Source organism: Lithobates pipiens, unplaced genomic scaffold (genome assembly GCF_037356315.1).
Source record: "Lithobates pipiens isolate NorthernLeopardFrog02 unplaced genomic scaffold, aLitPip1_a1.2 Scaffold_16, whole genome shotgun sequence".
In the NCBI taxonomy this organism is placed as follows: Eukaryota; Metazoa; Chordata; class Amphibia; order Anura; family Ranidae; genus Lithobates; species Lithobates pipiens.
This window is the reverse complement of record NW_027507748.1, coordinates 239,387,425-239,531,603: the sequence shown is the minus strand read 5'-3', so window position 1 is coordinate 239,531,603 and position 144,179 is coordinate 239,387,425. Positions and strand designations below refer to the sequence as shown.

At 44.9% G+C, this 144,179-nt stretch overlaps 1 protein-coding gene across 1 annotated transcript; it reads left to right on the top strand.

Annotated features, from left to right (window-relative positions):
• The first annotated feature begins 36,994 nt into the window (after positions 1 to 36,994).
• On the top strand, positions 36,995 to 132,158 carry MAPKAPK2 (MAPK activated protein kinase 2). Its single transcript, XM_077481204.1, has 10 exons — positions 36,995 to 37,614; positions 86,550 to 86,689; positions 90,439 to 90,503; positions 94,240 to 94,319; positions 98,811 to 98,937; positions 102,102 to 102,177; positions 112,192 to 112,316; positions 119,108 to 119,193; positions 123,170 to 123,250; positions 127,582 to 132,158. Exons 1-10 carry the CDS (start codon positions 37,390 to 37,392, stop codon positions 127,714 to 127,716), a joined length of 1,140 nt encoding a protein of 379 aa, XP_077337330.1. The 5' UTR covers positions 36,995 to 37,389; the 3' UTR covers positions 127,717 to 132,158.
• The last annotated feature ends 12,021 nt before the right edge of the window (positions 132,159 to 144,179 follow it).

Sequence of the window (144,179 nt, the reverse complement as noted above, 5' to 3'; positions counted from 1 at the left end):
TTCCCCTACTCTCCCGATTACGGAAAGACCTTGAGGAGTGGGGTGGCTCTTCCCTGCCGTGGTTCTCAAGGATCAATACCCTAAAGATGGACACCTTACCCAAATTCCTGTATTTATTCCAAACGGTTCACATCCACGTCCCCAAATCATTTTTTGCCTCCCTGCGCTCACTAGCCATCAGATTAATGTGGAACGGGGGACTTCCCAGAGTTAAATTTAAATTGCTTATGCTTCCAAAGACAATGGGGGGAACCGGTCTCCCTGATTTTGAGACCTACCATACAGCTGCTCATATGGCTCGCATCCTAGAATGGTTCCCCCGCCCCTTCTGCAAGGCTTTGGTGGCCGTTGAACAAGACCTCTCTCTTGTAGACCTCCGGGCTCTTTTATGGGGTTACAAATACGACTACACACGCTTGACATCCTTATCCCCACTGACTCTGGCCTCCTTGAAGCTATGGTATAGGAAAGGACTTAACATCACCCTCTCCTCTGACCCACCCAGGCCCCCTGACGTCCCTTTTTGACCATCCCACTCTCCCACAAGGTATAGGGGCAGCCTCTCTGGGGTCCTTTAAACGCACAGAGTGGCCACAAGCTTACACATTTGTACACTTATCGCAGGGGACTCCGGTCCCTCCGGCAGGTCCTGGAGACTGGCTCACAGCCTTACATTTGTCCACATTTACCAAACACCTACACTCCTCCTCTCAAATACATTGCAAGCATACCAGCTTTGAGGAACTATGTTCACTTCCAGAAACTCCCAAACACCTCCTTTCCTCCTTATATAACCTACTACAGACTTTAGCACGAGATCCACTCCCGCACTACACTAGGATGTGGACTGTGGACCTGGGTGAAGACATCTCTGTGCCGGAATGGCAAACCTCTTTCTATTTCATGCATAAGTCAACCATCTCTTGCTACTCTCAAGAAAAGAACTACAAGCTCCTGTCCAGATGGTACAGGGACCCTGCAACTTTGCAAAAAATCTTCCCGTCTGCTTCAGCCACTTGCTGGCGTTGTGAAACCTCAGTCGGAACATATATGCATGTCTGGTGGGACTGTGAGAGGATCCGCCCCTTCTGGACGCAGGTTTTCGAATGTTATAATCTTATAGCCGATAGACCGGTTCCTATCTCTCCGAAAATTGCACTACTCTCCATACTGCCCGGGTCTATCAAGTCGCAGAGACAAAGATTGCTTCGTTTCTTCATGTCCCCTGCTAGGCAACTGATACCCGCTTATTGGAAGACAAAGAATACTCCCCCATTGTCACAGTAGGTATCAATTATGAATGACACCATGAGAATGGAGGAGATGCTGGCATTGGACAATGACACATACACCAAATTTATAACCCTATGGTCAATCTGGCTCCACTTCTCCTCCTCTGACACTTTGTTGAACAAACTCTCGGACACATAGTGACACTCTGGGCTCCCTTATACCCTACCCCCCTGTGTATATCCCTCCCCCTCTCCCCCTTCCTCTACTCTCCTTCCTCCATACCGTTCTGTTCACCCCCCTACCACCTTGTTCCTTCTTTGTTTTGTTCTTCTCTTTCCTCTCCTCTCTCTTTTTCTGTCTTCTTTATGTTATTTATTACAACTTACCTCATGTAGTATCCCATGAGCGTCTTTTATTGGTATGACCTTGTGGATCAGAGAACGGGTTCTCCTACCAACTCTCCCAGCTTACTGACGGGGACCAGCTGTGGACGATAGTCATTGGCTGGCCTCCCGTACATGTATTTGTGTTACTGTTCATTGCATACATTTATCTCATGATGTTTACTGTTTTACTGTTTTTCTTGAAAAAAGCACCAATAAAAATATTTTCAACACTAAAATAAAGGAGTTACTTAACGCAGTTACTTTAGAGGTTAACGAGTAAACTGATTACTCTTCCCCTCATGGTATAGTTGTTTCCATTACTTGGGCAGCGTTATCGCAATTACATCTACCGCCCGGGACCAGGTAGATGGGACTAGCGAGGGAAGTGAATTGACACCTCGCTAGCCCCGTCACCTGGTATGGATTTAAAGGGGAACCCCTACGCTGAAAAAACGGCATGGGGGTCCCCCCTTAGTTCATACCAGACCTTTATCTGAGCACGCAGCCCGGTCGGTCAGGAAAGGAGGTGGGGACAAGCGAGCCCCCCCTCCTGAGCCGTACCAGGCTGCGTGCCCTCAATATGGGGGGTGCTTTGTGGCCCCCCCACCCCAAAGCACCTTGTCCCCATGTTGATGAGGACAAGGGCCTCTTCAGGTTAACCCTAGGCGTTGGTTGTCGAGGTCTGTGGGCAGGGGGCTTATCAGAATCCGGGAGCCCCCTTTAATAAGGGGGCCCCCAGATTCCGGCCCCCTACCCTATGTGAATGAGTATGGGGTACGATGTACCCCTACCCATTCACCTGGGGAAAAAAGTGTTAATAAAAAAAACACAACACAGGTTTTTAAAGTAATTTATTAATCAGCTCCGGGGGTCTTCTTCTGACTTCTCCGCTCTGTTCGGCCTCTTCCACTACCCGGCGTCTTCTTCTGGGCTCCTCCGCTATTTTGCAGCACTCTCTTGATTCTTCTGTACTGACCATCATTTCCTCCGTACCCCAAAATTCTTCTTCAGACTTTTCACAACTTTAGTCATGATCTTGGCCTTTCTGACATTTGGGTTTTGGTAAGGTCCATGCTTTTCCTCATAGTCAGCCCTCTTCAAGATGTCCACCATCTCCACCATCTCTACAAGGACATATTAGAGGCCTTAAATCTCCTCTGGGATCGAGACGTTCATGGCTCCGGGCTTTCATCATTGCTGCTATCTTCATTCACTTGTTCTTTTTCTGCCATGTGCTCTCCCACTGCACCGAAAGAGAAGGGGCGGGGAATAGACTAGAAAGAAGGTCAGGGGTGAGCGGAGTTTCATGCATGCGCAGTGTATATAACACGTAATACGCATGCGCCGTACGTACGATATGTGAGTGCAGGATGGAGTTGCGGAAGCGCTGATCTTTCTAACAAAGGTACAATTTGAAATTGGGGCATCAGTGGCCTATACTGCATAGAGATTGAGGCCTATATTGGGACAAGATTAGGTGAGTTTAGCCTGACATCAGGGTTTGTCTTGTGTTGTGTCTTGCAGATAAAATGGATCGATTCAACGATCATGATTTCCTCCCCCAATTCATTGATTTGTACAGAGAGCTGCCCTGTCTGTGGCAGACAAAACAGCCCTTTTATACAAATCGACTAAAGAGGAAGGCAGCACTGGATAAATTGCTGGAATTTGTGAAGCCACAGATCCCCATGGCAGTGCAAAATTGGTGGCCTAAGGTACACATATAATAGGGAGCGCAAGAAGGTCCACTATTCCCAAGGATCAGGAGGAGCAGCAGATGACATTTATGTCCCCAGGCTCTGGTACTACTCAGACTGTGATTTCTGTCAGACCAGACTGAAATCAGACCATCACTCTCAACCCTTCCTTCCACTTTTCCTTCCACCCCAGCTGAGGCTTCCGATGTACAACCTGGGCCTTCCACCCAGGAAGAAGATGTGGAGGAGCCCAGCTTCAGTCAGGTATAGCATTGTTCAACATATTTCTCAAAATTGTGTGTGATTGAGGAACAATAAACAAAAACTATGTCCCTTTTTCATACACAGGAAAGCCTCAGCCAAGAGGAGGCTGTAGAAAGTGGCAGCCAGGAGGTGGCAGGGGAAAGTGGCAGCCAGGAGTTGGTGGGGGTAAGTGGCAGCCAGGAGGTGGCAGGGGTAAGTGGCAGCCAGGAGGTGGCCAGGCCCAGTAGCCTGACCTAATCCCAGGTCCCTCCCGCCTTCAACAAAAAAGGCCCAGAAAGGGAGGAACATGGAGGAGTCAGCACTTGGGTTAATTTGACAGGCTTTTGCGGCCCTCAGAAACCCCGCCCTCGTCTTCTTGAGGCCTATGCCTGCATGGCTGCCAACAAAATGCAGGAAATGGAGGTGGGCCAATGCCTCTTTTGTGAGGAAGTGATATATATGGCCCTAAATAAGGAGTTGAGGGGCAAACTCACAAGCAAAACCCCCCTGTGTGAGTTGAATCATCCTCCTCCACCTCTTGCCACAACTCCGACACCAGAGCCACAGCCTGGAAGCAGGCACGGAAGGAAAACAAGAGTGTGATGGCCTGGGATCTGTCTGGTCTGGCAAAAGACGCAGGTTGTTGTAAGCCCACAGCCTGGGGACATATATGTCACCTATTGCTAGTGATGGCCGAACGGTTCGCCCGGCGGTCGTTTCGCGGCGAATTTCGGCTGATCGCGATTCGCCCGATCGGCGGACTATTGCCGCCGTTCGCCCGGCGGACTTCCGTGTTTTCTGTGTAAAAGAACTTTGACCTATGATGACACATCCACCATGGGGTACAGGACAGCCAATTGAGACATTACAGCACATGGACACTTGGACATTCCCCCTAACTTATAAATACACCCGATCCGGCGGCCATTTTACATTCTTTCTTCTGTCACTATAGGGAGAGATTGCTGTGTGGAGCAGGGAGAGATTGCAGTGACCCAAATCGCTAGCTATTTGGTACACAAAAGTTCTTTTCAGGACTGGTATAGGTGTTAGGTGTATATAGGTTTGCTGTTCTACTGATTGTTGCAGCAGCCTGAGTGTCTTTTGTCAGTTTAGAGAAAGGGACAGGACGGTGTGTCTGCTGTAGGGACAGTCAGTTTAGTCATTAGCTGTTACTATCAGGTCCACAAAAGTGCTATTCCAGTTATTGTTCCAGTAGCCTCTGTTTTGTCAGTTTATATAGGGACAGGCAGGAAGCAGTGTGTGAGGCAGTGAGGGTCAGTTTAATCAGTAGCTGTTACTATATTAGGTCCACAAAGGTTCTTTTCAGGACTGGTATCAGTGGTATGGTAATAGGCTTGTACACATATAATATTCTTTCTTCCAAATATAGAAAGAATATTATACTTGACTGCTGCCCTTCTGCTGCAGTCTGCTAATCATTCACAACCTACTTGTTCCACAAACGTCCTAATAAGGACTGGTAAGGTAATAACCTGGTGTAGGGTGCTATAGTACATAGGGTTGAGTGAGGTACAGTCTGCTATTCTATAAGGACTGGTATAGGTCCACAATACATAGGGTTGAGGTGCACTGCTGCTGACCGCTTCCCTATACTGCAGCAGTCCTTCATTGGTATAGGGACTGACGTACAGTCTGCTAATCAGTCACAACCTACTTGTTCCACAAAGGTCCTTATAAGGACTGGTAACTTGGTCTGTCTAGGGTGCTATAGTACATAGGGTTGAGTGAGGTACAGTCTGCTATTCTATAAGGACTGGTATAGGTCCACAATACATAGGGTTGAGGTGCACTACTGCTGACCGCTGCCCTATACTGCAGCAGTCCTTCATCGGTATAGGGACTGACGTACAGTCTGCTAATCAGTCACACACAACCTACTTGTTCCACAAAGGTCCTTATAAGGACTAGTAAGGTATAGGGTACTACAGTACATAGGGTTGAGTGAGGTACAGTCTGCCATTCTATAAGGACTGGTATAGGTCCACAATACATAGGGTTGAGGTGCACTACTTCTGACCGCTGCCCTATACTGCAGTAGTCCTTCATCGGTATAGGGACTGACGTACAGTCTGCTAATCAGTCACACACAACCTACTTGTTCCACAAAGGTCCTTATAAGGACTGGTAAGGTAGAGGGTACTACAGTACATAGGGTTGAGTGAGGTACAGTCTGCCATTCTATAAGGACTGGTATAGGTCCACAATACATAGGGTTGAGGTGCACTACTGCTGACCGCTGCCCTACACTGCAGCAGTCCTTCATCGGTATAGGGACTGACGTATAGTCTGCTAATCAGTCACACACAACCTACTTGTTCCACAAAGGTCCTTATAAGGACTGGTAAGGTATAGGGTACTACAGTACATAGGGTTGAGTGAGGTACAGTCTGCTATTCTATAAGGACTGGTATAGGTCCACAATACATAGGGTTGAGGTGCACTACTGCTGACCGCTGCCCTATACTGCAGCAGTCCTTCATCGGTATAGGGACTGAGAGTTTTGTCACAGGGTCATTTAAAAAATGACAGGCAGAGGAAGAGGCAGGCCCTTCCGCAGGGGTGGTAGGGGTAGGGCAGGAGCAACAGGCTTGAGCCAAAGTGGGAAGTTGCAGAAGGTGCGTTCAATTCATTTAAAGGACGCACCAGACTTGGTTGAGTGGCTCACTCAGCCTTACTCTTCTGCACCCTCCTCATCCTCTCGATCTGCACCCTTTTCTTCACTCTCTGCTATGTGCACCCCCAAAGATACTACCACCAACAACACCACCACCACCACATACCTTCCGCTTGAGTCACAGGAATTATTTTCCGATCCATATCAAGACATTTCTGATGCGCAGCCACTCTTGGTATTGGATCAGGAAGAGGAGGTAGCAACAACCGCTACTCAGCAGTCTGACGACAGTACCCAGATCAGCCCAAGGAGGAGGTTGGTCCCCGGTGTTGCTGCCTACTCCGAGATCTCTACTTTTAGCGGTGGGGAAGGTGACGTCACAAGAGAGGAAGAGGAGGGGAGTTCAGAGGGAGATATGGACCAGCAGATAGGGAGGAGAAGCAGGAATAACTTACATTGCACAGGAGGGACAAAGCAGACTGCAAATGTATCAGGAGCGAGTCATCGACCATGTTCGGTCACATCTGGCGCTCCCAGGACACCGGCACATGGCTCCGCAGTGTGGGCTTTTTTTAACGTGTCCGCTGCTGACAATAGCGTTGCCATCTGCAATCTTTGCAGTCAACGCATTAGTCGCGGTAAGCCCAACACTCACCTAGGGACGACCGCCTTAAGAAGGCACATGAGCAGCCATCACCGAGCCCAGTGGGAGCAATGGAACACACAAAGCCACACTCCAGGCTCTCACCGTCCAGCTTCGTCTTCTAATTCTCCTTCTCCTCACAATTGTCCTCCACTCCACCTTCCATCACGCCAAGCTCACGTTTTTCTGCAAAAAGGCAGGCTTCTGTGGGCCTAATGTTCGAGCGTAAAAAAATGATGACGCCGGATAACCCTCTTGCCCAACGGTTGACGGCTGGCTTGTCAGAACTCATAGCCCGCCAACTACTGCCATATAAACTGGTGGACTCGGAGGCCTTTCGTAAATTTGTGGCCATTGGAACACCACAATGGAAGGTCCCAGGAAGGAAGTATTTCTCACAGAAGGGCATCCCAGAGCTATATGGCCATGTTCAGCGGCAAGTGAATGTATCTCTGGCACACAGTGTCAGTGCCAAGATACATCTGACCACAGACACGTGGTCTAGCAAACACGGACAGGGAAGGTATATCACTTTTACTGCCCACTGGGTGAACCTTTTGACGGCCGTCAAGCATGTAACCCGTGGCAACCGTGTAGATTTGGTTTTACCGCCACGGATTACATGCAGGCCTGGCTCTTCTTCTCCTCCTCCTACTCCATCCTCCTCCCTCTCCTCCTCGGCTGACTCCTCCTTTTCTGCTAGTGTCTCTTCCACTGCGCCGCCCAAGCTCCCCAGAACCTATTCGACATGCCAGGTGAGACGTTGCCATGCCGTGCTGCGTCTGTTGTGCCTGGAAGCCAAGAGCCATACTGGCCCGGCACTCCTTTCAGCTTTGCGTTCACAGGCAGATCAGTGGCTAACACCGCTCAATTTGACAGTTGGTAAAGTGGTGTGTGACAACGGTGCCAATCTGCTTAGCGCATTGAAACAGGGCAAAATTACGCACGTGCCATGCATGGCACACGTCTTAAACTTAATCGTGCAGCGATTCCTTTTCAAATACCCTGGGGTCCAGGACATCTTGCGCCAGGCAAGGAAAATCTTGGCCCATTTCAGAAGATCTTACACGACCATGGCTCGCCTTGCTGACATTCAGCAGCGACACAATCTGCCGGTCAGACGTCTTACTTGCGATTGCCCGACGTGATGGAACTCAACCTTCTATATGCTTGATAGGCTGCTCCAGCAGAAACATGCAGTTATCGTCTACCTGTATGAACTCTGCGGCAGAACAGGTTCTGGGGAGCTGGGGTTTTTTTTCACCGCGCCAGTGGCTGCTCATGCGCGACGCATGCAGACTTCTGAGGCCATTTGAGGAGATCACCAAACTGGTCAGTCGCAGCCATGGTGCCATCAGTGACATGGTACCTTATGCCTTCTTTATGGAGCGTGCATTGCGTTGTGTCATTGATCAAGCTGTGGAGGAGCAGGAGCGGGAAGATGAGGAAGTCGCAATGCTGGATGAATTCCCAGGGGGAGCTACTCTATCTGAGACAAGCCAACAACAGGAGTCTGAAGAGGAGTCAGAGGAGGATGGTGCCGGGGCGGATGAGGAGGAGCAAGAAGAGCATGCTTTAAACCTTTCTGGGACCCCTGTTGTTGTACGTGGATGGGGAGAGGAGAATGAAGAGGACGACATTATCCTGGATGATGAGCAGGAGCCAGGCCACCACATCGCTTCCAGTTTAGTGCAAATGGGGGCCTTCATGCTCCAGTGTTTTAATAGGGACCCCCGGATAAAAAGCATAAGGGTCAAGGACCAGTACTGGGTGGCAACGTACTTAGACCCCCGGTACAAACACAAAATGGCGGAAATGCTACCGCCGTCACAGAGGGCTGTCAGAATGCAGCACTTCCAGGCCTTGCTTCGAGAAATGCTGCATTCTGCTTTTGCGTGCGCTGGCAGAGGAGCAATTCCCACTCCCAGAGAAGGAGTTGCGGGTACCAATCCAACAGCGCCTGCAAGAAGAGGCCGGTTTGAAGATGTGTTGGTGACTTCGGATATGAGGTCATTCTTTCAGCCGACCCATCTCACAGGTGTCATCCGGATCCAGAATCAGGGAATGCCTAGACCGTCAGGTGTCCGACTACATCGGGTTAACGGCCGATGTGGACGCTCTGAGGAGTGATGAACCCCTGGACTACTGGGTGGGCAGGCTTGACCTCTGGCCAGAGCTTGCCCAATTTGCAATCGAACTGTTGGCTTGCCCCTCGTCCAGTGTCCTGTCCGAAAGGACGTTCAGCGCAGCAGGGGGGGATCGTGACCGATAAGCGTACTCGCCTAGCTCACGACAGTGTTAACTACCTCACATTTCTAAAAATGAATGAGGCATGGATCTCGGAGGAATTCTACACATGTGACCAGTAGACCATGTATATGTCTATAAACAATTTTTTTAATCGAGCACACAGACCTTCTTTCTTCATTTGGCTCACTTCCTTGTCCAAAAAAAGCACACCGTACTATATGCCCGTACCCTCCTGTCAGGAAGATCCTTCTCACAGGCGTCCGAGCGGCGTAAGTCGCAGGAGATCTTCTGTGCAGTTTCAAGAGCGTTACCGCGATCAGCGGCGTGCGCGCGCGGCCTCGCGCACGGCCGTTTCACGCAATTGGCGCCAATAGCGCTATTTAAACTGGATCCTTGCTTCACTGCCTTGCTGCCTGATCAACAGCGTTCCCGTGTTTCCTGGTAACCTGTATCTGAACCTGAACCTGCATCCGTATCCTGATCCGTATTGAACCCGGCCTGTTTCCTACTCTGCTGTTTGCTGCCTGCCCCCCCACTTTGTCTTTGTACCCGACTACTCTTCTGCACTCCGTTTCTGTACCTGATCTGCTCGCCTGTGCCTGACCTGGACTGTTACACCATCCGTCATCTGTAAGTTGCCTGTTCACCGCTGCTGTACTACAGGACACCTCCCAGTCTTCCACCATACCCGGCTGTTACTCCCTCTGCGCTTGTTGCCTTCTACCTCTTGCTGCAGACTACTGGACTCTTCCCACTTCCCGCAGTATCCCGTTTGCACCTGCATCAGCTGTCGGACTACAGAACCCCTCCCGTTGTTCGCTGTACCCTGCGATCACTTGCATCCCGTTGCCGGACTACAGGAATCCCTCTGCTGTCTGCTGAACCTTACCTTTGCCTGCATTCCGCTAATGGACTACAATACACCTCCACCATCAACGGTCTGCTGCTTCTTACATCTACCATCCAGTCAGGCACTTGTGCTCCTCTGTGCTCCCGAGCCCCTGTCATCACTACCAGGGTCTCTCGAGTCAGAGGTCTACGAGAAGCCACTCCCTGCACTCCGGGTTCTGCCTTATGGTACGTGACAGTATCAGGCAGCCATGTCTGAGCCCACGCAGGGAGATTCTGCTATGGATGATTTATGCCGTCATCTTGCTGGACTTACCCAGGCTGTTAAATCTCTACAAGAAGGCTATTCCCGGTTGGAAGAGCGTGTCCAGGTCTTATCAACCACGGGCCCTACCGTGCCGGGAACTTCCTCTGCGCCATCAGTGGTTATGATGCCCCCTGAGCCCAAGGTCCCAACTCCGGAGAGGTTTTCGGGAAATCGCAGCAAGTATAGAGCTTTTCGCAATGCCTGTGAACTATTTTTTGCACTTCAACCCAGAACTTTCTCTCTTGAATCCACTAAGGTGGGTTTTGTCATTTCCCTCCTACTGGGTGAGCTCCAGGCATGGACCCACCGCCTTTTGGAGCAAAAGGATTCATGCCTTAACAACCTGAACACCTTTTTCCAAGCAATGGGTTTGCTCTATGAGGATCCTCAACAAGCGGCCACTGCGGAAGCAGCCTTATATTCTCTTCAGCAAGGCCGTAGAGCGGCAGAGGACTATGCGTCCGAATTCCGGCGCTGGAGTTCCGATACTACCTGGAACGATGCCGCTCTACGTTACCAGTTTCGCATGGGACTCTCTGAACCTTTAAAAGATTAACTGGCCCGGGTTGGTATTCCAGCAACACTTGAAGCCCTTATTAATCTCTCCATCCAGATTGACAGACGCCTGAGAGAACGGAGAGCAGAACGCACTGCCGGGCCGTCCCGACCAGTCTGGATGTTACCCCGTGTTCCAAACCCCCCTGCACATCCCGCTGCTGACACTCCTGAACCCATGCAACTGGGCTTACTTAGACCAACTCTCACTACCGAAGAACGACAACGCCGGCAGCTCAACAATCTGTGTCTTTACTGTGGGGAGCCCGGACATTACGTGAGATCCTGTCCTGCCAAATTCCGTAAGCACTCTTCTTTGTCTACTCCTGTTTTACCTGCTGTGCCTAATAATGCTACTCACCTGGCTGTTCCCGTTTCTCTTCAGCTTCCCGGAGGGAACATTCAAGTCGCCGCGATAATTGATTCCAGAGCGTGTAGTGGGTTTATGGACTTGTCGTTTGCCCGAAAATTCCAAGTGCCCTTACGGCCCAGGGCGAAGGGATTGACTGTACACCTTGCCGATGGATCAGCTATCAAATCTGGGCCGGTGACACAAGAGACGCTTCCTTTGACTGCCACTATTTCCGGTAACCATCAGGAACAACTCTGCCTGGACATTATTGAATCTCCCCTTTTCCCTATCATACTGGGTATGCCCTGGCTTCGGGCACACAACCCGCAAATTGACTGGTCCACCGGAAACATTTACTTTTTCTCTCCCTATTGTCGGCAGCACTGCCTCCAAGAAGCAATTAAGGTCTCACCCCATTTAATGTGTATGGAGACCGATGTTGAGACTCGCCAGTGTGTTCCTGAGGCCTACCATAGCTTCTTGGACGTGTTCAGCAAGAAAGGGGCAGAAACACTTCCCCCTCATAGACCCTATGATTGCCCGATTGAGATCCTCCCCGGAGCCGAAATCCCATTCGGGAGGATATTCCCCTTAACGGAAGTGGAACTGGAGACTCTCAGGACTTACATTGATGACAATCTGAAAAAGGGGTTCATACATCCTTCTACTTCCCCAGCAGGGGCAGGAATCTTTTTTGTAGAAAAGAAGGACCATTCTCTCCGCCCTTGTGTCGACTATCGGGACTTAAATAAGGTTACAGTCAAAAACCGGTACCCATTGCCTTTGGTGCCCGAATTATTTCAGCGCCTTGGATCAGCCGTTATCTTCACAAAACTGGATCTTCACGGAGCCTATAATTTGGTCCGTATCCAAAGCGGGGATGAATGGAAGACTGCCTTCCGCACCCGATTCGGACACTTTGAATATCTCGTAATGCCCTTTGGGCTATGCAACGCTCCTGCGACTTTCCAGCATTTTGTGAATGATATTTTTAGAGACTATCTCGACCTGTTTGCCATAGTGTACCTGGACGACATTTTGATTTTCTCCCCCTCTCTGCCCGCTCACAGGGAACACGTTAAAAAAGTTCTTACTCGGCTTCGTCAACACGGCTTGTACGCGAAACCTGAGAAGTGCGAGTTCGAACGTCGCAGCATTCAGTTCCTGGGGCTGATTATTTCGGTGGATGGAATCAAGATGGATCTGCAAAAAGTTTCGGCCATCCTGGACTGGCCAGCCCCTACTGATAAGAGAGGAATTCAACGTTTTGTGGGGTTTGCGAATTTTTATCGTAAGTTCATCAAGGGTTTTTCTACGATCATCGCCCCGATCACAAGATTAACCAGACAGGGTATCAAGTTCCAGTGGACTCCGGAGGCTCAGGCTGCATTCTCCTCCCTTAAAGAGCAGTTTGTGTCAGCATCTGTCCTGAAGCACCCTAATTCTGCGCTACCCTACATCCTCGAGGTGGATGCATCCGAAATTGCAGTGGGGGCAGTCCTCTCTCAGAGACAGGGCCCCAAGGCCTTATTGCATCCAGTGGCGTTCTTCTCACATAAGTTGTCTGAAGCGGAGAGGAATTATGATGTCGGGGACAGGGAGCTACTCGCTATCAAAGCTGCACTTGAGGAATGGCATTCTGGTATACACTGACCACAAGAACTTAGAGTATTTGAAGACTGCTAAGAGGCTGAAGCCGCGTCAGGCCAGATGGGCACTTTTCTTTACAAGATTTTCCTTCCACATTACCTATAGGCCCGGATCGAAAAACACCAAACCCGACGTGCTGTCTCAGATGTTCAGCGAACCCGAAGTTCTTCAATTTACAGATACCATCCTTGCACCCGGAAATTTCCTTATGCTCCAGGAAGATCTTTTATCCCAACTCAAGCAAGCTTCATCTTCGGCTTCGCACCCATCAAACACCACCCTACACTCCAGCAAGGATTTGTTATGGCATGAAAATAAAATCTACGTGCCCCAACAACTACGGGTTGCTGTTCTCAAATCTTGCCACGACCATAAACTGGCCAGCCACTTTGGGGTACACAAGACCGCCGAACTTCTCCAACGCACCTTCTGGTGGCCTCAGCTGCTAAGAGACTGTAAGCTTTATGTAGAATCATGCAGCACCTGTACCCAGAACAAGGGTAGCAAGACCAAAGCCTGGGGGTTGCTGAAACCACTTCCCATTCCGGAAAGACCTTGGAGAATGATTTCCATAGACTTTATTGTAGAATTACCACCATCAGAAGGCTATACCACTATCCTTGTGGTGGTTGACAGATTCTCCAAAATGGCTCACTTTCTGCCCATGAAGGGTACACCTTCTGCCCCTGAGACCACAAGGATCTTCATTAAGGAGATAGTAAGGCTCCACGGTATACCTGCAAACATTGTTTCCGATCGTGGGGTGCAATTTACATCGAAATTTTGGAGAGCTTTGCGTAAGTCCCTGAAAATTGACCTTTCGTTCTCTTCTGCCTATCATCCCCAGACCAATGGCCAGACCGAACAAACAAACCAGACCCTTGAGCAAAATTTGCGTTGTTATTCTTCTTTTTCGCAAGACGATTGGGTATCCCTTTTACCACTTGCCGAGTTCGCCTACAATAACTCTGTCCATTCTGCAACGAATCAGTCTCCCTTTTTCGCGAACTATGGTTTTCACCCTCAGTTCTTATCAGCCAACATCCCAGAATGTACGGTTCCGGCGGCCCAAGAAACTTTGAACTTTTTCTGCACCAATAACAAGTTGCTTCAAGAGACGATGGCATGAACCCAAGAACGCAACAAGGCGGTTTTTGACAAAAAGAGGAGAGGGGAGCTCGATCTAAAACCCGGGGATTTAGTTTGGCTGTCTACCCTGAATTTGAAATTAACATGTCCATCTAGAAAACTGGGCCCAAGATTTGTGGGTCCCTTCCCAGTAACCAGGAAAATTAATAATGTGGCTTATGAACTGAAATTACCGGAATCGCTGCGTATTCACCCAGTGTTACATGTGTCCCTTTTAAAACCTTCAATCCAGGATCCCTTCACTGATCGGAACGTGGGTCCTCCTGAACCTGTGCTTATTAATGGTAAAGGAGGAATTTGAAGTTGAAGCGATTTTAGATTGCAGAAAGAGACGCAACCAGGTCCAATATCTGGTGAAGTGGAGGGGGTATGGGCCAGAAGAAAACTCCTGGGAACCAGAAACTGGTATCCACGCCAAGAGGTTGGTTCTGGCATTCAAAAGATCTCACCCAGGTAAGATGTCCCAGTTGGGCATCCGGAGGCTGCCCATTGGAGGGGGGCAATGTCAGGAAGATCCTTCTCACAGGCGTCCGAGCGGCGTAAGTCGCAGGAGATCTTCTGTGCAGTTTCAAGAGCGTTACCGCGTTACCGGGTGCGCGCGCGGCCGTTTGACGCAATTGGCGCCAATAGCGCTATTTAAACTGGATCCTTGCTTCACTGCCTTGCTGCCTGATCAACAGCGTTCCCGTGTTTCCTGGTAACCTGTATCTGAACCTGAATCCGTATCCTGATCCGTATTGAACCCGGCCTGTTCCCGACTCTGCTGTTTGCTGCCTGCCCCCCCCCACTTTGGCTTTGTACCCGACTACTCTTCTGCACTCCGTTTCTGTACCTGATCTGCTCGCCTGTGCCTGACCTGGACTGTTACACCATCCGTCATCTGTAAGTTGCCTGTTCACCGCTGCTGTACTACAGGACACCTCCCAGTCTTCCACCATACCCGGCTGTTACTCCCTCTGCGCTTGTTGCCTTCTACCTCTTGCTGCAGACTACTGGACTCTTCCCACTTCCCGCAGTATCCCGTTTGCACCTGCATCCGCTGTCGGACTACAGAACCCCATCCCGTTGTTCGCTGTACCCTGCGATCACTTGCATCCCGTTGCCGGACTACGGGAATACCTCTGTTGTCTGCTGAACCTTACCTTTGCCTGCATTCCGCTACTGGACTACAATACACCTCCACCATCAACGGTCTGCTGCTTCTTACATCTACCATCCAGTCAGGCACTTGTGCCCCTCTGTGCTCCCGAGCCCGTCATCACTACCAGGGTCTCTCGAGTCAGAGGTCTACGAGAAGCCACTCCCTGCACTCCGGGTTCTGCCTTATGGTACGTGACACCTCCTCTTTGAAGAGGTTGAGCGGTGTCATATTTCTACTGGGGCTTCTTATTATGAGGGGCTCCCACCATCCCTGTGCTGTGCTGACATCCTCCTGGGGCTGTACCTCTGCTGTGCATATTATGAGGAGCTCCCACCATCCCTGTGCTGTGCTGACTTCCTCCTGGGGCTGTACCTCTGCTGTGCATATTTTCAGGTGCTCCCACCATCCCTGTGCTATGCTCATTATGAGGGGCTCCCACCATCCCTGTGCTGTGCTGACTTCCTCCTGGGGCTGCTTATTATGAGGGGCTCCCACCATCCCTGTGCTATGCTGACATCCTCCTGGGGCTGCTTATTATGAGGGGCTCCCACCATCCCTGTGCTGACTTCCTCCTGGGGCTGTACCTCTGGTGTGCATATTATGAGGGGCTCCCACCATCCCTGTGCTATGCTCATTATGAGGGGCTCCCACCATCCCTGTGCTATGCTCATTATGAGGGACTCCCACCATCCCTGTGCTATGCTCATTATGAGGGGCTCCCACCATCCCTGTGCTATGCTGACTTCCTCCTGGGGCTGTTTACGGTGCAGGTGTCAGTGCTGTATATCACGGTGCTGATGTCAGTACTCTCTATCACGGTGCTGCTGTCAGTGCTGTATATCACGGTGCTGGTGTTAGTGCTTTATGTCACGCTGCTGATGTCAGTGCTCTCTATCACGGTGCTGGTGTCAGATGACTCTATCACGGTGCAGGTGTCATTGCTGTATGTCACGCTGCTGATGTCAGTGCTCTCTATCACGGTGCTGCTGTCAGTGCTGTATATCACGGTGCTGGTGTTAGTGCTTTATGTCACGCTGATGATGTCAGTGCTCTCTATCACAGTGCTGGTGTCAGATGACTCTATCACGGTGCAGGTGTCATTGCTGTATGTCACGCTGCTGATGTCAGTGCTCTCTATCATGGTGCTGCTGTCAGTGCTGTATATCACGGTGCTGGTGTTAGTGCTTTATGTCACGCTGCTGATGTCAGTGCTCTCTATCACGGTGCTGCTGTCAGTGCTGTATATCACGGTGCTGGTGTTAGTGCTTTATGTCCCGCTGCTGATGTCAGTGCTCTCTATCACAGTGTTGGTGTCAGATGACTCTATCACGGTGCAGGTGTCATTGCTGTATGTCACGCTGCTGATGTCAGTGCTCTCTATCACGGTGCTGGTGTCAGATGACTCTATCACGGTGCAGGTGTCATTGCTGTATGTCACGCTGCTGATGTCAGTGCTCTCTATCACGGTGCTGGTGTCAGATCACTCTATCACGGTGCAGGTGTCATTGCTGTATGTCACGCTGCTGGAGTGGATCTCCTTGAGGTTAAAAAATACAAGGTAATAATGGTGTTGCGGTAACTTGACACACAAAAGAAAAAAATATTATGGAGATCACTGGAAAAAAAAAAAAAACAGGAGCTCTTGATTTAAAAGAAAAAAAAAAGCAGATTACTATAAACAAAAATTAAAAACATTATTCTGGAGATCTGGAGAAAAAAAGATATATTATTCATGAGATCACAAGAAATAATAAAGAAAACGGTTTGTCAGAACTCTGGGTGAATATCAGCTGCAAAATAACTTCATAATTCTAGCATTATAAAGAAGAAGAGAATGCACTGCATTAAAAGATTTTAAAATGTACAGCGTGACGAATGTGCTACCTCCATTACAAAACGGTAGTTTTACCAGACTGAGCCCTTCTGTCTCGTAATTTATTCTGAGCATGCGTGGCACTTTGTACATCGGAATTGTGTACACGCGATTGGAATTTGCGCGAACGTATTTCGTTTTCGGAAAATTTTAGAACCATATCACTAATTTTGGGCAACAGAAATTCCAATGGAAACTGTCTGATGGAGCTTACATGTGGTCGGAATTTCCGACAACAAGCTCCGATTGCACATTTTACGTCAGAAAGTCCGACCGTGTGTACAGGGAGAAAAAAGCGGTACTTCCCAAGATTCTTGTGTTTCCCCCAACAGGCATTGTGCTTCCCACGTTGCATTGCAATAACAATAATTTCATCTGAGCATTCATGTAGACAGCGGGGACTTATCTAAATTCTTATCAAAATTCTTTGATGGCATGTTATGATTTGCAATGTATACATATCTGAGAAGAAGGTAGAGAAGGAAAAGGAATGAAATATAGAAGAGGAGACATCTCAGATGTTGGACACATCCAATGCTGCTGAAGAGGCTATGTGAGGGATATATAGTTACACAGTAGGTGCATTGAAAGATTTAAAATTTTGCTGTGTGACGAATGTGCTATCTCCATTACGAACGCTAGTTTTACCAGACCGATCACTTCTGTCTTGTACATGATTCAGAGCATGCGTGGAATTTTGTGTGTCGGAATTGTGCATACACGCTCGAAATTTCCGAACCAGTTCTCAAATTTTTGTTTTTGGAAAAACCGACAAAAAATGTCCGATGGAGCCTACACGGTCGGAATTTCTGATAACAAGCTCACATCGAACATTTATTGTCAGAAAATCTGATCATGTGTACGCAGCATAATAGATGGTTTTCCATCCCCGTAACCCTTGGGAGTAGTAGGGGGCTGGGAGGAGGCAGGACTGTGTTTTTCATGCCTCTGCAAACTTGCGCTGCATGGGCTCCCTTAGTCTTCAAAGCCTCCAGATGGACCTGAGAATTCGTGGCATCAAGGATAAGAATCATTATTAGTTGGCAACCCTCCTTGACCACCGCTACAAGGGGAACGTCTCGCAACTCATCCTGTCCTTGCAGAGGGAGCACAGGATGAAATATCTTGAGGACACCTTAAAGAGGAGTTTATGTAACTCCTTTCCAGACTCTGGTAGGTTTACAGTCTCATGGAAAAGCTAGTTTTGAGGCTTCTGTTGGTCAAAGGAGGAGCGATGGAGAAGGGGGCTGTCTCAGTGATGCATTTCAAGATGTTTTTAGTCCTCTGCGTTTGCATAAAATAATGGAAGCTTACTTAGTAGGGGCACAAAACAGACAGGGAGAGCTTTCCATTAGACGATCCACTGGGGTTCTGGGTCATGAGAATAGACTACTGGCCAGAACTTTGTCAGTATGGAATTGAGCTGCTGGGCTGCCCTGCATCCAGTGTGCTTTCCGAACAGGCATTCAGTGCTGCTGGAGGTTTTGTGACAGATAAAAGAGTGTGTCTGTCCACAGAGCCCGTTAACCAGCTTACATTTATCAAAATAAATCAGTCCTGGATTATCAGCAGCTATCAAGCCCCTGATGCCAATGTCACTGATTAAGGCTAGATTTCCACTATTGTGACCCAATAGTCACACAATTTACAGCGCGACTTTGCAAATGTGATTTTTGATGTGATTTCATGCGACTTTACAAATGACTTTCATGTGAATTTGATACTATGCGATTTGGTCACAGTGACATAATTCCTTTTCCTGCTCAGTCATTTTCCCTTCCTCTTTTGTTGTCAGAGGTGTTGTAAAGTGCTTGCCAAACATGTTGGTTATGCAATATGTTGGGTCAGCAGTCATTATGGCTGCTGTAGCAGCACTAATAGATGAAGAAGAAGAGGATAACTGGAGGAGGAGAAGGCATAGGTTTTGGATCCATCCCGTCATAGCCCAAGAGGCCAGTTTTTGGGTCCTTTATAATGACTTCCGTGCTCATGAAGACAAATTCTTCAACTATACACAGATGTCAATTGGAAGGTGGGAACATTTGTTTATGTCAACTTGCAAATGCTACAAGATATATATTGGAAAATGTGTATATGCATGGTCACCATCACTCTATTTCTAGTTTTTAGCATAGAATAGCTAGAAATGTTCCCAAAAACCCGAGCAAATAAAAAACAATAGAAATTGATTAAAAACGTACATTTTTTACATGGTCAATGTAGCTAATAGCCATGTATTTTCTCTTTACAGTTTTGATGAATTGTTGGCTTTGCTCTCTAGCCACCTAGAGCGACAAAACAACAGTTTCTGAATTAGTATTCTAGCTATTAAAAGACTCATTATAACATAACATAACAAGATAACTTTTCATACCTACTTTTTCTTCTTCTTACCTCATGCGTGACATTTGGAAATCCACATTATTATTTGACCCTTTTTACATGAAGTGAAATAATAAATACTAGCATGTAATTGTGGGTGTGATTGTGTTTACCATATTAATTGCCCATGTACATCACCAGTGTCTTTCTCCTGCTCCTCTTCTTCCTTCACTTCCTCAGGCACCTCTTTCCAAGTTAGTTTTTATTTCTAATATAGAAGTAGCTTATTGTTAATATGAATTATTCTAATAAACTATAGTTACCATTTTAGGTTCCATGGCAACTGGACATTCCTTTACAAGTTTGTATTTTGAGTTTCTGGTTGGCAAAACTACTGCCAGCAATATTGTACATGATACCTGCAGAGACATCTGGAAAGTTCTTAGGGATCTGGTCCTAAAGAAGCCCACTACTGAAGATTGGTGCAAGATAGCTGATGCCAAAATTTGTTTTAGTTATATAGACATAGGATCGTACGGCAACAGCTCAGACTCGAGTATTTTTGCACGATCATCTTTTTTGGAAGAGTGTTGAGGGAAAATGGGCTGGACCTTTCACAAGACTGTCTGCTGCCAGGGACAAATGGCCCGCCACTGCCATTTGTCTATGTTGGGGATGAGGCCTTTGCTCTCAGTGACCATCTACTAAGGCCTTATTCCAATTGGTCTCTGAGTGAAGAGAATATTCAACTACCGCTTACTACGCAATATGAGTTGTAGAATGCACTTTTGCCATTTTATCTAACAAGTGGCGGTTCCTACATACAGCTATAAATTAAAAAATGGAAAATGCCATATCTGCATTAAAAGCAGCATGTGTGCATCATAACTATGTTCGAATTCATGATGGGTAAATTTTTTGAAGATTCCCTCATGCATGATATGGAGCTCGCACAATGGAGTGCCAGCAGGGACACCAGCAAGGGTTTAACATAGTTTTTCAAGTCTGCTGCTGGTTCTGCCCCCTGGCAGCAGGATGCTATTGCATAATGTCCCCTATGTTCTGGACATGTCCCCTAATCACCTGGTACAGGGTGGAAGTCACATCATTGGCTATACTGCAGCATTACTATATTTTTTGATAAGCCACCCAGGCTGTTACACCATGTTTATGCCATATTGTTTGCTTTACTCCCCTGCGTGGGTGACATTTTTGATACTCCAATTTTCTCTGGTTATTTTTGTTTATGTTTGGTTTTATATCTGTTATGCGTAATTGCATTTAAATGCTGAATAAACATGTCTTTACCCCAAAAATTTAAAATAAAGGATAATAGAAAAACACAAAATTTAACCAGAATATTTTTTATTTGCAAATTTGTCTTGTAAGAATGCGCAAAAAATAAAGTTGTTTTTTGTGAACTACACCATTTTTTGGTTATTTTGTCAACCACAACAAAGAAACATAAATTTTACAGGTATCAAAACAACACCAAAAAAAACCAAAAAACATTACAATTGCTGTTATGTTTTTGGTTCGGTGGTCACCTGAACTAGTGGATGGTCCAGGGTAATCCCCTGATGTTACTGGGCAGTATTGCCTTTCCTGAAAAGGTGGAATCTGATTGGGTGGAGGTGGCATAAGTTGGTGAGTGTGAAAAAACAAAAGTATAGCGCTGACAAAATAGGTCCGAAAACCTTAGAATAAATTTTAAATAAGTGCAAATACCTAAACTCAAAAGAAAAATCAATTGTTGTATCTACATATATCTCTACAGACAAACAGATTGTCGTGGTTGTCTCTATGTTATCTTGATCTGAAGTTAACACGAGAAGATCTGTTACCCTCTCTGCATTTAAGTGGACCCATGCATAGACTGACGAACTGTTGTTAGCCTATTGTTTAGGATTCATGTCATGTGATCTCACTGCCATTATATTATCTATGCACTTTTGTATGTATACAACATTAAGGATTGCACTTTGCACATGTTGCTGTTTGCACTTGTTCAGTGCAAAGTTTTCTATTGAGTTTAGGCATTTGCACTTATTTAAAATTTAATCTAAGGTTTTCGGACCTATTTTGTCAGGGCTATACTTTTGTTTTTTCACATTTATTATAACTTTGTTTGTTTGAGTATCAGCTGCTAGTCTTATTTTAGTAGCGCAGTGTTTTGCTTTTTTTGTAAGTTGGTGAGTGGTCAGGGGCCAAGGATGGAGGTAGTGGGGGCAGGAATTGGATGTAACATGTGTGGCCTTGAGGGATTCAGCATATTACCATACTCTTCATAGTATGGGCAGTTTATTGTTGGGGCATAATGTGTACTTGGAAAGGGTGGGAACTTGTGACAAGGGTGATATGGGGGAGGGGGTTACATACATGCTGAGCATGTTGTTTTGTTGGCTCCTCACCCACAAAGGATTGAGCAGTTGACATCAAAGCCATCCTGAGTGCATATTTTTTTCTCTCGTTGGAACTGTTTACCTATGCCTAAAATTACAGTGAGAAATGCTGTGGTTTTCAGCCATTTTAGTGGACATCTCACTGACCACATGTATGATTTGATCCATGGGCTTCCCAGCCCTAGAATTTCCCCTTGTAGATCTTTGCAAAGGCCTAGAGACTTTGCGATGCACTGGTTTAGCCTCCTCCTCATTAATGGAGTTTGATGTTGACCTTCTTTCATCTACAAACAGTTCCTGGTCAATAGGGATGAGCTTCGTGTTCGAGTCGAACATACGTTCGACTCGAACATCGGCTGTTCGCCCGTTCGGCGAATTCCGAACGTTATGGGCCGTTCGCACCAAATTCGTGTGGCGCTCACGGCCCACAATGCACTGCGATGGCGCAGTGCATTGCTGGCTCATAATTGGCCGAGCATGCACTGTGACCCCGCATGCTTGGCCAATCACAGCGCCGGCAGCGAGGAGAGCCATGATTGGCCACAGGCAGGATGCCTGTGGCCAATCATAGCTCAGGCTGTGTAGTACACGCCCCACACTATATAAGGCCGCCAGCGCGGCGGCCTTGTGTAGTGTGTTGGCATCTGTAGCAGTTAATTGGTGTTCTGTGTACCTTCAACACAGTATACACCGATCGTTATCGGCCGATTTTTCATTCTTGCTCTTCTGTAGTGGTTGTTGTCTGCGTGCCCTGACCGCAGTATACACCGCTATATTCACCTATATATCTAGCGATATATCTATCTTTTATAATAGAGCTGTCAGTCAGTGTTAGGAGATTGTGCGTGCTGTCTGCGTGCACTGAACGCAGTATACACCGCTATATCCACCTATCTAGCTAAATATCTTGCTCGTTTTAAATAAAGCTCTCAGTCAGTGTTAGGAGATTGTGCATGCTGTCTGCGTGCTCTGAACGCAGTATACACCGCTATATCCACCTATCTAGCTAAATATCTTGCTCGTTTTAAATAGAGCTCTCAGTCAGTGTTAGGAGATTGTGCATGCTGTCTGCGTACTCTGAACGCAGTATACACCGCTATATCCACCTATATAGCTAAATATCTTGCTCGTTTTAAATAGAGCTCTCAGTCAGTGTTAGGAGATTGTGCATGCTGTCTGCATGCTCTGAACGCAGTATACACCGCTATATCCACCTATATAGCTAAATATCTTGCTCGTTTTAAATAGAGCTCTCAGTCAGTGTTAGGAGATTGTGCATGCTGTCTGCGTGCTCTGAACGCAGTATACACCGCTATATCCACCTATATAGCTAAATATCTTGCTCGTTTTAAATAGAGCTCTCAGTCAGTGTTAGGAGATTGTGCGTGCTCTGAAAAAGACGGACGGCAAAACAAATTTTACAGGGGTGATAACCCTTCCCTATGTTTTCCAAAAAGCTTAAAAATAGTTTTTTTGACTGGAGCTACACTTTAAAAATGTACCAGTTGAAAATTACAAACCGATTCAACTTAACACAACAAACCTACACAGTCCCTGTCTTGTTTGCACCGCATGTATACTGCTGTTCTGAGTATATAGGGCCTGGCGGCCACACGTATTTCCTTTTTTTTAATATGGGTACGGGGTTCCCCTTAATATGCGTACAAGACCCAAAGGGGCTGGTAATGGGCAGGGAGGGCTACCCATGCCATTTTTCTCAATGATTTTCAACCATATTGCAGGAACCAGATATAACATTAAAACCGCAAGCAGCTTTAAATTACGTTATTTCCGTTAAATGTCATTTTGTGCAGGGACTGTTCTAAACACCGGAAACACGTGGCACTTCACGGGCATACTACAGACACCCCCCAGGCACCATATTTAAAGGAATATTTCACTTTTTTTTTTCATTTTAATCGTCATTAAAATCAGTGCTCCCGCCAAAACGGCCGTTTTTAAAAGTTTTTTTTACAGTGACCCATGTCCCCTGGGGCAGGAGCCAGGTCCCCAAACCCTTTTTAGGACAGTACCTTGCATATTAGCCTTTAAAATTAACACTTTTAATTTCGAACGTTCGAGTCCCATAGACTTCAATGGGGTTCTAACGTTCGTACGAATTTGGGGTCCGTTCGAAAGTTCTGGTGCGAACCGAACCGGGGGGTGTTCGGCTCATCCCTACTGGTCAACAGTATCTTGGAATTGTTCTACCTCCTCTGCAGCAGCAGCCTCCTATAACTCATCTTCCGGTGGCAAACCCTGTGTGCTGTCTTCCCAGCTTGCTTGGGTTCTGAAATATGAATAACAAATTGGTAAAGGAAGTATTACAATTTTATATGTCAAATACCTTGAAATATGCCTGGTGATAACTTACTCTCGCATTTCCAACATTTTAAAAAATTCTAGATTCCCGGCATGGGCGTATGGGGATAATCTTTTAGAGCTCTCCCCACTCTAATATACATCTCCCCCACTGTAATATCCACGTCATCTCCCCCAATGTAATATTGGCTGAGCATGGATGAGTATGGCTGGGTATTACTGAGTATTGCAGGGTATGGCTGGGTATTGCCGAGTATTGGCAGGGTATGGCAGAGTATTGGCAGGGTATGGCAGAGTATTGGCAGGGTATTGCAGAGTATTGGCAGGGTATTGCAGAGTATTGGCAGGGTATTGCAGAGTATTGGCACGGTATTGGCAGGGTTTTGGCAGGGTATTGACAGGTTATTGCAGAGTATTGGCAGAGTATTGGCAGGGTATGGCAGAGTATTGGCAGGGTATGGCAGAGTATTGGCAGCGTATGGCAGAGTATTGGCAGGTTATTGCAGAGTATTGGCAGGTTATTGCAGAGTATTGGCAGGGTAAGTATTGGCAGGGTATTGCAGGGTATTGTAGAGTATTGGCAGAGTATTGGCAGGGTATGGAGGGATGGCTGTGACTGCAATTGTCACAGAGCAGCGCTGTGGGCACTACAGATGCAGCCCACAGTGCTGCTGCCATTCGATTTCTCTCCTCCACTGTACAGATTTGTACAGAGAGGGGAGAGAGGAACCAGCGTCATCATGACTCCGGTTTGTTTACAAGTGATCGATCTGTCATTTGACAAAGCAATCACATTGTAAACGCTGCTGGGTGCACCAAGATGGCCACCACTCCAGAACTAGGTCGAAGCCATGGCCTTTCCTAAGGCCGAGACCGTGGAGCACTCTGCGGATCGCGTCGTGTGCCGATCCGAGCGGGGTGACCTGTTCGGATCACGGATCGGTGCCGATCTGTTGCACCCCTATCCATGACACTTGCAGAATAAACTGTGATGTGCTGAAGGATGTGGTCAAAGCCATCTTTAACATTTTTGGCCCCTTTGACAAATATTATTTGCCCCCCCCCCAGACGGAGCTAGTTTCTTTCCTGCAGCCACAAGTTGCAGGAAAGAAACTAGATAAATTCCCCCATCAATACAGACAGTGTTGACAGGGGATTCCCTTCTGCAAAACCATTGTGATCTCACGGCAGGGGAAGCAGTCCCCACCAAGAGAACACAGTGCACATTATTACCACACACCCATTGGTTGCCAGGGGTTACTGCACATTATTATCCCACACCCATTGGTTGTTAGAGTTTACTGCACATTATTACTATTCTATACTATATTATATAGGAAGTGATGTCTTTGGGAGGAGCAGAGATCATGTGATTCTGCAAATGTCCATCGCAGTCGCAACAAAGTCGCGGTGACATATATGTACATGCGACTTCATTGGGACTTGATTGCTTTCTATGGAGAGCAAGTCGCACCAAAATCAGAACAAAGTAGTGCAAAAAGCTTTTTGGGAACCGCTGCGACTTAAGTCACACCAACTAGAATGGGGACAATTGAAATACATGAATTTTGACTTGTCATGTGACTTCACATGTGTCAAGTCTCACAACAAGTCACATAAGTGGAAACAGAGCCTTATGCCGCGTACACACGAGCGGATTGTATGGCGTACTTAGTTCGTCATACAATCCGACGGACAGTCTGTCGTACTTTACACTGAACGGACTTGACCACACACGGATGCACAAACAGTCCGTCGAAAGCTTGCGCGATGACGTGTACAGCACGTACGACGGGACTAGAAATAGGAAGTCCAAGACACAGCAAAGCACCCTTCCGCCGTGTAAATCCTTTCAGGGCATGCGCCATTCTTAGTCCGTCGAACTAGCATACTGACGACCGTATTGTCCGCTGAAACCAAAGTACGACGGACAGAATTTCGAAAAAAACAAAATTCTTAGTACTCCGGACTGCACGCTGAAAAAGTCCGCTGAAGCCCACACACGAGCGGATTGTCCTCTGAAATGTGTTTCGACTGACTAAGTACGCCATACAATCCGCTCGTGTGTACACGGCATTAGTGTTATTGAGATCTCGAATCTCTGCTAGACTGTCTAGCCTGCCTAGCTTTGTGGGTTGTTGATTTGATCTTGAATTCATTTTTTGGTATAGATTTACATGGCACATTTAATACCCAATGACCAATTTTTCTACACCTGTTTTTTACGGCAAGGCCAATTCTTGCTTTCATCAAGAGTACCTCTATCTAGAAGGTTTTCAATGACACAAAAAAAGCAGCTCCAGGTGAGCGAGTCTCTGGTTAATCTCCACACACACTAGTCAGGTGCTAGCTTAGCTCGCATGCTGTGTAACATAAGGAAATGATTCCAGATGGTTGCACTTCCAATAATCCTTTTTATTGAAGCTCCATTTGACAAGTGGTTGACAGATGGAGCAGGGGACAAAGAGGACAAGGAGGTTATGTTTCACGCAAATGTTAGCGATTAGTCATTATCTCTAGAAGGTTACGGGGGGAAGGCAGCAACAACACCCAAAGACCAATTTTTGAGCAACTGTTTCAAAGGGGCTTTAAATTTAAATTTTTTATAGCAAGGCCAATTCTTGGTTTTATCAAGAGTACCTCTAGAAGCTTATGGGTGAAGGCACTGCCACTGACACCACCCAAACACCAATTTTTCTGCAAGTGTGTCACTAGGGCGTCAAATTTAAATTATTTACAGTGAGGCCAATTCTTGCTTTCATCAAGAGTACCTCTAGAAGGTTACGGGGTGAAGGCACCAACAACACCCAAAGACCATTTTTTATGCAAGTGTGTGACAGGGGCATACATTTAAAATTTTTACAGTAACGTCAACTCTTGGTTTCATCAAGAGTACCTCTAGAAGGTTACGGGGTGAAGGCACCAACAACACCCAAAGACCAATTTCTCCACAAGTGTGTGACAGGTGCATCAAATTGAAATTTTTTACAGCAAGGCCAATTCTTGCTTTCATCAAAAGTACCTCTAGAACAGTGGTTCTCAACTCCTGTCCCCAGGACTCACTAACAGGCCAGATTTTAGCTATTACCTTGGAGAGATGTAGACTAGAATACTGCAATCACTGAGCAGCAAATTATATCACCTGTGAGGTAGTTATCTTGCAAACCTGGACTGCAAGTGGGTCCTGAGGACAGGAGTTGAGAACCACTGCTCTAGAAGGTTATAGGGTGAAGGCATAAACAACACCCGATGTCAGGACCTGGACTTGAACCTGGGACCTTAGCTGTTCACTTCTGTGTAACCTTGAACTCTTTGCTCCTCCCATGAACTTCCTTATATAAGCCATGTCTCTGCACTTCCTCTTTGCCAGATTATTGTGCTTCTCAACCAGTCTTCCCTGCTGCCAACCATATTTTGCTACCACTCGTTATCGACCCTTGGCTTGTTCCTCGACTACGCTTCTGCCTGATCCCAACCTGCAACCACATGTTACTGACCTTTTGGCTTGTTTACTGACCACGCTTCTGTTTGATCCTTACCTGCTTTTCAGCTACTGGATCCCGGCTTGTTCACCTCCTGGTTGGGTGATCCAGAGGACTGCGACCTGGTATTAACACACAGCTAAACCCATCTCCAGCTCTGGTGAACACCGGTTAGTACTTAGAGCCCGCACCTCAGATGAGCCTGCATCATCTGCCAGGGTGACTGCCTGTGTAGCTATCCTGCTGGTAGGTGGTAGTCCTGGAACTGTTATAGCAACTGGTCTTCAAGCCTTGCGCATGATTGTGACAGACCAATTTTTCCACAACTGTTTGACAGGGGCCTCAAAATAAAATTTCTTTTACAGGAAATCAATTCTTGCTTTCATCAAGAGTACATCTATAGTGTTATTGTGAAGGCACTGCCAACACCCAAAGCCCACATTTTCCACACCGGACTCTATCTAAAAATAATTGTTAATCTTGGTCTGCTTGTATTTTAATTTGACTTCTTCATATAAGGTTTTCTCACTGTGGTGCAGAACGTTTTTTTTTCCATCCAAAATCTGCCAAAGAGACACCAGAATTTATTCAAAAAATCTCCAATCTTGTTCTGAGTGCACTAAAATGTATCCTCCTCATACAGACTGGCTCCTCAAGCCGTTGTTTACTAAATAAAGAAAGCTTGCAGGGAAAATCAATTCAAATGTGATTTTTCTTTCTTTATAAATGTCAGTTTTGCTGCAGCAGGTTCTATACACGGTACAGATGCCCCACTTTACAGGCAAACTAAGGACCCCCCGGCACTATAGTATATAAAGGAATTTTTAATTTTTATTGTTTGATTTTAAGCATCATTTAAACAATCATTTGCTCCTTTAACTACTTAAGGACGGGAAGGATTCACCCAGCCATATCTTGCAATATGGCCTGGCCTGCATCGTTTTAACTAACAATTGATTGTGCAGCCATGCGATGCTGTACCCAAACAAAATTGACATCCTTTTTTTCCCATAAATAGAAATTTCTTTTGGTGGCTTTTAATTTTGGCGCTATAAAACAAAAAAAGCAACAATTTTGAAAAAAAACTAAACTTTTTATTTTACTTTCTGCTATAATATATATCCAAAAAAATTAAAAAATTAAAAAACAAATGTATTCATCAGTTTGGGCTGATTTATGTTCTTCTACATATTTTTGGTAAAAAAAAAATCGCAATAGGCATATATTGATTGGTTTGCGCAAAAGTTATCACGTCTACAAACTATGGGATAGATTTAGGGACTTTTATTTATTTTTTATTTGCTTTTACTGGTCATGGCAGCGATATGCAATTTTTTTTTTTAGCTGATCCCAAATTACACTTTTTGTGATCCAGTGACATTACTACATTGATCATTGCTATAAAAATGCGCTGATCAATGTATAAATTACACTGGCAGGAAAAGGGGTTAAGCGTGTTCTAACTGCAGGGGGGTGGGCTGTCAGGCACATGACAGAGATCGCTGTTCCTGATCACTGGGAACAGAAGATCTTTAACATGTCCCCTATCAGAACGGTCACTGGTGATGTCTGTGTCAGTTCCCATCCAGTGTCAGTTAGTGACTATCACAGTGCCACTATAAGACGCTAATCACTGCCATTACTAGTATTAAAAAAATAAAATAAATTCCAGTGTACATACCATAGTTTGCAGACGCTTTAAACTTCCACGCAAATCAATCACTGTACAACTATTGGGATTTTTTTTTTATCAAAGATACGTAGCAGAATACATTTTGGCCAAAATTTATGAAGAAATTACCGTATTTATCGGCGTATAACACGCACTTTTTTCTCTTTAAAATCATGGGAAAATCGTGGGTGCGTGTTATAAGCTTTCGGCTATTTTTGGCCACACGCGGCCGTTCTTGGCTATTTTCAGCTGCACTCTGAGGCTTTCGGCCTAAAGCCGCTGAGAACAGCCGAAAATAGCCGAGAACGGCCGAGAGCTACCGAGCGCCACCGAGATACACAGGACATCCGCTCTGTATCTCGCCACCATTTTTAAACGCCAAAGACACTGACAAGTCTGCAAATAACATACAAGGCTGCAAATGACTGACAAGGCTGCATTGATGGGTATTTAAATGTACGTTTTTTTCCTTAAACTTTCCCTCCTAAAAGTTTTTTTCTTTTAAATTCCTTCCTAAACTTGGGGTGCGTGTTATACGATATGTTTTATAACAGAAAGCAAAAATGATTTTTGCTCTATTTTCAGTTATATAATAAAAACCCAGTGGTGATTAAATATCAACAAAAGAAAGCTCTATTTGTGTGAAAAAAATTATATAAATTGAATATGGATACAGTACAAAGTACAGTACAAATCATTAGTAAGACCTCATCTGGATTATGTAGTTCAGTTTTGGGCACCAGTTCTCAAAAAGGATATCAGGGAACTGGAGAAAGTACAGAGAAGGGCATCTAAACTGATAAGAGGCATGGAGGAGCTCAGCTATGAGGAAAGATTAAAGGAACTGAATTTATTCTCTCTTGAGAAGAGATTAAGAGGGGATATGACCAACATGTATAAATATATAAGTGGTCCATATAGTGAACTTGGTGTTGAGTTATTCACTTTACAGTCATCACAGAGGACAAGGGGGCACTCTTTATGTCTAGATGAAAAAAGATTTAATCTCCAAATACAGAAAGGTTTCTTCACAGTAAGAGCTGTGAAAATCTAGAATAGACTCCCGCCAGAGGTGGTTCTGGCCTGCTCAGTAGATTGCTTTAAAAAAGGCCTGTATTATTTCCTAAATGTACATAATATAACTATGTACTAAGTTTTAAAATCTGATTGCCTTTCGGGGGGATCAGTAAGGAATTTTTTCCCCTACTGTAGCAAATTGGATCATGCTTTCCTGGTAGTTTTTCGCCTTCCTCTGGATCAACTGTGGTTATAGGATTGTGTATATGGGATTGTTTGATATTATTTTTTATTTATTTTTATGGTTGAACTAGATGGACTTTTTTCTACCTAACTATGTAACAGTGTTGCATGACTGTGCAATTACCGTATATACTCGAGTATAGGCCGACCCGAATATAAGCCGAGGCCCCCAATTTACCCCCAAAAAAACTGGCAAACTTATTGACTCGTGTATAAGCCGAGGGTGAGACATGCCTGTCCATCCCTGTGTGTGTGTCCGTCCATCCCTGTGTGTCCGTCCATCCCTGTGTGTCCGTCCATCCCTCCGTAGTACGAGGATGAGACGATGTCCGTGATAGGCGGAACACAGGCTGCTGGGAAATTCAGTGTTCCGCCTATCACAGGCGAAGGCGGAGGCGGAGGTGCGGCGTTTGAATGGTAGAATGTCCGCTGTCTGTCTGCTCGACACGCTGATCGAGCAGGCAGACAGCGATGACTCGAGTATAAGCCGAGGGGGGCACTTTCAGCCTCAAAAAAGAGGCTGAAAATCTCGGCTTATACTCGAGTATATACGGTACTACTTAAAGTAGCGCAGTGCTGAATAAACAAAAATTGCCCTGGTCAGGAAGGGGTTAAGACCTTCCGGAGCTCAACCCCTTGGCGACAGCCGCACACAAATATGTGGCCTCTCTGCGCCAATGCGTGAATTGCTGTAACTAGAGCTATGCTGAGAGCGCATACACTGTTGACACAGTTACTGGCACCTAACTGAAAGCTCCCAATCGCTGCTTGTGAGCTGAAGTTTTTGAGAACACATGACAGCCAATCAAGGCGGTCACGTGATTTTAAGCTCCACCTCCCAGCGACATAAACCTCTTAAAGGCCGGAAGGCACCAGCACAAAGAGGTTAAGGCTCCATTCAGATACCTTGTTGTGGGAACAAGTGTTCCTGCTTGCGATTTTAAAAGGGTGATGTACATACAGTGTTCCTGCATGTCACACATAGCACACAGTCTATTCACTTCAATGGGCTGCCCTATGTGAGCCTGTTGCCCCAAAAGAAGCTCCTTCTTTTTTGGGCGACAAGATTAGCAAGATTTTTAAACTTGTGTTTTTCAGTATGAATCTGTTACAGGACTATCATGCCAGAATGGTAGCGCATTTGGGGTGCCGTTAAGAATAATGTCACCCAAAAGTGCCCTGTACATTTTACTGCAACTTGGAATCACGGGAAGAATTGTGGCGATTCTGCCTGCGTTCTCAAATTGTCTACTGTGGACGGCTCCTAAGGCTGCATGCACATCTCTGTTTTTCTAGAATTAAAGCGAATTAAACCAAAAGTGGAACGTCCACTCATCTGATTCCTCCCCTGGTGCCACATTTGGCACCTTTCACAGGTACTCTGTCCACTTCCGGGAGACTAGGCCACGGCAAAGTACATCAGCAGCTCGGCACCCCCTCCTCCCCCCTTTCTGCCGGCCAGTGAGAGAGTGCAGCAGGGACCCATCCATGAAGCCAAAAAGGTTAAATTGCCGGGTTCCCTTACCAGCAATAGTGGGGGCAGCACCCGACCAGCCGATGTAAACATCAGCTGCGGTGCCAACGTCGCTGGACTCCAGGACAGGTAAGTGTCCTAACGTTAAAAGTCAGCAGCTGCAATATGTGTAGCTGCTGACTTTTAATTTTAAACGGGGCGGGCGGGCAGAACTCCTCTTCAACAACACTCCCAGCAAACATTCTTTTAGCAAAACGCGTGACAAATTTGGTAAAACGTGTAGTAATAAAAAAGTACTTAGCTCTACAAAGAAAACAGGATGCAGGAGCTTCTTTGGCGTTTTTTGTTAATGAATGGGCTGCCCTATGTGCTTTGCATGAAAACGAACAAAAAAAAGCATGAATAAACACGCAGCCACGTGACACAGTGCTGTGAATGGGGCCTTACAAAATACATAACGCTCTAAGGCAGGCATGTCCAAAGTCCGGCCCGTGGGCCAATCGCGGCCCGCAGTCCGGTTTTGAACGGCCTGCCTGATTATTTAAACATATATATATCTTTTGTGGCCCCCGACGATCTCCCAGCGCCGGGGCCACAAAAGATATATAGTCCGGCTGCCTCGGAGGGAGGAGGCGGGACGAGTGCCGTGCACACAGGAGGAGAATTTCCTGTTTACACGGCAGCCTCTGTAATAGGAAGTCCCGTCTCTGCCATTGGACGACAAATGCTGTCCATCAAAGGAGGCGGGACTTTCTCTTAAAGAGGCCGCTGTGTGAGATTCTCCTGTAGGATGTCTTTAGCGCTCGTCCTGCCCTCCATGGCTGCACTGATGGTAATGGTAGCTGCATTCCTGGCAATTGCAATTGTGGAGCTGCATTCCTGGAAATGGTGAGTGAATTCCTAGCAATGGTGGCTGCATTCCTGGCAATGGTGGGTGAAATTCCTGGCAATGGTGGGTGAAATTCCCAGCAATGGTGGCTGCATTCCTGGCAATGGTGGGTGAAATTCCTGGCAATGGTGGGTGAAATTCCCGGCAATGGTGGCTGCATTCCTGGCAATGGTGGGTGAAATTCCCGGCACTGGTGGGTGAATCCCTGGCAATGGTGGCAGCATTCCCGGCAATGGTGGCAGCATTCCCGGCAATGGTGGCTGCATTCCCGGTAATGGTGGCTGCATTCCCGGCAATGGTGAGTGAATTCCTGGCAATGGTGAGTGAATTCCCGGCAATGGTGAGTGAATTCCTGGCAATGGTGGGTGCATTCCTGGCAATGGTGGGTGCATTCCCAGAAATGGTGGCTGCGTTCCTGGCAATGGTGGCAGCATTCCCGGCAATGGCGAGTGAATTCCTGGCAATGGTGGCTGCATTCCTGGCAATGGTGGCTGCATTCCTGGCAATGGCGGGTGAATCCCTGGCAATGGTGGCTGCATTCCTGGCAATGATGGGTGAAATTCCCGGCAATGGTGGCAGCATTCCTGGCAATGGTGGCTGCATTCCTGGCAATGGTGGTTGCATTCCTGGCAATGGCGGGTGAATCCCTGGCAATGGTGGGTGAATCCCTGGCAATGGTGGCTGCATTCCTGGCAATGGTGGGTGAAATTCCCGGCAATGGTGGCAGCATTCCTGGCAATGGTGACTGCATTCCTGGCAATGGTGGCTGCATTCCTAGCAATGGTGGCAGCATTCCCGGCAATGGTGAATGAATTCCTGGCAATGGCAGGTGAATCCCTGGCAATGGTGGCTGCATTCCTGGCAATGGTGGCAGCATTCCCGGCAATGGTAGCAGCATTCCTGGCAATGGTGGCTGCATTCCTGGCAATGGTGGCTGCATTCCTGGCAATGGTGGCAGCATTCCCGGCAATGGCGAGTGAATTCCTGGCAATGGTGGCTGCATTCCTGGCAATGGTGGCTGCATTCCTGGAAATGGTGGCTGCATTCCCGGCAATGGTGGCTGCATTCCCGGCAATGGTGAGTGAATTCCTGGCAATGGCGGGTGAATCCCTGGCAATGGTGGGTGAATCCCTGGCAATGGTGGCAGCATTCCTGGCAATGGTGGCAGCATTCCCGGCAATGGTGGCAGCATTCCCGGCAATGGTGGCTGCATTCCCGGCAATGGTGGCTGCATTCCCGGTAATGGTGGCTGCATTCCCGGTAATGGTGGCTGCATTCCCGGTAATGGTGGCTGCATTCCCGGTAATGATGGCTGCATTCCCGGCAATGGTGAGTGAATTCCCGGCAATGGTGAGTGAATTCCCAGCAATGGTGAGTGAATTCCCGGCAATGGTGGGTGCATTCCTGGCAATGGTGGGTGCATTCCTGGCAATGGTGGGTGCATTCCCAGCAATGGTGGCTGCATTCCTGGCAATGGCAAGTGAATTCCTGGCAATGGTGGCTGCATTCCTGGCAATGGTGGCTGCATTCCTGGCAATGGTGGGTGAATCCCTGGCAATGGTGGGTGAATCCCTGGCAATGGTGGGTGAATTCCTGGCAATGGTGGGTGCATTCCCGGCAATGTTGGCAGCATTCCCGGCAATGTTGGCAGCATTCCCGGCAATGGTGGCAGCATTCGCGGCAATGGTGAGGGAATTCCTGGCAATGGTGGGTGCATTGCTGGCAATGGTGGGTGCATTGCTGGCAGCATTCCTGGCAATGGTGGCAGCATTCCTGGCAATGGTGGGTGCATTGCTGGCAATGGTGGGTGAATTGCTGGCAATGGTGAGTGCATCCCTGGCAATGGTGGGTGCAACCCTGGCAATGGTGGGCACTGCATTCCTAGCAATGGTGGGTCTGCAGATGGACACTGACCCTTATTTTGCTTCACAGTTCTTTATTTAAAATTGTAAGTTTTTTTTCCTGAAGCTTCCCTGAAGTGATGGTGCGTGTTATACGCCAATAAATACGCTGTATCCAAATAATACACTTGAGTTCAAACATTCACCACACACAGCCACAAAGGCAAGAGAATTCTTGTGGGGAAGTGTATTAGTGCTCAGACGAACACACTTAGAGCTAATTTTAATGGTTCAAAGAATGTCAGGCAAAATGGTCGGCCCTCGCGCATGTTCACTTCATCAAATCTGGCCCTCTTTGTAAAAAGTTTGGACATCCCTGCTCTAAGGAAATGAGACCACTCTCTACTACACATTGCAGTAACATACCTCCCAACTGTCCCTGATTGGGAGCAATGTCCCTCTGTCCCTCATCATTTTGGTCTGATCTATATAAATGTATATAAAATGCACTTTTTATCTATCAAAATATGTTATCCAGAGATAAACCTTTCTTTTGATTTCTAAATTGCTGCATTTGTATATTCCAAAAGCCATTGTAGCACTGACCCCTGAAGGAGCTGCTGGTTTTATTGAGCTTACCGTTACCTTCTTGACTGCTTTTCCGTCTAGGGCTTCCCTTGGTAGATGGCCCAAAGAAATGTGGAAACTGACACTGAATCTTCTTTTGGGCTATTTATTTAAAGTAGAAACAGAATCTCTCAGTTTAGGGTAAAGGGTTAAGAGTAAGTTCAGGTACTTTGGACTGCAAAAAATGGAAAGTCTTTATAGAAGAAATCCAGAGAATAACCGTTTCACAGCTGGATTTTACAACCCCCAGATAGACCTCCTCCTCCTCTGTTAAACAGGAAGTAAAAGGTATTTAAAAAAAAACCTGCAAGGTAAAGGCATAGCATACTAGCTCACTATGAATAACTTACCTGAGAACGAAGCCCCCGAAGCGGTCCTCCGTCTTCATGTTCGCCTCTGCCATGTATTCCAGAGTGACTTCCGGGTCTCGCTGCTCCGGCGCTGTGATTCGCCGGAGCCGTGATGACGTCACTCCCGCGCATGCACACGGGAGTCGACATGAGCGGCATATCGCCGTGATCTGCGGCCTGCCCAGTGCGCCACTGTCTATGGCGCATGCTGTCTTTTTGTAAATATCTCCTAAACCGTATAGGTTTAGGAGATATTTCTTGGATCTACACGTAAGCCTTAATCTAGGCTTACCTGTAGGTCAAAGTGGTTTGTAAGGGTTTACAACCACTTTAAGTAAAGTCTCTGCCACAGACTTAAATGTAGAATACTTGAGAAAGTCTCTGCCACAGACTTGAGCATACTGAGGGAAATAGACAAATTTAACGAGCTATCATATTGTACCAGTAACTCTCAGCCGATCCGGCGATACCATATGAGTGTAGATCCATGTAGTGTCCTTCAACTAAGCCTACAGGCTCCTTCAGAGAACCAGCCTTGCGCACGGCCTTCTCCTGAGGAGTCCTCCCCTGGATGCTTCACCAGTTGCTGGTCCTTAGATGAGACGGCACTGGACCACCTTTGAATCAATAGACCCCGATATCCATTCAGGCCTGTCCCTGCAGTTGTGTCGCCAGCCCTGAAGCTTGGAAATGCATGGTTCTGAACCCCAGGCCAGGAGGGCCATAGGAGCTGGTCAGGAGGACCAGAGCCAAATGGACAGAAAATATTCTCTGGAACGGAAACCCGAAGCACGTGGTGTTGGCACCTTAAATACCACCTCCCAGAATGCACAGCAGGAGAACACTCCCACTGGGCTGGTTCCGAAAGAAACGTGGCATTCAATACACCCAGCTAGACTGCGTTCTCACACTTGCCGGCGGTGACAGTGACACCTGCGGTCAAAGAGAACCCAGTGCAACCCAGCTGGACTGGTACTGAAACCATAATTTTGTAAAATTAGCCCCAAAACCCAACTGTGAGATTTAACTTTGAAAAACATATAGCACATGCTCATCAGGAGCCAGCGCTACACCAATATAAAGGAATAGTAGTGGTAAATAAATCACTTGTGGGTTTAACCAATCTTATTTTTTGTACAATTCTCCTTTAAGGGGGCGTGGCAAGGAGTGTGCCCTATACCTGCATATTTTTCTGATAGGTGTCTCTTATTTCCATGTCAGAAAGTTGGGAGGGATGCAATAACCCTGAAAACTCTCGCAGGCCTTCATGTGTTCAGGTATTGGCGCACACACATACAGCCGGAGGGAGGGCCCACCTTTTCTCCACCGTGTCTTTGGTGAGCGCCTTAAGAAGCCATTGGCCCTTTTAAGAGCGGCTGCTGGAGTCCAGTACGAGGCTGTGACGTCAATGGTGGAAGTGATCCGGCGCTGGAACATTTTGTAGTCCTCGCCGTTCTACTGTGGAAGGTCGGCCTGGACCCGAGCGGGGATCCGGCGGCTCGCACATACATTCCCACGACTTTGGCTGAGTCTCCCCGAAGCCGCGACCTTGTTGTTCGGAGTTATCGATTACTTTCGTCTTCCACAACCAAGCCGAAGGCTCAGGGGCCCCTCCCCCCCCCACTTCCCTATAGGATCCCGTGAGCTCAGGGGCCCTTCGACCTGTGCCCCCCCCCCCCCCGCCCCGGGACTGTTTATTCTAGATTGGTCTGCGGAGGACCCTGAGCAGCAGCTCTCCTATAGAGGTGACCCCCTTCTCTCCCTCCACCACTTGTGGTCACCATGATGAACCCTGGGCTGCCTTTCCTGAACCCTCCGACAATAAGTCAGCCCCCCGGACAACAACAGCCCTCCCCACAGCAGGTCCAGTTCAAATCTATAGTGCCCGTCAAGAAGAACGCCATCACAGATGACTACAAAGTGACTAACCAGGTCCTGGGGCTGGGCATCAATGGCAAGGTGCTGGAGATCTTCAGCAAGAAGACTGGGGACAAGTTTGCATTGAAGGTAAGAGGGAAGTGGGGGGAGGGGACTGGTTACTGGACATAAGTCATAAGATTGCCCTCTACATACATGGAGTCCTCTTCTAAACAGATCTCTTAGGTGTGGGGCCCCAGTCTGTTGTATAGTAGGGATTGGTGCCACCATCACAACAACCCATTGGTGCGCTGGCCCTTTAAACACCAATACCGGCCACTTGCACCCACTTCCTGCCCAGGACAATTTTCAGCGCTGTCACACTTTGACAATTGCGCGGTCATGCAGCACTGTACCCATATGAAGCTTCTCCTCCTTCTTCTTTTTTTTTTTTTTTTTTTTTTTTTTTAACAAAGTTTGCTTTTTGTGGAATTTAATCACCACTGTTTTATTTTTTTTATTATTATTTGCTAAACAAAAAAAAGACTGAAAATATTGGAAAAAAAACAAAAAAAAACGTATTTTTTAAATGTATTTTATCTCCTTCACTGATGGTGGTGCACCAATCATCCAGGCACTGGTAATTGCCTTGATTATTTGTGTGAATGTTCACGGTCACGTTCGCCGGTTACCGGCGTTCTGTCGATATGGACAACTCGCCAAAAGTCACTTCCGGGGACTCTCCAACAAGCGTAATTGCAGATTTCAACGACTTGGCCGTTTTCGCAGAACACGGCTACCCATCAGAAATTTCAACGGAAGTGACGCTGCAAGCGAAAATGCTTATTGCGCATGCACTTTGCGTTCCAATGTGGCCGCTACATGTTCCAATAGGTTTCCTAGTCTGACAGTACATGAAGGCAGCAGCGGACATCTTGTTACACCCAGGTAAGTCTTAAGATTGACACCTATTTTTATCAGTAAACTCATCTTAAATCCCGAAATAGACTATTTCGCTGCAACCAAGTGAGGGTGTCGAACAATGTCCCTCGGCGCCTTATGACTATCACTTTGGCGCTGAGCATGTGCGGGGTGTACCAAGATGGCCGTCGCTGCCTTCTCACTGGCTTGTCAGTGCTTTTCAAAATCTACATCAATATAGTATGACACATTTTAAAAATACTCTTTCTGTATATAAGGGGCGTTTACTGCTAAAGTAAGTGTGAAATTCATGACTTGGCTGGGTGTAACAAGATGTCTGCTGCCTTCCTATTCTCTCCAATTAGAAAACTTATTGGACGCATAGCGGCCATGTTGTAATGGATGTGCAGGAAGCATTTGTTTGCAATGTCACTTTGCATTTTCTGATGGGTAGCGGTATTCTGATAGAACACCGGTGTAGTGTCATATTTTGCTCCTCATCATAGAATGCTCCGGAAGTGACGTTGCGGACAGAAATTTCACACTGCGCATGTGCGATGTGTTCCAAACACTTGGGCCATGCGTTCCAGAGGATTTGCGACAATGCAGTTCATTGAAACTATCAGATAATGTCACGGAAGTGAGGGAAGGTAATCGTGACGTTAACTTTAGAGAGAGCGGCGGAGAGAGAGTGGGTAACCGTGGCTTCTGTGACATTATGTGACGGTTTCACTGGTCTTCATTGTCGCAAATCCTTTGGAAGGCATTGCGCATGTGCAGTGCGAAATTTCTGGCTGCAACGTCAATTCCGGAGCATTCTACGATGGGGAGCAAAATGACACTACACCGGCAGCGTATACACTACACGATATAATTAATGGACATTGTTAGTCTGGCTGATACTAACCAACAACATGGTGGCTACAAGTGTGTGTGTGTGTGTGTTTTTTTTTTTTTTTCCTCTCTCAGGGTTCTGTCAAAACAACAAACTTGTCATCTACCGCAGTGTATACACTGCCTCTGTTATGTGAAAATAGCCAAGTCCTCAAAATCTTCAATTACTGCTGCTGGAGAGTCACCGGAAGTGACGTAATTGGAGATTTTTCACGAGTTGGCTCTTTTGACAGAAGGCTCTCCTCCCTTCACGCTGTGATAGAGGAAAGGAATGCCGATAACCGGCAAGTCTGTTTACATGTGATGAGTTGTGATTGAACACAGCTAACATGGTAAAGGACTGCTGTGATTGGCCCTTTTTAACTGTTCTGTGATTGATCGCTGTGTCCTTCACACACAGCCAGACAGCACCAGATGCGTGACCCAGGGGGTTCTGTTCTGGAAGGACGTCAATGGACCCCCTCCCAGAATGAGAGGGCTAGCTCTCTCAGCTATAGCGTAGGCATGAATTAATTAAAACAAGTATCCTATATGTACCTAATATAAGTGAATACTAAATACAAAATTTACTTTAAAGCACTTCAGTCTCTGGAAGAAAACAATAAATAAAAAAAATCTTAACGTCAATGGCTTCAAATCTTATAGCTTCTGACTTTAAATAAAAGGACACTTACTAGTCCAGGGATGCAGCTCTGTCTTCACCCAGGCTGGTTCTTCACCAGTTTTTGGGTCTTTAGCGCAGGCATCCCAACAGTGGGAAGCCGGTGTTCTATCGATTTTGTTCCCTCCATCCAAAAGTGCCCGCGCATGCGCAGAACGGGAGGGCACTCCAGCTGATTTGCCGATCAGCTAGAGTAACGTCACCACAGCGCATTCTGACATTGTAGGAGTGTTTTTTGATAGGAGATACCATTTCACAAGCACAATTGAAAGCTAAGCAAACCGTGAAGGGACACCGTAGATGTCAGCTCGTGCCTTGCTGTAAACCCATGTCGTAACATTGAGGCACAATATGACAATTACGGTGTCTGTCCGCTGTTTGCATAGAATTAAATTGTGCCTGTGAAATGTTATCTCCCATAGAAAAAAGGCACCTATGTTATGCGCTATGGTGACGTTGCTCCAGCTGATTGTGAAATTAACTGCAGTGCTGTGGCGTTCTGTGCATGCATGGGCACTTTTCGATGGGGGGCACATATCAACAGAACACCAGCTTGCAGCTTCACAGCTGGCTTCCCGCTATGCATACCCATGCCACATTGTATGAATGCTCCCACAGCCTCCTGGGACATGTGACATGTCCCTAGAGGCCAGGGAAAGAGATGCGGGGGGGGGGGGGGGTCAAGCTTCTGCATGGATCGCCTAAGTGTTGCGGGCAGAAGTGAAAGTGGTTACCTGTCAAAACCAGGTACCTGAACACCCCCTCCCCATATCCTTTTGAGTGAAGTTTTACTTTAGTACATACTGTATATCGCTGTGTGATGTTAACACTTGTGTCATACTGTATGTGCCTACAAATAATGCAAGAAAGTCCACTCGACTATTGGACGCTATTAGCCAAAATCCTGTGATGGGTAAACTAGAAATATTGGAAATCCTTGTCGTGATCCTCGTTCTCCTTCACCGAACATAGCGCTCTCTTTGCTTACCAGAAATTTTGGCCCCAAACATTAAGAAGTCAACAGAGCTTAACCGTTTGCCGCCCACCCACCATCAAATGACGGCTGGGTGGTGCGCCTCTCGTTCTGGGTGGACGTCATATGACGGCCTCCCAGAACGACCGGTCTCGTGCACCCCTGCCGTGTTGCTAGGACACAGCGCGACCCCGATCTGTGTAAAGAGCCATGGCCGTGGCTCTTTAACCATGTGATCGGCTGTGTCCAATCACAGCCGTCACATGTAAACATGGAGATGTTGGTAATCGGCGCTCCTCGCCTCACACTGACAGTGAGGAGAGCCTATCAGTAGCATCTCCTCACAGGGGACCGCTAGGTATGTAATCGGGGCACTGATCATCAGTGCCCTGATTACCGTTGAATGCCAGTAGTGAGCGGCCATTAGTGATGCCAGTCAGTGCTGGCTATCACTGCTGCCCACCAGTGGCTCCTATGTGTGCCCACCACCCATTAGTGCAGCCTATCAGTGCCCATCAGTGAAGGAGAAAAATTGTTTATTTACAAAATTTACTGACAGAAGCTAAAACTTTTTTTTTTTTTCCCCTCAGGGAAAAAAACAAACAAAAACCCAGGAGTGATTAAATACCACCAAACAAAGCTCTAGGTGTGTGTAGAAAATGGTTACAGTGTAGCATTACCATGCAATTGTCATTCAAAGTGTGACGGCGCTAAAAGGTGAAAAATGACCTGGTCAGGAAAGAGGAGGGGGAGGGGGGCGGCGGCGATCAGGTGTAAATGTCCTGTATTGAGGTGGTTTTAAAGGCTGATGGTCATGCCTTCTATGCATGAAGGTAAACACTTTCTGTGTGCTGCTTCCCCCCATTACTCACCTGAACCTTGGCTGTCCTGGGTCTCTCTCTCCTCATTGACTGGGACACAGCAACGGCAAGCCATTTGGCTCCCGCTGCTGTCAATCACAGCCAGTGAGCCAATAAGGAGAGAGTGGGGGGAAGGGTCGAACAATGACTGTGTGTCTAATGGAAGCCTAGTGCAGGGCTTGGGAGCAAGCATGCACCAGCACCCCCATAGCAAGCAGCTTGCTATTGGGGGCACTGGTCAAGGGGGAGAAGCCAGGAGCACCATAGAAGAGGAAGATCGGGGGTGCTGTGCAAAACTGCTACACAGGAACAGTAAATATAACATGTTTGTTATTTAAAAAAGAAACAGCCCAACAGCTAGGACTTATGACTGTAGCCCCCGATGTCAGATGCTGTAAGGCCAGAATAAGCTACTGTTTTACCGCCCTACTCCCTTAAGGTGTGACGGTAGCCAGAGGGGGTTGAACACAAACCAGAGCACAAATTTATACCCCATGTTAAGCTATGTAAGGGTGCCACTGCCCAATGCAACCCATTTAGATTGTTGGTTTTCAAGCAAACCTAATCGGAAGCTCCATGCAAGTCTATAGGCAGGTGGATGTAAATAGATGTGCATCTGTTTACATTCAATAGGAAGAATCAAATGCTTCTCCAAACGCACACAACTGGATTCTTGCAGCTTGAATTTTTTTTATATGGCTAAACAGCTGTATGAAGAAGGCCTAACGCACATCTCTGCTTAAAAAAAAAAAAAAAACCTACGTACAAGTCCAGCGTTGTCTTGAAGCCAAGTTCTCCTTTGCCTGTCTTCTCCAGCACCACCATGAAGGTCCTGCGCATGTGCATACATGCTGTGAGTCTCTACCAGGACCTGGCAAAGATGCCTGTGGTGTGTCTGCTCAATCGCCAGATTCTCCATGCATGACCAGTTCCCAGGCAGAGACCCCGCAGTAGATTTGTGCATGCGTGACATCTTGAAAATGGCTGCTGGGATGACTGTCACGCTTACAAGATGTTGCGTATGCAAAGAGGGGCTCTACCAGATTTTTATTTTTATTTTTTTGCACATGCAGAATGAGGGAAGTCAAGTGATGTCTGGCCTATGAAGGAACTTGGCAATAAAAATAAGTTTTTTTTTTTTTTACTTCTAGTTTTTTTTTGTGCTAATGTGTAAGAGGGAGGAAGAGGAGTTGAGGGCTTTTAAGGCCCTCCTGTGACACTTGTGTGGCTTGGGACTGCAAAGTCGCATGACAAGTTGTACCCCGTGATTTCCAATGAGTATCATTCATATCTGAACGACTTCAAAGTAGTCCCTGCACTACTTTGGTCTGACTTTGATGTGATGTCCATAGACCTCAAGACTACAGACATTGCTTCGAGTCGTGTGGCTTTCAGGTCATACAAGTGTAAAAGGGGCCTAACTCCTGAGTCTGGCCAGGTCTGGAAAAAAAAAAACAGGACAAGGTCTGTCTTTTTCCATTTGTTGTTTTTTTATAAAAAAAAATTTGACCTAAAGAGGACAAATCTGGTGAAGTCTAATGAAAATGGATACAGGTTTGGCTCGCGTTCCCAATGGCCAATTCCCATTCGAAAACAAAAAAAGCCACCCCTGCGATACTGTGAACGTCCAGTGTAATCGCCAAGAGAACTGGGAGCAGAACAGATGTCATTTTTGATGACATCCATGTCTATTTTTTTTTTTTTTTTGCTGCAGGAGCTTTCTGGACCTATATTGGATCAATGGGCAACTGGATGTAAACCGTTTTTCTTTTGTTTACAGCAGTTATCTCTGATCCATCCCATTTAGGTCTTCAAAAAAAATGCCAAAGCATGCCGACCTTTCCTCTTCCTCCTTTTTTTTTTTTTTTTTTTTTTTTTTTTTTCCCTTGACCTCAACTGACTCAGAGGTAATTGGATGTAAATGGAGGCATGTCTGTGTACAGCCTCCTGCCATAGACTTGCATAGAGCTTCCAACAGGGCTGCCTGTAAAGCTGACCTGGTGACTTGTTTGGGATCGCTCATGTGAAAGGTGCCTTATTGTTGCCTTTAAAGTGGTTGCAAAGGCAGTAAACTCTGTGGGAGAAATTAGTTCCCCCCACCCTGCAAAGTAAAGGCATAATGTGCTAGTATGCATCGCAAATTATGATACTTGCCTGCAAATGAAGCCCACATCCATCTTTATCCGTCTTCCATGGCTGCAGACTATGCCTGTGCGACTGGCTGGAGCAATGTTGCTTCACTCCTGCACATGCGTGCGAGAGCTGCCAGTCATGGCACTCTCTCCTGAAGAAACGATGGTCGTCCCTCAGCGAGCATGAGCCGATGACATTATCGGCGCAGTATACATTAAATATCAGCTAAACGGCACATGTTTAGGAGATATTTGCAGTACCTAATAGGTTAGGCAATCAGGAGAGAGAGGGGGCAGAGGCAGAATCATGGCTCCGTCTCTGAATAGACAAACGGAGCTGCGGCTTAGCTGCCCCATAGCAAGCTGCTTGCTCTGGGGGCACTCAACAGGAGAGAGGGGCCAGGAACCCCCGTGAAGGGACTCGAGAAGAGGAGGATCTGGGCTGCTCTGTGCAAAACCATTTCACAGAGCAGGTAAGTATAATGTTTGTTATTTTTATAGAAAAACACAACTTTAGTATCACTATAAAGCAGGAAGTGCTTTGGAACTTCTCAATGGGGACATCTTTTTTGGTGACCACTAAGAGGGGATTTCCTCTCACTTCCTCATCAGTCTCTGGGACAGTAAACTAAGGGAAATCTCCCTTTTTTAAAACCGTGTGTGTAAAATATGCTGCAACTAACTATTATTTTAAATTGATTAGTTGGCTGATTGTTTTGATTGGATAAAAACCTCAGTTCAGTGTACAATTTTAGTTCATTTGTAAAGTTTAAAAAAAATACAATTTTATTCCTGAATATCTACATGGGATAGTGGTAAATATAAAATAAGCAGCTTATATGGTTGGAGAACAAAATATCTAATCCACTCTGAGAATGACAGACAGAAGAGATGTGTATACAGTGGTGTGAAAAAGTGTTTGTCCTCATTTCCTGTTCCTTTGCATGTTTGTCCCACTTAAGTGTTTCGGAACATCAAACCAATTTAAACAATAGTCAAGGACAACACAAGTAAACACAAAATGCAATTTGTAAATGAAGGTGTTTATTATTAAAGGTGAAAAAAAATCCAAACCATCATGGCCCTGTGTGAAAAAGTGATTGCCCCCTAAACCTAATAACTGGTTGGGCCACCCTTAGCAGCAGCAACTGCAACCAAGCGTTTGCGATAACGTGCAATGAGGCTTTTACAGCGTCCTGGAGGAATTTTGGCCCACTCATCTTTGCAGAATTGTCCTAATTCAGTTACATTAGAGGGTTTTCGAGCATGAACGGCCTTTTTAAGGTCATACCACAACATCTCAATAGGATTCAGGTCAGGACTTTGGCTAGGCCACTCCAAAGTCTTCATTTTGTTTTTCTTCAGCCATTCGGTGGTGGACTTGCTGGTGTGTTTAGGATCATTGTCCTGCTGCAGAACCCAAGTTCGTTTCAGCTTGAGTACACGAACAGATGGTCGGACATTCTCCTTCAGGATCTCTTGGTAGACAGCAGAATTCATAGTTCCTTTTATCACGGCAAGTCTTCCAGGTCCTGAAGCAGCAAAACAGCCCCAGACCATCACACTACCACCACCATATTTTACTGTTGGTATAATGTTCTTTTTATGAAATGCAGTGTTCCTTCTACGCCAGATATACTTGGACACACACCTTCCAAAGAGTTCCACTTTTGTCTCATCGGTCCACAGAATGTTGTCCCAAAAGTCTTGGGGATCATCAAGATGTGTTGTGGAGAAATTGAGACGAGCTTTGATGTTCTTTTTGCTCAGCAGTGGTTTTCTCCTTGGAACTCTGCCATGCAGGCCATTTTTGCCCAGTCTTTTCCTGATGGTGGAGGCATGAACGCTGACCTTAACTGAGGCAAGTGAGGCCTGCAGTTCCTTGGACGTTGTTGTGGGGTCTTTTGTGACCTCTTGGATGAGTCGTCGCTGCGCTCTTGGGGTAATTTTGGGCTGCCGGCCACTCCTGGGAAGGTTCACCACTGTTCCATGTCTTCGCCATTTGTGGATAATGGCTCTCACTGTGGTTCGCTGGATTCCCAAAGCTTTGGAAATGGCTTTATAACCCTTTCCAGACTGATAGATCTCAATTACTTTCTTTCTCAATTGTTCCTGAATTTCTTTGGGTCTCGGCATGATGTGTAGCTTTTAAGGATCTTCTGGTGGACCTTACTGTGTCAAGCAGCTCCTATTTAAGTGATGCCTTGATTGTGAACAGGTGTGGCAATAATCAGGCCTGGGTGTGGCTAGAGAAATTGAACTCGGGTGTGGACAACCACAGTTATAGTATGTTTTAACAAGGGGGGCAATCACTTTTTCACACATGGCCATGATGGTTTGGATTTTTTTTCACCTTTAATAATAAACACCTTCATTTACAAATTGCATTTTGTGTTTACTTGTGTTGTCCTTGACTATTGTTTAAATTGGTTTGATGTTCCGAAACACTTAAGTGTGACAAACATGCAAAGGAACAGGAAATGAGGAAGGGGGCAAACACTTTTTCACACCACTGTATACTATTAGAGGTCAAATCTGGTACATATCATCAAACTCAAAGATCAACATTTTTTTTTAAAGAGGTGTTCCACCCAGGGCTTGACAAATTTGCTTGGAATCTAGGAGCCAGCTAAAAAAGTTAAGAGCCAGGTCGGTAACGGCAATCCAGACCTGTCCCTGGCCTGACATGGAGACGAGTGAGGGGAGGATAGCGCGGCCCCCCCACCTGTCTCCATGTCATTGCCCATAGCTCTTAGAGGGACATTTTTTTTTTTTTTTTTTTTTTTATTGCATTTTAGTGTAAATTTGAGATCTGAGGTCTCTCTGACCCCAGATCTCATATATTTAAGAGGACCTGTCCTGTTTTTTTTTCAATTACAAGGGATTTTTACATTCCTTGTAATAGGAATAAAAGTGACAATTTTTTTTTTTAAAAGCACCGTGAAAAAATAAAAAGTTAAAATAAGAAAAAAAAAAATGTTTTAAATGCGCCCTGTCCTGCCAAGCTTGCGTGCAGAAGCGAACGCATACGTGAGTAGCGCCCGCATAGGAAAGCGGTGTTCAAACCACACATGAGGTATCGCTGCGTTCGGTAGAGCGAGAGCAATAATTCTAGCCCTAGACCTCCTCTGTAACCCAAAACGTGCAACCTGTAGAATTTTTTAAACGTCGCCTATGGAGATTTTAAAGGCTAAAAGTTTGTCGCCATTCCATGAGCGGACGCAATTTTGAAGCGTGACATGTTGGGTATCAATTTATTCGGTGTAACATTATTTTTCACAATATAAAAAAATTGGGCCAACTTTACTGTTATATTTAATTAAAAAAATAAGACTTTTTCCCCGAAAATGCGCTTGTAAGTCCGCTGCACAAATACGGTGTGACAGACAGTATTGCAACGACCACCATTTTATTCTCTAGGTTGTTAGAACTCCTAAACACATTATATATATATATATATATATATATATATATATATATATATATATATATATATATATATATATATATATATATATATATATATATATATATATATATATATATATACACACACACACACACACACACACACACACACACACACACACACACACACACACACACACACACACACACACACACACACACACACATTTTTTTTTTTATTATTCTAAGTAAAGGTGAGATGGGTGGGCAGTGAAAGCTTCATTAGCATCGCTGGCTGTCATACCAACAGCCACCACTAGATGGCGCCAGATTACAGAACTAAACATAGGACCACAGAAGGCCTCAAAGCCGCGGCCTCAATTACCGGCCGGCGGCGGCGCGGCCCGACACGATCACGCCAGGGGGGGGTGGAAGGAGACAGGATACCCCCGCTGTGCTGCCCCAGGCGCCAGATCACAAATTCTAGTCGCCAATGCGATCTGGCGCCCGGGGTTTGTCGAGCCCTGGTTCCACCCATATAAAAGTCGGCAGCTACAAAAAGTGTAGCTGCCGACTTTTATTAATCAGATATGCACCTGTCCCACGGTCCAACAATGTGGGCGAATGAAAGCCCCGCTGCTCTCATCCTCCCTTTTGTAGCGCCGGCATTGTCACTGTGGGTGCCCGGCTGTGGATTCACATTCGTGCATGCGCAAACTGTGCAGTGACTTCCTGGGCAATCATCTGGGACCTGTGACGTGTCCCAGATGATTGCCGAGAGGGAGGAGGGATAAGTGAACTTGGCATGTCAGGGGGTCACCTGCACTTGAAGCGGATGTTCCCTTTTTGGGTGGAACTCCACTTTAAAAGGCCTAAAACACTGTTTTGCAGATTTTTTTTTATGGGACTGTAATATAGTATTAGGCATGACAAACTCGCTTGTCATAGAGGGGTAGCTTGATACAGGCTCCCTGTGCCTGTTGTCACTTATGCTGGTCATACACACACAAAAAAGTATTTTTTATTTTTTTTTAATTTTAAGTACGTTCTTTGAAAATGATTTTTTTTTTGACCACAGTGACAGGACAATTAGAAGGTTTTCTATTCTGCTTCTTTCTCAAGTGAATGAAGTTTTGACGTGTATGTGGTTTCCAATATAGATTTGGGCAGCAAAGGTGAAGCAGCCATAGCTCACATAAGTGCTCTGATAGCCAGTGCAACCATGGGAGACTTCCTGGAGACATAGGATGTTATCCTCAAATCTGCTCCTGGCGACCTTGGACAAATTTTAATTTATCATGGCTCAGCAGTGAACATTGCTACCTTTTGGCTTTGGGGTCACTGGTTTGATGGGGCTGAGAGTTTAGATCCCTGAGTAGTCTCCTTGTGACTCTGGTGAGGCTACTCATGGGCTGGGTGGCTGCCACTTCTGCCTAGCAGCACTGGGGTTGTTGGTTCAAGGCCACAACATTCCAATGCTCGCCTCTGAGTTTGTGGGTTCTCCCTGTGTCTGTTTCTTGGACCATGATCCTAAGACCTGCTGCCATTTTATATACTCGGTGCATTGGCTAAGTGGCATACACTCGTGAGCCAAAAGCACTGAGGGCCTGAGTTCAAGTCCCAACCAGGCTAACACCCTGTGTGTTCACTAGTGTTTGAAATCACAGGGTTACTGGCCGGATGGTGCCCCACGGCCACATCACCCTGAACCTGCCCTTTATAGGAAGCTAAGCAGGGTAGTCCCTCGTTGGTACCTGAAGTGGAGGCATCAGAGGGTTGAAGGCCTTCAGAAGACCAAGCCCTGGTAAGGTACTCCTTGTGTAGAAAGGGAAGGATTCGGATGGTAAATCCCGTAGGCCTCCTCCCAATTTTGACTGCCATTGTGTCGGACAATATTCTAAGTTGCGAGACACCAGCGTAAAATGCCAGGGTAGGTCCTAATTTCACGATGGTGAAAATGGCACCAGCCCCTTTCAGAAGAGAGCGTTCATTCTCTTGACCATGGAATCCAACAATGCCCTTCTGTCTCCCAAGACTAGGTCGGTTTTATTCTGGATCTGTGTAAAGAAAAACGAACCAACACTGCGTCTGGTGGGAGTGGTGGGTTCTGAACCCAAGCCTTCAGAGGACTGGACCCTGCCACTCCCTCTACAACTTCCATCAATTTTCTTCAAATGATTGAAGAAAAGAAAGGTAGAGCCTGCTCATGTGACCAACCTCTCCTCCAATCAGAGAGCACTCTCTGTAGTGTTAGGCAGTGAATCCGGCAGGCTGGTTATACCCAAGTTGATCAATTTGGTACATTTAGCCTGCCCACACACAGTTCAAATCTCGGCCAGTTCAGCAGGAACCATCTATGACCAGCCTTATGCATCGAATAGTGTTGACCTGATTTTTATGAATGGCCTATAAATGCAGGCATGGTGTGAAGTAAACGTGGCATTGTCCAGAGAAGAACAGATAGTGATATCAGCTTTCTGCTATAAATAGGTCCTTTAGTGCTTGTCATGTCTGTATCGGGCATTAAGTACAGTACCAAGGCTAATCAACTGCATAAACTTCGGCTGATCATATTCCTGAGCTACAAGCGATCTTCTAAAAAATGTAAGGTATGCTTTACTGGAGAGGGTCCACCCCCCCCCCCCCCCCAAATACAAATATTGCTTTAAGTTGGCAACTGATTCATTCTCTGGCTCGCCGATTGCACAGGCGAGACCGATGGAGCATTGGTGCGGGGGGGGGGGGGGGCGTCCCCTCCCGCTATGTTTGTTCTAACTGTACTAGAGCTGCCACGACGCGTCGACGTAATTGACTGCGTAGACTAAGAAAATACGTTGACGTGTGTGCAGGGCGTCGATGTGTCACAGTGGTGGCAGTTTTTAGTATCTACTGCTGCCCTCCGTGCCGCCGTCCTCCTCCTCTCTTCTCCCCCTCCGTGCCGCCGTCCCTAGGGGTGCAACGGATCATCGCCGATCCGTGATCCGAGCGCACATGCCGCGATCCGCGGATCGCTCCACGGTCTCGGCCTTAGGAGAGGCCGCGGCTTCGGCCTAGCTCCGAAGTGGCGGCCATCTTTCTACACCCAGGCGTTTACAATGTGATCGCTCCGATGGAGCGACCACTTGTAAACCGGCGTCATGACATGACGCCGGTTTCTCTCTTCCCTCTCTGTACTGATCTGTGCAGTGGAGGGGAGAGGTCGGATGGAAGCAGCCATCCCTCCATACCCTGCCAGCCCGATATTCTGCCAGCCAATGCAATACTCTGCAATACAATACTCTGCGATGCAATACTCTGCCCGCCAATACTCTCAAGGTTATCCAAAGGATTAATTAGCTAATCAAAAAAAACACTAGATTCATTAAAAAATAAAAATGATCGGATAGTCTTTGACTAATCGAAAAAATAATCAATCGATTAGTCGACAGACAAATTAATCGTTAGTTGCAGCTCTAAACTGTACACAGTAGGCATCATTCATATATCGCCACTGAAAGTCCATGACGTCATATGATGTACTGCCGGTGCAATGTGGCTAATGACTGGTCGTCGGATGCCCCCTTCAAGATTCTGAACATTTCTTTTTATTTTGTGAAAAGTTATGCAGCATTTTCATTTTTATTTAAATTCACTATTTTTTTTTGTGTGTATTGCCTTTTTAGAGTCGGGGTCTTAAAACTATGGCCCTCCAATTGTTCAGGACCTACAATTCCCATCACGCCTAGTCTGTGACTGGCAGAGTTTTACAATGCCTTATGGGATGTGTAGTTCCGCAACAGCTGGTGTGCTGTAGTTTGAAGTTCCCTGCCTTCGAGGATTTCACTTCATATCCTTACTTGGCAAAGACCACAAGTATGCTTGATTGTCAGCTGTGTACACAAATCATTGCTGTGTATACATGGAAGCACTGCGATGGACACCTGCCACAAATATCAGAGCTGATGAAGTCTACAGCAGCTGGTTATTGGCTTCCTTATATAGATTGTAAAAGGAAATTATCTTTAAATATTCCACTGAGGACATTAAATAAAACCCTGTTATCTATCTTTTTAAACTTCTGTGACAGCTTGATTTATCTACTGTCCATCTAATACATGAGACTTGTGAGATCACCTTATGTTGACTTGTATTGATAACTTTGTTTAAAGACGTTTTTTTCACTTTAATGCATTAACGTGAAAACCCTGCTGTGCTGCAGCACACTCCCTTTTTCTTGCCTGAGCCCAATCATTTTGGCGACAAGCACAGTACCTCCAGCACCGCTGTCTCGCATCCTCATTGGATAGATTGATAGCAGCAGGAACCATTGGCTTTGGCTGCTGTGACGTGGGGGCCAGAGTCTTGCTGTCTGTGTTAATGGTGCTGCAGGACTCGGGAGCCTGCCCGTGTGAGTTCCCCCCTGGAAAGCTGCTCTCCATGGGGTCACTTGAGGAGCCAGGAGCGCAGCGGAGGAACACCAGAAAAGGAGGATCGAAGTCTTTGTGCAAAACCCTTGTACAGAAGAGGTAAGTATAACATGTTTAAACAAAAACAAAACAAAAAACAAAGCTTTATAATCCCTTTAAGGCACATACAAGTAGCACAAATGATTAATAGTGTAGTAATAGCCATGGTTAAGCTGGCCATAGATCGAAATTTGGCTGGTTCAGCATGGACTGGACGAATTTCAATCCATGTATGGCTGTTCCCGCTCCACAGAAGTCGATTGTTACGGGAGTGTTGGAAAACTTGTCAATCAATGGCTTCAGTCATTCTGCTGCAGCCACTGATCAGTGTATTCTAACAGCAGGGGAGTGGAAACTTAAAAACAAAAAAAAAAACTATTTGTCCAAAGGACTAAATTGGGGTCCAAATCAAAAATATTTTAGTATTTTTTTTATTATAATTTTTTTATTTTTTTTGGCAGAGGGTCTTTTAAAAATGAATGGGGCTTTATATTGACTAAAACTTTTTTAATGTGTGTGTGTGTGTGTTTTTAATAAAAAAAAAAAACTATGCATAACCCAATTTTTTTATTTTATTTTTTTTAAATCTAAAAGATTGTTATGCTGAGTAAATAGATGCCAAGCATGTGGTGTTTTTAAAATGTTGTGCGCCCTTGCAGCAGTAACAAACAAATGAAATTTTACAATCCATAGATCCTTAGAAAGCCTTTACAGTTAACACTTCAGGTGTACACATGAGATCTGGTGCTAGGATCGCTGCCCACGATATGTCGTCCATGGTGATACCTCACATGTGTGGGACGATAGCTGTTTGTGCGTGAGCACAGTGGTGAAGACAATTTAATTTTCTTTGTGTGTTTGTTTTTTTTTTTTTTTTTTGCCTTTTCGGCAAATTGCTGTAAGAAAAGAACGACCAATAAGGGAGCCGTAAATGGGGCGGGGCTCCACCTCTACCCCCTGGTGCCGCCTATCAAGGGGGCTTCCTATAACATAGAAGAAAGGAGAGAAGCTGCTGACGCCTGTTTGGTTACAGCGCTGGGAACATCACAGCTTTCATTTCAATAGCGGTGTGTTCCCTGCTGAGTGCTGTCACGTGCAGCCCCTCCTTCTTGTCTGGGGAACTTTGATAGACAGATCACCTGTCCCAGGATTGGACGGGTGATCTGTCTATCAAAGTGCCCAGACAAGGGGCAGGGGCTGTATGTGACAGCACGCAGCGGGGTACCATGTCCCCAGTCTCTGACCATCTCCTGTATAAAAATATTTTTAAAAACGGTCACTTTCGATATTGGTGCTGTATCGGTTTTGGTTTTCGGCCTAGTGTATTTTTCATTTTCTGTATCTGTTTCGGCACCAAAAAACCCATTCGGTACACCCCTAGTTTTCAGCCAAGGAAGCTGTATCTTTGCCTCTGTTTATCTACTGCCTTGATGCTACACATGTGATCAGTTTTTTTTTTTTTTTTTTTTGAAAATATTTTTATTGAGTTTTAGACAGACAAACATTCAACAAGTAACAGTGACATGCCACAGTATTATGGTTAGACCCACGCAGGGGCTATCAAGTTATTCCAACAGTATAAATCGACAACTGTAGCACATCCACAAATAACAACTAACTTAGTGCTAGGTTGGCTCCCACTCCATATAAACAACTTAGGACCAAATTCTTCAGTCGGGCCGCAAGGGACAATAGAAGAAGGGAACTAGACTCATAATAGTGGCTACACTAAATAATATTAAACAATAAAGTAAAGCAATACTAGGGACCCACAACAACCACACTCCCATCCTCCCTCAGAATGGCAACCCGAACATGTTAATCTGTAGTCACTGTGGAGGCTTCAGCCAGCCACTTAGACCAGGGGTTGACAAATTTTCTTGGATTCTAGGAGCCAGCTAAAAAAGTGAGGAGCCAGGTCCGTGACGGCGATCTGGACCTGTCCCTGGCCTGACATGGAGACGAGTGAGGGGAAGATAGCCCCCAGCCCCCCACATATGAGATCACCTCTCATTGGACACACGGCTTGAGTGCTAAATGGCCGCTGTGATTGGCCATTTAGCATGATCTGTGATTTGCTGTATCCAAGGGACACGGCCAACACAGAACTTTCCTGATGCGCGCCCATGGTGGCGTTCAGAGGGGAAGTAAACAGGAGGATGTCCAGGGACGCCCTCCCGGCAATTGGTGTCCGCGCTGTAGACATCTTTTGTCTATAGAGCGGGCACGAAGTGGTTAACAAAAGAATGTGACTTTTATTTCCGCCATGTTCCCGCTTATTAACGTCATATCCCCGCTAAGGGTTAGATCAGGTCCGCCTGAAAAACTGACAGGTGAACCTGATCAGACAGCCCTTGTGAAAGGGGTCAAGCAGGGAGGATTACAAATAATATTTTTTTTTTTTTCCCCTTAATTAAAATAATTTTTTTTACTTTTTACAAAAAAAAAATATATATATATTTAATATATAATGAGAAGCCATTTACCAGCCACCACACTCACCGTTGGGCAAAAGGCGCCAGATGACGCCTGCAATCACTTCCTTCTCTTCACTTTGGGAAGGAAATGGGCGGGCAGTGAAAAACAGGCAGGGGAGCTTCACTCCATTAGGATTAGCATTATTGGAATAGGGTGTAATTTCTACATCCACCACAAGATGGCGCCAGACTACCAAAAGATTTTAGAAGGCCGCAAAGCCGCGGCCTTAATTACTGGCCGGCGCGGCCCGATGCAATTGCGCGGCGGAGTTTGGGGTCCAAATGGAGACAGGATACCCCAGCAGCGTTGCCCCAGGCGCCAGGACACGAATTCTAGTCGCAAATGCGACCGGGCGCCCGGGGTTTGTCGAGCCCTGACTTAGACCACACTCTCGTGTATTTTTTGGGGCAACCCCTATTATGGTATGTTTCCTTATAATGTGGTAAGACTTTATTGACATGGGATTTCCACAACAGTATTGACGGCGGGGCCTGCTTTTTCCAGCATAAAGTGATCATTTTCCTGGCATAAAAGAGCAGGAGTCCTATCAGGGTTCTGTCTGCTATCCTGGGGGCCACCCCCTCCACCAATCCCAGAAGGCATATCCGCGGGGTTTGGGCTACATCTATTCCCACCCCTTCATGAATTATGGATAGTACCTGTGACCAGTAACGCTGAATTACCGGGCAGGACCAGAAGATGTGCATAAAGTCACCCGGATCCCCAGTGCATCTCCAGCATTCCGAGGACAGGGAGGTTCTCATTTTATGTAATCTATACGGGGTAATACCGTATATACTCGAGTATAGGCCGACCCGAATATAAGCCGAGGCCCCCAATTTACCCCCAAAAAAACTGGCAAACTTATTGACTCGTGTATAAGCCGAGGGTAAGACATGCCTGTCCATCCCTGTGTGTGTGTGTCCGTCCATCCCTGTGTGTCCGTCCATCCCTGTGTGTCCGTCCATCCCTGTGTGTCCGTCCATCCATCCCTGTGTGTGTGTGTGTCCATCCATCCATCCATCCCTGTGTGTGTGTGTCTCCATCCATCCATCCATCCATCCCTGTGTGTGTGTGTCTCCATCCATCCATCCATCCATCCCTGTGTGTGTGTGTGTGTATCCATCCGTGTGTGTGTGTGTGTGTGTCCAGCCTACCTGTGTCCCGAGCCTTTGTCCCGAGCCTCCGTCCCGTGCCGAGCCTCCTTGCCTCCGTGCCTCGCCGCCGTGCCTTGCCTCCGTCCCGTCCCGTCCCGTGCCGTGCCTTGCCTTGCCTCCGTCCCGTGCCCTCTTCGTTCGTCGGCGCCTCGGCGGCCATTGTAAAATTCAAAAGCTGCGCCGCCGCCTTCGCCTGTGATAGGCGGAACACTGAATTTCCCAGCAGCCTGTGTTCCGCCTATCACGTACATCGTATCATCCTCGTCCGTAGTACGAGGATGATACGATGTCCGTGATAGGCGGAACACAGGCTGCTGGGAAATTCAGTGTTCCGCCTATCACAGGCGAAGGCGGAGCCGGAGGCGCGGCTTTTGAACTATAGAATGGCCGCTGTCTGTCTGCTCGACACGCTGATCGAGCGGGCAGACAGCGATGACTCGAGTATAAGCCGAGGGGGGCACTTTCAGCCTCAAAAAAGAGGCTGAAAATCTCGGCTTATACTCGAGTATATACGGTATATGCCCGGTGTAGTATTTTGTATTGCATGAGACGGTCTCGAAGGGAGACCAGGATGGTGAAGGGAAAGTCCCATATGTCCTCCCAGTCCTCGGAATCCAGGTCCGGTATGTCTTGAGTCCATCTCTGTCGGAGCTTTGACAGATCTGGAAAAGAGACCCTAAGAAGGTGCGCATAGAGGACCGAAGTCGGCTTCCTAGTACATTCAGATCTTGTAACCTTTTCCAGGGCGGACTGCACAATTTGCGTGGTATTGGGTACCACTTGGGCCTTGAAAGCATGGGATAGCTGCATATAGAGGAATACATGCGAGGGGGGGGGGGGGGGGGTACATTATTGCGAGATACCAGGTGATTAAAGGGGTGTATAGTTGTACCGGATGTGAGGTCAGATATGAGTTTTATGCCACATCTGGCCCAAATTTTGGGGTCTGGTAGTGAGTAGAGGTGAGGTAAAGTAGGATTGTTCCATAGGGGGGCGTGAGGGGAGATTGCAGTCCCTGGAAACCCCTCCAGTCCCAGTCCCGCCCTCCAGGCCCTTAGAGTTGTGTGCATGGAGGGTGTCGGGTCATAGGGGGCTTTGGGACCCCGCAGGGGTAAGTGTGTCAGGGCCTCCACGGAGCGGACCACGGCAGCCTCCAGAACCGCCGCAGGGTTGGACATGTCCGGTGCCATCCACCAGACTACCGTAACCAGCTGCGCTGCCAGAAAATACTTCTGGCAGTCAGGAAACGCCAACCCCCCCGCAGCACCGGACGCATCAGCGTGGATAGTTTAAACCTATGGGGGCTGGAGCCCCAGAGGAAGGAAGAGAACAAACGATTCAATTTCGTAAAAAATGAGGAAGGAATCCATTGTGGTGAGTTACGGAATAGGTAGGTAAATTTAGGGATTATCTTCATCTTAATTAGGTTAATGCGGCCTAATAGGGATAGGGGAAGGTTTTCCCAGGCTTTCAACTTGGCCTTGACATTTTGGACCACCGGATCTAGGTTGAGGGGGATAAAGCTGGACACATCTCTCGAGACCCTCACTCCCAGGTACACCATGTCATCTACCCATTGCAGTTGGAGGTCTGGCGGGGCTAGTTGTTTTGCCTCAGGGTCAATAGCAAGTAACTGGGACTTCGTCCAGTTCACCTGCAGTCCAGTTATCCTAGAAAAGTCAGTCAGTACTCGCAGCGCTCCTCTAAGAGAGGGGTCCGCGTCATTCAGAAAAAGCAGGAGGTCCTCAGCATACAGTGCTACCCTCTCCTCCAGCCAAGCTATTTTCAATCCCTTAATATGGGGCGAGACCCGCAATGCCTCCGCCACCGGTTCCATAGCAATGGTGAAAAGTGCTGGAGAGAGAGGGCAGCCCTGCCTGGTACCCCTGGACAATGGGAAGGGAGCAGAAACATCCCCCGCCAGCCTGATGGCCGCCTTCGGGGATCTGTACAGGGTCTGTAGCCACCCAATAAAAACCAACGGAAACCCCATCCTCCGCAGAATTTCCCAAAGATAGGGCCATTCGATCGAATCGAATGCCTTCTCGATATCAAAGGAGGCAACCGTTCTAGTGCCCACATTATCATGTTTGGCATGCAGATTAGTGAAAAGTCTGCGGAGGTTGATATCCGTCGATTTCTGGGCCATGAACCCAGTCTGGTCAGGGTCTATAATGGAGGGCAGAAGGGGGTTAAGTCTAACCGTGATTAATTTAGATAAAATTTTAAAGTCAGTGTTAAGAAGAGCAATGGGTCTATATGAGGCGCATTGTTTGGGATCTTTATTGGGCTTGAGAATTAGAATGACATGAGCATCTGCCATGGAGGGTGGGAGCGCTCCCCCCCTCCAGACACTGGGTATACAGGTCAGCCAGCAGAGGGGCCAGCAGATCCGCGTGGGATCGGTAGAACTCGACGGGCAGACCGTCCGGGCCTGGGGCCCTCCCAGCTGCGAGCGAGTTAATAACAGCATGCACTTCCTCCGCAGTAATAGGCTTGACCAGATGGGACCTCTCCTCATCCGAGAGCCACCCCAAGGCCAGGGGGTCCAGGAGAGGTGCCATCTCGCCCGGATCCACATCAGGAGGGAGCGTGGAAGTGTACAGTGTCTGATAGAAGGCCCGAAACTCCCTTAGGTGCCCTCCCGGGATGTAATAGAGTCCCCGGTAGGAGATACCAATTTGGGAATCAGGGTCATAGGGGTATCATGGTGAGACATCATTGCCAGTAGCCTACCATTCCTATCACCCTGCTCAAAAAACCTTTGTTTAGAGTGAAAAACCTCCAAACGGGAGAGGTGGAGGTGGAGACACCGTTTTGTGGAATAAAGCCGATCGAAATTGGAAACCGAGGGGTCAGACCCATAGTCAGCAGATGCCTCCTCGATCTCTCCCTCCAACTGGGTTTTTGTGGCCTGTTGATTTACCTTGACCGTCTTAATTTCTGACATATATTGCCCTCTAGTGTATGCCTTAAAAGCATCCCAAACTGTGGGAGGAGAGAGAATGACCCCGCATTAAGTTCCCAGTATTCTCGCAGTGCATGTGGGATTCGCCCCGCTATCTCTTCATGGGAGATCCATTGTACCCCGAAGCACCACAGGGATCCGCTGCGTCGCTCCGTCGTCCGCATAGTTATTTTGAGGGGGGAATGATCTGACAGCCCACTAGGCAAGTATGTCGCCTCTACTACGTCCGATAACATAGGTTGATTTGCGAACGCATAATCTATTCTAGAGGAGGTTTTATAGGACGTAGAGAAGCATGAGTAAGCCTTAGTGTGTGGGTGCAGCCATCTCCACACCTCCGTAACCCCCGCCGCGTTTGCCCACCCCATCAGGTCTCCCCTAGAGGATTGTGATGGAGTGGGCCTATCAAGATCAGGGGAGAGGATGTTATTAAAGTCCCCCAGGATTAGTAATTTAGCTGGACAATACGGGGTAATCCTCTCCAAAATAGTATACAACACTTCCGGCTTAAAAGGTGGCGGAATATACACCCCTACCAAAATATACCGTTGTTGCCAGGCCGTGAATACCACAATTACAAATTTGCCATGAGGGTCCGTGTGAACAGCTTCAACTGTGCACATAAAGGATTTGTTTATCAGGATGGAGACCCCCCCCCCCCCTGGCATATGAGGAATACGTGGCATGAAAAGTCTTCTGAACCCAATGCTTTTTCAGGGTCAACAACTTACTCCCCATCAGGTGGGTCTCCTGTAGGACCAATATGTGTGGGTTGTGCGTCTTGATATACTGGAACATCAGTGCCCTTTTAAACTTAGAGTTGAGGCCCCTGACATTCCAGGATACCACCGACCAAGTACCCTGATCACGTGATGCCATGATTCCAGGGGGGAGAGTCTAACAGTCGGATGATTGAGTCCCACCTGAGACCCACCCGACAAGCAGCGAGAGAGCACTAGCCAACCGCACATAACATATACAAACCATAAAAAAAAACAATACAACTTCCCAAGCACTGGGTGCTTTTCCTACCGGTACCCGGTGCCCCCCAAAAACACTGGGGGTGGACCAGGGACCGGTCTATACCCAAAACTAACCGTAACATTGTGGAGTGAGAACCCAAAATCTAGGCCACACTACAGTCCTCTGCAGAACCGCGGACTCAACCTTTGAGGCGTGTAGTCGGTAACAGCTCACTGATGTGCACGTGAACCATGGAAGTCCTCTGAAGGGCCATAACAGCCCCCCTTGGTATACAGGGGCCCCCTAACGTGGGGTGGGGGGGAGTAGTATCCTTCCATGGCAAAAGAGTTTAGTGAAAATGCCTCCAAGCGGGTGGAGAGCAGTTGGTTCCCAACTTCGTGTAGATGAACCCAATCGTAGGGGTTCAATGGGGGTCACCTATTCAAGTACCTGTGAGGTCATCTGACTTCGCGACAAGGGACTGTACTGTGCGCTGCAGCTCAGCAATGGAGGAGGTATGTGCAGCGGTAAGATCCTCCGTGGCGGAGACTCTGGTCTCAGTTTCAGTCATTCTCCCTCTGATTTTATCAAGGTCATTCCTGATAAAGTTGCACTCCTCTGCCAGGTGGTCAATACGCACAAGCAGTGATGTTCTGCTCTTCTCGATTGCAGCGAAAATGGTGGCCGCGCTGTCCTGCGGCAAGGGGGCCGGCCCAGCCGCTGCCGGAGCCTCCACAGTGCCCATCTCCATCTCAGACAGCAAGGCCCGGAGTCTCCCCACCAGCAAATGGTCCGGCTGACTAGGATCTGGAGAGAGTGGAGGCAGTCGGGGTGGGGAGTCACACATGTGATCAGTTTAGACACTAGCCATTGGATCGCTTGACAGCTTGGTTGAGAGCAGAACCAATGGTAGTGTTACATTTGCGGCATGTGCTGGAAATGAAACTGTTTTGTGGATGGTTTTACTTCCACTTTAACTGGTCCGCCTTTGAAAAAGGTTCCTGCACTACTTTGGTCCGCCTTTTGGTCCTACTTCAGCCAACTGACTATCATTGAAGATCAAAATAGGATCCTTGTCCTAACTATCCAACTTGTGACATCCAAAATGGTGATTGCAGCAGCAGTAAGAGTAATTTTATGTCACAGTGGGATTGTTTTGATTGGTCAAAGGACAAGTCAGACTATCACAAAGTTGGATCAAAGTAGTATCCTGTTCATTCAAGTTGGATGGATGTAGGACTGATGTCGCAGAGCAAAGTAGGATGACAGTTGTATGACTGTCGTTTAGTATCCGTGTGAACCCAGCCTTACTGCTGTCACAATAAATGTTAACCTCCATTATGACAATAGTCGGTGACAAGTGCTCTTTATGGAGAAATCTGGGGTCTTATTGGAGAGGAGGTCTCTCCTTTGCCCTTTTCAAAAGCATTTGATCATACCAAGATTGGCGTGATCAAGTGTTCTTCTCCTTCTTCTTTTTTTTTTTTTTTTTTTTTTTCAAGTGGCACTGGGAAAATATATGCTAATCCTTCCTTCATGTTTTCTTATATCATATAGGTGGACAAAGTGGTTCCAGTTTTTGTCTGCCAGCATAAGCGCCAGCTGGTCGTTCGGGTGTCTGTGTGAGATGGGACAGCTTATGGAAGGCAGCGGCTAGTCAGTTGCTCTAATTGCTTTTACAAGAAAGCTGGAACTGCATTTCCGGGGCATCGGGTTATGGGAATTGAACTGGGGATGCACAAAAATGTCTGCGTCTGAAAATTGTGTTTTTGGCACATTGCTGAAAGGAAAATATTGCTATAATGGGGTGGGGCCTGGGTGAGGGGGGGCAGGGAGCCCTTTCTTGCACTAAAGGTGCGAATAATGGCTAACAATAAATTCATATGAATTTAAAAAAAATTAATATAATTGTATATAAATAGTTTTTAAAAACTGTCCTTTTCTGTATCCAGTTTTTGGCCTAGTGCATCCTTAATTTTTGGTTTTGGCACCAAAATTTCCATTCGGTACACCCCCTAAATTGAATATACCTGGGGAGTCCCACTGTCGGAAAACAAATGACACAGTGGGTAGGATTTTTTTTTTTTTTTTTTTTTTTTTCGCAACTTGTTTTGTTGATTTATTCAAATTCTTATGGTGGGGTTAAAGCGGTAGTATAGTAAATTTTTTAACTTCTACCTACAGGTAAGCCTACAATAAGGCTTACCTGTAGGTAAAATGAATATCTCCTAAACCTGTATGGTTTAGGAGATATTTCTCCAACCCCCCCCCCGCAATGAGCCGCTGACTTCAGCATCACATGCCCTCTGGGGAATCTCAGCTGGAAAGGAGCCTAAGAGTAAACCCCGCATACACACTATATAACTTGTTGTCTGATATCCTTTAGAATCTAGATTTACCAAAACCATGTGGTGCAATGACCTGCTTTATTGCATACAAACTGAAACTCTTAAGGTTTGACCTCATATTACATGGTTTTGATAAATGTAAAGGAAAGATCTAAAAGTTGTATAGTGTGTATCTAGCTTAAGTATAACTAACTTTTTCTGTTTACCCATTTGAATGAATACAAGGCTTCATGTGATTGGGTGAGCCAGGTGGATGACATAATGATTCATTCAGAAAAAACAAAGCTTCCTGTGAATGGCTAAGCAGTGCTCAGCTTGACTCGATCTTGTTCCTGTCCCACTGCCAGAACACAGTGCTGTTTATTGCGTGTAGCTGAGGCTAGAGACAGTTTATACAGAACTGACAGCTGCTGCATGTGTTGGTGAACACTAAAACATGGAGTTAGCCTTCATGTACACGGGACATTTTTACAACCTCTCCTGAATGATTTAACTTGACAGTTAACCCATGTTTAAAACGTCTGTTTTGCCGCATTTACATGCCATGTTCATCGGTGGTTTGCCGCATTTGCGTTTAGAAGTGTGTGTATATGTATATATATATATATATATATATATATATATATATATGTGTGTGTATATATGTATGTGTATATTATATATATATATATATATATATAGTGCTTTTAGAAATGTTTATAATATGTGAAACCTGCTTTTCTAAGCTTCCAGCTTTGCTCATCTCGTTGCAAACCCCACTCATATTTCTACTCTTGTAGCCGCATGTTTAACCGTTCCATGACTTGGATTGGAGAGCAGCTCACTGAAGCTACATGTGAAATTTCTTCTCTTGCTGCCTCCCCTACTAATGTCTTCATGGATCTCGGCACCTGTTGACAAGACACCATTGCTGACATCACCTTCTAAAAATACTAGATGCCTGGTTTTTATGTTGATCTATTGGCTGCATTGTTGCCTAACTACAGAACACTCTCCCCTCTCCTTATCTTCATATTGGTGTTCTTGAAGTCTAACACACTTCCTGATAATAGTACATAAAATAACACTGGACAGCACTGACTTTCAAACAGAATAAAAAAAAAAAAAATCTGACAAGGGTTATAGCCCTCCCTATCCAAAATGGATATATATTTCTACTTTAAAGCAGAGTTCTGCTTAATTTTTTTTTTTTTTTTTTTAAAGTCAGCAGCTCCAAAGACTGCAGTTGCTGACTTTTAATAATTGAACACTTACCTGTCCCAGGGTCCAACGATGTGGGGGAAGCCCTGCTGTCTCCCACTCCTCTCTGCGGTGATGGCATTGCAACTGTGCCCGCCCGGCTGTGGCTTCACAGCTGGGCACCCTCTGCGAATGCGCTCCGTGACTGGCTGGGCAATCTTTTGGGACCCGTGACGTGTCCCAGATGATTGCCAAGAAGGAGGGGGGAGGGGGGAGAGGTGATCTCCCTTCATGTGTGCCCGGAGGAAGTGGGAGCTGGGACCCTCTAAAAAGAGGGAATCTGCTCCCCCTTCAAAAAAAGACATGTCTGGGGGGTCACCTCCCTTAAAGTTCAATTTTTGGGTGGAACATCACTTTTAAGCGTTAAAGGGCTAACATAATCTCCCAGCCTTTGTGCTGCTTAACAGCTTCACTACGGTTGCTGTATGATTTTTTTTTTTTTTTTTTTTTTATTAGCAGTGGAGTAGTAAATGTGTATTTCTGCAATTAGTTTAATAATGGCACTGCAGAAATGAGGCAAATAACTCTGTACCTTGTGATTGGGCATCATCACAGTGATAACAAAGGTAACACTAAAATGAATCTGGGATCTCCTTTCCTTTCTTTTGCTCACTTCCCCTCCTTTATCTATTGTAGTTTATCAAGTAAACCTTTTTAATGAGAGGATTGGAAACGGATGATTCATGAAGGGTGTAAATGATTGTGGAATCCTCCCTACACATCTCATCTCCGTACTCTGGGTGACCTGTATATTAAAGTGATCTTGTTTATTTTTAACGGGGAAAAAAAAATATGTTCTACTTACCTGCTCTGTGCAGTGGTTTTGCACAGAGCAGCCTGGATCCTCCTCTGGTCTCTCTTCGGTGCTCTTGGCCCTTCCCTCCTGTTGAGTGCCCCCACAGCAGACAGATGGCTATGGGGGCACCTGAACTACAGCTCCATTTGTCCGGTCTCTTCTCATGGCTGACTAACTGAATTTCACAGCAGCGGGAGACAATGGCGCTACTCTGCTTTCTCAGCCAATGAGGAGGGGAGTTACTTATACAACATTGCTGGAACTAGATTGACCTCAGGTAATTATTAGGGGAAGCTGAGGAGGGAGATGCAAACAGAAGGCTTTTTATCTTCATGCATTAAGTTAAAAAAAAAAAACCTTCTGCCTTTTACAATCATATTAACTTGTTCATTTGCCCTATCCTGCACTGTAACCCCCTCTTCTCCAACCTCCCACTGTATGTGTTCTGTAGAATAACCCTTTCACTATCATCTCTTTGTATATGACCTATACAATAAAGGGCTACCTTACATTTTAGCCAATTGCTGACCACATAGCTTAGTTATGCGGTGGCAGAGCAGCTCTCCTGCGCTGGATCACAGCACTGATCCGGCACTTCTGGGTAGGGGGCTCATGCATGCCAGTCAGCGGGTGCTGGCCAATGAATGTCTGTTTGGCACCCGATGATCGTTGAGAAGAGACACAGGACGGAGCTCTGAATATGTAAACAATGCAGAGCTCCATCCTGTCAACAGGGATGTTTTGGATTTTGTTTCCCAGGGAATAATATCTACACATCCCTTAGTAAAAACACCACACTGTGTATACACAAACACTGGTTAGGCACACATTAAACCCTTTGAGTACCATAGTTATCCCCTTCCCAGCCAGTGTCATTAGTACGACTCCATATTTTTAGCACTGATCACTGTAGTCATGTCAATGGTTTCCACAAGGTGTCAAGTGTCAGATTGTTCACCGCAGTCCTGTTATAAGTCGCTGATCATTGCCATTACTAGTATAAAATAAAACTTTGTGTGTTTATACCATAGATTGCAGGCGCTATGACTAATGCGTAAATCAATCAATATACAGTTATTGGGATTTTTTACCAAAAATATGTAGCACAATACATATTGGCCTAAATTTTATGAACTTTTATTTATTTTTTTTTTTTTTGCATGTTTTATAGCAGAAATATATATTTGTCGATCTTCTTTTGTTTTTTATAGAGCAAAAAATAAAGACCCAGTGGTGATCAAATGCTTCCAAAAAAAGACTGGGGGAAAAAAGGGGACAAATTTAATTTATGTACTCCATTGCATGACCGCGTAATTCAGTCAAAGTAATGCAGTGCTTTATAGCAAAAAATGTGTGTGTGTGTGTGTGTGTGTGTGTGTGTGTGTGTGTGTGTGTGTGTGTGTGTGTGTGTGTGGGGGGGGGGGGGGGGGGGGGGGGGGTTGTTGGGTAGCTTCCTTCCAGAGGGTCATCAGTGGTTAATGACATTTTGCTAAAAAAAAGTCCCAATTCATTACAGCTTCCTTAGTACAATAGTATGCAGTCCTCCATTTTGGAAAACATCTGCTTACTTTTCAATAAATATTTTTCTGTCGGGCTCCCTCTCTGTCCTGCACTCAGCTTCATTCCCTACCCACACATGTGCAGTCCACTCTCACAGCTGCTGAGCTCAGCCTTCAGCACATCCTGTGACAGAGCTTTTTACAAGGCTGTGTTCACCTTTTCAAGAAAATTTGTGCATGCAATCAAGGGGTATCTGTAGGTTAAAAGGGGGGGGGGGGGTGGATTTGAAAAATCTCCCTACCTGTAGGGCATATGTGCCCCTCCTATTCATCCGAAGCTTGGCTGAAAAAAATCTCCTTTTATGTAGCGTTCCTCTGTCTTACCTTGTTGCTTGCTTAGAGGGGAGAGATATTGGAGCACATGTCAGATTTTTATAGGTTTACTCTTCTCATCAAAACTCTATCCAAAACCAACAAAGTTTTGGCTTTAGTTACTTTCAGCTTCAATTTGTTAGTGCATCTAAATCTGCTAGTATGTCTAATAGTCTCCTCCCCTAGATTAACAATGCTGCTGTCCAAAGATGCCTCTGAGTTCCTTTATCCAGAGTGGGGCACTCTAAAGCGTGTGTGTTACTGGCCAGATCACTGGCTGAAAACGGAAGAAGAAAACTGGTGCAGCTACCACATCTAAGGATTAGTAAGCTGGAGTGGTTAAAGCAGTATTATTCCAAAAACAAACCTTTAATTATATTGCAGCTCACCAATTCTTAGATGTGATGGCTGAATTTTTCTTTTTTCTTTTATAATTTTTTTTTTTTTTTTTTTTTCAGGGCAGCTTGGCTTTCAACAGAACAAGCTGTCCTGTAGAGGTAGAAGTTAGAGCGTTGAGGCAAACCATTTACCACTAGCGGAAGTGATTACAATGATCAGCATTTTATTTATGTAAAATCTTTTATCTCTTAACCACTTATGGACCACCTGCCGTCATTGTATGGTGGCACTTTGAAGAGGAATATCGTTATAGTAGCGGCTAGCTGCCATAACCCCGGTATCCTCTTCTTCAGCGGGCATTCCGCTTTCAGATAAAAGTGGTCTCTGCGGCTGATTAGCCCCAAGATCACTATTATCGGTGGTGGGAGGGGGCCCCCTCCGCTGCTTGGCGGAGGCAACTGGATCCTATCCCTTCTGTGGTATGAAGCTGAATGAGGGGAAGATGGCCCCCACCTAGCTCCATACCATTGCAGGGTGGAAGTGACATCAAAACGTCACTTCCGTGCATAGCTCTTAAAGGGACTTTATTATTGCATTAGCCCATTTTTTTTTTCGTCCAAAAGTTTTTGACTACCTGTTCTTATTTAATATCTAATTTTTTTATTTTTATTTTTTATCTAAATCATACATACAAGTAAACTGATTGGAGGATGTTTGTTTTGTTTAATACATGTAAAAAATTTTGTATCGCTTATTAAGGCTACTTTCACGCTGGAGCGGGCAGGCATTGATGGTAAAACGCTACTAGTTTTAGCGGCGCTTTACCATCATTTTAGCGGTGCTATTCGGCTGCTCGTGGGGCTCTTATAACCCAGCTAGCGGCCGAGGAAGAGGTTAAATGCACCGTGAAGCACCGCTGTCAAATCGTATTGCATGCGCTTCGGCAGTGGTGCCCAGTAATATCAATGGGCAGGAGTGGTGGAGGAGCGGCATACACCACTCCAAACATGCTGCTTGCAGGACTTTTTTTTTTACCATCCTGCTAGCGCATCGCCTCAGTGTGAAAGCACTCGGGCTTTCACACAGACAGCAGGGAGCCGCTTTGCAGGCACTTTACAGGTGCTATTTTTAGACCAAAAGTGCCTGAAACATGCCCCAGTGGGAACAGTGTCTGTTAGATTTTATGAGATGAAGGGGAGGGGGAAAAAAAATAAAAATCGGCCTAACATATCGGCCCAAAAAAAATCGGCATCATAGATCGGCCATCGGCTGCCAATATATGTGTATTCAGTCTTCCCATCAATCTAAACCATGGGTGCTCAACCTGTGACCCTCCAGCTGTTTCGAAACTACAAGTTCCATGAGGCACTGCAAGGCTGACTGTTACAAGCATGACTCCCAATGGCAGAGGCATGATGGGACTTGTATTTTTGCAGCAGCTGGAGGTCCACAGGTTGAGCAGCCATGATCTAAACCCTCCAGTTCTCAGTACCCTGCGTATGTGCTTTAACTACACAGCTAGTTTATGGCTTTTGTGAATCCTTTAGCAACCACTACCCAGTGCATGTGTGTTAGTCCATTAGCACCCAGACCCCAGCACATATTTTATTTCCTTAGCACCCAGTCTCCAGGGTATATGTGCTAAGCAACCAGTTCTGAACTTGTGTAATAACCATTCAGGGCTATGCATGTGCCTCAGTACACAGTCACCAGCGCATATTGGATAATCCCTTGTAATTCATGCACAAGACAAAATATCAGTCTAATCTCCACTGCCCTGGTCCTGCAGTGATCCCTTTTCCAAAGCTCTGCCCTAACTCTGTCCCTTGTGCCACCCCCAACTGTTCTTGTACTCCGTGGCATAGTTTCTGCAAATGGTTTCAGTTTTGGTGTCTCCCTTTCAACCTCCATTATCTAAATCCAACGACGTACGACTCCCCGCTTTTTAGTGCCCTCCGTATCACCTTCATAGGCCCCTGTGCTGCCGATATGCTCAGTTGCCTTCGCTGACCCAGAATAACTTGCTTTAATTTCAGCATGCCTGTTCACTTGACACTGATTTTGACCTCTATTCTTCCTCTGTAAAACACTGCATGGCTTCTATTCTGCAGATTTGTGAATGGGTGCCAGGTGCATTATGGGCTCAGTTCCCTGCCCCTCTCATTCTCTTGTATGGCTGATGATTTTCTTAATATGTTTGAATCAGTAACCACCATTGGTAGTCAGTTACCTTTACTGTCCATTTTTATACAGTCTGCATTTTTTCCTGCACATATTGCTCCCCATCATGCCCTCTGCACTTCTCTCTCCTGAGCATACTGCCCGCTGAACCCCTCTACTGCACATTATGCCGAAAATAAGGCTGGTTTCACATGGTCGTTCTCCGTAGTGTTGTGGAAATTTTATTAAGATGTATTGTCACAGTGTCTCCCAGTGTTGGTTCTCCTGCAGCCCGCTCTAAAGTGCGGACTGGGGCAGACTGACGCTGGCTGAGACCCGTTTTGGTAGTGAAAAGCGTCCTGTAAAATGTAGAGAAGTATTTGCAGATTGGCGATATGTTCACCAGCGAAGGGCCACTGTACAATGCAGACTATTGTCTGGGGCCATGTGTTCACTCTGCAAGACGTTATCAGTTATGGTGGGATGTACGCTCGTGTTTCTGATCAGCACGTAGAGAGGATATGGCGTTTTCCTGCAGATAATCTCCCATCCTCAGGAATGGTAGTATAATCTGAGGTATGCGTTGTTCTCTAAATAATGCAGAATAAGGATTCACGCCAATGGTAAAAACGTGAGTCTTTGGTTGTGTTATGGTCGGGGTCAGCGTTCGTGATTTCAAGGCCAGCCACGTGGTTTTCTTTTGTCTAGCTAAAGATGATGGCTTACAGAGACGAGGTGGGAAATCATACGCACGCCCCTGCACATACATGCCCAGACCTTGCCCTAGTCATTGTTTGAGATTTGTATAACTCCTCCTCCTGTTTGAAGGAATGCCTGTGCTTGATTGGCTGATTGTGAAGCTATCAAGCCTCCATTGTTAGAGGGGTTGTAAACGTCCATTTTTTTTTTTCATTCATCTTAATGCATCCTATGCATTAAAGCGGGGTTCCACCCTAAATGCTTCCTAACTTCCGCTGATCGGAACCCCCCCCCCCCCCCCTCCGGTGTCACAATTGGCACCTTTCAGGGGGGAGGGGGGTGGAGATACCTGTCAAAGACAGGTATTTACACCCACTTCCGGGCATAGACTCCCGTGGGAGTCTACGCCATTTCCTGTCCTGCCGCGCTGTCTGCTGGGACACACACGGGTCTCAGAGACAGCGCGGACAATTCCTATTGCGCTGCGCGACTCGCGCATGCGCAGTAGGGAACCGGGAAGTGAAGCCGATTCACTACCTGATTCCCTCAACTAGAATGGTGGCGACAGCAGCCGAGAGCCGATCGATCGGCCTTGGCTGCCGGCATCGCTGGACCCCGGGACAGGTGAGTGTCCATTTATTAAAAGTCAGCAGCTGTAGTATTTGTAGCTGCTGGCTTTTAATATTTTTTTCCGCAGTACAGTCCCTCTTTAAGGGGGACAAAACACCTCCCAGTCCCCCCCAGTTTTTACTTACCTGAGCTCTCGAACTTCACCCACAGGGACCAGCTGTCTCTCTGCCTGGGTTTCTCGGCTCTTGATTGGATAGATTGATAGCAGCGCAGCCATTGGCTCCCACTGCTGTCAATCAAATGCAATGACGCAAGCGCCCGTAAGGTAATCCCCCGGGAGAGCTCTTCTCCTAGGAGGTTATCTGATGCAGGGAGGAGCTGTGAGTTGCCAGGGGGACCCCAGAAGAGCAGGTTTGGGGCCAATCTGTGCAAAATGAGCTGCACAGTGGCGGTAAGTATATTTTTTTGTTATTTAAAAAAATAAATAAATACCCTTACACTCAATTTAAGTACTGTTGATAAACAAAACACGGAGTCTCCAGAGGAGAGTGGAGCTAAGGATGTGAGGATGGTGGTCATGTCTGTTTTACGTGGGAAACAGGGATTTACTAAGATGCATTATACCAAAAGGCAGAGAAGACCCTTACCGCAGGAGACCTGGATTACGTGTAGGGTATAGTGGAATTTCTATGACGGTAGTCCGCATCTGCCTGCTCAGCAGGGGATATCCCCACTGAGCAGGCAGTTGACAAGTTGGGCTCCGCTCCGCTATGCAGTGGACACAAACACAGTTCCACTGTTCTCTTATGGGCAGTCAGATGGGATTGGACAGCCTGTCAATTTCCATTTGACTGTCATCCAATCTGCGGTTCTTGATTGGACAGGATCGGGTGCCAGTGGGTGTCAGCAGACACATCTACTGATAACCACCGCTCACTAGATAGCTATGGATGATCTGATCATGTCTTTCTGAAAAACTGACTAGCAGACCTGATTGGACAGCCCATGTGAAACCAGCTTTATACTCTTTGCACTCTTCTACAGATACTGCACGGTAAGACACTTCTTTAGAAATGTTGGTGTAGCGTAAGTTATGTTCTGCGCAATGTGCATTAGACCAGTGTTTCTCAATATTTTATTTTTTTTCAGTCAAGGCACCCTTTAACCACTTAAGCTCCGGACCAATTTGCAGCCAAAGGACCAGGCCCTTTTTGCGATTCGGCACTGCGTCGCTTTAACTGACAATTGCGCGGTCGTGCGACGTGGCTCCCAAACAAAATTGTCTTTTTTTTTTCCCACCTGCGGTTTTTATCTTTTGCGCTATAAACAAAAATAGAGCGACAAGTTTGTAAAAAATTAATTTATTTTTATTTTTTGCTATAATAAATATTCCCCAAAAATATATTAAAAAAACATGGTTTTTCCTCAGTTTAGGCCGATACGTATTCTACATATTTTAGGTAAAAAAAAAAAAATCACAATTGGCGATTACTGAATGGTTTGTGCAAAAGTTCTAGTGTTTACAAAATAGGAGATAGTTTTATAGTGTGTGTGTGTGTGTGTGTGTGTGTTTGTTTTGTTTGTTTTTTTAACTCTAGGGGCGTGAGGCTTGGCGTTTTGACGTCACTGATCGTCTTTCCCTATAACAGGGAACAGACAATCAGTGACAGCCACACTAGGAAGCACGGGGAGAGGTTGTTTACACAGACCTCTCCTTGTTCTTCAGCTCTGTGACCCGATCGCGGGGCACCAGCGGCGATCAGGTCCGCTGATCCCACAGTCACAGAGCTCAGGACCGGGTCGAGAGTGTGCCGCTGGCGGCGTGCTCCCGACCCATGACTGGGCACTTAAAGAGACCGGTACGTGATTGTGCCCAGCTGTGCCATTCTGCCGACATATGTGCAGGAGGCGGTCCTTAAGCGGTTAAATTATGCACAATCTTGAGGCATTCCATTGTAAAATGTAAAAAATCTATACTAATAGCTTTATAATGCAGAAACATCCACACACAGGACACCAATCAAAGAAAATTTACTTTTGCTCAATGGAACTGACCAGTAGTGCAGTGTCGCCCAAATACACTCCGCAAAAACATTCATCACATCTCATCCTATCCCTACCCAACTTATAGCTTCAGTCTGTGAATAAGCAGACTGTTACATCTGGCCTGCAGCCTTCATTCCTTATAAGGTTTCTCTGATGTTCTCCACGCATTTCATGTACCTCCCTTTCCTACCCTACCCAATGCTGATACTGTGTGTTTTGTGGGAGAGATTATGGTTTGGGCTGCTACCTCACTTCCTTTGAGTTTTGTCTTTTAATATAACTGTGAAATAGAAGTGCATTTTAATACAAAGATGCTTAAAGTGGTTGTAAAGGCTTAATGCCTTGAAAACCCCACTGCAAACTTAACCAAACAATCAACCTTGATCATATGCCCCAAAAGCTAAAAATCGCTGATGTTTTTTATTTGCTTATAATAATCCTTGTCACCATGGTCCCCCTTTATCACTAAGCATAGAGTGGCTGGCGGGCACGTGCATGCTGTTCTGGGCATGTGATGCTTCACAAGAAGGCGGGACTGAGTGGGACAGAGCTGGCTGGTTAGGGAGAGCTGGGCCCGACAACAGTAGAGGTGCATGTGACATACATACTTCAGAAGGGGAAATGAGAGGCAAGGCTGAGAAGGACAGGACCTCGGATATCATTTGCACTAAAATGTAATAATAATAAAAAAACATCTGGCGTCCTTTTTTGAATGATCTTGAATATTGTCCTTTAAGAGCTATGGGTGGAAGTGACGCTTTGACGTCGCTTCCCCCCTGCAGTGATATAGAGATGGAGATTCCCCTCATTCGTCTCCATGCCTAACAGGGAGAAGAACCCGATCTCCTCCGTTAAGCGGTGGAGGGTACCTATCCCATCACCGATTTTAAAAGTGATCTCCCGGCGAATCCGCCGCAGAGACCACCTTTATCTGAAAGCGGACTGCCCGCTGAAGAAGAGGATACTGGGGTTATGGCAGCTAGCTGCTGCCATAACGATATTTAAAGCAGCAATGTAAAATGATGGCGGGTGGTCCTTAAGGTGTTAAGTCGGCCATACACGGATTAAAATTTTGGTCCATGTACAGGCAGGGTGGTTGTGAAGAAGTCAATCTACCGATCGACTTCTGTACAACCGCCCTGTCTGAGTTTTGCTGCCAGATTTAGTGTTGCAGGCTCAAGCCGGCAGCACTGAGCATTTTATTCTGACGGCGGGAGATCTCCCTACTGGCAGAATACAATAGCTCAGTGGTGAGGATTTCCCCATCCACATTGACGTATGTATTCTTAAATCTGAAAAGTCATTTCTATTGTTTTTCAGCGTTTCAGATCTCCAAATTCCTTTTTAGTTTGCTGGTGTGATCCAGCTTCCAGTTAGACTGTGGCTACGTTTTTGTTCTTTATGGTCCCATTGTATGTAGGAACATAGCCACTCTCGCTTGCTTCTGAAGTGGGCTATGGGATTTATAGTGTGCATAGAGCAGTGTACATGACTGCCACTAACGTGTTGCTCATAAGAGGAAAAAGGATAGGTTTGGGAGCTCACGACAAGAGGCCGAAACACAGTAAACAATTAACCCCTTGCCGACTGGCTCACGCCGATATACATCGGCAGAATGGCACGTACAGGCATATTAACATACCGGTTAGAACACATCCCTAGGACACACTTGACCACTGCAGCACTCCCTACTGGTTAACCCGTTAACTGCCAGTCACATTTACAGCAATCGGTGAATTTTTTTAATCGTACTGATCGCTGTATAAATGTTAATGGCGCCAAGAGTGTCCGATCTGTCCACCATAATGTCGCAGTCATGATTAAAAATTGCAGATCGCCGCCATTACTAGTAAAAAAAATATATATAACTATCCCCTAAAAGCTTATTGCGGATTTATTTTTAAATTTTTTATTTTTTTTTACCAGAAATATGTAGAAGAATACAACGTATCTGCCTAAACTGAGGGGGAAAAAAAATGTAATATATTTTTTGGGGATATTTATTATAGCAAAAAGTAAAGAATATTGTGGTGTGTGTTTTTGAAAAAAAAAAAAAAAAAAAAAAATTTGTAGTTCTTTTATAGTGCAAAAAATAAAAACCGCAGAGGTTATCAAATACCACCAAAAGAGAGATCCATTTGTGGGGGGAAAAAAGACATCAATTTTGTTTGGGTGCAGCGTCGCACGACTGCGGAATTGTCAGCGACAATTAAAGCGACAGTGCTAAATCGCAAAAAAAAAAAACGCTCTGATCTTTGGCCAGCCAAATTTTTGGGGCTGAAGTGCTTAAATGAAGAACTGAATACATACCCTTCAGTTCAGTTCTGGCTATGTATGGATTATTTTTTGGGGAATAAGAATATTGTCTAGTGTAACTTTTAGCCAATGTAAATTCTCTTATAAATCATTTCATGCTCATGTTTGGTTCTCTGTGTTTGTTTACACCTGCCTAGTGCCCATGGGGTCCGTCCTTTCTTTCTGATTCTGCTGGCTGAACGTGAGGTGCTGAATTCTTTCCACATTAACTCATAGACAGCAGAGATGTTTGCGCTGTATGATTTCTCAGTAAGGAGGCTCTTTATAGTTGTTACTCAATTTTCGAGCATCAATTTAACTATTCTCTGGTAGGTTCTCAGAAAATGGCAAGAAATCCATCTGTTTTAGAACAGAGTTTAAAATGGTGTTATAAGTAATTGTAATAAATGTATTAACACATAAACATAGCAACCATAATCTCCATAGAAAAAAAACACCCTACGAAAACCGATGAGTATAATAAGAAACTAAACGCTTGTATTTAGAAGGGGGGGGGAAAAAAAAAATGAAAACCTAGTTTCATGGCTGGATATGGCTCTTCCAGGAAAAGCTCTTAATTTCAGGTGGCACAACCTTCAACCCTTTCCTTCCTCAAAAGATGACGATTGCTTTGATCCTTGATCAAAGAAAGTAAATATTTAAGTGCAAAGAAGAAAACTGAAAAGTGATGGCTTTCGTTTCTAACGCCCATTTTAATTGGCCCTAAGGCTGTCCTATTGTCCCGTTTCATTGTATACACTTCCCTTTTTAATTGTTTAGGAGCATTGAATATGTTGTTATGTGCAAATACTAATGTATGACACTGTCAATAACACAATTATGCAATATGTACATGACTTGATGGGTCACATACAATGTAAAGATGGAGTCTCCCACCAAGAAGATACTTAAAGCGGACAGTCGGTGAAACTGGATCTCTGAATGGAGGACAGGTGGATTATAACGCCAACCCCTCCATCCATAGACCTTGTTCCATTCATAGAAGCTTTAGTATAGCGGTTATGATCGGTGGCGCAAAGGGTTACTTTAGTTTAAACCAATAAATTAATTTGGTATTCTTATTATTATTTATTTATATATATATATATATATATATATATATATATATATATATATATATATATATATATATATATATATATATATATATAATTTATTTTTCATTTGGTCTGGCTCTTTCTATTGGTGCTTTTAAAAATTAGGTGTATTAACCCCACTGCTTTAGAAGTTTACAATGGTGGGGGGTAGGGGGCAGGAATGGAGGAGGTTTTAAACAAAAAGAGGAGGAATCCGCATAAGGTATTACTTTTCTTGGGAATTTGAGAGCTTCCGCAGCAGAGTGGTGATACTGATGGAGGCAATGGTGAAGGTGCTTTTTACATTCCCTTTTACAAAACAAAATAATGTGTAAAGACTGAGGTATGGGGCCATCAAGTGTGGAGGTGTGCAATGCTAAATATATCTTATTTGCACAATACAAGCTGCAACCTTGATATCCCTAGACCTTGAGTTATAGGTTGCCTTCAGGTAACTGGACACTGGCAAAGCTTTTGAGGACATGCCCCTTGGGCGTCCCCTGTAACCCCCTTTTCTGGAGCCCAAAGAAGTGATCGGCAGCTGTAAAGTCTACTGCCTATTTCTGCATTAAAACTAATTGCTGACTGGTGCATTCTTTTGAAACAAATTCACAGCTGGTATTGCATTTTAGTCTAAAGTCTACTTGGCTGTCGCTTGCCTCACAATTTTTTCAATAACGCTCCCAGAGCAAGCATGAATGAAATCGGAGGAAATGCGGAACTCATGATCTGCATACGTGCTCAATTTTAGTGACCAATTGGTCTGTGCATCAACACAACAGGCATCTGACATCTTCAAAAGAGGAGTTTGGGAAAGGCAGTCTACTCCACCTTTTCTTACAGATGAACGGTTTGAACCCAGATATTCCATTTCACCTTCACAGGCAACACCCTTAAAGTGTATTTCCACTTTGTTCTCAAGCACATACCATGGGACTTTGTATTAAAGAGGCCGCAGAGTAAATTGGAGATTCTCGCTGTATGTAATCTGGCGGCGCTTGTCCCACCCACCTCCCTGTCCCTTCCGAAGCAGCAGTACTCTGAGGTGAGGCTGCAGATGGGCACTGATCAGGCTGCATTCATGCCAGTGATTCGGCTGCATTTGGGCATTGATCAAGCTGCATTGATGGGCAGTTGTGAGGCTACAGATGGGCAATGGTGAGGCTGCATTGATGGGCACTGACCCTTATTTTGCTTCAAAGTTCTTTATTCAAAATGTAATTTATTTATATTTTTTTCTCATGAAACTTTCCTCCTAAAATGAAGGTGCATGTTGTATGCTGATAAATACGGTAATTGTGAAAAAAAAAAAAAACTTTTTAATTCCTTCTTTTTCCCAAAAATTTACAAAATTACAACCTCAAAAAAACTCGCAATGCCTCCTATGAAATGCATAAGATAAGGTGCAGTGCAAGAACAGGTAAATTAAAAATGCAGCATTAAAAAAGTAATCACAAAAAAGTCCAACAAGAGAGGGGAAGAGGACTAAAAGTCCCAGCAAGCACCAAGAGGATTCTATGCGACAATCGCACAATTCAAGGAAGATGATGGGGACAGACCCTCCACCTTCAGAGCAATCTCTTCGCTGACCTTAAGGACTGGACCACTGAATTAACAGATGGTCAAATAGGCAGGTCCCTTCATAGGGTAAATGTTCCAGGCAAGGACAGGAACTCCAGTAGATTCCCCAGCATATACAACAGGTGCTCACTGTGGCTCAGTTACAAAGCCATTTTATTTTACGCCATTTCTATCACAGATGGCTGAGTGGTGTATAAGATGCAGGTCAGCAGCGGGTGACATCAGCTCGTAGCTAGTGCTAAGTTGGACCCACTTTTTTGTTTTCAGAACTGCTTTAATGTGGTTCTAAAGGCAAGTGGCTTTTTATCTGAATGAATTCAGATAAACATCTGTGTGCAGCCCCGTTCAAAGTAATTGTAAAGTCTTGTACGTTTTTGTAAAAAAAAGTTTTTTAAAAAGTTATACAGGCCTGCTCTGTGAAGTAGTTTTGAACAGAGCAGCCTGGATCCTCCTTCTTGGGTCCCTCTTTGCTGATCTTGGCCCCTCCCTTCTGTGGAGTGCCCCCACAGCAAGCACCTTGCTATGGAGGCCAGCCCATTCAGGCACGGAGCTGCTGTTTGGGCCCATCCCCCTCTTTCCTGATTGACTCTCTCTCCTGTCAGTCAGTAAATCAATGGCGCCATTGCTGTGTCTCGGTCAATCAGAAGGCAGAGTCCCAGACGGCCGAGGTACTCGTGGATATCACTGGATAGAGATGGGCCTCAGGTGAGTATTGGGGTGCTGAGGTTAGCGTTAAGATTAAAAAAACCTTCTGCCTTTTTATAACTCCTTTTTAATGCTTACCTGAGCCCCACCTCAATCCAGCGATGTTGCATGAGACACTCAGCTGTTCAGAATTCACTCTCCTGATTGTCCGAGACACAGCAGTGGATGCCATTTGCTCCAGTTTCGATCGATCAATCAATGTCAGTGAGCCTATGAAAGAGAGAGGGTGCGGCCGAGCCTTGGCCCCATGTCTGAATGGATACACGGAGCAGTGGCTTGGGTGCCTCCTATAGCAAGCTGGAAAGAGGGGCCAGGAGCGCCAATGAGGGACTCTAGAACAGGCGAATCTGGGCTGCTCTGTGCAAGACCACTGCAGGTAAGTATGTAACGTGTGTTTTTAAACAAAAAAAAGGGGGGGGAGCTAAAGTATCACTTGAATTCTTCATTGCATAGATTCAACAAGATATTAGAAATATTTATCAGAGATTTTGGTCCATATTGACATGATGGCATCATGCAGTTGCTGCAGATTTGTTGGCTGCACATCCATGATGCAAATCTCCTGTTCCACCACATCTTAATAATGCTCTATTGGATTGTGATCTGGTGACTGTTGAAGACATTGGAATACAGTGAACTCATTGTCCTGCTCAAGAAACCAGTTTGAGATGATTTGAGCTTTGTGACATGGCACATTGTCGTGCTGGAAGGTGCCATCAGAAGATGGGTACACTGTAGCCGTAAAGGGATGGACATGGGCAGCAACAATACTCCAGGTATTCTGTGGCATGTAAACAATGCTCAATTGGTACTAAGGAACCCAAAGTGTGCCAAGAAAATATCCCCCACACCATTACACCACCAGCCTGAACCAATAATACAAGGCAGGATGGATCCATGCTTTCATGTTCATGCAAATAATGACCCTATCATCTGAATGTCACAGAGCCTGTGAATTGTAGACTTCGTTTCCTGTTCTTGGCTGACAGGAGTGGCACTGGGTGTGGTCTTCTGCTGCTTTAGCCCATCTGCTTCAAGGTTTGATGTGTTGTGCATTCAGAGATGGTATTCTGCATACCGTGGTTATTTGCGTTACTGTTGCCTTTCTATCATCTCAAAGCAGTCTGCCCATTCCCCTTAGTCCAAACAGCTGCTGCTCAATGGATGGATATTTTTTCTTTTTCAAGTCATTCACTGTAAACACTACAGATGGTTGTGTGTGAAAAAACACAGTAGATCAGCAGTCCCTCACACACAGAGCAGGGATCAGTAAGTGAGATCAGTCTATTGTCTATACTATATTACTGTGCACAACACGGTACCGCCACATAGGCCCGCCACTAATACCACCATCGGTACCACCACCAATACCCTTACACATGCCAGCCAATAAGTAATGCACACAACTGAGGAGGCATATGCCACTCTTGCTATGTGATCAGTACCAAGATCAGAAGACCTGCCCACCACCAGCAGTGCCAGACCACAGGAAGAGGAGACCAGTACAAGTACTGGAATTGCACGCCCAACCCGAAGAATCCAGCCACTGTCCTACCTTCCCGATGCCCTGGCAAACCCCTTATGGTTGCCTGCCAACTCGGGATCCACTATAATTCCCCCCCCCCCCCCCCCCCACAGTGCCCGGCAGCCAAACGCTACAAATTTTTCCCAATTTGAGTATTTTTATTTCTTCTTCCCACAAGATTTACTGCAGAATATGGTGGACCAAACCAATCTGTATGCATCCCAATTTATTGCTGCCAACCTCAATTCATCCTACGCCCACATGTTCCAGTGGCGACATCTAACAATGGACACATTTTAAATTGTTTTTGAGCCTTACATTCAATATGGGGCTTACAAAAAAGAACAAACTCCATGCCTATTGGTCCACCAACCCCATCTACCACTTGCTGATATATTCTGCTGTCATGTCCAGGACACGATAAATGATTATGCGTTATCTACACTTCAATGATAATTTCCAGTGCCCTCCCCAAGATCATCCCAACCATGACAAATTGTACAAGATACACCCCCTAATCAATTCCTTTTCCCAGCGATTTACAGCAGTTGTTATCCCAGACCAAAAATATCTGTGGATGAGTCCCTTATACATTTTACTGGCCAACTGCAAGCAGTATATGCCAGGTACGTGTTGAAATTAAATTGTGTGATTGAGCCACTGGATACATGTTCACATTCCGTATTTATGAAGGCTAAGACTCCCATCTCCAGCCCTGTGTTTGTTCCACATATATTGGAACCAGTGGGAAAATTGTCTGGGAGCTGCCATAACCCATTCAAAAAAGGATACCACTTATATGTCAACTATTATACCAGCCTGTCCCTTTTTCGTCAACTTTACAGTAAACAAACCCTGGTCTACATTACCTTCAGGAAAAAACGGAAGGGCTTCCCACAAAATCGGCATTCATGAGAAATGAGGTTTTGGCCATGAAGTGGAGGGACAAGAAAGATGTCCACATCCTCTCTACTGTCCACAATGACACCTTTGGTGGAGATCCAGAGAAGTGGATTTAAACGATTAGATGCTACAACCTTATTTGTCAGCCAGAAAGGCCTGTTATTGGTATAAGAATGTTGCATTTCACTTGTTTCATATGGCCCTGTTTTAATTGGTTTGCTACCAAAACGCAACTCAAAACCAACAAATAACCTATCTCAAGTATATTGAAGACATCATCACTGCCCTGATTTACCAACAAGGTCCCGCCCCAGGAAGCATTCACTCTTATACTGTGAGTCGACTTCACAAGCAACATTTTCCCTATAACCTCCCCCCCCCCCATAGAATCTGGAAGAAGATGCCAAAAGAAATGCCGTGTATGCAGCAGAGGAGGATTTAGAAGAGATGCCAGCTATTCTTGTCCCTGATGTCCCGTCCAACCTGGCCTGTGCATCGGAGATTGCTTCAAAAATGATCACACATCCATCAGATATTAGTTCCCCTTATTAACAGACTGCCATTTCCTCTTTTCTAATACCTAATGTGGATCATTTGACTGCTACCATTTTTCTACCTTCCATGTTTTAATCAACTGACCCTGGCCTGTTTGACGATGTCTTTGCCTGCCGATTTTTAAACCACGTTTCTGACTTCGACGTGCACCAACCTCAGCCTGTTAATCAACCATGTTTTTGCCTGCCATTTGGACTGTTTTTTTGCCCTTCTACTTTAGTACACACAGGTCTCGCATATGTGAGGGGCTTCAGAATAGCGTTCTGAGTAGAGAAAAACTGTTTTTCATTTTCTGTGCTCCCAGAACAGGGTCTGGTTGCTCGGAGACTTCAGAGATTTGGGTGTTAGAAGCCTCTACCCCTGGCCCTAAACTTGATGGTCCTTCCTGCTGCCTGGACCAATACTTTTGGCTGTGCTGACCATATTGCTGCCTGTAATGACCCAGAACATTATGGACCATGTTTCTTCCTGCTGCTTGGGCCAATACTTTGGCCATATACAGTGCCTTGCGAAAGTATTCGGCCCCCCTTGAACTTTTCAACCTTTTGCCACATTTCAGGCTTCAAACATAAAGATATAAAATTTTTATTTTTTGTGAAGAATCACCAACAAGTGGGACACAATTGTGAAGTGGAACGAAGTGGAACGAAATCTATTGGATTTTTGAAACTTTTTTAACTAATAAAAAAAATGAAAAGTGGGGCGTGCAAAATTATTCGGCCCCCTTGCGTTAATACTTTGTAGAGCCACCTTTTCGCTGTGATTACAGCTGCAAGTCGCTTGGGGTATGTCTCTATCAGTTTTGCACATCGAGAGACTGAAATTCTTGCCCATTCTTCCTTGCAAAACAGCTCGAGCTCGGTGAGGTTGGATGGAGAGCGTTTGTGAACAGCAGTTTTCAGCTCTTTCCGCAGATTCTTGATTGGATTCAGGTCTGGACTTTGACTTGGCCATTCTAACACCTGATACGTTTATTTGTGAACCATTCCTTTGTAGATTTTGCTGTATGTTTGGATTCATTGTCTTGTTGGAAGATAAATCTCCGTCCCAGTTTCAGGTCTTTTGCAGACTCCAACAGGTTTTCATCCAGAATGGTCCTGTATTTGGCTGCATCCATCTTCCCCACAATTTTAACCATCTTCCTTGTCCCTGCTGAAGAAAAGCAGGCCCAAACCATGATGCTGCCACCACCATGTTTGACAGTGGGGATGGTGTGTTGAGGGTGATGAGCTGTGTTGCTTTTACACCAAACATATCGTTTTGCATTGTGGGCAAAAAGTTCGATTTTGGTTTCATCTGACCAGGGCACCTTCTTCCACATGTTTGGTGTGTCTCCCAGGTGGCTTGTGGCAAACTTTAGACAAGACTTTTTATGGATATCTTTGAGAAATGGCTTTCTTCTTGCCACTCTTCCATAAAGGCCAGATTTGTGCAGTGTACGGCTGATTGTTGTCCTATGGACAGACTCTCCCACCTCAGCTGTAGTTCTCTGCAGTTCATCCAGAGTGATCATGGGCCTCTTGGCTGCATCTCTGATCAGTCTTCTCCTTGTCTGAGCTGAAAGTTTAGAGGGACGGCCAGGTCTTGGTAGATTTGCAGTGGTCTGATACTCCTTCAATTTCAAAATGATCGCTTGCACAGTGCTCCTTGGGATGTTTAAAGCTTGGGAAATCTTTTTGTATCCAAATCTGGCTTTAAACTTCTCCACAACAGGTTTTACAGACCTGCCTGGTGTGTTCCTTGGTCTTCATGATGCTCTCTGCGCTTTCAACAGACCCCTGAGACTATCACAGAGCAGGTGCATTTATACAGAGACTTGATTACACACAGGTGGATTCTATTTATCACCATCAGTCATTTAGGACAACATTGGATCATTCAGAGATCCTCGCTGAACTTCTGGAGTGAGTTTGCTGCACTGAAAGTAAAGGGGCCCAATAATTTTGCACGCACCACTTTTCAGTTTTTTATTTGCTAAAAAAGTTTAAAATATCCAATAGATTTCGTTCCACTTCACAATTGTGTCCCACTTGTTGGTGATTCTTCACAAAAAATTAAAATTTTATATCTTTATGTTTGAAGCCTGAAATGTGGCAAAAGGTTGAAAAGTTCAAGGGGGCCGAATACTTTCGCAAGGCACTGTATCTGCCTACTGACTGTAGACAGTATTTCTGCCTGGACACCTCTGCCTGCTATCCGGACCAATGCTTTGGCTGTGCTGACAGTATCTCTGCCTGTATGAATTATGCAGAGTATTCCTGTGCCTGGATGATTGCGTTTGCTGTTGCTGACCACATCCCTGCCTGCTGCCTGGACCGATGCTCTTCTCTGTGGACCACTGCATTTCTAAAACCACTGGTAATATTTTGTTATTTGGTATGTGCCTGCTATTTATTAGAAATCTGAAGGGCCTTCAAAAAATGGGATTGGTAGTCTGAAAAGTATGTGTAATTTATGCTGCTAGAATGCCTGGAGGTGCTACTTGGATGTTGGGGCTAAGCTGTGTAAAATTCTCAAACGTGGCATCGCCATACTTAGGAGGAGTAGCAGAATGTATTGTGAGGGGTGTCATTTTTATATACATGCTATGTATTAGAAATATCTTTATAAATAGACAACTTTGTGTAATAATAAAATTAAAATGCATTTTTCTTTTTGTGGAAAAAAAAATAAAATAAATTTTTTTTTTTTCCAAACCTAGAAAAAAATTAACCATTTAAAAGGCTCATTATGCCTCATAGCTTATACGTTGGGGTGTTTGCTTTACAAAATAGAGTAATTTTTGTGGGCAATTCCATCATCCCGGTGCTCTAGGGCCTTCAAAAATAGGTGGTTGAGAAATGAGATGTGAAATTGAGAGCTCCTAGAAAGCTTGAAGGTGCATCTTCACTGTATGTGGCCAGGCTGTGTAAATGTCTCACACATGTGATATCGCCATACTCTGGAAGTAGCAGAATGTATTTTGGGGTGTAGTTGCAATTATGCATATGCTAATTGTGAGAAATAACCCATTAATATGAAAAGTTTGTGTTTAAAAAAATAAATAAAAAAAATTCTCATCTGTTTATGATGGTGGCAAGTTTTGGAAGCTCATCACAGGAGGACTCACTTATTGCTGTATATGGAATTAATAATCTTTTTTATATTATTATTAATAATAATAATAATATTTTATTTTTTTCAGAGCACTTTATATCTGGTTGCATATGGCAGGGCTCGACAAAACCCGGGCGCCAGGTCGCATTTGCAACTAGAATTAGCGACCTGGCGCCTGGGGCAGCACAGCTGGGGGTATGCTGTCTCCGCGAACCCCCCTGCGCGATCGCATTGGGCCGCGCCGCCGCCGGCCGGTAATTGAGCCCCCAGCTTTGAGGCCTTCTACGATCCTATGGTTCCTTCTGGAATCTGGCGCCCTCTTGTGGTGGCCGTTGGAATTACAACCAGCAATGCTAATGGATGCAATGCTAATTCCCCCTGCCTGCCAGCCTATCTTCCTTCCCTTTACTCAGAACCCCTAAACATTATATATATATATATATATATATATATATATATATATATATATAATATATTTTATTCTAACACCCTAGAGAATAAAATGGTGGTCGTTGCAATACTGTCTGTCACACCGTATTTGCACAGCGGACTTACAAGCGTACTTTTTTGGGGAAAATGTATTTAATTAAAAAAAAAAACAGTAAAGTTAGCCCAAATTATTTTTTTATATTGTGAAAGATAATGTGACGTCGAGTAAATGGATACCCAACATGTCATTCTTCAAAATTGCGCCCGCTCATGGAATGGCGACAAACTTTTACCCTTTAAAATCTCCATAGGCGATGTTTAAAAAATTCTACAGGTTGCACTTTTTAAGTTAGGAGGTCTGGGGCTATAATTATTGCTCTCACTCTACCGATCGCAGCGATACCTCACGTGTGGTTTGAACACCGCTTTCATATATGCGTTCGCTTCTGCACGCAAGCTTGGCAGGACAGGGCGCGTTTTTAAAATATTTTTTTTTTATTATTTTAACTTTTATTTTTATTTTTTTCACTGTTCTTTAAAAAATAAAAATAAAATGTTGTCACTTTTATTCCTATTACAAGGAATGTAAAAATCCCTTGTAATAGAAAAAAGCATGACAGGTCCTCTTATATATGAGATCTGGGGTCAGAGAGACCTCACATCTCATATTTACACTAAAATGCAATTTAAAAAAAAATTGTCATTTGAAAAAAAATAAAATGTCCCTCTAAGAGCTATGGGCAATGACTTGGAGACAGGTGAGGGGCTTGGGGCTATCTTCCCCTCACTCGTCTCCATGTCAGGAATGCCGTCACGGACCTGGCTCCTAACTTTTTTAGCTGGCTCCTAGATTCCAAGCAAATTTTGTCAACCCCTGGCATATGGTATAATCATACTTTTTTTTTTTTTTTTTTTTTTTTTTTTTTTTATCAATTTTTCATTGTATTATTCACATTAACACCCATCCATAGCGCGAAGTCTATCTGATCTTAACCACTTCAATACAGGGCACTTTCGCCCCCTTCCTTCCGAGCCCAATTTTCAGCTTTCATCGCTCTAGCGCTTTCAGTGACAATTGCGCGGTCATGCTACACTGTACCCAAATTACATTTTTATCATTTTGTTCGCACAAATGGAGCTTTATTTTGGTGGTATTTATTCACGACTCCGTTTTTTAATTTTTTGCAATATAAGCGCAAATAAGCGGAAATTTGGAAAAAAACCTATTTTCTTTTTTCTATTTTAAAAGAAATCCAATAAAATCAAATTTTGTCATAAATTTAAGCCAAAATGTATTCTGCTACATGTTTTTGGTAAAAAAAATTCCGTTAAGTGTATAATAATTGGTCTGTGTGATCACGTACATATGTGTGCAGGTGATCACGTATATATGTGTGCAGATAATCATTGGAGCATGTGATTTTAGTGGGACATATGTGGGGAACATGTTTTTATTATTAGGGACATGTGTTTTTATTATTTGGGGACATATGTGGGGACTGTGTTTATACTGTGTGGTGTGTTGTGTATTACACTAGACTGGTGATCAGTGAGTAAAAAGCTGTAAAAAACAGCTCATACTCACTGATCATCAGCCGGCTGCAGCGATCTGCTCTCCTCTCCTCAGCGATGACTTGTGTGAGGAGAGGAGGAGCCGATTGCCTAGCAACCGGCTGTTTGTTTACATCACATGACGGCCATGATTGGACACGCCCGTCATGTGATCAGGAGGGCCAATAAGAGAGCCCTCCTGCCGATCTGAGATGCGCCGTGTCCGGGTGACACGGGCGCATCAGGATCGCGCCGCTGCGCGGGCGATCCCGCTCCTTCTGATGGATGTTCCTGAACGTCCTATCAGAAGTAGACGGCTCCCACCCGGCCGTATATGTGCATTGGCCGGGTGGGAAGTGATTAAATAAGGCTTACCTGTAGGTAAAATGTACCTCTCCTAGACCTGTATAGTTTAGAAGATATTCACCTTGCATGCAGCCTCTGACATCAGCGGCACATGTGCTTTTAAAGTGGAAGTAAACCCACCTGTCATTTTCAGCCAAGGAAGCATCTTGGCCTCTGTTTAATCTACATCTGCCATGATGCAGCACATGTGATCAGTTAAGATACCAGCCATTGGATGGTTTGACAGCTTGGTTGAAAGCACAACCAATGGCAGTGTCACATTTATGGCATGTGCCATAAATGTAACTGTTGTATGGATGGGTTTACTTACACTTTAAGGTCTGGCAGATGCTGCCGGAAAAATCAGAGCTCCTTGCTGGAAAGAGGAATCCTGCGCGCATGCATAGAAGTGATGTCGTTGCGGCTCTGGCCTCTCACAGCGCCAGAGCCGCGAACCTGGAAGAAACGCAGAGGGAACACGTCGGCTCCCTCAGTGGTGATTGGGAGGCAATGTCGGCACTTCCTTCTAAGGTATTTCATACTGAACTAGTATGTGGTTCATACTAGCTCATTATTATGCCTTTTTTGCCTTTTCAGGTTTTGTTTTTTTCTCTTGCGGACATACGACCGCTTTAAGCTGCCAACGTGTGCTTGTGTGTGGTTTTATTTTATTTATTTAGTCAAATGAGGATGGAGAAAAGTGGATCCACGAAAGGTGGATGAAGAAATACACCCCCAGCTTGAGTTGTCGGTCTCGTCACTTTTCCTCCCCCCTCTCCCTGTCTGTATAAGTCTTATATAACACAAAATAGGTGAAAAACAAAGTGTTGTAGATATACCAAAATGTATTTGATTTGACTATTCCAAGAGAATTGTGTCATCTTTATTGAAATTCTGCTCTGTGTGTGTTTTGTTTTCACTGCACTTGATTTCAGGGTAGCTGGTGTTTTCCAACTCTGATTCTGCCACTATAGAAAACTGAGAGTAAACCTTTTTGCTCATAGGTATATTTGAAAATGCAATTAAATTCTTTGTCTGGCTAACTAATAATAATTATATATTTTTTCTTTCTTAGATGTTACAGGACTGTGCAAAAGCACGTAGAGAGGTGGAGTTGCATTGGAGAGCTTCGCAGTGCTCACACATTGTAAAGATAATTGATGTCTATGAAAATCTTTACCAGTCTCGAAAGTGCCTGCTTATTATTATGGAGTGGTGAGTCTGCTTTTATCAAAGTACTAATATTGCTCACATATTTCTAAACCCTATGACCTTGGTAAAGATCTTGTCTAAAAATTAAAACTTTAAGGTGCTTCCTGCAAATAAAAGCAATATTACCTGTCCTATGGCATTTTACTGCCGATCTGAACTTTCCTGAATAGCTCAGCTTGAAGAATTCTCTGCATCTGACACACTTCTGGGTGTGTCATATGATTGGTTCAGTGCTGTGGTTCCTATGGCCAGCTTCTATTTCACTACTTTGTCCCATAGTAACGTATTGGTGCGTCCTCATTCTTTGTTTGGCAAGTATCTGTCTAGTCTACATAAATATATATTAAAGAATGTTACCCAAACATTTCATATTACTGACGTGCCTGTTGAACCATGTACTTGTTTTTTAAAATGTATCCTGTCCTCGTATTGCTTCCTTTGTGTGAAATACCTGGTGATCCTGCTTGTTCTCCTGCTTTCCTATTTCAAGCTGACCACAAAGCATGAGAGCTCATTTATTCCAGAGTGGTCAGTTTATGGCTGTGCTGGGAGCCTGCCAGCCTGCCTGTCCTCCAATGGGCAAGACTTGTTCTGGCACTCCTTTACAAAGCATTCACTGGGAAGAGCAGTGTATGGGTGTTTCTCCTTCCCCAGCTCTCTAAGCACCTTATGCAACTGAGAAGAGGTTATGTGATCACTTGAAAAATAGAAGAAGGAAAAATGTATTATTAGAGCTGCATGATTATGAAGAATCGAAATCGCGATCTTTTCCTCCTCGCGATCTTGACAAAACATTTTCTAGATTCTTTGCAGAGAAATCTCTGCTGAAGCTGACCAGTTGGTAAAAAAAAAACCGGCTGTCTGCCAAGTAGTGCAACATTCCTCAGCCACAGACTATAACTATATAGCTAACTATAAACATTGTAACGTAAAGGATCAAAGGAATGAACTTGGTGTGTAAGGCCCCTTTCACACTGAGGCGTTTTTCAGGCGCTACAGTGTTTTAAAATGGCGCCTGTATAGCTCCTGAAAAAAAAAAAATGCCACTTTCACACTGGAGTGGTGCGCTAGCAGGACGGTGAAAAAAGTCCTAGAAGCATCTTTGGAGCGGTGAAGGAGCTGTGTATTCACCGCTCCTACCCATTGAAGTCAATATACCACTGGTTTTAACCCTTTTTCGGCCACTAGAAGGGGTTAAAACCATCCCGCTAGCGGCCGAATACCGGCGCTAAAACGGAGCTAAAAATAGCACTGCTTTACTGCCGACGCCCACACTGCCCCAGTGTGAAAGGGGCCTAGATGAGGGAAGTTTAACCACTTAAACATTAAAGCTTTTTCTGGTACTTGTTGGTTTCAAGTTAAAGCGGAGGTCCACCCTAAAATGGACCTCCGCTCATCGGAACCCCCCCCCCCTTCGGCGCCACAATTGGCACCTTTCAGGGGGGAGGGGGTGCAGTTACCTGGATAATCCAGGTAACTGCACCCACTTCCGGGATAGCTGTCTGCGGAAAGGGGCGTAGATTACGCCCCTTTCCGCAACTGCCCGCCCCTTTGCGCAAGTGCCCCGCTGCCTGCTGGGAAACGCACAGTTCCCAGAGGCAGCGGGGGACCGTCCGGATTGCGCCGCGCGGCTCGCGCATGCGCAGTAGGGAACCGGGAAATGAAGCCGAAAGGCTCCATTTCCTGATTCCCATACCCAAGATGGCGGCGGCAGGACCCGACAGACGACCTAGCGATCGGCTTCGGGTGCCGACATCGCGGGCGCGCTGGACAGGTAAGTGTCACTATTTTAAAAGTCAGCAGCTGCAGTATTTGTAGCTGCTGGCTTTAAAAAAAAAAAAAAAAAAAAAACGGTGGACTCCCGCTTTAAAATCCTTTATTTTTCTTGCTCGAAAATTTACTGAGAGCCTATATAATTTTTTTTATTTTTTGTAGCAGAGACCCTACAGGATAAAATGGCAATTGTTGCAATATTTTATGTCACACTTTTTGCACAGCGGTCTTTCAAATACAATGAAAAAAAAATACAAAAAAGAGTAAAGTTAGCCCAATCTTCTTCCTTTTTTTTTTTTGTAGAATATGAAAGATGTTACGCCGCAAGAATTGTGAGCGAATAATGATCTTTATTGTAAGCAAAAAAATTGTGATTCTCATTTTGGCCATAATCGTGCAGCTCTAATAATGCATGTACAATGTATGTATGGGTTTTTGCCTTTTCATTTCTATTTTAAACCGTATGGGTTATTTTACAATGAAGCCTTCACATATACCAACCACAGGCTATATATATATATATATATATATATATATATATATATATATATATATATATATATATATATATATATATACACATACACATACACATACACATACACATACACATACACATACACATACACATACACATACACATACACATACACATACACATACACACACCCTTGACTGCAATTGGTTAAAACAAGCTTGTGACCCAAGATCACAGTTAACTCGGTCAGGAGGGAGAGAGCAGAAGAAGATTCAATGTAGGGTTCAGTATTAAAGTGGTTCTGCACCTAAAAAAAAAAAAAATTAAAAGCCAGCAGCTACTAATATTGCAGCTGCTGACTTTTAATAAAATCACACTTGCCTGTCCCAGGGTCCAGCGATGTCTGCGGCAGATGACGAGCAATCGCTCGTCTCGCTGCTGCCCCCGCCACCATCCTCTGTCAGGGGATCGGGAAATGAAGCCTTGCGGCTTCACTGCCTGGTTCCCTACTGCGCATGCGAGAGTCGCGCTGCGCGTCTCTTCTGGTCCCCCGCTGTGTCCTGGGAACTGTGTGTTTCCCAGAACACAATGGGGGGGGGGGGGGGGGGCCGTCTGCGGCGGTCTGCCTGGAAGTGGGTGCAGATACCTGGATTATCCAGGTAACTGCACCCCCCCTCCCCCCTGAAAGGTGCCGATTGTGGCACCGGATGGGAGGGGGGGGGGGAGGGATCAGATTAGCTGAACTTCCCCTTTAGGGTGAAGAACCGCTTTAAGTTGGTGCTAGAACAGCTTCAACTCTTCTGGGAAGGCTGTCTATATGGTTTCGGAATGTCTATGGGAATGTTTGACCATTTGTGAGGTGAAGCACGGATGTGGATGCAAAGGCCTGGCTTGCAGTCTCCACTCTAATTCCTCCCAAAGGTGTTTCTTATAGGGTTGAGGTCAGGATTCAGTGCAGGCCAGTCAAGTTCTTCCACCCCAAACTCGCTCATCCATGTCTTTATTGACCTTGCTTTGTGCACTGGTCCAAATCATTTGGTGGAGGGGGGATTATGGTTTAGGGTTATTTTTTGGGGCTTGGGGCTGGCCCCTTTGTTTCGGTGAATATTTAAAATGATTTCTCTATAGCAGGAATATGCAATTAGCGGACCTCCAGCTGTTGCAGAACTACAAATCCCATGAGGCATAGCGAGACTCTGGCAGCCACAAGCATGACACCCAGAGGCATGATGGGACTTGTAGTTTTGCAACAGCTGGAGGTCCGCTAATTGCATATCCCTGCTCTATAGCTTCACGTTTAAGACGTATTAAATTACCTATTCAGAGTAGTTCTTGTGTTTTTATGCATTTGTTGTGTATTTTGTAGACCCTTTTTAGATGCTCCTGAGAAAATCTGCTACGATATAGTAATTCCCTATTTTTTTTTTTTATTTTTTTTTTTTTAACCTTTATTTTATTACTGACAATCAGTATGTTGCTAATTCTTCTCTTTTTTGTTCAGTCTTGATGGTGGAGAGCTTTTCAGTCGTATTCAGGACAGAGGCGACCAGGCATTTACAGAACGTGGTATGCACACTTTTTTATTTTTGGTGGTGTTTGTTTTTTGTTTTTTTGGTGGTTAGTGACTGTTCGTTTATACTACAATTTTAATTTGTAATGTGTATGTCTGGTGTGTAGGTAAAACTATTTTTGTTTCCCCCCTATTTTATTTTTGGATAGAGTGGGGAAGCATTGGGAACCTTGTTGGGTTTTTACTGCTTTCTGGATTTCCCTTCATTTACTGTCACAGTGACAGCAGTTTCAACATACAGTAAGTAAAAAGGAGGAAAACAAAACTCCCTACAGAATAGGGGAAGCTGTGAGTCCCTGTCTGTTTGTTGCTGCTGTGTCCTGGTTTCACTTTTTCCACTTAATGCCACAGTGATGGCCATTTTACCAGACAGAATGTGACTGGAAATGTCTATAATGGAGCCTCAGATAGCAGTAAAAAAAAAAACACAGGTTCTAATCCTACGCCATTCTAGAATTCATAATAAAAAGTTTGGGCTGGACAAACACTTAAAATCTTGCAGAGTCATTTTGGGCTGGGGGAGGTCAGGCTATCCATGTAAGGTATAAAGTGATTTTGAAAGGAAAATGTGCAGTTTCATTAACCGCTTCAGCACCCAAAGAATTTACTCCCTTCCTGACCAGAGCACTTTTTGCGGTTCGGCACTGCGTCGCTTTAACTGACAATTGCGCGGTCGTGCGACATGGCTCCCAAACAAAATTGACGAGTTCTCCCCACAAATAGTGCTTTCGTTTGGTGGTATTTGATCACCCCTTTGATCACGATTTTGAAAAAAAGCATTATTTTTTACATTTTGCTATAATATCCCAGAAAAGTATATATAAAAAATATTTTTCCTCAGTTTAGGACGATACGTATTTTTCTACATATTTTTGGTAAAGAAAAACCCAATAAGCGATTATTGAATGGTTTGCGCAAAAGTTAGTGTTTACAAAATAGGGAATAGTTTTATGGCATTTTTTATTAATAATTTATCATTTTTAAATGGGGGGGTGATCAGCGTTTTTTTTTTTTTTTTTTTTTCTCTCTATTGTGAATGCGACATTATGGCCGACACACTAAGGACATTTTTGGGACCACTCATTTATACAGAATTCAGTGCTATACAAATGCACTGATTCCTGTGTAAAATGACACTGGCAGTGAAGGGGCTAACCCCTAGGTGGCAGAGGTAGGGTTTAAGTGTGTCCTGGGGCGTGTTTCTAACTCTGGTGGGGTGTGGCTGTGTGTGACACATCACTGATCTCTGCTCCCGTCACTAGGCAGGATGGGGAGATGCTTGTTTACATCTCCCTGTTCTTCCTCCCAGTGAGGCATTCGCGGGTATCCCTGCAGCGATCGAGTCTGCGAAACCCGTGACCCACTAGCCACCACTTAAAGGGCAACGTACTGGTACGTGATTCTGCCTGTACGAGCCCTTCTGTCGACGTATATCGACCTACTTTTATGGCATCAGTTCCCTTGAAAACTACATGCGCCTAATTCAGGCAAGCATTTGCACAAGTATTGGTACAAGTATGACGTGCACTAAATGGTGCACTATGGCAGTGACAAATTCTTAGAGTTACCACAAGTGCACAGAGTGGGGCATGCCTGTGCTGGGAAGTGGCCTTTTATGTGTAAGGGGCTGTAACCCCAGCCCTATTCAGCTCCCAGCTGGGAGATGCCCCAACCCAAAGCTGAATTGAAACAAAGGTGGCAGAGATGCTGGTAATGTAAGTATGAAAATGCCAATGTCTGGGAAATAACACATTCATAGCAAAGGTGGACCTTTATGGGAAATTGGTGCCCACGACCATGACATCTGTTGAGTGGAGGGAGCTTGATGTGGAACTGAGACAAGTTTCTCGTAGGGTCTATCTTGCATTTGATTGACAGTGGTTGGCAGTGATTGGATTTAAAAGTCACAATTGGACTGAATAGCACCTATGGCGTTTGGGTTTTTCAGCATAAGCGGTTTTATTTATTTTTTCAATGGATCAAAAAACATTAAAAGCTGGTAAGCCATGTTTTTGAGTGTTTATCTGCGTTTATAAGCACTTGGCGTTTTTGTGGTCAGAAAAACTGCTCCTAAACGTGATTTTATGGCATTAAGAAAACAACCCGTAAACTCCACTGCAGATAAACATCCATGTGTGCATGGACACATAGGATAACATGCAGGGGAGTTTATGGGCTGTTAATAAAAATGCCCAAACTCCGAACAACGGCCGTTTTATGAGCTTCAGTGTGCATGAAGCCTAAGTCTTTCAAGTTCCTATCAGGCTCTTCCCACCCCACCACAAACCTCTTCAAACACCTGTCAGTATGATGGGTGTAGAGGCTGGGAGGGATTTGGGGGGGGTGGGAGAGCATACTGATGAAGGAATCCAGTGGTGACACTCTGACCATTACTTGAATCGGCCACAAGCAACATCAATTTCAGTGTGGCGGCCCAATGAATTCTAAAAGGTTTCCACAGCACAATTTGTGAGTTTCTCCCGTTATATTCGAACTTCATTTCATTTGGATTATATACATTTTTTTTTTTTTTTCTCCAACTGATTGGTGAATTTGCATTTCTTGGTAATGCAGCTTTTCATTGGTAGGACAAAAGGAATATCCAGGGAATAAAATGCATGTATGAGGACTGTCCCTGCACAAGAGGTTTAAGTGGTTCTAAAGCAACGTTTTTTTGTTTTTTTTTTTCACCTTAATGCATTCTTTGCCTTAAGATAAAAAATGTTTGGGCATCAACATCCCCCTCCCCCTTTTCTGAGCCCTTATTTCGATGCAGCACTGTGCTCGCTTGCAGCTCTTCTCTTGCCTCACTGGCTTTTGCTTCTGTCAGTCAAAACCAGTGACAAGGGGGCAGGGCCAGGTTCCACGGTCTGTCAATGGACTCGGCAACAGGGCTCGGGAGCGAGCACGTGCCTCCATGGAAAGTGGCTTTCCGTGGGGAAACTGGACAGAGAGGAGGAGCTAAAAAGAGGTTCGGAGTTGCTCTGTGCAATGGAATTACACAGAGCAGGTAAGTATATAGAGGTTTGTTTAAAAAAAAAAAAAAACCTTTACAAACACTTTCAGTTGGTAAAATAAAGATCTACAGAAGATAAGGCAGCCTAGATTTAACTAGTGCCATGTTCTAGGGTGACAACCTAGATATAAAGCAGTGTCATGTTTTATCAGCCACCTTCCCCAGACAGGCACAGGTGTCAGAGGAGGCCACTCACCCAGGAGTCTTTCACCTGCTGCCTCCTTTGGTTTTGAGTTTGGTCTCGGATCAGGGGGCTCTTCCCAAACCACATCCTGATTTCTTCTTTCCCCTCCCTATACAGGATTTGCAAAGGGAAATGCATGCTCAGGACTAAATTGGAAACGCACAAGAAGTCACACGGGTGTATCAGAAAAAGCACTCCCCTGTTTTGATGTGTGGACTCGAGTTCCCCTAACTTTCGGGTAGCCGCAGGTTCACCCAGTCCAGGAGGGTGTGGGGGTGTGGTTTGGTCACGCTGATGAGTGGTGACTTTTGCCATCTCTGTGGAAAAAGTAGCCCACAAGTTCTACTTGATGGTTTGCATGGCCAAAACACACCCCCAAAAAAGAAAAAGTAAACCCTGCTGCTTGTCCACAGTGGCGCTAAATCTAAAAAAACATCTGCCCAGCCCCTGGAACTTCATGTCCCAGCTGTCGGGCAATAGGATTTGTGCATTCCTGTTATTAGTATTTTATTTTCAGTTTTATTTATTTCAGAGGCTTCCGACATCATGAAAAGCATTGGAGAGGCCATACAATATTTACACGCAATTAATATTGCCCACAGAGACGTGAAGGTATGTGTATCTTCCTAAAAATATGTGATGTGTTGAATTTTTTGTCTTGTAATCTTGATGTGTTTTTAGAATTAACTTTTATGTTCTAAATTTGAACTTTTTTGATAGAATCGAATTTGTTAGTGCACTATACTTGGGTGTACATTTTTCTTTTTTGCTTTTATTAACTTTTAGCCAAGCGTGGCAAATTCAGTAAGCGTTTAAAAATGTGGATACTTTCCTCCTCATTCCAGGTCAATGCCTGAACGTTGTCACATGACCAAGAGAGTAGAAGGGATCATTGGGGAGGTGGATATAAGTGGGTGGGGTAGTTTGGGTCCTTTACAGCACACTGTCACCTTTTCCCTGAATTGTTAAGATATCTTTTAAAGTGGTGGTAAAGGCCTTTTGTTTGTTTTTACCCATGGGTAAGCCTGTAATAAGGCTTGCCTGTAGGTACTGTAAATATCCCCTAAACGTCCACCGTTTTGGAGACCTTTACTTGTAAAGGTGATGACATCACTAGTGCATGCGCTCTGGAGGAACAACATACTCATGCCGTTCCTTCAGAGCCCTGTGCCGTAAATGGCAGGAGTGATGCCATCATGTCTCAGCTATTCAAAGAATTGGAGCCGGCAAACCCAGGAGGAAGACTAGGTGAAGATGGAAGCCCTGTCAGCACGTCGCTAAAATTATTTTAAGTTTCACATAATGTGCTAGTATGCGATGCATACTAACACATTATAACATTGTCTTGCAGGGGAAAGTTTTTGAGTTTACTACCGCTTTTAAAGGTAAAATTGTTCTTTTTAAATGTAAAATTGTTTTACCTTCTGTTCTCTCATATATATTTATTTTTTATATCACTTATGTGATATCCTTCCATTTAGATGACTATCGATTTTATAATTCAGGGTAAATAATTTTGTACTGCAAACAGCATGGGATCAGCTGATCTGGCTAGACAATCATTACTCTATCCTCTGTAGATGATACTCAGCAGTACTCCTCCTAGCTCATTTGGCTATGCAGTCATTGCCTCATGCTCAGCAGACTTGGCAGCACTCCTCTGAGTGAATCCATATTGCATAAAATTCCAAATAGCCAGCACTCCGCCCACATATAAAAGATTTTTAGTAACATTAGGGTTGCACCAATGCCACTTTTTTTTTAAGACAGAGTACAAGTACCAATATTTTTTTTTTTTTTTTTTCTCCAAAGTACTCGCCGATACCGATTACTGATACTTTTTCTTATTGTCATGTGACAGTGGCACTGATGAGGCATGGACTGTGTCAGTTGTTTTTTTTTTTTTTGGAGACCTGGAAAGGGACTGAGGCTTGAGATTCCGTAATCCCTTTCTCAGCAGCCTCAGCTGCATTGGAGATGAATGAACAAGAGACGGCGGCGTCTCTCTCCATTCATAAACAAAGTTTATAATGCTCAGTTGACAGTAATCAATTCTATATATCCCGGGACCTTCCTCCACTCTCCATCCTGAAAGACCTGGGACGGGGGGCAGAGGAGGAGGAGGAGGAGGAGGAGGATGATATGGGGGGGGCACACGGAGGGGAACCGGGGGGGCTGGAGGAGGATAAAGGGGACACTCTGGAATGATCGGTGTGGCGGTGTGGGAAGTTATAATCACCGATCTCCCTGTGTGGCTTTCAATAAAGCAGCTGAAAGCCGCGGAGGGGAGAGGAGGCGAAGCGGCTCTCAGCTGCTTTATTGAAAGCCACACAGGGTGATTATAACTTCCCTCGCTGACACACCGCTCATTCCTGAGTGTTCAAGTATCAGACTAGGCTTTAAGAGCATTTGCTCGAGTATAAGTACTCTGCTAATACTCTTTATCGGTGCAACCCTAATTAAAAGGTGTTGATAATTAAGTCCCTTATGCGTCCTTTATTATTAAAGTGGTTATAAAGGCTAGAGTTTTTTTTATACCTTAATGCATTCTCTGTATTAAGGTAAAAACAAAAACAAACTCCCAGCCCCCCCAACGAGGGTGTGTTTAGGGGTCGGAATTGGGGGCAGGGTAGGGCAACTGGTGGCAAGCAAATCTTAAGGCCTGGCTAGTAGCTCAGGACTTGAAATTTCAAGCCCTGTTAGTGTTACTAAAGTCCAATTTTTTTTTTTTTTAAATCAAAATAACAAACCTGTTTTACTCACCTGCTCTGTGTAGTGGTGTTGCACTGAGTGGCCCCGATCTTCCACCTCTCGGGTCCCCTAAGGACAATCTTTGCTTCTCCTCCTCTTGGTGAGTCCCCATAGCAAGCCGTTTGCTGTGGGATGACATGGTGGCCGCTCGCTCCTGAGCTACCCTGTTTCCCCGAAAATAAGACCAAGCATGATTGTCGGTGATGGCTGCAATATAAGCCCTACCCCCCAAATAAACCCTACCCCATTTCCCCGAAAAAAGCCCTACCCTGAAAATAAGACCTACAAGGACTTTAACTAGGGCTTATTGGGGGGGGGGGGGGGTGGTAGGGCTTATATTGCAGCCATCATCGACAATCACGATGGGTCTTATTTTGGGGGGAAACAGGGTATGTGTATATAGAGCCGCATTTAATAGACACATGTGGTGGTACTTAGCCCCTTCCCTCACTTCCTCACCACTGCATTTGATTGACACCAGCAGAAACCAATGCTGTTCGAGTCCTGTGTGAAGAGGAAGAGAGGGGAGAAGAGATGTAGCCAGGCACAGCGCTAGATCTATTCTCCCCTCTTCCCCCTTTCACACAGGGAAAGGGGAGGACAGGGGAATAGAAAACATTTGCCTTACTGCATCCTTGCACCAAGGTAATAAAAACGTTTTTTAGGTTTAGTATCCCTTTTTATTCTGGCTCTTGGTTACTAGAGAAACTATTTTTCACAGTGAGGGCTATGAATTAGACATATAAACTCCCCAGAGGTACCTCCTCAGCTCTATGGCATGAGTGACAGCCAATCGCTAATAAAGTTGAATTGAACACGGCTTTCTAAAAAGTGGAGGTAAATGACTTGCCTGTTAAACCACCTCATAGTGTCAGACCCAACAAAAAGAAACCTGAAAACAATGGCAAGAATAATAATAATAAAACTTGGTATACTTGATATCTTAGAATGACTGATGCAAAAAACAATGAGTTTGTCTGGTGTCACCTTGAATCGGGTAGTAAATAGAGCAGAGGTTTTGACTATGCCCAAAATCCGTAAAAACATGTCAGCAGTTATTTCATTATTTTTTATGGGGTAGGGGTGTTGGCTATTAGGACTTTAACATAAGCGGTACATTCAGGAAAAGGCAATGGAATTTGTTTTATCTTGTATACTCCCTCTTTTTATACCTTCAGTTTTAAGCAAACGTATAGGAATTTAGAGGATTGAAGAGTAAATAAGACTACAGTGACGCTGCAAATTTAACTGTTGCTTAAAGGTATTGTAAAGCTTTGTGCTTTTCACCTTAATGCATCCTATGCATTAAGGTGAAAAAACGCCTTGCACTCTCCAGAGCCCCCGTTTGACTTACCTGAGCCCCGAATCACCGTGTGCGCGATCCCATGTTGCTTTCACCCTGCTCTTGTGGGCTCTTAATTGGATGATTGATGGCAGTGCAGCATTGGCTCCCGCTGCTATCAAATCAATGATGCGGTGCGCCGGGGGGCTGGGCCAAGTGATACACTCGGCAGCTATGGCCACCGACTGCATCACAATGGAGCGCGCCCGCAAGCTAACCCCCTTGGGAGAGCACTTCCCAGAGGGGGGTTGGCTCTTGCAGGGAGGAGCCGAGACAGCCACCGAGGGACCCCAGAAGACGAGGATCGGGGCCAATCTATACAGAACGAACTGCACAGTGGCGGTAAGTATATGTTTGTTATTTAAAAAATAAATTAAACCTTTTCAACCCCTTTAAAGTATAACTAATGGAAAAACTTGAAGTTGAGTGGAGAGGGATTAGAACACCTTCCAGGTTTTTATTGCTGGCTATGTGCCCATCAGGAAAGTTCACCCTCTTTATCTATCCTGTTTACCATTATCAAAGTAAAGGAAAATCCCAAACTTTGGGTTGTCACCAGAACATAAGTAAAGGGGAAATTTTCCAATGGGGGACACTAGTTGCGGTTACCATAACAACCAGGGATTTCTTTTCACTTCCTGCTTTGGCTATAGGACAGGAAGTAAATGGAATTCAGATGACCAACAACCACAATTGGCTGAGGCCCCACCCTTCCTTAAGGTGGCCACAGGAGTTGCTCTACCAATCAACCATCCATTCTGGCTTTTCCTGCTTGATTAGCTATAGCTGGCAGCACTGATTAGTGTATTCTGACAGCGGAGGGGGGGGGCTGCCTTTCTCCATCCAAAATGAAACAATGTCTGGCCTTTAGTTCTACTTTAGGTTTTCCCTTTTTTATTTATTTTATTTTTTTTACATAGGATTGTGTTCACTTTTTCTGAAATGCATTATTTTACAGGATGTTTACTAATGGATGATAATTTCTTTGTAACTGTTTGTTTTCACGGCAGCCAGAAAATCTTTTATACACATCCAAAAGACCAAATACTGTGTTAAAACTCACAGATTTCGGCTTTGCTAAAGAAACAACATCGCATAACTCTTTGGCAACACCATGTTACACACCGTATTATGTGGGTAAGTATTTTTAATTGAATCATTAAAAACTGTTTCCTTTCCTTTTTTTTTTCTTTTTTTCTTTTTTTCCCTTCATATCACATTTTACCTTTTTATTGCTGAAGTAGTCAGACCGTTGCAATCAAATTTTGTTTTTGCTTAAACATATCTTTATTATTTGCTGTACTTTGCGCTTAGCTGTAGGTAGTAGTAGAAATATTCGTATTAGCTGGTAGTACTAGTAGAGAAATAAATACATTATAAGCAGTGCTATTTTTAATAATCACAGGTAGACTATATAACGGCAAAATGTAAGCACATTTCTCCTGTAGGACCCAGAAGTCTAGATTTATTAATAACTAAAGAGTTCTTTCTTTTATCATTTTGCCTCAAACTTTATTTAATGCCACTGCCACTTAGATTATGAGGCACACTGCCCTGCAACAGCTCCGTGACCCGATCGCACCAGTTGCTGAAGAGCGCCTGTTCTTGTGTGCTCTTCTTCTGCCCTGTATACTACATTTCCTATCCCTGTACACTTCAGCTTCCAGTCACTGACAGACTAGCAATACAGGTCAGAGGAAGCCGAGTGAGCTTAGAATGTGTATGTGCAATGGACCCAAAGGTGATGTGGCCTAGAGTTAGGCAAATTGTAGCAGGCCAGGGTGCTGAAATGGGGAGGACACCAGGCTGGTATGAAGGTTGAGTACCCAAAGTTGTGTAGTTTGAAGAGAGCAGTGGAGATCATTGAAAGGAGTTATTGTAAACTAAAGGAGACGTGATTGAGGAAAAGCTTGTCAGGGTGGCAAAATGGCAAGTATTGTAGGGGCTGAGAGTTGCAGTTAATAGCAGAAGAGGTCTAATCATGGCACAGCGAGCCTCCTTTAGTAAATGTTTCAGTTGTTCATGAAGTCATACATGTTTTGCTCATGTATTTTTCCATGTCTGATTTATGGTGTTAAAAACTGAAAATGCATTTCATTCTGTCTTTTATGTTGTGGTATGTAAATATAATGTGTGGCGTTTGGTTAGAATTTTAAAGTCAACGCTTTCAGGTTTGCTTATTTTGGTATAAAAGAAAAATCTTTTTTTATAGTTGATTTTTGAAGTTTAAATACTTATCTGAGGGCTTTACAGTATTTCATGGTTGGCTGACCATCTGGTGGTATAAAATATATTTCTTGCCACTTTTGTCAAATGGAAGCATGGATTTGGATTTGGCAATCCAAGTTCTTGAGTCACTCTCCTGTACATGGCCAATTTTGGGAGGTGCTTTCTGACCCCAACTATGAGGTCCAACCTGCGCTGCCGCCTCCTTTGTTCTCTACTGTGACAGATCTGACCAGAGTTAAAAGAATGTTCTTCATAATGACAGCTTGTCTCAGCTCAGAGCAGTTTCCTCAGACAAGAGGAATGCAGAGGGAAGGGGGCACAATAGCTAAATGGCTCTAATAGGGAGAAATAACTTAAGATGGTCTGTCGTCTTTAGTCAAGAAAATTCAGAACCATTATTTGGGGTCAATGCCACAAAAACACATTTATCTATCTGTTCCTGGTGTTATATCCATTGCGGCACAAATATTCAGTATCACGACTGGCCCACTTATTTGCTTGTCTGTCTTGCAGGCAATTGAACAGAGCTATAGGTCTGGTTCAGTACAGGGCACGTTGGACCTCTTTAATGAGATCACTGCTTCCCCACGAAAAGCAAGGGTCACACGCTGCAGCTGCTGACAGGAGCTTTCCTGCTTTGAGGCTGCTTTAAAAAAAAAAAAAAAAAAAAAAAAAAAAAACTACCTACCAGACACTTTACGCCTTTTGTCTGATTCACCTGGAATATATCTGTTTGTTAAACTGAATGTTCAATAGAACTTTACTGGAAGAAAAGTAGATCTTTTCTTTTTGATGATTAATCCTTCTTGCCAACCACGCTTGTAATTCGTTTTTTGACTCTTTGTCTTTTGAGATAAGGGAAAATGGTCTGGTGTCATTCAAAGCACCTCTATCCCAATATATACAACAAAACACAAAGTCGCCCCGGGACTTTGAATGAGGCCCATTAACCAGTCACATAAGACAAGTAAATACAGTATCAAAGTTTATTAAATTGTCATAAATACATAAACAACAAAAATTGCCAAGCCAGTCAGCTGATGCATACAGGCTATAAGGAAAGTTTTCATATAATGGGACTTAGTAGGGCAAGTGCTCCCCAAAAAAAAGGAATAAGCAATTTCTAAAATACACTTTATTAGCTTGAAAACTTTCCTTTTTATAGCTTGTTTGATTCAGGGATGTGGGCATTATCCCCCATCCTAAAACACAGGGCATATTTTTGAATTGGCTGATGCATACAGTGTAAAATGGTATCATTACACATATAAATGTAAGTAGCAATATACACAGGCATAGAAACCGACCCTACGTGTTTCGCAAGACCATGCTCACGTCATCAAGGGTAGGTGCGTATGTAGTACATCTGTAAAAAAAAATATCTCTATCTCTCTTTCTAATGGGTATCTGCACAAAGATGGTAATGTGACAAATAGTCTAGGGCAGTGATGGCGAACCTTGGCACCCCAGATGTTTTGGAACTACATTTCCCATGATGCTCATGCACTCTGCAGTGTAGTTGAGCATCATGGGAAATGTAGTTCCAAAACATCTGGGGTGCCAAGGTTCGCCATCACTGGTCTAGGGTGTCTGAGGCACAAAGCCCCATACTTGGCCAACAGCTAGGTCAGCCAGATGCTGAATACCCAAAGGCGGCAGCAATAAGCATCCAGCTCGGGAACTGAGGAGGCAAGAAAAACCCAGACCCAACAGAGCGCAACCAGGGAGGGGGGGGGGGGGGGGGTGGCTTGTCTTTTTTGAAATTACGCTTTTAAACTAGTTTGCATGGTGTTTGGGTGTAAAAACGGGTTCTAGGGCACTTCCAGATTGTGAGCACAGTGGCTATCTTCCCTTTTTATTTATCTTCCTTTTATATATATTTTTTTTTTCTTAGAGATCCAGCACTAGTCTAGGGTTCTGGTTTTATACTACCTTCAACCATTTAGGTACCTGTGCAATGAAAGCAAGCTGCAATTTGTGTGTGTGTGTGTGTGTGTGTGTGTGTGTGTGTTAGAATCGCTTGCTTTGTTGACATTGTGTTTTTTTTTTTCTTCCAATTTTCCCTTTTATAGCACCTGAAGTTTTAGGCCCTGAAAAATATGACAAGTCATGTGATATGTGGTCTCTTGGTGTCATCATGTATATTTTGTAAGTATTATTACATATATAAGTGTTACTGTTGCGTGTTTATATTACCATGTTATTTATTTATATTTTGTAAGACAGTCATTAAAAACTACCTATGCTAGTTACTATATATTAGAGTTGCACGATTTCTTTTTTTTTCTGTTTTAGAAGATATATTGCGATTCTCGTGGCGTAACATCATCTTTCACATTAAAACAAAAAAATTGGGCTAACTTTACTGTTGGTTTTTTTTTTTTTTTTTCAGTGAAGTGTATTTTTTCCCAAAAACATTGCGTTTCAAAGACCGCTGGGTAAATACAGTGTGACATCAAATATTGCCGAAATTGACATTTTATTCCCTAGGGTCTCTGCTAAAAAAATGTTGGGGGGTTCCAAGTAATTTTCTAGCAAAAAATATTGATTTCAACTTAAACAAGTGTCAAAAAGATTTAGACTTTAAGTGGTACTTCCTGCATCTACACATTGTGAAAAACTTGGCAGACTGCCTGGATTTTTTTTCTTTACACACAGAAGTTTATCCCTTTGATCTAAGAAGGAAGAGTTAGATGCAATGTTTCATGTTAAAAACTTGGCAGAGTGCCCAATGTTTTGGTTTGACAGCTGAGTGAGCAGATAAGTCTCTCCACTTGTTATATGAAGGAATCGGCAAACTCTGCAATAGAGATTGTCAAGTGGGTTGAATCGAGTTCACGATTTTTTTTTAACGATTAATAGTGCAGCTCTACTATATATATATATATATATATATATATATATATATATATATATATATATATATATATATATATATATATATATATATATATATATATATATATATAAATTTTATTATACTGCATAGCTACAAACAAGGGGCCGCACCCCCCCCCCCCCCCCACCCCAAAGCACCTTGTCCCCATGTTGATGAGGACAAGGGCCTCTTCCCGACAACCCTGATCCTTGGTTGTCGGGGTCGGCGGGCGGGGGACTTATCGGAATCCCCCTTATTTGAATGAGTATGGGGTACAATGTACCCCTACCCATTCATTTGTAAAAAAAAAAAAGTAAAAAAAAAAAAACACAACACGCAAGGGTTAAAATGGTTTATTGCACAGCTCCGGGGTCTTCTCACCGGACTCCTCCGCTATCTTCTGCTAGCTCTTTTACTAGCGGAGGAGCCCGGCTTTCTTCTTCATCCCGCCGCCCTCTTCGGACTTCGGGGGTCTTGTCCCCCTCTTCGGGGGTCTTGTCCCCCTCTTCGGGGGTCCTGTCCCCCTCTTCGGTTCTTCATGCCGGGCAACCGCGCCTTCTTCTAGCTCTTTTACTGGCGGTGGCCCGGTCTTCTGTCGCCGTCTTCTGTTCTTCTTCTTTTCTTCTCTTCAGATGTTGCCTCGTCGATGTCTCTGCTCACAATGATGGGGACGCGGCGCGCGGCGACTTGTATAGGGACATCGCCGGATGGTGTCCCCGCCCATTATGGTGTCAGTCCCAGAGGATGCTGGGACTGTGACATCATAATAGGCGGGGACATCATCCGGTGATGTCCCTATATAAGGCGCCGCGGGCCGCGTCCCTACCATTGGGAGCGGAGGCATCGACGAAGCAACATCTGAAGAGAAGAAAACAGAAGAACAGAAGACCCAGCAAGAAGAACTGAAGAGGGGGACAAGACCCCCGAAGTCGGAAGAAGAGGGTGGCGGCAAAGAAGAAAGCAGGGCTCCTCCGCTAGTAAAAGAGCTAGCAGAAGATAGCGGAGGAGTCCGGCGAGAAGACCCCCGGAGCTGTGCAATAAACTATTTTAACCCTTTTACAGGTGAATGGGTAGGGGTACATTGTACCCCATACTCATTCACATAGGGTGGGGGGCCGGTATCCGCGGGCCTCCTTATTAAAGGGGGCTCCCGGATTCCGATAAGTCCCCCGCCCGCAGACCTCGACAACCAACGGCCAGGGTTGTCGGAAAGAGGCCCTTGTCCTCATCAACATGGGGACAAGGTGCTTTGGGCTGGGCGGCCCCCCTTCCCCAAAGCACCCCCCCATGTTGAGGGCACGCGGCCTGGCACGGCTCGGGGGGGGGGGGGGCGCTCGCTCGTCCCCACCCTCTTTCCTGGCCGGCCAGGTAGCGTGCTCGGACAAGGGTCTGATGTGGACCTAGGGGAGACCCCCCACGCCGATTTTTCGGCGTAGGGGTTCCCCTTTAAGTCCGTGACCAGGCCAGCGAAGGAGGCGTCCTGGAGACGCGCTCAAAATGAGCGGACTTTCCTCCGCGTGTGTGGACAAGTCCGTTCATTTCAAAAGTACGGCCGATAGTCCGGCGGACTTAGTACGCCGTATTAGTCTGCTGAAAAAGTGCCGTGTGTGGACAAGTAGCTCGTTCAGAAAGTCCGGCGGACAGTCCGGCATGAAGTCCGTCAGACTAAGTCCGCCGGATAGTTGGCTACGTGTGTACGCGGCATTAGACTTGGGCCTCACACATACTGGACGTTATGAAAATGCCAGTATAGTTAGCTCTACGATGAGTCTTGCAGTAGCATTTTTGATATTAAACCATGTTGCCTTCCAACAGATGAGTTTAGCCAAAAACAGCAGCTATAAAAACGTCCAGTGTGTATGAGGCTTAAAGCTCACCATACACAGTTTAGAGTAAAAATAAAAAAATCAATCAGCATCTGTAGCCTCTGATCTGGAAAAAAAAATTGACAGCATTGACGTTTGGGACACACAGATCGAAATTTTGGCTGGTCGCTACTAAGCTGGCCAAATTTTGATCAGTGTTTGGCCAGCTTTAAAGATAGGAAGGTCCTCCGTTTTAATCCTGGCAGTTGACGAATTATGCTGGCTGCAACCACTCAACTCTAGCTTTGCTAGCGGTTAACCAGTGACAGTTTCCAGACACCCTCAAAGTGCCCACCTCAGATTCCTTTTAAGAACCTTTTGGTGTGGCAATGGAACATCTGTTATGAGTATTAGTATGTTAAACACCTTTTCTGACATAATGGCGACTTCCATAGTGCCAATTGAAAGGGCTCTCAGAGATGCATAGTTTTCGCGTGTCCTGTGACTTTGGGTCTCACAGTCGGATCCTAAGTTGCAGGAGTGTGAACTGAGCCTTGAAAGTAATGGACTAACAAACGAAAAACAAAATCTTTTGTCTTTCATTCATTGACGGACACAGCATCTCATCTTGACCTTAGGATTATATTGCCCCTTTAGGAGAAGTCTAGGCAGAAAGTGTTAAAAACAGCCACACTTGCACAATACCGCCCATGGGGTGGTAGGTACTACTGGTTATAACCCCACACCACTTCATTCAGTAGCTCTGTTTTTTCTTCTGCCTAGTGTAGGAGAAGCACCAGACCTTTTTTCTGCATCTTTGATTCCTATGATCTACAATCAACAGCCGGGCTGCGTGACAGACTGGATAATATAGATCCTTGTAGTCTCCCCAGCCTGGCCATCGAGCGTGAGCAGGCCCTAGCTACGCGCTGGGTCGGCCACGTCATGCCCCGTCTAATCCAGGGGCGGCCGGTGAGCTATATGCTCCGGGAAACGCATGACTGGGCTACTGCTGTCAGTATGCCGTGGCCGGCAGCCACCCCGTACTGCTCGGGTGATGGGTCTGTCTGTGGAATGCATCCAGCAGTCCCCGCAGGAGGAGTAAATATGGTTCCACCTGTCTCGACAGGATGGAGCAGCTGAGCATTCCCTGGGAGCTCGACTAGGGGTTCTCTCACTCTCCCTTTCTTTCTCGGTGTCTCTACCCTCCTCCCCATGCTATGGGCCTCTGTGTGACTGGGCACGTGGGGTTGCGGTACACGTACCTGGCCGGGGGTTCTCCGGGGGGGGGGGGGATCTGGGTCCTGGCAGGGGGCTGCACTGGTTGTTGGGGATCCACTCATCCTCTTCCCTATTTCTGGGCCATGGCAGGGTGTTTATGCTGTGTGACATGTGGGGAGGCCACCGCATGCTCGGCAGCCATTGTTTGTTTTTGTAGCCACAGCCAGTTTTATTTTTTTTTATTTTTTTTGCCTTTCAGCCATTTTCTAGTAGTTCGGCCATTTTCTTGACGCCCTTTGCTGTGGCAGCCGGCAGAGATTTTCTAGTAGCCTTTGGTAGTTTTTCCTCTAGCGCTGGGTGCTTGTTTCTTTCTAGAACAGCACACTTTCCACACAGACGCCTCGTGGATGACACAGGGGAGAGCGGACAGCAGCAGTACATCGCAGTATCTGGGTCAGGGTGCTGAGTCCTGCGGGGGGCCCCTCCGGTCTGTGGCAGCTAGGAGGGTGGACTTTTTTTGTGACTTGCTTTAGGTCCCTAAGTAGTGACAGGCGAGTGTGGATCAGCATCCCTGTTATTGCAACTGGTTCCCCTGCACCTGCGGTGCCTATGGACGCTTTGTCGGCGGTCCTGGAGGCCTTTGTTGCCAGGGTGGAAGCAGCGTGTGGGCGCACGGGGGGGGGGGGGTAAAAAAAAACACCCCCTCCCCCCACCATCTTCTGGGGAAAGCTCTGATTCAGACTCTGGCCCTGCTGTTACAGACGGCCCCTGTTCTGATGTATCGGGATGCGGACCAGGATTGTTCGGACAGTGAGGATGACTCTGTGTCCGGGTCAGCGCAGGAAAAGGCGCTTGGAGCACTTATTACAGCGGTGCGGGATACCCTAAACATGGAGGGATACGGGGGGGGGGGGGGGGGGGGGGGGAATCTGCACAGGTGTCGGTCCCTTTTGGGTCCCACAAGCTGGCCCGCACTGCTAAGGTGTTTCCTTACCAAACTTATTTTGATAAGTTTATTTACAAGGAGTAGGGAAAACTGCAGCAGGCCTTTTCAGTCCCGAAACGTATGGCAGTGCATTACCCCTTTGAGGAGAGTCTCCTGAAGAAATGGACATCTCCTCCGATTGTTGACCCCCAGGTATCCAGGTAAAATAAGGTAACTGCGATTCCGCTGAAAGGGACTCCTGCTTTCAAGGACCCTGCCAACAGAAGGGCCGAGGCCGTTGCCTGGTCCATGTTTCCGGTGGTGGGGTCAGCATTGCACCAGTGTTAGCCACGGCCCTGATGTCGCAGACGCTTACCGAATGGGCTAAATTGTTGCACCGTGAGTTGGAGAAGCAGCAGGCTTCCCCGGTCTGCGTGGAGCTGGCGGACCAGTTGGTGCAGGGCCTTAAAGTGGAAGTAAACCCTCCTATCGTTTTCAGTCAAGGAAGCTGTCATCTTGGCCCCCCTTTAATCTTTAACTGCCATGAAGCTGCACATGTGATCAGTTATGACACCAGACATTGGATGGTTTGACAGTTTGGTTGAGAGCACAACCAGTGTGACAGTTAACATTTCCGGCATGCCATGTTTTTTCAAACTGTTAGATCGATGGGTTTACTTCCGCTTTAAGTATGTCTGTGAAGCGGCCTTAGATATGGCCCCCTTGCTCTCTAGAGCCTCAGTATCAGCAGTAGTGCTACGTCGCTTGATTTTGGCTGAAATGCTGGTCTACAGATCAGGCATCTAAGAAAGCACTGGGGGACTTGCCCTTCCAGGGAGAGAAGCTATTTGGCGCCTCGCTGGATGACATTATTAAGAATGTTACTGGGGGTAAGAGTACGTTGCTCCCACAGTCCAGAAAAGGGAAGGAGCCATGCTGTAGGCAAGGGCCCTCCTTTTCCGTTCTGATGCAGATTTTTAATCTGCCTGGGTCGGCAGGTAAGCGTTCCCAGTCCGACAAGGTGCCTGCTGAGGGACAAAGGCATCCTTGGTTTCGCAAGCCAAAAGGCTGTGAGAAAATGTTAACGCATTACCTGGTTTCCTCCATTGGGGGGGGGGGGGTTCTTTCTGGCATTCCTGGACATAAAGGATGCATAATTGCATGTCCCCATATGCATCAAGCATCAGAAGTTTCTGCGATTTTTCGGTCGGGAATGAGCACTAACAATTTGTAGCTCTCCCTTTTTGGCCTGGCGTCGGGACTGAGGGTCTTCACCAAGTTGCTAGCCAACAAGGTTTACCTGGATGACCTCCTTCTGAGGGCAGCTTCCACCACAGAATTAAGGAAGGATGTGGCAAACGCCACGCAAACTTATTGGGAGTTTGGTTGGGTACCGAACCTTCAGAAGTCTGTGTTGGTGCCGACTCAACGCCTGGAGTACCCGGGCCATCTTCTGGACTCCTCGGAGGTGAGAGTCTTTCTTCCTTCATACAAGCTGCAGACTCTTCAAACTGCGGTGAAGTTTTTGGTTTTTCACTGGGTCTCATGGTAGCCACTTTCAAAGCGGTACCTTATGCTCAATTCCACATTTGAGTCTTGCAAAAGGAGATCCTGTCAAAATGGAACAAATCTCCGTTGTCCATGGTTTGTCAAATTTGAGTGAGCCAGCTAGTCACCCTGCTCTGGTGGCTGAGGTAGTCGGCTCTTCGGGCTGGGAATTCGTTCCTTCCTCTTCATTGGACGGTGATCACAACGGACACAAGCCTGACCGGTTGGGTGGGAGTTTGGGGTGTACAGTCAGCTCAGGGTCGCTGGAACTTTGGCCAATCAGACGGTGCCTCTCCACATGGTCACAGAGGCTGCAGGGGTGTCCGGTCAGGATCCAGTCGGACAACACCACGGCAGTTGTCCGATTGGACAAGGAGGAACAAGGAGCTTGGCTGCAGCACTGGAGGATGCTCGCATCCTCCGGTTAGCAGAGCGGCGCGTGCCGGCTCTGTCGGCCGTGTACATTCCAAACGTAGAAAACTGGCAAGTGGACTACCTAGGTCATCAGATGCTGGATCAAGGGGAATGGTTGCTACATCCAGATGTATTTCGGCTCCTTTACCTAAGGTGGGGCACGCCAGATGTGGATCTCCTGGCTTCTCGACTCAATCGGAAGGTACAGAGGTTTGTGACCAGGTCAAAGGATCCCAGGACAGACGCGTTGGTGGCTCCATGGGGGCATTATCGGCTGATTTATACTTTTACCCCACTTAGACTTCTACCACGTCTGCTTCGCAGTGTGGAGGCCGAGGGGATTCCCGTAATTCTGATTTCCCCAGATTGGCTTCGGCGTCCGTGGTACGCCGACATAGTACGAATGGTGGTGGATGTTCCGTGGCGACTGCCGATGTGAGAGGACCTTCTGTCGCAAGGTCCAATACTTCATCCTGCTTTACCGTCACTGGCTTTAACGGCCTGGCTGTTGAAAGCCAGGTGCTAAGGGGCCGAGGTCTGTCGGATTCGGTAATATTCACTATGTTGAGGGCACGGAAGTCATCCTCTCTGAAGATTTATCATTGTATGTAGAAGGCCTACCTCTCCATGTATGAGGAGATGGGTTGGCATCTGCACTTGATTTCCAGGATCCTGCTGTTTTTGCAGCATCAAAAAAAAAAAAGTGGATCAGAAACTTGGCTTAAGCACCATCAAGGGGCAGATATCGGCTTTGGCTGTTTTTTTCAGCGTCCCTTGGTGACTCGTTCATTAGCGAGTACATTTATTCAGGAGGTTCGACATGTGGCCCCTCTGGATCGACCACCGCTACCTCCATGGGATTTGAATCTGGTGCTCTCGGTGCTTCAGAAACCGCAGTTTGAAAACATTAGGGAGATTCCCTTATTGACACTCTCTCAGAAAGTAGTCTTTCTAGTGGCCATTACACCTGCCAGGAGGGTTTATGAGTTGGCAGCCTTGTCTTGCAAGTCTCCCTACTTGATCCTCCACAAAGATAACCTTGAAGGGTCCTGGACCCCATCTGAGACTATCAGAACTTTTCCCTTTTTAAAAGGGCATTAGTAAATCGGTCTATTCCTTTCGTTGATCCACCTGTGACCCACCTTAACATGAATATCAGTGAACGAATTGAGGGTGTCCTTTCCTTTTGAGATTCTACTGATGGGCAGCCAGTGTCTCACCATAAATTACAGTAATTACAGGTAGGTCCATGTTTCATAGAGTAGCTGAAAAATATCTGAAGCCTTGTGTTTTTAGTTGTGATGGCTTGCAAGCATCTAAACAGTCTCCCATGAGACTGATGTCTGTACAATTGTGCAGATCACTCTTGGGTGGAACGCTTTGCGATTGTGCCTTTTCTTTATTATTTGACATTGTGCTAGAAAAACTGGTAAGGGCAGAGCCATGCACCCCTTTTCAGGCTCTTTTTCTTTTTTCTTTCTTCTTTCTCTTTTTATCTTCTTCCTTTTGAATTCAAAGCCTCAGTTTCCGTTCACAAGGATTTAAAAAAAATAAAATAAATTCTAGTCACACCGACCAGTGTATGAAAAGCAAGGAGCTGAAAATGTCAGGGATGGGCATCAAAATTCACTTTATTGAATCACACAGTACAAGAAACACAAAGATGAATTCCAGGTATGGCAATTTATGTATGGTTCAGCTTGGATCAATTTAAGCATGTATGGTGCCATACCTGTGATATCGCTGTGGAAGCTGTAATCTATGCTAATAAATATGCTTCTACAGTGATCTCCACTAGCTTCAGTGTCAAATGCCGAGTGGCTACACTGCTACGTTGTGAGCACAGAGGTTGCTTGCTCAGCACAAGCTCTATTCAGGAATATTTGGCATTCTCTTAATGTAAAGCATTCATTGATTGGAAGCAGGGCAATGACACCATGATCTTTACCATGTTCAATCAAAGTACACTGGGCATTTATTGTTAAAATGCAAATTGATCTCTGACTGGTGTCCAGGCCAAGTGGGTGACCTACTGTGTGTCTTTAGTAAGAAGATGTGGTGTTTAGTGCAGGATCCGTTAGTTGCATTGGTAGCGATCTAAAATAAAAAAAAAAAGCCAAACCTGGAATTCGGCTTTAATTGTTGCCACGTGTAAAAATACAGTACAATTAACTTGTGACTTTATTGCTTACCAAACTTCCAACACCTGAACAGCAGCATGCATCAAAGAGCTGAGGCAATCAGAGACAAGACGCTGACAAAACAGCAAAGCATGTTAACATGAACTTTGCAGTGTACAAATAGATCATGCAACTTGGATAGGCAATACACAATACACCATACAAAATACTCCACAGGCAGATGAAAATCAGTTATATGGAGTTTGAGCATGAAACGAGAATGGCGAATGCACTGTATTTGTATTTCAGATGTGTAATAAATAGCAAATGGCAACTGAAGATGAACTGAAGCAACCATGGATTACGATGGTATAAGCACTATTATCATCTCCAGACTTTAAGCTGTAAATTTTACAAATAGTTCATGTCTGCGTACAGCATGGATAAGCATGACACCATGTGAAATTCTCCACAGGCAGATGAAAGTCAATTATATGGAGATTGAGCATGAGGGAAGCCACACATGCATTGTTTTTGAATTTCACATGCATAGATTGAATTGACAGCCAGAGATTAACTCTTGGCTAATTAGAACTCCTTGCTCAATGACTGAGCCATAAAAGTAGAAGCTGCCAAGGACTACAATGGTATCTATTCCAGACTAAGGGAATGCAAATGTGTGTTCCATGTATATAATCGCTCCATAGAATATACAAATCCAGAGGAGAAAAATACTAGACTTGGACATGGAAATCAAGCAGCAACACTGCCAGAAGCATACATTTCAGCTGCCATAGTAATCCCACTGCTTCAAGGTGCTCTGCTGAAAAAGGAGGAAAGTTCAGCAGACTATATCGGGTACACAGGAATAACAAATCTCCAGCAGCTTCTTCAGCCATAGATGAATAAAAAATATGCACACAATTCGGGTGGGTGGGGGAATCCTCCCCGCTGCACTGTTGTATTCTGACAGTAGGGACTCCTCTGTTGGAATATACTAATCAGCACTGCAGCCAATTGTCTGCAGTACTGATCGAACAAGAATTTTCCAAAATGCCTGACAACATAACAGATGTTTATCATTGAATTGACTTCTCTCTAGTGGGAATGACTTAAAATTGATTAAATTGCAGCTTGTGCCTGCTGAACTGGCTGAATTTCGATCCTTCTGTGGTTGGCCTAAGTAATTATTTTTGTATGACAGTTTAACTTTAAAAAGTTTACAACTAATGTCCCTTCCTTTTGTCGCAGACTCTGTGGATATCCACCATTTTATTCCAACCATGGACTGGCTATATCTCCAGGAATGAAGAAGAGAATCCGCATGGGACAGTATGAGTTTCCTAACCCAGAGTGGTCTGAAGTGTCTGATGAAGGTGAGGGATGTTTAACCATTTTTTTAAAAATTTTTTTTTTTAATGGGTTATCTTCCAACTGATTCCTGGTTTTTCAATAAAAAAAAAAAATACAATCTTGCAGTCTTGACTGTCTTGCAGAGCTACGCTTGTCGCTTTAATCTTTAGGGTCTGTTTTTTTGTGTCAGTGCTTGCATTCTCTGCTGCAGGTTGTTTTTTTTTTTTTTTCATCCACTAACCACTACATGATGTAAGGTAGTGGTTCATGAAAACTTAAAGCTGTCTCAGTTCTGCCGTAACTCGCTGCAAGCAGACAGGTTTTTTTTACTGCAGAAGAGACATGCAATGTCCTGTGTGCCTGGATGATTAACACCTGCACATGTGCAGGAGGGGACATCATCCCACACCGGGCAATGAAGAGTCCTGAAAACCGGCACACAGGCGAATATGCCGGCATCGGCGGGACCATTGGAAAGGTGAGTGTTTCTGCTGCTTCTACCGCTTTTTAAATTTTCATAACGCAGCCACCATTCCTGATAGCTACTCCCATATGTTCTACCAGAATGTCCAAATCTTCTGTCTCAAGAACAGATTTCTGCTTCAGTCGATGGCTTTATTTGCTCTGTTTTTAAAACAGAATATAGGGGTAACAGTATTTTTTATTTTTTATTTTTTGTCCCTTTTCTTTTTTATACAGCAAAAAAATAAAAAGTTGTAGTTAATACCACCAAAAGAGAGCTCTATCTTTTTCCAAAAATATAATTTTGGGTATAGTATTGCATGAGTCCTTTTCAAAGTAAATTGCAGCTTTAGGAATGAGACTATAGCCTCCACCATTCACACACAGAAGAAGAATGCTGTGACTAGGTTCCAATGATCAGTTGTGAAACGCATCAGATAGTTGGACCTCACAATGTGAAAGAGGTCCGTATGCATTGTATAGTTAACATGGCTGAAACGCAGGCGTGTTGGATCTCCAGACTTCCTCGTCTGAGTAGTACAATGCCTCCAGTCCCTGCCAACCCCCTAGTACACAGCACAATACCCCAGTTGTACGAGCGCACAGCACAGGGTGCCGACAACTGCACAGCTCTTGCATCAAAAGATCCGCAGGGTCCTCTTGCTGTGCGTGCACATCCTGGCTTCCTTCATTCTTACAGGTGAACTGTACTTCATGGATGGCTAGAGACCACCATCTGTATGGCTTACCGACAGGAAGAAGCTCTGTTGAAGGGAAATGAGCATCATACCAGATAGTATTTGCTAGAGGTGTTGGGGGGAATAAAATGACAACTGTACTAAAGGTAGCCTTGTTCTTTAAATATCCTGTCAGCCACAACAATAAATAAGTTCCCTGTCTGTATACAGGGCGATATTCTCTTCATCCCCTGTATAGAAACATGACTAGTGTCAGAATTGTGTTTATTCTTAAGTGTTTTTTGCCTTCTAAGGCTATGTTCACATTAGCCCATTCTCTGAAAAGTGGTCCACAGTGGATTCATTTTCAGAGTGTGGCTAAGCAACCACTTTCAGGCGGCAATTGTGATGCCTCTCAAATACCTGTTTTGGTGTGTGTGTGTGTGTGTGTGTGTGTGTGTGTGTGTGTTTTTGTTTTATTTATTTTTCTCCGTCAAGACAATAATAAAACAAATGCGTCATAACCGCAAGCCAAGCACTTGGCTCGCTATTGCGGCATGGCCCTATTGTTTTTGAGTGGCTGAGTTTCACAGGCGGTGCCATCTGTCAACTCGACATGTTCTGTTAGATTTTGCCAAAAAGCAAATCATTGTGACTGTGGCATGCGAACAGACCCCTCAAGCTGTAATGTAATGTTTACTGCCACCTGGCCTCCCATGTAGAAGAGGCCAAAAAAGTACCTTCCGTATTTTTTTTTTTTTTTGCTGCTCTAATCTGACTTTCTGTTTAGATGGTGGCTGCATTGATTCTCTATGGTCCCACCTTGCTTGCTTACTCGGACTATGGCTTAGAGCAGTGCTCATGTCTGCAACTAATGTGCACTGCTTGTTCCAAGCTATGAGTAAAAGGAGGGGCTCGGAAGCTTGCGAAGTGAGCAAGTCATTAACTTCCCTGCTGATTGAACGAAAGAAAATGACTCGCTTACCATAGCCACACACTCAAGGTATTGTATTCTTGCAGTGGGGATATTTCCCCGCTGTCAGAATACACTCAAGCACTTGTACCAAATTGTGTTGTAACTGTAATGTCGGCCTTCATTTTGTATAGCGCTGCGCAAACTGTTGGCGATATATGAATCCTGTATAATAATAAAAAGCTGATTGAAAGAAATTGATTGACTTGTGTACTAGCAGCCTGCCCATTCATTGATGGAAATTCACCTGGTTCAGCTGAATTTTGATCCATGTATGGCCCGCTTAAGTATATTGTTTAGTGTCACTTTAAAGTGGAAGCAAACCCTCCTAGCCTTTTCAGCCAAGGAAGCTGCCATCTTGTCCTCGGTTTAATCTTCAACTGCCATGATGCTGCACATGTGATGCATTATGACACCAGCCATTGGGTGGTTTGACAGTTTGGTTGCGAGCACAACCAATGTCTGTTATCATTTCCGGCATGCCGAGAATGTAATTGTATTTTGAATTTTTTTTTAAATCGATGGGCTTACTTCTGTAATATTTCTGGGTTTTTTCATGAAATCTAGCCAAGTGTTTGTATTACAGTTGATATAATGAAACATTTTTCCTGATTCTTAGAATTAAAAACCATCTTATTTGGTTATAATCAAATAACCACAACTCACATTTTTTGTGCCACATTTGAAGGTACCTATGGTTCGTTGTACCCAGTGTTTTGCTTTCTCCTCTTTTTTATTTTATTTTTTTATTTTAAACAAGGTTACCTATATCTATTTAAAGCCTTTTCTAACTGTAACCTCATGCCCTTCCCAATGTTAACATACTCTGGATATCACAATAACATGTTTGAATGGTTTAGAAGGATTTTCTTAATTTTTGCTAAATTTTAACATGTAGTTTGGCAGATATTTACTGTTTTATGCTTTGGTATATCCCTTCTCTTTTTTTTTTTTTTTTTTTTTTTTTTACTTTCTCCTAAATGGTAGAGAATGCAATTTTAAAATTCACCACTAGATGTCTTTAGAGTTTTTTCTACATCTTTTCAATATACAAAGATTAGGTTTTTGATTTTGTTTTTGATATTTTGTTACAGCAATGCCACAAGTACAGATATATCGGATACAGAATACATTTTTCTTTCCAGTAGATTTTTTATAGAAAGTATAAACCTAAATAAAATCATTCCAGTTATTCAATTTCCATCATACAAAAAGCATTCTCCATTATTTTACATTGGCTTAAACCACACAAAGTACACGCGTTTATCAGCGTATAACGTGCACCTTTTCCCCCTGAAAACCGGGAGGAGGGGGGGGGGGGAGAGAATCGTGTGTGTGCGTGTTATACACCGATCCCTGAGGGAAGAGGAGCGAGTGCCACTGAATTACATAGTGCTGCGACCTCCTGTGTACCCAGCGCTCTGTCATGTACAGACATGCCTCCTGGCCCCACATTGGGCCCCTGTTCTGTCTATCATATGAGCAGGGACAGTAGGCGTGGCTGTGAGTGACGGAGATCCCAGCTCTGTAATTCAGCTGCGCTCGCTCCTCTTCTTCCCTCGGAGACAGCAGGGATAATCCAACACTTTGTAGTCCAACACTGGCGAGGCTGCAGATAGGCATTGAACAAGCGGCATTGTTGGGCAATGTAATGGTTGCAGATGGGCACTGAGCAGGGTGCATTGTTGGGCAGTTTTAGTGGCTGCAGGTGGGCACTGGTGAGGCTGCATTGATGAGCTGTGACCCTAATTTTGCTTCAAAGTTCTTTATTTAAAATGTAAGGGTGTTTTTTTTCCCCCCTGAAACTTCCCTCTTAAAATGAAGGTGCGTGTCATACGCCGATAAATACAATATTTGCTGTAGTCATTTAACTCAACAGAGAAATAAGAGTCCTAAAAAAAATATCCATATTAGTTTGTCATAATATTGTAGATTGTGGTGAAGGGACTGTGATGAGGCTGTGCAGTCATTTGACACAAAAACAAAAGATTAAAAAAGGGGAGAAAATATATTTTTTTGGGCAAAATAAATGTGTTTTGACCAAAGTAAATATTTTTATTGTATTACAGTGAGGTTTAAATGCATTGAATTTACCAATACTTTCAAGTTTTACCAGGTGGATGTTCAGTCCTCCTCTGATGCTTGAACGGATGGGCGGTACTGTTAAATCTGTGGTCAGCTTTAGGCCGATCCCTAAGATGTGTGGTTTGTTTGTATTTTTACCTTTTTGCCATGAGGAGGTTAGGTGGTTTGGATACAGAATAAGCATTCTACCAATCCTTAGATGTGTTTGAAAGCAGACCACATGTCTTCCCTGATCTTTTCTCCAGCTGTAGTAGCCAGTGAGGCAAGCCTGCATGCATTGTAGGTGAGATTGAAAAAAGACACAAGTCCAACCTATGAGTGCGATTTATATATTCAGTATTTATATTGTATATCCCATGTGTTCAGGTGCTTATCTAATAGTTTTTTGAAACTATCAATGCCCCCTGCTGAGACCACCACCTTGCCGCTCTTACAGTAAAGAACCATCTACGTAGTTTAAGGTTAAACCTCATTTCTTCTAATTTTAATGTTTAGCCACGTGTCTTGCTAAACTCCCTTCCGCAAAAAAGTTTTTTTTCCCCCTATTTTATCCCATATGGTCCCTAGCTTGCTCCTTTGCTCAGCATGGATTTAATTCTCTGGCAGGGGTCTCCAAACTACAGCCTAGGGGCCAAATGTGGCCTGCTGCAAGATTTCATTTGAGCCTGCAGCTGGGCATGGTCTCTGCTCTGAATGGTATTCTAATGACCCTGATGTAGACTATAATGTAACAGTTGGGGGGGCTGATGCAAGGGGTAGTTTGACCTTGAAGATGGAAAATTTTGAAAAAATAAAAAAATCATGTTTCGTAGTTTGTTATAAAATAAACAGGTCATTTTTCTCCTTCATTGATATGTGCTGATGGGGTGGCGCTGATGGGCAACACTGTTGTATACTGCTAGGTGGCACAGGTGGGCACAAATGTCCCGCTCAGTTGCTGGTGATCGTTTTTATTTTTTTCTCCTCACACTGTCAGCACACGGAGAAAAAATAGCCAATTACCGGCTCTGTTTACATTACATGATCAGCTGTCCTTGGCTGACAGCTGGTCACGTGGTAAGGGCTCTGGATCGACCCCTTGCTCTGATCTGTGATCAGCCGAGTCTCATAGATTAGCTGATCAGAGTATGCCCAGGCACGGGAGGACATCGATAGACATACCCCGGGCAAAGTAGGTCCGCGCTGTAGCCGTAATTTGGCTATAGCGTGGTTATGAAGCAGTTAAGTCAGCAGCTACAAGTACTGTAGCTGCTGACTTTTAATAAGGACACTTACCTGTCCAGAGAGCCCACGGTGTCAGCCCCTGAGACTGATTCGTCCTTCAGCTCGGGTGCAGGTGCTGCAATTACAACTAAGGGAAACTGGAAGTGGAGCCTTCAAGCTTCACAGCGGGTTTCCTACTGTGCATGCGTGAGTTGCGCTACGCTTTGTGAATGGCCACCTTGTCTTCTAGGACACAGGTCCCAGAAGGCAGTGGGGGAGAAGGAAGAGGGATCGCTGCAGAAAAGGAAATTACGTACTTCGCCTCAGTCAGGCTAGAACGGAAGTACACTTTGTACTTCTAAAAAGGTAGGTAAGAAAAAATATCGAAAAACAAGGGGTTTAGATTAGGGGTGGTTTTTAGTTTAAGACCACCTTGTGAAAGTGGGTGGAACTCCGCTTTAAGGACTTGAAGGATTTACCTCCTTTAATGACCAGGCCATTTTTGTAATACGGCACTGCGTCACTTTAACTGCGACGTACCCAAACAAAATTCATGTCCTTTTTTTCCCCACAAATAGAGCTGTGTTTTGGTGGCATTTGTTCACCTCCTATTTGTGCTATAAACAAAAAAAAAAAAAGACAATAAAAAAAAAACTTACCTTTTTGCTATAATATCCCAAAAAAAGTAAAAAAAATAAGTCTTCATCAGTTTAGGCCAATATGTATTCTTCTACATATTTTTGCTTAAAAAACAAAACAAAAAAAAACGCAATTTATTTTTTATTTATTAGTAATAGCAGTTATCAGCGATTTTTAGTGGGACTGCAACATTGGGGAGGACAGATCGGACACTTGACACAGGAACAGATGATCTCACTGTACTCTGCTGTCAGAACTGGGATCTGCTTTGTTTATATTGGCAGATCCCCTTTCTGTGTCTCTGGGGAGTGATCACAAGTGACTGGCGGACAACGCGGCCGCCGGACCCACTCATCTGCTCCCCTGCTGTGCAGTGGCGTGCGTGCCACAGTGACTCCTGCACAGGTACGTAATTTCGTGCAATAGGGCCATCCTGCCACAGTATATATGCGGTGGGCAGTCCTTCAGTGGTTAAAAACTATTATCATTCTTTTGTATACCAATGAACCCCCCCCCCCCCCAGTCAATTCAGATGAACAAAGGCGCAAAAATGTTTATAGTCCAGCCTGGGTGCCAACCATGGGCCCCCTCCATAGATACGAGTGACCGTAGGGACGGGAAGTGTTTTGTTTGCAGGATTACCAGGTGACAAAGTAAGAGGCTGAAAAATGCAGACACCTTGTCTAGGACTGGTAAGCTGCCTGAAATAGATTACATTTCTGTTTTTGGGTTGAGATTGTCATAATTTTTTTTTCTTTTTTTTTTTTTCTTTTAGTGAAACAGCTGATTAGAAACCTTTTAAAGACCGATCCAACGCAAAGAATGACTATCACAGAATTCATGAACCACCCATGGATAATGGTATGTAGGCACAATATATAGTTATTGAGCAGGAATTGGCAATAAATATTTTAATGAAAATTCCAATAAACTTTGAAGGTTACAGAAATAAAGGGGCACAAAGGCCTAGTGCATTACCTAATATAAAATGTGGCGGAGCAAAACACGTTGTGGGTGTGGCCTGGTCGGAAACCAGGCTTAGATTGCCACTTTTTGTACCGCAGCGTGGAATGATATGAATGTGCGGTCACATGAACATCTTCCTTCATATTGAGTTATCTTTGGAGCCAGATGGGCTTCCTCCTGATTAGTACTCCCAGTGGTGGATTTTTTAGGATTGATACCCCCTTCAGCCTGAACGGCATGCGAGACAGGTCTCTTGGGTCATACTCGCAAATTGCCATGCTGAAAAAGCGATGTAAACAGAACCTAAGTGACAGAGTGGTCAGGATGTAGATGTGTATCACCAAGACCCAGACATCACCTAGATTTGACACATTTTCGAGAGATGGACCCTCTTCCTCAGAACATAGCTTGTCTATATATAACATCACCTTTTATATAAAGTCTACAACCCATGCAAAACAAACCCATCTCCTTAATGGAGGCACTATTGCACAACAGAAGTTGTCACCCAGAGCCATAAACACAACAAACGTCAGTGGCAGCAAAAGGGGTTAAATGTACGCTGGCTTTGACGTCTGTTTTTGGTCAGCTTTTAAAGCTCTAACGAACTTTTGCAAATCATATGACCAAAAAATTTTTATTTTTTTTTTTTCTCGATTTAGGAAGGATTTAATGTCTGTGTCCCCACTGGGTCAATTCCCCCAATCCCCCCCCCCAGTAGTTGTCCTTTTTACCTTTTTGGCACCTTTTTTTTTTTTTCATAACTTGTATTACTGTAAGACCCATTGACAGACACAGGAATTGTAGAGTTTCTTAGTTGGGTTATACTGTCATCCACAGTAGGATGGGAGGATGGGAGACTGGAAAATAAAGTTAAGTTTGCTCCCTATAACTCCACTTCCATCAGTCATGCTTTGTTTTTGTTTTTTTGCCAAGGAGGTTTCCTTTTTCCTTTTTAGCTCTGCTTCAAAAAAATAAAAAGTTCAACTCCATATCTTGTACAGTACAGAGCAGGATGTCGTAGACTGTGTTATATGCTACTACCTTCTGGTGTTTGGACATTGGCAAAAGCTTTGCTGGAGATGCCCACAGTTTACCTTGTAAAACCCCACCCACTCTGTCGGACTCCAGTTTTTTTTTTTTTGCTAGTGTTCTTAAGCAATGGATATCTTCTCCATGGAGAAGTTTTCTAACACTTATTCTTTCTTTTAATTTACTTTTTACTTTGAACAACATGTGATGCAACATGTGTAGTTAGCTGCAGGGTGCTATACAAGTCCAGGGTCATAGTCCCAGACCCTGAAAACTCGGTGGTTTATGCCCACCATGAGGAGTTAAGCTTGTTCTCCTTTGGGAACCTGCAACATGAATAGGGTTAGACAGGGTTTCCCTGTATTTGTCACAGAGTTCTTTTACATATTGAGTGTTATTAACTTTGTGTGTTTATCCCTCTGTAAATGTCTCTACTACTTTGCCGGTAGGTAACATTACTAAACTACATTTGTCACTTTTTTTTTCCACACAGCATTGTTGCATGGGTGGTGGCATTGTTGCTCTGTTTTCCAGCTGATGCACTTCCTCCTGCCATTTCTGTTGAAATGCTAGAAGCACATTTGCTGGTCTCCCAGCTGCCTACTGTTTCAGAGGCAAAGTCACAAGATGTCAGCCAGCACCTAGGTTATTGCAGCTCCTTTGCTGGACATGTCAATGCCCTCCTTTTTCTGCATCCATTTCTTGAGTACCCCACAGGGGATCCCCTCACTTGGCAATGGCAGAAACCAGGCAAAGAGAAGCTGAGAAAAAAAGATTTAATGGCACTCGTGCTACAGACCACACTGAGGAAAGCCAGCAAAAACCCTCAGGTGGTAGCTGTTCCACTGCACCGAAGCAAGGTCCTATATTGACACTGCTCCCTGCCATGTGTGTTACAGATGTCCTGCCTGACTAAGTTATATCTCACTTGCAGCTATGTCTGCTTTTATAAAGCCTTCTGCCCTGTCTCCAGTGCCCCAAAGCGGCGTTCTGCCTCTACACCATCTGAATCTATTCAAGAATATGATACTTAACCTCTTTTGAGGAAGAATTTGAGTAAGGTTGAGGTGGACGCAGAAGGGGATCATATTCGGGGATATTCACCTTCTGCATTTTTATTATTTTGAGGATTGACCAAATTAGTTCTAAACTTAGTGGGGACACAGACCTCAAATACTTCCCAAGGCTATCCAAGCGTTGTATCCTATAGAAAAAGGAATTTATGAAAAAATGCTCTATCCCAGAAGTGGATTCTGTTCTCAACAAGCATCACACTGTTATGTTGAAGGTGTCCCCTCCTTAAATTCTGTTGATTCTTTGAAACCCCATTTGAAGGCAACCTTTGCTCTGGTCCTGCCTTACAATTGGCCATTGCTGCTATGTTCATTTGTCAGATTTGCTAACTGGACTCTGCAAATGAATAGACAACATGATCCTGTCTTTGAGGACTGTAATGCTGGAATAATTGAAACGTATGCCTTCTAGAGAATGGTACTTTACCAAATCTCAAGCATGACACTGCTCTTTGTGCATATGTGCAGAATTTTGTGGTTAAAGGCTTGGTCTGCTGAGTCTGCTTGCAAAAGATGTATATCTTTGACACATGCAAACACCTGGCAAACACCTTTTTGGGTTAATCACTTGATACATTTTTCAAGGAAGTTACTGGGGGAAGGTACTTTTACCCCAAACAAAATAAACCAACTACTACCAGGTCTTTTTGTCGCAAGCCTCGGGCCCGAAAACCATAAAACTTGAAAAAAAATCCTCACAATGAAGGGCAGCCTCTTTCTCTGAAGTGGGGGTGGGGGCAGCATCTGTTGGCTTCTGTGCCAATCTGAATCCGAGAAGTCCTGGACCTCTGGGTCCAATATGCAACTGTTTGATAGAGGCCTGATAATAATAATAATACTATGACTGGTATTGTTCAATAAATGATCCAATGCAGGGAGAATGATTATAGTCTCATGACAACTGACAGAGGTAAAGAGGTCATATCATGATACATGTATGTGTGTGTTTGTGTGATTCATACATGATGGTATGCGACATCCATTCATGCACTTCCCCTTTTAAGTTGGTCAGATAATATGGAAGGGGGTATTTCTAAATGGCCATGTCCCAAACTTCTGTTGCAACATTGGGAGGTTGTGTTCCAACTTGTGCCTACACAGTGGGAAGGGGATGCATTACCTTCTGTTCCTTTCAATTTTACATCCCTATCCCACTGCTCGTGCTCAATTGCAAGTTTTGGAAGAGGACTATGTGGAAGTCCTCTGCCCACAGACATCCGCAGCCATCGGGCCAGAGTTGTGAGGAAGGCAATTGTCCTCAACGTGGGTACAAGGTAAACGCCCTCTCATGTTTTAAAGGGCTGTGGCTTGATGTGATTCAGGAGGATGGGTCATATACTCGTTACCCCCTTCTTTCTGGCTTGCCAGGCTGAAAACTTGCATAAGGGACTGAAATGATTTTTGGAAGGGACTTTTTTTTTTTTTTTTTTTTTCTTCTCACAATACCTCGCCTGTTAGACTATAAAATGTCCATTTACTTTTTTTAGCAAAAATTTGTCACCTGAGCCTTAGTCCTGTTCTTCCTCAAACCATACCCAGGTACGTAGTTAAAGAGCTCGCTCCTGTGATGGTGAATGGAACAGAATCCATCAGACAGAACTGTTTGTCTTTATTTTTCATAATTTTTAATTGTGCTTTTAAATTTTAAACTTTTTTAACGTTGTGATGTTGGGCATATAGATCATCGTCATACCATATGCTTATATGATAAAACACGATCTGAATTTTATTTCCTTTTTGTCTTATTTTTATTGTAAATACAACAGCAATCAATGCAAGTGCCACCAACTCCGCTACACACCAGCCGGGTTTTAAAAGAAGAGAAGGATTTGTGGGAAGATGTTAAGGTAAGAATTTTTTTGAACCATTATCTGTCTGTTTCCCTGTCAAGATAATTATTTTGAAGAAAAAATGGTTATTAAAAATAAAAATCTATTGTAAAAAAAAAAAAAAAAAAAACCCTCAATCAATAATCCCTTTTGACTTCCTACATTTCAACCTTTACGTTTATACCCCGGTACTCGGTGAGGCAGGTGTTTTTTTTTTTTGTTTTTTTTTTATCCTCTCTGTATTAGCCCCCCTAATATTTACCTGAGCCCCGTCTCTATCCAGCGATGTCCAAGAGTGACTCTCCCGTCCAGGACTCTCCCTTCTGATTGGCTGAGACACAAACTGTCAAACTCAAGTTGGCCAATCAGGAGAGAGAGGGGCCGGGGCCGAACTACTGTTCCGTGTCTGAATGGATACATGGAGCTGCAGCTTGGCTTGGGTGCCCCCATAGCAAACTGCTTGCTGTGGAGGCACTCAACAGGGGTAAGGGGCCAGGGACCTGAGAAGAGGAGGATCTGGACTGCTGTGTGCAAAACTACTGCACAGAGCAGGTAAGTATAACATGTTGTTTTATTGGGGGAAAAAAAATAGACTTTACAATCCCTTTAAAGTCCAAATGACATATTTTCACTATAGGCCGGTCGGCAAGTGGTCAAACTGTTTTTTTTTTTTTTGTTTTTTTTCTCTCTAAATTGCGTTTGAAAAACAGATGCTCAAATACCGTGTGATATAAAAAATTGCAACGATCGCCATTTTATTCCATAGGGTCTCTAATAAAAATATACTGTATGTTTAGGAGTTATACTTTTCAGCAAAAAATTCTGATTTAAACTGGCAAACAAAGTGCCAGAAAAAGCTTGGTCTTCAAGTGGTTAAAGATATCATATGCCTTACATCATATCAAAAGATTCAGAGAATACAGAGAAACTTCTGTGCGCAAGGGGTAAGGCCCAAAATGCAATATAATGCCTGTGATATTCAGGCACTGCGATGGCACGGCATTAAAAACCGGCATGATTCTGTGATTCACATCATTGCATGGGTTCAGGAATACTTCCAAAAACCACTGTCTATGAACACCATTTGATATGCCATCCAAAATGCAAAATAAAACTTCTTTGCACGATAGAGCTTTATCTGTACATGATCCAGAAATGCTACTGTCTTATCTGGGCCAAAGCTCATTTAATATGGTCTGTTGCAAAGTGGAAGTGGTTTTGTGGTCAGACAAATCATAATGTCACATTCTTTTTGGCAACAATGGGCAACACATCCTCCAGACTAAAGAGGAGAGGGACCTTCCAGCCTGTTATCAGCACTCTGTTCAAAGCCAGTATCTCTGATGTTATGGGGGTGCATTATGGAATAGGCAGCTTGCACATCTGGAAAAGCACCATCAATGCTAAAAAATATACACTCACAAACCGTGTGGGACAGAAAGTATTCAGACCCCCTTACATTTTTCACTTTTGTTATATTGCAGCCATTTGCTAAAGTCATTTAAGTTAATTTTTTCCTCATGAATGTACACACAGCACCCCATATTGACAGAAAAACACAGAATTGTTGATGTTTTTGCAGATTTATTAAAAAAGAAAAACTGAAATATCACATGGTCCTAAGTATTCAGACCCTTTGCTGTGACACTCATATATTTAACTCAGGTGCTGTCCATTTCTTCTGATCATCCTTGAGATGGTTCTACACCTTCATTTGAGGCCAGCTGTGTTTTGATTATTCTGATTGGACTTGATTAGGAAAGCCACAACTGTCTATATAAGACCTTACAGCTCAAAGGAACTGCCTGAAGAGCTCAGACAGAATTGTGGCAAGGCACAGATCTGGCCAAGGTTACAAAAACATCTCTGCTGCACTTAAGGTTCCTAAGAGCACAGTGTCCTCCATAACCCTTAATAGGAAGACGTTTGGGACGACCAGAACCCTTCCTAGAGCTGGACATCCGGCCAAACTGAGCTATCGTGGGACAAGAGCCTTGGTGAGAGAGGTAAAGAAGAACCCACATATCACTGTGGCTCTGAGCTCCAGAGATGCAGTCGGGAGATGGGGAAAAAGTTGTAGAGTCAACCATCACTGCAGCCCTCCACCAGTCGGGTCTTTATGGCAGAGTGGCCCGACAGAAGCCTCTCCTCAGTGCAAGACGCATGAAAGCCCGCATGGAGTTTTGCTAAAAACCACCTGAAGGACTCCAAGATTGTGAGAAATAAAATTCTCTGCTCTGATTAGACCAAGATAGAACTTTTTGGCCTTAATTCTAAGCGGTATGTGTGGAGAAAACCAGGCACTGCTCATCACCTGTCCAATACAGTCCCAACAGTGATGCATGGTGGCAGCATCATGCTGTGGGGGTGTTTTTTGTTTTTTAGCTGCAGGGACGGGACGACTGGTTGCAATTGAGGGAAAGATGAATGCGGCCAAGTACAGGCATATCCTGGATGAAAACCTTCTCCAGAGTGCTCAGGACCTGAGACTGGGCCGAAGGTTTACCTTCCAACAAGACAATGACCCTAAGCACACAGCTAAAATAATGGAGTGGCTTCACAACAACTCTGACTGTTTTTAAATGGCCCAGCCAGAGCCCTGACTTAAATCCAATTGAACATCTCTGGAGAGACCTAGAAATGGCTGTCCACCAATGTGTACCATCCAACCTGACAGAACTGGAGAGGATCTGCAAGGAGGAATAGCAGAGGATCCCCAAATCCAGGTGTGAAAACTTGTTGCATCTTTCCCAAAAAGACTCATGGCTGTATTAGATCAAAAGGGTGCTTCTACTAATTACTGATCAAAGGGTCTGAATACTTAAGACCATGTGATATGTCAGTTTCTTTTTTAATAAATCTGGAAAAATGTGAACAATTCTGTGTTTTTCTGTCAATATGGGGTGCTGTGTGTACATTAATGAGGAAAAAAAATGAACTTAAATGATTTTAGACTGCAACATTGTGGCGGACGTGGCGGACAATTTTGACACATTTTTGGGACCATTGGCATCTATACAGCAATCAGTGCTATAAAAATGTCACTGGCAGGGAAGGGGTTAACACTAGGGGGAGATCAAGGGGTTAATTGTGTTCCCTAGTGTGTGTTGTAACTGAAAGGGGGAGTGGACTGTGTAAGGGAAGAGACATTGCTGTTCATACTCTGTATGAACAGATCTGTCTCCCCTCCCCTCCCCTCAGAGAACTGGAAATTGTGTGTATACACACACAGATCCCGTTACTCCGCGTGCCCCGAGCATTCGTGGGAACCCGGCGTTGATCGCGACTGCCAGGCACTTGCATCGGCTTCGTGTGGACGAGAGAAAGGGAAGGGACGTAGCATGACGGCGATTCACGCAGAAGAGCCGTGTTGCCGCAGTGCATCTGCGGTGGCTGGTCGGCAAGCGGCTAAACATTATTTTCTATTGTAAATAAATATGGGTTTATGAGATTTGCAAATTTTTCCATTGTTTTTATGTAGATTTTACACAGCGTCCAAACTTATTTGGACTTGGGTTTGTATTAAAATGACATAAAAACAACATAAGCTGTATCACTCTCACATAAAAAAATTTTTTAAAACGCACACAGCACTATAACAACCACTTGAACAATTGGATCCACTGATTATGGAAGCAGTGGACACATCCGATAAAATTACTGACCTTTTCAAAGGTAGAGCTGTATCTACACCATACTTGTATGTATTTGCTCCTATTGTTCAAACTCCTCTCTCAAGTATGTTGTATCTTCAAATTAGATTCCAGAATGTCAAAGGCCAGTAATTGCATTTCATACATAACCTATCATCCTTCCTATAAGATCGTTCTCATGTTTAACTGATTTAACATATGATATTCTATGATCAGCCTAAACCAGGAAGTAGCTTATTGCTAGCCTCCCCGCACTCGTGATGGGATGTGTCCCAATTACATCATCCACCAAAAACAGGAAATATTGAGCAGTGGAGAAGGGTGTGGACAGAGCTATGCCTTGCTTCAGCTGGCAGAAATATAATGTTCTTAGGTTTCTAAACGCAGCCTAGAGACAAGAAACAGGGAACTGTCTATCCCCTTAATCAGTGGTCATCAACCCTGTCCTCAGGGCCCACTAACAGGCCAGGTTCGGAAGATAACTGAAATACATCACAGGTTATATCAGTTGATGCTCAGTGATTGCAGAATTCTAGTCTGCATCTCCCCAATGTAATACATAAAACCTGGTCTGTCAGTGGGCCCTCAGGACAGGGTTGATGACCACTGCCCTAAATGACCGGGGATGTTGATCACAATTTATTTAACTTTTTTTTTTTTTTTCTTCTCATAATATTTTTTTTTTTCCAATTGCAGGAAGAAATGACCAGTGCTCTGGCTACAATGAGGGTTGACTATGAACAAATTAAAATAAAGAAAATTGAAGATGCCTCCAATCCTCTGCTCCAGAAGAGGCGGAAGAAGATCACACCTCATGTTGCCACCCACTGAGCTTATGCCTGTTCTCACTTTGACCTAGAACTGTTAAAGTCTCACCAGCCACTGTTAGCTGTAACTGTGGTATCTAAGTGCCACTGTATTATTTAGGGGGAATGGCTGTGCATCTTGGGACTCTCATTATGTACTCCACAGTCTGGAAGTTTTTCAATTTTAGTTTTTGTTTTCTGTTTTTAGAGACTATCTACAGTGTGTGTGTGTCTGTATGTGTGTAAATGAACTTTTTTAGGCAAAATGTTAATCAATTCCACCCAATACAGATATTTCAGTTGCATGGTTGATGGCAAACAGAATTACACAGTGGCTGTCTGTTTCCCAAGGACTCCAGTACAGACCTGGCACAAGACCATGACTAGAGGGAATGCTAATCACTGTAACTTTAATGGGTAGGCACCCTTACTGTGGAAGAAATGGGTAATACTAAAAGGATGTGTGTGGGAGGGACATAATCTATTTCTGGAAAGCGTTACCACCCCATGGCTCTGGCTCTACACCAGTGACTAAATATCTTCATCACAATTCCCAGTTCCACAGCCAGCCTGTGATTCAGTCCTTTGGTGCTCTACTGTTTATCCAAAGTGTATTGACTGACAGTTGTACTATGACTGTAGCTCTGCAGTGGATTACCCCCAGATTTGTGTCCCGTTTCAAAAGTTTGGGACTCTTGCAAACCCCTCTTGTAAGATTGGTTTGACTCGGGATTTGCCAGTTTCTCTGTGAATTCATCTTTGGTTGCCAACTCCTTTCACAAATAGGCCTCCTGCAGGATGCAATTTCTAAGGCTTGCTTAAAGTGTTTGCCTAGGATTAGAAACCCTGTATGGTTTTTACTGCTATCAAGGTCTACTTTAGAGAAATTTGCTCTCACTTCCTGTTTTTCTGATGTTTCACCATACAGAAACTGAGAGGAACTCTCCAATAGCAACAAACACTGTAATAAATTATTTACTTTACTAGAGTAGGGAAGTCTAAGAACCGCTCTCCATGTCCCTGTTGCAGACTTTTTTACTTCCTGTCTGGTAAAAACATTTTTCAGTACGCCAGGAAGTGGGGGTGAGTCTTTTCAACAAAGCCCCAGATAGTAGTAAAAATCTGGATTTCCAATCATTCCCCAATCTATACAAAGCCAGAAAAAAAAATTGCTGAACATAAACTTTTACCTTTTTTAAAATAGAATTCCGGCCCAACTATATACATTTTTTTTTTTTTTTTTTTTTTTTTTTTTTTAATATACTTTTTTTTTTTTATTGCTATCTGACCCGTTTGGGGTGATTCTTTCATACTGTTCCAGCGGCTATGCAGGAAGAGAGAGCAGGAAAAACATAACAGAAACCCAATTGCTTTGGCTGACTTCAAGGTTGGTCACTAGGACAGGAAGTGAACAGAATACTGACAAAGTTTCCCCAGCAGGGACACAGCAATAAAACCCTGATTATTATTATTATTATTATTATTATTTTTTTAAATCCTTTTCTCGCTTTCCTACTCGACTAAACAGTTTCTGGAAGTTCTCTATTAAAATATATTCGCTGCTACTGTTAATAGTGAGCTATGCTATCTGCTGTGAATGCACATACAGTAGGAAATCCCTGCCATTTGCATTGATACCGGTTCTCACTTTTAACATTTTGCAAACAGATTTTAAATGAGGTCCCTGTGTTCGTTCAACTATTTGTTACATGACACACAAAGTGCCATTTGTGCCTTGCTCTCTTTCCTTCTCTGTGCAGGACTGTTCTTTTGCATATCATATGGGTTCAAGTAGCTGTCTTATTTTTCATTATAGCTTGTATTAATATATCTGACAGTTTGCTATGTCTTGTTAAAATAGCATTATATTGTCTCTCTGTAGTCTTTTTATGTTATGTTTTTTTTTTTCTTTTGTTTGTCACCTACATTTTAAAGTATAATTCAAGCCAAACTTTTTATTTTTGAATTAGTTTTTGATTAGGTTGGCATGGTTTAGAACCTATGTCAAGTTTTTATAGTGCAGCCCCAACCCACATTTTATTTATTTTGGATATGATGAGGAAGATTAGAACTGATGAGTTTTTGTTTTGTTTTGATTGCTGTCTTTGCCCCTATTGGGGATGATTTCTCTCCATTACCATCTGTGATGGTGGTCACCAATACACAAAGTGAGGGAAAATGTAAAAACCTCTGTGAAGGTTAGACAGTAATACTGGATCCAGACAGAATAAAAATAAAACCAGTTCTAATCCCCCCCAAAATTGTTTTGGCTTGTTACATTTTACATAACATTTTAAATGTAACCAGATATTTAGACTAAAAATGGTGATTGTGTTTTGCACATGCATATTTACTGTTATGACTGTCAAAAGGGACAGCATTATTACTTTTCTAGCACATAAATCACAGAAGGAGTTTATAAATATTAACAAAAATGCTTGTTTCCCAGTTGTCATGCTGATCTTCTGGCTTCAATCTGACCCAGAACAACTGTAGATGAGGAATTTTTATTATATGGGCAAACTGCATACTTGTTTCTGTGGTAAGTAACTTGGAAAATATTGAAGCCAGACACGGCCAGGAAACGTTCATAATCATTATACAGTCAGTGATTGTAGCCTCCACATTTTACTTATTATGGGTTCCTATTGAAAAAATGAATTCTAGCTGCAAACCTCATCAAAGCTGTCATGAAACAGGCAAGTTTCATAGCAACTTGAAGGGTATCTCCTCTTTATTGTATTGTGACTGGCTATTTCCAGGCGACCTTTTTCAACAGCTGTTGAATGGTGAACTACAAATTCTTAAAGGAAGCCTGAAGAGTAATGGAAGCCATTTTAGAACTCTTTGAAAATACAAGCTCCCTAGCTGTTATGCTAATGCTGACTTTCTTGATTTGCAAGCTTGTTCAGAGTCCGAAAGTATTGAAGCCAAAAGCAGTCCGCCAGCTAATTTTTTGAGAATGAAGTCAACAATGGCAACCACCTTATTTCTCTCAGAGCATGTTTCTTTTAAGTTTTGCTGGCTAGAAAAATACATTTTAGCGCCGTATTTTTTGCTACTATGCTTATGTTCTACAAACTTTCAAGGAAAAGGTGGAAGGTTAATAAACTGTTTCTGGCCTTTCTGCTTGCTTGAGCCTCAAACCTATCAGCCTTATTTTCACCTTGCCGAGTTTTGATTCATGACTTTACGGTTATTGAAGTAACTCTAAAGGGAGCCTGCAAGAATAGTAGTTCGGGTGACTGTCAATGCTGTTTTGTTTTTTTTTTCCTTTAAACATGCTCGTTTTTAGGGTCGTTCCTTCAATACATTATTACAGGTTAGTAACTTACTAAGTAATGACAGGCTAATATAAAATTATCCCAGCACACTTTCCAGTTAGCAAAAAAAGCATACTACAACTTTTTAATATTTTGATTAAAAGCACTTCTGTATAGTGTGGTCCCTACTCCTAAGCTATATGAGCGCCTAATCTAAGATGTGTATATCTCTATTAATAAATCGAATTTTAGGTGTGTCTTGGGGGTAACTCTATCCTCTAAAGGTACAACACACCAGAATCCCAGATTCAGTTAGGGAACCTAAAGACCTCCAATGTATTTCTTCACCAAATCCAGGAGAACAAAAAATGGTAGCCACTTAGAATTGGCAAAAAAGAAGCCTCCTGAGACACATCTGAACTTGGTTTATTCATTGCACTATAATTGTATGAAGTTGGGTGTTTAGAGAGTCCTCAACCACACTTTGCAGAGGTGCCTTGACTCGGCAGTGTGATCTTTATATGTATTTGCAGATGTATGCAAGAAAAATATGTTTGTTAAACTAAAATTTTGAAACCGTTTAAATTTGTTTTGTGCTAACTGGAGAATACGATTTTAGTAGTATCCTGTGTATTTCTGAGCCCATGTGCACATTTTCGTTTTGCTAAAGATTGATCTGGGTGGCTGACATTTTTGCTTTGAAGGATGAGAATGACAGCCCTGAATCAATTTTCCTTTTAAAAAAAAAAAAAAATCAGCAGTGCGGTTCCCATACTGATCTTCTGCCAAGTTTAATGATGAACAATGTTTATACTATATGAGGCACTGGTCATTTACCATAATTTAAGGTTGAGAAAGTTATGAAAAAGTGGAGTTTTTTTTTTTTTTCCTCTGGCCAGTTATACAGTGCAGTGTTGAAGTAATAGAACTGTTTAGACATTGTTTAATTGTATTTGTTCGGGAAAATATCTTGGTGGAAAGGGAGGAATATGGCCAGGCTTTGTTATATTTTTATACTTCCATCTGTGTTCTATAGTTTTCTGCAAAGCAAATTTTCATTCTCTGCTCCTGTGTGAGCTCAACAATTTCCAAATTCTGTTGAAAGCAATATATATATTTTTTTTTCTTTGGAATTCTTGTAAAAATATAATTTTGTATGATCAAATTGTTCTACTAAACAGTTTTAGTATTTGGAAAAACTGAACTTTGCATGTCTTTGTGTTTCTATGGTCGAAATTTTAAATATTACATTTCTGCTTTGAATTTCAATGATTTCTAGCCTGCTCCTAATGAAATGCACAAGGTTCAGCCAAGGAGAGAAGTTTCGGGAGGCACAGTCAGTACAGGAAACATCACATCAGTGCTAGCTGGCAGCATGGTACCATATGTGGTCCTTGGAAGCTTAAAGTAAACCAAAGCAATGAGCGAGGGATAAGCCACAATGCATGCAGGAAATCCCAGAAATTTGTTGAAAGGAATGACCAGCAGTTGGGCAGCACTGTTGAGTAGCGCAAGTGTATGTAAATATATTTATATCACTGAGTATTTACATACACAAACTTAGATCAGAAGATTTTTAAACCTAATAAGTAGTTCAGTCAGCAATAGTGCATTTGTTAGCAGGGTTACAAGACTATATGTAAATTATCATACCATACTTGCAAATTACAAATTTGTTACAAGTAACACAAAATATTTACAAGGCCATGCTCAGTACAACTATAGCAGTAATGGTGAACCTTAATACCTCAGATGTTTAGGAACTACATTTCCCATTATGCTCATGCACTCTGCAGTGTAGTGGAGCATCATGGGGAAATGTAGTTCCAAAACATCTGGGGTGGCAAGGTTCACCATCACTGAACCATAGTGCTATGTTAACTCTCTGCTTCCAGCGTAATCATAATGATTGCTTTCTTTATGTCCCAGGGGAAAAAAATATATAATATCCCTCTCTGTTTCTGTACAGTAGTTGATATAAGATACACCAATTGTATGCTATACCTATCAAATTGTGTGGAACCTGAATTTAAATAGGATTGCTGTTTCCAAACCACATGAGATGTGATCAGCGGAGATGACAAAGGCCATGGCTTTTGTGAAGTAGAAAAAGTCACAGAACACAATTGGGAAGCTGGAATAAAATCCAAAAAAAAGTGGATAAACACAATTATTGGTTCAACCACTTTCAGACCGGACCATTTTGCTGGCTTAAGACCAGAACACTTTTTTTGCAATTCGGCACTGCGTTGCCTTAACTGACAATTGCGCAGTCGCTCAACATGGCTCCCAACCAAAATGTATGTCCTTTTTTTTTTTTTTTTTTTTTTTACTTTTGGTGCTATTTGATCACCTTCAGTTCTTATATTTTGCGCTATAAACAAAAAATAGCGACTATTTTGGGAAAAAAAAATTTTTTTACTTTTTTGCTGTAATATCCTGAAAAATATATATATATGAAAAAAAACATTTTCCTCAGTTTAGGCCGATACGTATTCTTATACATATTTTTGGTAACAAAAATTGCAATAAGCGATTGGTTGGTGCAAAAGTTAGAGCGTTTACAAAATAGGGGATAGTTTTATGGCATTTTTATTTTTTTTACTAGCAATCTCAGCGATCAGCGTGTTTGTTTTTGTGTTTTTTTTTTTTTTTTTTTTTTTTTTTTGAGTCTGTGACATTATGGCGGACACATTGGACGTTTTTGGGACCATTGTCATGCACTGATTCCTGTGTAAATGACACTGGCAGTGAAGGGGTTAACCAGGAGGTGGCAGTGTAGGGGTTAAGTGTGTCCTAGGGGCGTGTTTATAACTGTGGGGGACTTGAATGTGTTTTACAGATCACTGATCTCTGCTCCAGTCAGAGAGCGGAGATCAGTGTCACTTGTTGCTAGGCAGAAAGGGGAGATGCTGTTTACATCGGCATCTTCCTGTTCCTCCCTGTGAGATGATCGTGGGTATCCCCGTGGCAATTGAGTCCGGGGACCCGCGGTCAGACTCACGGGGGTCCTGACTGGCACGTGTGTGTGCCGCCGGTGGTGTGCATGTGATGGCATGGCGGGAAATTCAAAGGGACGTACCTGTATGCCCATTTGCCTATCCGTGCCATTCTGCTGACGTATATTGTCATGCACCAGTTGGGAATCGGTTAAATATATTCCCATATATCAGAATACCTAATGAAGATATTACACAAGCAAAACTTAAAATGGTAACGGCACAAAACTACATTTTTCAAGTAAGCATATACTGAATTGGCAAAAATAACTGTCTGTATTGATATTCTAGTGCTGATGTTATAAAATGAAAGTGTGTGTTGTGACTATAGAGCTCCTTTAAAGTGGATGTAAACCCACTGTCAGCATTTGTAATTTAACTACATAGAATTAAGGATATGCATGCCTCCTGCATGTATCCTTACCTGTCATTTCACCCCTTTAGCTGTGTGTAGCCCTGCAATATCCCCGAATCTGTGGGCGTGTCTGCTGTCCGGCGCTCCGTGGGCAGAGTTGTGACGTCAGACTCCCCACCCACCGCTACACTGCCCTTGTTTAGCCAGTGTTGAGTACGAGCCTGGCTCCTGTGCACACACAGGAGTGGTAGAGCGTGTTCTGTGAAGAAGCAGAGTGCGCTCATGGCCCTATGTCACTCCTGCCTATGTGCCGATACACAGCCATCTACAGAGGATGATTCTAAAGAGCTGTGTGAGGCTGTGGCTGTGAAGTACACAGAATGCATCTCATGCTCCTTCATGAGATAAGGGAATCACGTCACTCACAGCAAGGGGGAAGAATGAACACCTATTTATCTGTGGAAAAAGAATTCCAAGACCCATGGGATCATTTGTTGGTCAACACATCCCAAGATTTTTGCAGAAAAATATTTTTCTCTTATATTCACTGGCCAACACAGCTTCTCTTTAGCCATTGGGTTGTTATGCCCACCTTTAGGAGAATACTAGGCATCACTTGTTATGCAACGCACAGAGCTTTCCAGTTCTGCCCAGAGGGCCGTCCCCCAGATAACAACCCTCCAGCCTGCCATGCAGTCATCAGTTTCATTTTGCGTAGTGAATAAGGACCTAGGTCATGGGTCTTCAAACTATGGCCCTCCAGTTGTTCAGGAACTACAATTCCCATCATGCCTAGTCATGTCTGTGAATGTCAGAGTTTTACAATGCCTCATGGGATGTGTAGTTTCGCAACAGCTGGAGGGCCATAGTTTGAGGATCCCTGACCTAGGCCCATCTCTTTTTTTTTTTTTTTTTGTCTGCAGAAGCTTGGCTTTTTGCGCAAGACTATAGCTCCTGTGATATACTATCAACAGCCAGCTGGGTGACGGGCTGGATACCTTTTATCCTTGTAGTCTTCCCCAGTCCGGCTATCGAGCATGTGCAGGTCGCAGCTCCGCGCTAGGCCGGCCGCAATGAAACCTCAGCTCCACAGGTGGTCGTGAACTTTTATGCTCCGGGGCACTCATATGACCAGGCTACTGATGTCTGTGTCAGTGTGCCGGGCCAGCAGCCACCCTGTACTGATCAGTGAGTGGGTCTGTGATGTAATGTCTCCCAGCTCTTCAGGACTGGTAAGTACAGCTCTCCCTGCCTCGTGGGGCTGGGCATTCCCTGGGAGGTCGATTCAGGGGTCCCTCACCTCCTTCTCTTCTCTCGCTGGGGGGGTTGCTGCTGAGCAGTGTGTGTGTCTGTCTGTCTGTCTGTGCAGGGACTCTCACCTGGGGGCTGGCGCTGGTTGGCTGTGACCTGTTTTCCATGCCCCGGAAGGTGTCTGTGAGGCTGGGCTTGTGTCCTGTGCAGCGCTGTGTCCACCGCCATAATTCCTCTGTCCCTCATGGTTCTGCATGCAGCGGCCATTTTAGGTGTGGTCAAGGGAAAGCATGCTCTCCTGGGCTTTGACAGACATTTTCCCTGTGTTTTATGTCCTTATACTGGACGCTGGGCGGCTATTTTCTTGGCGCTGAAACCACTCTGTAGTGTGCTCAGGCTCAATTAGCAGCTGCTTGCACCGACACAGGGCTGTTTCCTCTGCACCTGGGAGCCAACAGAGACTACAGGCACTACCTGCTGGATAGCGCAGAACCCCTCAGGGTGGTGAGTCCTGTGGGAAAGAGCTTCTCAGCCAGCAGCAGTAAGGAGGATGAGACTGTCACTGTCTTAAGTCCCCTTCGGGTGGCAGACAGGGATAGGGTCAGCTTGGCTTCAGAAACTGGTGTTTCTTCCCCAAAATCCAGGCAATTGCAACCAGGTCACCTGCGAACTGCGCAGTGCCCATGGACACCTTGTCGGCGGTCCTCACTTCGTTCGTTGCCAAGATGGAGGCGGTGCGCGGGCGCAAAGGTGCTAAAAAGCGCCCCCATCCTCTGGGGAGTGGTCTGACGCAGACTCGGGTCCAGCTGCTCTGTCTTGTCAGATGCTGCTGACCAGGACCGTTCGGATACCGAGGATGAGTCCCTGTCCGGGTCTGTGCGTGACAGAGCGATTGTTGGAGCAATTATCACAGCTGTGCGTGATACCCGGAAGATTCTGGAGCCAGCAGATCCCTCTGCTAATGTAGTGGTCCCCTTTAGGTCCCGTAAGCCAGCCCGTTCACCTAAGGTGTTCCCGTATCAGACTTATTTTGACAGGTTCATTTACAAGGAATGGGGTTGACTGCAACTGACCTTTTCAGTCCCCAAATACATGGCGGTGTGTTACCCTTTTGAGGAGAGCCTTCTCAAAAAAATGGTCGGCTCCCCCGGTCGTTGACCCCCCCAGTATCCAGGTTAAACAAAGTAACCACAATCCCAGTACAGGGGACTCCTTGTTTACGGTTGTGGGGTCAACCATGCGACCAGTACTGGCATCTGCACTTGTGTCGCAGACACTAACCGAGTGGGCAAAACTGCTGCACCGCGGATTGGGAGAGCAACAGGCTTCTCCTGTCTGCGTGAAACTAGCAGACCAACTAGTGCAAAGCCTGAAGTATGTTTGTGACGCAGCCCTGAATACCCTTCCTCTGTTGTCCAGGGCTTCAGTGTCAGCTGTGGTGCTGAGGCGCCTAATTTGGTTAAAATGCTAGTCTTCTGACCAGGCATCCAAAAAAGCCCTGACTAATCTTCCCTTACTTGGCGACCGGCTCTTTGGATGACATTAAAAATGCCACAGGTGGTAAGAGTACACTACTCCCACAGGCCAGAAAGGCTAAGGAGCAACACCGTAGGTAAGAGCCCTCTTTCTCCACTCACAATCGTCCACCCAGGGCTTCGACCAAGCGCCCCCAACCCAACAGGATGACCTCTGAAGGAGAAAAGCGTCCCTGGAACTGCAAGCAAAAGTGCTACCACATGAAGGTTTGCCCCCGCTCGCAACACGGGTGGGGGGTTGCCTTCGGGAGTTTGAAGCCCGGTGGACCTCTCGGCTGTCCGACCAATGGGTCTGCGATCTGATTTCCTCAGGCTACAAGATAGCGTTTCTCTCTTGGCCACAAAACAAATTCTTCCCCTCCAGCATACCTGCACTCCCGGCTCGCCGGGAGGCGCTTTTGGGGATGGTAAGGGACCTGCTGAGTCGCGAGGTGATAGTACTGGTTCCGGAATAGGAACATTCCCAGGGGTTCTACTGAAACCTGTTTGGACGTACCCCTTCCTTTTCGGGGACTAAAATGTTGGACCTGAAAGCCCTCAATTACTTTAAAAGTACAGAGGTTCAGAATGGAATCAGTTCGCTCAGTAGTCGCTGAACTCCAAGGGGACTCCCTGGTGTCCTTAGACAGACATCCAGGATGCGTACCTGCACATACCCATATCCCTTCGGCATCAGAAGTTTCTGCGATTTGCAGTCGGGGAAGCCCACTACCAGTTTGTGGCTCTCCCCTTTGGTTGGTAGCAGCCCCTCCCCGAGTCTTTACCAAGGTTTTGGCTCCTGTTTTGGCGTTGCTGCGGCCACGCGGGATCACGATCGTCTGATACCTAGACTATCTCCTCCTGAGAGCATCTTCCACCTCCGAGTTAGAGGAGGATGTGGCGATCACCATGCAGACCCTGCAGGAATTTGGGTGGCTGTCGAACCTAAAAAAGTCGGTGATTGTACGGAGTACCTAGGCTTACTGCTGGACTCCATGGAAGTGAGAGTGTTTCTCCCTTCAGACAAGCAGCAGACTCTCAGAGCCATGGTAAAACTGTTGATGAACCGCAGGTGGTCATTGCTACGCTTCTGCATGCAAGTCCTGGGACTCATGGTGGCCTCCTTCAAGGCAATACCATGTGCCCATTTTTCACGCCAGAAGGAGATTTTAACAAAATGGGACAAATCTTTGTTTTCCCTGGATTGGCAGATTCAGGTGAGCCAGTTAGTCGGGGATCCCCTGATCTGGTGGCTGAGGTTCCCGGCACTTCAGTCCGGAAAGTCGTTCCTACCTCTGCCATGGACAGTGATCACAACGGACACCAGCCTATCTGGCTGGGGTGGAGTAATGGGAGTTCAGTCGACCTTGGTGGAGGAATCCAAGTTGCCGATCAATCTGCTCGAACTGAGAGCGATCAGGCTATGCCTCTCTACATGGTCGATAAGACTTCTAGGACATCTGATCAGCAATGCCACGGATATGGCATACGTTAATCACCAAGGAGGAACAGGAAGCTCGGCCGCTGCACAGGAGGTCGCTCACATCCTTCAGTGAGCAGAGCGACATGTACCGGCCCTGTCCTAAAAGGAGGCGTAACAACTCAATGGTCTAAAGAGGAGCTGTGTCAGTCGGTGAATTACAGAGAAAAGGATTTTACGCTGAGTACAAAAAATCCTATCATAAAGTGTATATGTGTATACACACACACGCACGGAATGGCCAGCCTGTATTTGTAGGAGGAGCCTGAGAGGGCTATTTAAACCTCCTCCTCTGTCAGGGCTAGTGTTGTCAGGATTTCTGGGTTTCCTCCCACCTGTTCCCCCCAGTTTTTTTCATACATTCTCATAGTATTTTTTTGTTCTTCTTACATTCAGGGTATGCCCTCTTTTCAGGCATACTGACCAGCTAGACCAAGGCACACCTCAGGCCTTGATTCTTAGGCGTATCGCATTTCCCGCTTGAAGACTGACTACAAATATATATATATATCTATATACTGTATATACATACACAGGGCTCAAAATTTCAAGTCCTGGACTACTAGCCAGGTCTCAAGGGTTACTTGCCACCAATTGCACCACCCAATCTTTACCCTGCCCCCACCCCTAAAATTATCTCATGAAATGACACTTAATATTTATTTTTGTAACTTAATTCTGCATAAAACATTTAAAGCGGAGGTCCACCCTAAAATGGACCTCCGCTCATCTGATCCCTCCCCCCCTCCGGCGCCACAATCGGCACCTTTCAGGGGGGAGGGGGGTGCAGTTACCTGGATAATCCAGGTAACTGCACCCACTTCCGGGCTAGCTGTCTGCGGAACGAGCGTAGGTTACGCCCCCGTTCCGCAATGCCCCGCCCCCTTCAGCAAGTGCCCCGCTGCCTGCTGGGAAACACACAGCTCCCAGAGGCAGCGGGGACCGTCCGGATTGCGCCGCGCGGCTCGCGCATGCGCAGTAGGGAACCGGGAAATGAAGCCGAAAGGCTCCATTTCCTGATTCCCATACCCAAGATGGCGGCGGGACCCGGCAGCCGAGCGAGCGATCGGCTTCGGGTGCCGACATCGCGGGCGCGCTGGACAGGTAAGTGTCACTATTTAAAAGTCAGCAGCTGCAGTATTTGTAGCTGCTGGCTTTTAAAAAAAAAAAAAAAAAACGCGGAGTCCCGGTGGACTCCCGCTTTAACAACCATTTTATCAGTTCCGCTCAGCAGTGCCTCACCAGTGCTCATCAATGCAGGCTCACCTGTGCCCTTCTTTGCAGCTTCTCTGTGCATTGCAGTCTCATCCTGCCCCCACATTGCAGCCTCTGTACCCCAAATTGCAGCATCACAGTGCCCCAATTGCAGCCTTGCCAGGGTGGAGCAAGTGAGAGGGCAGCCGGATCATGACGTGTTAAGAGGAGATCGCAGAGCGCTAATACACGCTGTAACAGCTGATATTGACACTGTCTCCACTCTGCTCACTCTAACATGGCCTCGACGCCTCCTAACCCTGTGCCTGTAATAGGCAGAATGCATCCCAGCTTTGGACCCGCGTTCTGTCTATTACAGGTGCGGGGTTAGGAGGAGGTGTGGCTGTGTAAAAGCGAGCAGAGAGGATGCAGTTTCAATGACCGCTGTTAAGGCATGTATTACCGCTCTGTGATCCCACAGCTCTCCTCTAACTCCATGCACTATTCCACCGGGAGAACGGCTCCCCGCCTGTGGTACTCGCCGCACCCCCCCAAAATCCCAGGCAGCCCAGCTCCTCTCCTCGCCAGCCTTAATTTTCTACTTGCAAAATGTGAGTAGGCGAGCAGAAAATTTGGGGGATGTATGTGTGTGTCACGTACCTAGTGGTGAGCCCGGAATGCAGAAGGAGACCTCTCTTGCGTTCCCGACTCGCGGCCCCTGATGGTGGTGACAGGAGGCACGGAAGTCAAATGTAGCACGAGTGCCTGGCAGGATCAACAGCCGAAGGATGGATCAGGCAGGAACTGTAGCTGGACAAGCAGGCCTCAGCAGACAGCAGGGAACCCACAGGAACAGGTAGATCACTTAGGAGCAGGCACACAGAAGAGTCGGTCGGTCGCACCCACCTCATGATGTCATCTCTCTCCGCATCTGTGCCACTTCCTGGCCACTAGTGGCTACAGTGCCTCAGCTTGACGGACTACTAGATGACCACATCCATGCTCAGCTTTTAAAGTGAATGCTCATAGACCACATCCAAAATGTGAGTTGCCTGTATTAAATACGTTTTTTTAATTAAAGTGTATGTTATCTCTACACCCAGAGGCGCCTCTTCCTTTGCTTTTTTTTTTTTTACACAGAAGAGTCGGGCAAGCTGGGTCAAACCAGACGGTCAGTACAGGAACAGATGCAGAGGCAGGAATGTGGAACAGGGCGGGTTGGTAACGAATGAGCACGGATGGACCAGAGGATAAGGCAGGTGCAGAGTCATAGACAAGCCAGGGGTCAGAGGCAGGCAGAAGGCAAGGAAGGTCACAGGTAAGGCTGGTTCCACACACAATTAGATCAGATTCAGGCAATAGACTCAGGAATGCTGTAGATCCAGCAGCAAGATCTGAAGGGAGAACTGGGTTTATATAACCCGCCTGGCGCCGGTAACAGTACGTGCACATGCATTGCAGCGCGCTCTCGCGTATGTGCCCAGGCACGCACAGACAGGGGACGGACCACTGTCCCCAGCCAGCCTTTTCTGACAGTGTGTGTATATGTACACACACACACACACGTGTATGTATGTCATGGCTGAAATTGTTGGCACCCCAGAAAATCAAGTATTTCTCACAGAAAAGTATTGCAGTAACACATGTTTATTCCCTTTTGTGTCTATTGGAACAAAAAAAGGGGAGGGAAAAAAAGCAAATTGGACATAATGTCACACAAAATTCCAAAAATGGGCTGGTCAAAATTCTTGCCACCCTTTCAAAATTGTGGATAAATAAGATTGTTTCAAGCATGTGATACTCCTTTAAATTCACCTGGGGCAAGTAACAGGTGTAGGGAATAAAATAAATCACACCTGAAAGCAGATAAAAAGGAGAGAAATTCACTTGCACTTTGAATTGTGTGTCTGTGTGTGCCAGACTACAGTGCGCAATGTTAGCAAGAAGTTTGCACCCCATGGCACTGTAACTAATCTCTGGGCATAGACAGAAGAGAAAAATTTATGAAAGGTTGCAGCGCAGGATAGTCCGGATGGTGGATAAGCAAGCCCCAATCAAGTTCCAAAGAAATTCAAGCTGTCCTGCAGGCTCAGGGAGCATCAGTGTCAGCGCAAACTATCCATCGACATTTAAATTAAATGAAACGCTATGGCAGGAGACCCAGGTGGACCCCACTGCGGACACAGAGACCTAAAGAAACAAGACTACATTTTGCCAAAATGTACTTGAGTAAGCCAAAATCCTTCTGGGAAAATGGCTTGTGGACAGATGAAAACCAAGATAGAGCTAGTTGGTAAAGCAGATCATTCTACTGTTTACCGAAAATGGATTGAGGCCTACAAAGAACACAGTACCTACAGTGAAATATGGTAGAGGTTCAATGATTTGGGGTTATTTTTCTGCCTCTGGCTTTGAATGTGTGCAAGGCATCATAAAATTTGAAGATTACCAAAGGCTTTTGGGTCGCACTGTAGAGCCCAGTGTCAGAAAGCTGGGTTTGCGTCTGAGATCTTGGGTCTTCCAGAGCAGGACAATGACCCCAAACATACGTCAAAAAGCACCCAGACAAGGATGGCAACAAAGCACTGGAGAGTTTTAAAGTGGCCAGCAATGAGTCCAGATCTAATCCCCCTGTGGAGAGATCTTAAAATTGCTGTTGGGAAAAGGCGCCCTTCCAATAAAAGAGACCTGGAGCAGTTTGCAAAGGAAGAGTGGTCCAAAATTCCTGGTGAGAGGTGTAAGAAGCTTATTGATGGTTATAGGAAGCGACTGATTTCAGTTATTTTTTCCAAAGGGTGTGCAACCAAATATTAAGGGTGCAAAGAATTTTGACCAGTCCACTTTTGGAGTATTGTGTGACATTATGTCCAATTTGCTTTTTTTCCTTTGTTCCAACACACACAAAGGGAATAAACATGTGTATAGCAAAGCATGTGTTACTGCAATACTTTTCTGTGAGAAGTATTTGATTTTCTGGAAAAACTTCTGGGGGTGCCAACAATTTCATGTGTGTGTATATGTGTGTATATATATATGTGTATATATATATATATATATATATATATATATATATATATATATATATATATATATATATATATATATATATATATATAAAAACTTTTTGAAAAAACATAATGTGAAAAAGTAATTGACCCACAGATGCTCAATAGGGTTTAGGTCTGGAGCCATGCTTAGACAGTCCATCACCTTTACCCTCAGCTTCTTTAGCAAAGCAGTGGTTAACGTGGAGATGTGTTTGGGGTCATTTTCATGTTGGAATAATGCCCTGTGTCCCAGTTGCTGAAGGGAGGGGATCCTGCTCTGCTTTAGTATGTCACAGTACATGTTGGCATTCATGGTTCCCTCAATGAACTGTAACTCCCTAGTTTCGGCAGCCCCAGACCATGACACTCCCACCACGCTGCTTGACTGTATGTAAGACACACTTGTCTTTGTACTCCTCACCTGGTTGCCCCCATGTGCTTGACACCAACTAAACAAAATAAGTTGATCTTGATCTCATAAGACCACAGGATATGGTTCCAATAATCCATGTCCTTAGTCTGCTTGTCTTCAGCAAACTACAGGCTTGGTGCACCATCTTTAGAAGAGGCTTTCTTCTGGAAAGACAGCCATGCAGACCAATTTGATGCAGTGTGCGCCGTATGGTCTGAGCACTGACAGGCTGACACCCCCCCCCCATTCCCCCACCCCTTTAACCTCTGCAGCAATGCTGGCAGCACTCATACGTCTACTTCCCAAAGACAACCTCTGGATATGACGCTGAGCATGTGCAATCAACTTCTTTGGTCGACCATGGCGAAGCCTGAGTGGAACCTTCTGTTTGTTAAAATGCTGTATGATCTTGGCCACCGTGCTGCAGCGTAGTTTCTATAGCCTAGGTCAGTGATGGCGAACCTTGGCACCCCAGATGTTTTGGAACTACATTTCCCATGATCCTCAACTACACTGCAGAGTGCATGAGCGTCATGGGAAATGTAGTTCCAGAACATCTGGGGTGCCAAGGTTCGCCATCACTGGCCTAGGTCATCTTTATGTAGAGCAACAATCCTTTTTTTTTTTTATTTTTTTTTCAGATCCTTAGAGTTCTTTGCCATGAGGTGCCATGTTTAACTTCCAGTGACCAGTAGAAAAGATTGAGATTGATAACACCAAATTTAACATACCTGCTCCCCATTCACACATGAGACCTTGTAATACTAACGAGTAACATGACACCGGGGAGGGAAAATGGTTAATTGGGCCTAATGTGGATATTTTCACTTATGGATGTACTCACCTTTGACAGAGGTTTAGACATTAATGGCTGTGTTGAGTTCATTTGAGGGGACAGCAAATTTACAGTTATACAAGATGTACACTCACTACTTTTTGTGTGACAGCACTGCAGTTATGAAACTTTGCTACA

Excerpts from the sequence above, each read along its gene's own strand:
- MAPKAPK2 (XM_077481204.1), top strand. The coding sequence starts at position 37,390 with ATGATGAACCCTGGGCTGCCTTTCCTGAACCCTCCGACAATAAGTCAG. Across the intron at positions 98,938-102,101 it reads TTACACACCGTATTATGTGG|CACCTGAAGTTTTAGGCCCT; the intron begins GTAAGTATTTTT and ends TCCCTTTTATAG. Across the intron at positions 112,317-119,107 it reads GTCTGAAGTGTCTGATGAAG|TGAAACAGCTGATTAGAAAC; the intron begins GTGAGGGATGTT and ends TTTTTCTTTTAG.